The sequence below is a fragment of the Malania oleifera genome, chromosome 9 (genome assembly GCF_029873635.1).
Source record: "Malania oleifera isolate guangnan ecotype guangnan chromosome 9, ASM2987363v1, whole genome shotgun sequence".
Classification (NCBI taxonomy): domain Eukaryota; kingdom Viridiplantae; phylum Streptophyta; class Magnoliopsida; order Santalales; family Ximeniaceae; genus Malania; species Malania oleifera.
In genome coordinates this window covers 17,170,104-17,285,764 of record NC_080425.1, presented here as the reverse complement: position 1 = coordinate 17,285,764, position 115,661 = coordinate 17,170,104, and the positions used below count along the sequence as shown (strand labels likewise).

The 115,661-nt window shown below is 36.0% G+C and overlaps 1 protein-coding gene across 5 annotated transcripts; it reads left to right on the top strand.

Annotated features, from left to right (window-relative positions):
- Nucleotides 1-27,974: 27,974 nt before the first annotated feature.
- Nucleotides 27,975-100,826, top strand: LOC131163805 (4-hydroxybenzoate polyprenyltransferase, mitochondrial). 5 transcript variants are annotated; one of them, XR_009139132.1, is made up of 10 exons: nucleotides 27,975-28,738; nucleotides 32,589-32,724; nucleotides 42,502-42,623; nucleotides 49,317-49,386; nucleotides 49,497-49,646; nucleotides 70,846-70,981; nucleotides 71,078-71,174; nucleotides 82,990-83,085; nucleotides 83,270-83,393; nucleotides 92,428-93,117. XR_009139132.1 is itself a non-coding variant. In XM_058120569.1 (9 exons), the coding sequence occupies exons 1-8, from the start codon at nucleotides 28,251-28,253 to the stop codon at nucleotides 83,057-83,059; spliced, it is 1,269 nt and encodes a 422-aa protein (XP_057976552.1). In that variant the 5' UTR covers nucleotides 28,095-28,250; the 3' UTR covers nucleotides 83,060-83,085; nucleotides 83,270-83,615. The 5 variants fall into 5 exon arrangements, 2 of the variants coding, with proteins under 2 accessions (XP_057976552.1, XP_057976553.1); XR_009139133.1 differs by lacking the exon at nucleotides 92,428-93,117 and adding an exon at nucleotides 100,643-100,826 and having other exon boundaries at nucleotides 28,095-28,738; XR_009139134.1 differs by having other exon boundaries at nucleotides 28,095-28,738; nucleotides 83,270-83,382.
- The last annotated feature ends 14,835 nt before the right edge of the window (nucleotides 100,827-115,661 follow it).

The window sequence follows — 115,661 nt, the reverse complement described above, 5'->3', positions numbered from 1 at the left end:
GTACTAAATGTGTTATATATGATATATGTTGAACACGAATTACTCATGTTGCCACACACTAGTATTAGTTTATTTCCCTTACTGAGAGGTGTCTCACCCCTAAATTTTATTAACTTTTCAGGAGCCCCGGATAGGAAAGCGGGAAAAGCCCCGCAGAAGTAGTGTTGTTTATCTGCCCTCTGCGAAGGGTACGTTTTTGGTAGGGACAGTTAGGTTTTTGTGGGAATTGTCCCTAGATTCCATTTTTGGGATGTATATATATTGAGAGTTAGTATTTATAGTACTCTGGTATGTATTGGGCACATTATGATGAGATGTATATAATTTTATATTTTCTACTGCGTAGGCTTCTGCTGTATGTTTTGTTATATCCCTGGTACCCACGGGTCTAGGTGGATTGTGACTTGCTGAGCTGGTATGTGTGATGTGTGGATTTGGTTTGATGTTGATTGATATAAAAAAAAATATGTGAAAAATGAGCAGGTTGCTACATCAAGGTTCATCCTTCTGATCTCCACATCTGTAGGCACACAAAATCTGGAACGGAAACTTAGAGCTCCATCATAAAAAATGCTGAACTCTTCTCCCTGTCCGTCTTGCACCCTAGTTATCAACTCTGTTAATTTTGCATCATCTTCCTGAGCGGCTTTAATCCTTTTTTGTAGGGTAGGCTGCTCCACCAGATTGGCAATAAATGTCTGGTAATCACTCTCTACTAACTTCATGTTGAATCTCTCTAAATCCATCAAGATCGGGTGCTGAACTCCCACTGCTAACTGTACTACACCCTTTGATTTATGGCTTAGTGCATCGGCCACCACATTTACTTTACTTGGGTGGTAGCTGATGGTGCAATTATAATCCTTGATGAGCTATAACCATTTCATTTCCCGCATATTCAACTCTTTTTGCATACAGAAGTACTTTAAACTTTTATGGTCAGAAAATATTTCACATCTCTCACCTTATAGGTAATGCCTCCAAATCTTCAATGCATGAACCACTGCAACTAATTTCAGATCATGAGTGGGATAACTCTTTTCATATTCTGTCAATTATTGGGACGCATAAGCTACCACTCTGCCCTGCTGCATCAATACACAACCGAGCCCTTTCAAGGACGCGTCACTGTAAATCACATAACCCTCACCCACTGACGGGATGGTCAAAATTAGTGCAGTGACGAGCCTCTGCTTCAATTCCTGAAAGTTCTGCTCACAACTGTCATCCCATTCAAACCTGATATTCTTCCTAGTAAGTCGCGTCAGAGGTGTTGATAATGCTGAGAAACCCTTTACAAACCGGTGATAATAACCCGCCAATCCCCTAACAATTATTTTAGGGGAGATAAGTCAACCAACACCCTATTAATAGTTATTTAAAAAAAAAATGGTTACTGTTGTGTGCGTGTGCGCGCGCGCCTTAAACAAAAGAAAAAGAGAAAGAAAAAGTGAAATGCATCAAAAAAAAAAAGGGAAAAAGAAGAGATACATGAAAGTATTATGTCCTATATACTACATTTCTTCATTTTTCAATATCCCAGAAAGCAAAAAATGCCTCTAACAAAAATACATACAAAAAAAATATGTAACCCTCGTCTTAATCATAAGGAAGATTTTAACAAATATGTAATCCTGATCAAGTAACCAAAATCAATTGACAAGTGAAATGCATTAAAAAGAAAAGGAAAAAGATGAAATTTAGGAAAGTAGTATATCCTATGTACTACATTTCTTCATTTTTCCATATACGAGAAAGCAAAGAATGCCTCCAACAAAAATACATAACTCTCATCAGAATCCCACCATGTTCTAAGTGCATGGATCACTTGAATAGATGTCCCATACATTTAGGGCATGTGAGTTATCTTTTAAATTTGCCTTTATTGAAACTAAGGCCACCACCTTTTGACAAGAAAACAACAACAATAACAAAATGCACATCAACAACAACAAAGTAAAATAAGCAAAAACAAACATTCATTGCTAAAATTTCAAAAAACTCACCTTCATAATTCACTTCTTCGAGTGAAAGAAGACTATCGAAAGTGCTAATCGTACACAACCAAATGAAAAAACATCAAAACCTCCACAACTGTCATGCACTTCATGATGTATTAACAAAGTTCGACAGATCTTTTGACAATAGAATCATAAAAAAATGAGTATGCATTATGTTATGCACATAATCTTGTTAATCGTGTTCCATTTATTTCTTTGACATGAAAGGAACATTTGCATGCACATATTTCATCTTTCATATAATTATTATTTTAATGCATATATATTTATAGTGAAGACAAAATTAGCTCCATTTTCACAAGCCATGCTGTTCTAGGCCAAAGATACACCCCCAAAGAGGTTGCTTTTACATGTACTACAACTAGGACACAACTAATTTCTCACAGTTTTTTCTTATTACTGCTCATTTTTTCATTCTTTTATTTTAGCTTGCAGTAAAAAAAGAAAAAAAAATTGCAGCAGGCAACTATGGAAGGGCCTTACGACTTATGAGTACATCAGTAATGCAAAAAATAAACCAAAAAAAGAAGTTATTTTTTGTACACTTTATTTTAAACAGAGATTTAGCCCTTAATGTGTCTAAAAACTTATAGAAAGAGAGTCCATGATGGAAAATGAAAACAAACATGGAGAACCCTTAAAGAATGCAATGCCTAATATGTTTGAAAATATAGAAAAAAGAGTTAGATGAAGATGGATAGAGAGACCCAACCCTCAATGCAATTGAAAACGCAAAGAAAGAAGTTGGATGGTAGGTTGAAATGCATCTAAAGTTTGTTTTATTTAATTTTTGTTTACATATACGTGAGGCATGCATTTTTGAGTATATTTGTATGTGTGTGTGTGTGTGTGTGTGTGTGTGTTTGTTTGTGTTTTGTTTATGGTGTCACACCTTAAGTTTGCTTTATATCATTTTTATTTGCATATATGTAAGGCAAGGATATTAGAATATATTTGTGTATGTGTGCGTGTGTTTTGTTGATGTCAATATTGTGTTTTTTTTTTTGTGAGCAACATGTACTATATAATGAAAGAAACCAATAAAGCAAAGAAGTATATTTGCATAGTGGTTATGGATCAAGAATGGGAGGTTGTTCCTGCTCGACTTGTTATAGAGGCAATAGTAAAAAGTGGGCATCAAATTGTGACTCAATTGTGTTTCTTGTTTGGCTTGATGTCTTGGTTTAGGAGCTCAATAACACAATCAATGTAATGATCTCAAAAATATATATACATGAGTTGAGTAGGGTAATATAATATAACATGTATGTATAATAAAATAATATTTTTTTATTGGAAGCTTATTCTCACTTCCATTTACACTTCCTTCATAAATTATAAGTACAGTAAATAATAATATAATACGTATATATATATATGTATATATATATATTATAAGTAGGAGCAGGATTATAATATAAAAACAATTAAAATCATAATAAAATAATAATTAAAATAAATAATATATATATAAAGGATGGATATGGATCAAGGATGGACATGTCATCATCGACATCCTTTAATTCTGACCAGCCTTCCACCAATTCAATTTCACCCACTTGCTTTATTTTTAAATATTAATTTGACACCCTTTTTCATTCAATTTCAATCCCACAACCCGCTCCCTCTTTGTAAATTACAATTTCACCCCTCTTGCTTATAAATAGGAAGGCTTCCCAACCTTTGTTTTCATATAATTTTTTAAGAGAAAGTAAAGGGAAAGTGAGAGAAGATTTTTTGGTGGAAGGAGAATTTTTATACACTTAAAATTCTCACCCTCCCACTCTGTCCAATCTCATTTTCAAAGACAAAAATTCATCTTTGATCATTTTAGAGGAATATATCAGGGTAAGTGAGTTTAATTATGTCAATTATTTTTCATAAAATATATTTGAGTTTAATTGAGGTTGATTATGTTAAATTTTTGTTATGAAACATACCTGAGGTTACTTTTGTTAAGGGATATTTTAATTCTCTCGGATAATTTACAGTATTATAATATTATATTCAAAATAAATATTTTTAGCATGCAAATCGTGTGGCATGAGCTTATTTTTAGTACGACACATGTTTTATGAGACAAATGAGATTTTCATGATGTTATTTTTTTTGCATAAATTATAATAGCATGTTTTAAAAATCCTTATGACTAAGAGATTTTAAGGTTACAGATGTTTGGTACCGTGACTTACAATTTACAGTGTACAAAGTGCACCCACACTGTTTACAAAGTGATTTTATAGAACAATTGATTTCTCTTGAGTGCACACCTGGTTCTGGACCAGAACTTAATAAGAAAAATCTCACTTTCAGTTAAAGTTACAGTTTGATTTAGTTTAGTCAACTAACCAGTTAAGTCTAGTATTTAGACTACACAACCCAATCACGGGGTAAACATGACTTACTGTTAACAGACCTATAATAAGTATATATATATATAAGTATTACAGTTTGCAGTTAGAGTTATAGTTTACAGAAATTTTATGTATGCTTTACAGTTTTTCAAATGTAGTTTTGAAATTAGAGTATTAAATGTTTACTGATACGAAATTATGATACAGTAAAACTCATATTAGCTACACACTAATATAATCTTACTTATTGAGTGTCATCTCACTTAATTATTTTCCTACCTTACATATAACTTTAAAGAACGTACTGGGATTCGGGCATAGAAAACAAGTGGACGGGATTAGATAAAGCAACTTAAAATAGATATTAATATAGTACCAATTGGATATGTTTTTATATTTTGGAATTTTAAAGAATGTTAATTTTTTTATTGGATATATTTTTGTAACACAGTTAATTAGGACTTAGGTATAAAAGTATTTGAGGTTTTATTACTTCCACTATTTATATTTATTATGTTACACCTCCAAAATATTTATAGAAAGTCGCACCCTAGACCCCATCGGGTTTAGGGCGTGACAAATAGCCTCGTGGAAAGCTTGGTTTAGATGAGGCAACTTAATTGTCTTTTAGATTATTAGCAACACTTTCATGAATTGAATCATGAGAAACAAAAATTGGATTAATTGTCACACAATCAAAACACATGCTCGTACAAATATCTATAACTTCTATCCTAAAAATAGGGAGTACTACGACTCCAAAGCTTGAAGAGTCTATGTAACGACCCAAAAAATTATAATGATTAAAATAATTAGGAAAGATAATAGATGGAATAGATAAATAAAGAATAAAGGAAAAAATTGGGAATTTTGAAAGGAGAATAGCAGACCTCGTCGACGAATTTCTTGTCTTCGTTAACTAGTATTCTTCTAGAGATCATCGATGAAATTCAATTCCTCGTCGACGAAGAGATCCTGAGTGAGTAAGTTTCATATTTTAAGTTTCATCGACGAACGCATCCTCTCGTCGATGAAGTCCCTTCTGTGGTTCGTCAACGAAGCTTGTCTTCTCGTCGACGAAGTCACGTGACAACATCATGTATAAAAAGAATCCAAAGTTGCTTCTTTGCAAAAAAAAAATAGTTTTTCCTTCATTCTTCTCTCTCTAAAATGTCCTCTCTGCCTTCTCTCTTCAAATTCGGCCCGGATTCAGCCCGAATCGATAAACGGAGACCGCTACGGTGTTCTAGGGAAGATTCTTTACATATTTAGCAAAGCAGATTTCTAAACTGGACTTTTCGGGAAATGCTCCAAAATTGAGGTAAGGGTTAAGATTCCTAGTTTTGGGGTTTTAAATGTTTATTTGAGGTTTATTGGTTGAGGAAATGCAGAAATAGTAGGTTATTTGGGGTTTATCTTATTAAACTAGGGTTTTTTTTTTATTCTGATTTAGGGTTCAAGTGAGCGTCGCAAGTATCTTTTCAGGGTCCTTGTTGGTGTAGTTCAAGAAAGCAGGTAAAGGAAAATATATATTAAACCAGTTTTATGAATTAAACGGATAAATGGATTATGTTATATATATATATATATATATTTATATATATATATATATATATATATATGTTTCCATATGAGTTTAAAATGCCAACCGTTTAAATTATAATTTTTCAGTTTAGGGTTGTTTTATTAGATATGTATTTGTAATTGACTAATGAAAGTGAAATATTTTTCAGGATAATTGTATAGGAAATTAAAGGTATACTTCCAGTATATGAATGATAAATGAGGGTTGACTTATTTTACAAAAAATGTTTGAAATATATTGTTAAATTGTGTGGCATGAGTAAAATGGAAATTATGTTATTTGTATGAAATGCAGGTTATACGGGAAATGCAATGAGAATGAAAATGTGTTATGCATTATGCTGCATGTGATTGTTAATGTAACCATGGAAACAGATAAATAACTGAAAGGAGCTGTAAACTAACTGATTAACAGCTAAAATGAGTTGTAGTAGCAGAATAGCACATATCTATGTGGACTAACTGATGTACAGCTGAAATGAGCTATAGTATGAATGCAAGAAATGAAATGAAAATGAGAATGAAATGGAAATGAAATGTAGAATGTGAACAATGTAAAATGGGAAAGAGTCATGTAAAGTGAAATGCTACGAAATGTCAAAGTTAAGAACATGAACATATGAGAAATATAGAATAAATAACAAACAAAGTAATGTATTACCGTAGTATCAGTATTCATGCTAGTATGATATGTATTTATGTGGGCAGGGCAAACTCTTCGCTCAAGGGCTTGTTGAGAAAGGCGAGTACCCTAGTAGGTATCAAATGTAGTAGTAGGCTGCCTAACGTATTAGAGTAGAGGGAAATTACTTGTATGGGTGGATAAATTTCTTTATTCATGGGAGCCTTTGTTGGTAAGCCATTGTTTGAACTGTGTGAGTACGAGATTACTTTTTCACCTAAGGGCTTATTGAGTAAGGTAAGTGCCCTAATATGCTTCAATTGTGACCATTGATTGCCTAAAGTATTAGAGCAGAGGGGTGTTACTTGCATGGGCGGGTAATCACCCAAATCCTTTGGTATTCTCATGGGTAAAATACCTTACATGTGTTTGATCAAACTCAAAAAAGGATTTCTGGAAATTATGATAATGATAGGCAAATGATGAATACATATACTTATGTTATTTACAAACCTTATGTTGGCCACATGCTGATTTAATATGTTGTTTCTTCTCTTATTAATATGTGTCTCACTTGAATACAAATTTAACTTTTTCAGGACCTCCACGTGATCGAGCTTAAAGAGCTCAGGGCTATTATAGCATTTTTTGATATAGAAAGATAAAAGGTATAAACTTTGATGATACTTTTGGGATGTATAAGTTTTATATTTTATGTTTAAAGTCTTCTAAGTTGTGAATACTGGAAGTTGTAGATTATGTTTTTGGAGATATGTATATATGTGGATACAGGTGGATGAATGGTTTATTTTGGAATGTAGATAGATGTAGAAAACTCTAGTATTATATTGTTGGAGGAATATATTTATGTTTTCCATTGCGTAAATGATAATAGAATGTCAGGTATCAGGTAAATGAATGGATGACATGACACCCGGGACCCACCAGGTGGGTTCGGGGCGCCACGAAGCATGGTTTATTCAAGTATAAAACATTGAACCGGATTTTTGGGTTTGGGGCATTACAGTCTAAGCAACTGAGGACCTTAGTCTTGGTAATATGGTAAAATCTATAAAAGAATATAACATTTTATTCATAAATGCTCAATAAGTAACTTTAATAGCCTAAAAAGGCTACAAGGCTAGCTCGAGAAAACAAATAGGTCTATTGACAAAATGATTAGAAGTAAAAAATCCAAATAGGCTCACTAAACAAAATGACTATGTATAGATGATCCATACGAACTCTACTTGTATTTTTGACAGACATGCTAGTTCACACTACAAAAAATGAGGGTATTAGTGAAGGATCAAATCTGTCACTAATAGTATGAGTGATGAATTTGTAAGTATTAGTGACGGTTCTAAATTAGTTGTTATATCTACCGTTACTACTAACTATTAGTGACGAATTTAAAATTCATCACTAATAATGGAGTATTAGTGATGGATTATAACTATCATTAAAACCCTAATACCGTCACTATAAATGCTACATCGGCTTAGCTCAAATTCGTCACTAATAGTAAGGTATTAGTGACGAATTATAAGTTCGTCACTAATAGTACAATATTAGTGAATGATTCAAATTTGTCACTAATAGTAGAGTATTAGTGACGAATTACAAAATTCGTCACTAACAGTCGGGTATTAGTGATGGATTCAAATTCGTCACTAACAGTAGAATATTAGTGACGAATTACAAATTAGTCACTAATAGTGCAGTATTAGTGAAGGATTCAAATTTATCACTAATACTCTACTATTAGTGACGAATTTGAATCATTCACTAATAATTAATAAATTAGATATTTTTTATACTAATTTTTTTGAATCATCAATTCCTGTAAAAAATTGGAATTACATTTTCACATACATAACCTAAAACCATAATTAGTACATAAATCATAAATTAATCAAAATTTTGAATTCAAATATAAATTCAATTAAAATAAATAAATAAATAACATCTGTTCAGAAATCTTTATACATTATACGAATTCAAATTCAAATACAGAAATTCCATTTGTTCAAATAACAATAAAAATTACAAAGAAATTATTAAAAGTTGTATCCAACGACTGCAGTGCATGCATGACATCGTGCTGATATTATGACAGCCGCGAACCCTACAAATTAAGAATCATAAAAAATATATATATATATATACAAATGGAGAACAGAATGGAGAGCGACTCTCAGTATAATCAGGAGGAAAAATATAGAGAGTGTGTCATATAATAATTTTCAACCTTAAACGAATAGCTGAAATGAATGTGAATGACGTACGTATGAATATATACAATTGCATGTATCAACCAACGTATGTAAACACTTTAACTCATTCTCAAAACAGAGTATCCCTGGTGGTGGACAAATGATAATGCTTATCCATAGTTAAAAGCAAATGATATGCCATACATGTTAATAGATGCAAATTTAGGACTTAATGAAATGACTTTTCGTTTAACTTTCATTCATCCTTTCAAAAATATTTTAACATTCATTTTATCATAATTATCTTTGTACATGATTTTTTTTTGAAAAATTTTAACGTAATTTTAGCAGCATGCCATTTGTAAATTGGACATTTTCCTATGAAACCTGTACCTGAAACATGATTGTTTTCACAAAAATAAAACATTTCAAGCATGCGAGAACCTAAATCCACTACCAGTATGCAATTCACGACGTACTGCATCAGCCATGCAGTTGTTGTTCAACACAAGCATGTATTCTAGTAGTTCAATCTATAATTCATATAACATAATACCATCCATGAAGAAAATATCACCCGGAAAACAGTAAAACACAATTCAACTAAGGTTTTCTAGTTTTGTCCGGACGGTTGCTTCTCAAGCATTCTTGATGCAACTTGGGTTGTGTATGAAGTTGTTACTTAGATTGTGAGAAGGCTTGTGATAGATTGAGTTAAGGTTTCTTGGATTCAGTTATGGACATAAAAAACTTTTGGTTATAGATTAAGGAAATGAATTATGGTTTGTTTTTCTTCTATTTAGTGATAGTGGTGGAATCTTGGTTTAGAAGGTTTTAAGATTGCCTTTACTTTGTTGGAGACTTTTGAGCTTGTATTTGGTCCTTAGGATTTAATTTGTTAACTTGAGTTTGACTATAAAAGTTTTCAATATATAGGAGGTTTCAAGTTGTGATTCTTTAATGTGTTCTAATGTTCATAAGTGGCTTTCACTTACTTATATGACATTTAGTTCTTGACCTTTTGCTGTATTCTATATATTGTTGTTCTTAGTCAAGTGTTTTAGATTTTCAATGATAAGTTTAAGATCGCCTATTTTCTTACGAATATCAACACATGAGAGGCGCGAGTTAGAATGACTTTACTGATCATGCATACGTTAGAATGTACACGATTTTATTCTTAAAAAACTTTACTGAAATTTTGGCAGCATACCGTATGTAAATTGGACATTTTTCAAAAAATTCCTGCACTAAAACCTGATACATTCAAGCAAACAAATCACAATAATACACATCATGCAGATACCAGTGAGTTTGAGCATGCGAGAACCTAAATCAACTACTAGCATGCAATTTACAATGTACTGCATCAGCCATGCAGTTGACATTCAACACAAGCAAGTATTCCAGTAGTTTAATTTACAATTCATATAGCATAATACCCAGAAAACGTGGAAACACATTCAACTAAAGTTTTCTAGTTTTGTCTAGACGGTTGCTTCTCAAGCATTTTTTATGCAGCTTGGGTTATGCATGAAGTTGTTACTTAGATTGTGAGAAGGCTTGTGATAGATTGAGTTGGGGTTTCTTGGACTCAATTATGGACATAAAAATCTTTGGTTATAGATTGAGGAAATGGATTATGGTTTTTTTTTCTTCTATTTAATGATAGTGGTGGAATCCTGGTTTAGAAGGTTTTAAGATTGCCTTTGTTTTGTTGGAGATTTTTGAGCTTGTATTTGGTCCTTAGGATTTAATTTGTTAACTTGAGTTTGACTATAAAAGTTTTCAATATATAGGAGGTTTCAAGTTGTGATTCTTTAATGTGTTTTAATGTTCATAAGTGGTTTTCACTTATTTATATGGCATTTAGTTCTTGACCTTTCACTACATTCTATACATTGTTGTTCTTAGTCAAGTGTTTTAGATTTTCAATGATAAGCCTAAGATTGCCTCTTTTTTTACGAATATCAACACGTGAGAGGCGCATTTAAGTTTTTACTGATCATGCATACGTTAGAATGTACACAATTTTATTCTGGAAAAACTTTACCGAAATTTCGACAGCATGCCGTCTGCAAATTGGATATTTTCCAAAAAAATCATGCACTAAAACCTGATAGATTCAAGCAAACAAATCACAATAATATGCATCATGCAGATACCAGTGAGTTTGAGCATGCGAGAACCTAAATCCACTACCAGCATGCAATTCACAATGTACTGTATCAGCTATGCAGTTGGCGTTCAACACAAGCAGGTATTCCAATAGTTCAATATACAATTCATATAACATAATACTATCCATGAATAAAATATTACCCGAAAAACATTAAAACACAATTAAGTTAATGATCTAGGCTATGACTTTCTCGGAGCACTATATTAGATTTTCAGATTTTATTATTTCTGACACCCTTACCTGTTAATGTTAACTATAGAATATGCAGCACCATGCATACAAAATTAAGTTAATCTTTGAAATTAATATGTAGCAAGAATGTGCTATATATCATGAAATAAACTTTTTTTACCTATGAGCTCAAACATGCATGCTTCTGGATGGATTTACTTATTAGTTCAAACATCCATGTATTAGAGTATTCTCTAAAAATTCCTACTCTATGAGGTATAGATGCTGAATTTTCCATGCACAAGAATAGAACAACGACATACTTTTTAATGAGAGGAGCCACCTGCATCATCTGATCGAGATTGGCGCATCATTTCTTCGAATCGCGCTTGCCTGTTCATCATAGCTGCGAGCATGGCTTCAAAGGTGGACACCTTTTCTTTCGAACTCTGGTTCTCCAATGTGACGTTAGACACCAATTGTCTCAACTCCTGGTTCTTCAGCTCCACCTTTTGCACCTGCTAATCCATCTCGGTCGCCTGAGCGTCGGCCTGTCGACGCGCTCGTTCTAGCTCAGCACGGGCTGCCGCACCCATCGAAGATGATGCTATGGGGGTGATGTATCCACTTCCAAGCCCTTTAACTTAGCCCCCCACTTGTTCCCCAAGCACCTGAGCGGTTATCTGGTAATTCGTCATTTGCTGGTTCCCCTCTTCAACAGGTGCATCTCTCAGCTCGACCATCCGCGCCTATTTTCAGTCATGAAAATGATTAAAAAATAAGAAATTAGAACACAACTTTGATGTTTTGAATCAAATTATAAACTACATATTTAATTTGACTAACATGTTTGCTCTGCTCACCGTCGCACCACTTCCCCGATCGCCGTTGGTGCGTTCTCTGATAAAGATCTGGCAGTGGCTCCTCAGCGCTAGTCACATGATCACGCTACATTATCATATAAAACTTCATTAATATTAATGGCATACATATTCATCAGATAGTGTTATATATAGCAATTACCCGTCGATGATTCACGAGTAATCTCAACCCACCGTAATGTGTCATTGGGAATTTGCTTTGATTCGCAGAATCTTTTACACATACAACCTACAAAAAAAATGTCAAGACTTCTTATTAGTCACAGCAAAGCTTAAAGTACATATTATAATACAAACACGTCACTTGATAGTGTGGGTCGGGGAAATGGCGACACACCACATCCTAATCCTCTTAGGGTATGTTATCGTATGGGTGGGTTTCTGCTTCATCTCCCATCGCACGAAAATGTTCGCGCATTTTCGCACGATAGGACTTAAATTTATTGCAAAGGTTGACGTCCACCGCCCTCTTCACATGGTCCGCATGGAGAATGTCCATATTGAACTCCTCCTACATAGGTAATGCATTTAGAATGTTAAAAAGTTGTTTGGCTAGTATATTAAAAGTTAAAAAAAAAATGTTTGGGATTACTTACCAAGATGCGCATGTAAAGAACCATGCTAGCCAAACAATATACTAGAACTACTAATATATTGATCATTAAGTTTAATCTTTTCTCTATTATTCCTCCATGACTAAAATTACATTTCATACACTTTGTCCTATTTTAACTTAACTTTAAGTTTGTAGATAAATCTCAAATTTTTAGCCTTTTTCTCATTTGTCAAGATTGAGTTTAAGCCTTCTACTTTATTTTCATTAACTAACTTATTAAAATAACTTCATCTTTCTTTTATATCTTTTTCTTTAACTAAAACACTATAATCCACATTTTTTATAGATTTGATATTATCTAAATCTTTATTCTTTCGCTTACCAAGTTTAAGTATGTATTTTTCCCCTTTTTTTCTCTCTAGTCTAGTATGTAAATTATTTCATGCCCTATCTTTTCTCTCTACTCCTACCCTTTCTACTACCCCTCATTATAACAAGCTTACACCTTCTCATTGGTACACTATTTGGCCTATGTTGTACATGCCCAATGTAACGACTCGAAGAATAATGGTATTTAAATAATAAAGAGGGAGGGAAATGGAAACAGTAACAGAAGGAAGCAGCCGACTTCATCGACGACGTTGCACTTTGGATGTAATAACCCAAGGAATTTTCTAATGGCCTCATCGACAAACACAGGGGATTCGTCGATGAGGGTAGAAGAGGGTCTCGTCGACAAGGGCATGTTTCATCGACGAGAAGATACCGAGAGGATGTTTTTGGGCGATTTTGAATTTCATGGATGAAGCGGAGAGCTCATCGATGAATTGCTTCTTAGAATCGTCGAAGAGATGATGTGACTCATCGACGAAGGCCGCAATATAAATAGTGTAAACCTCGGATTTTTACGCAGGATTTTCATCAGAAACTCTCTCTCTTCTCTCTTTATGGTCTCTCCTCCATCTCTCTTCGATTTCGGCCCTGTCCCAGTCGCCGAATCGACCATCTGAGGCCACCACGATATGCCTGGCGAAGTTCTCTCCAAGTTTACCGAGGCGGATCGTCGGTGGGATCGAGTTGAATTTCTTCCCAGGTTCAGGGTAAGGTCTTTTATTCGAAATTAGGCTTTCCAGCAGTGGTAGGAAATGAAGTAGTTAGAGAAATAATGATGTTTTGTTCTAGTGAATGTTGTTTTTAGGGAGTTAAGTGGGAAACCCTGCGGGTGTAGGACAGATATTCAGTAGGGGCTTTGCAGTAGTCATGTAAGGGAAATATGTTATGCTAAGAAATCCTTTTACGATTTCAGTACGAACTATATGTTTTTATCAAATTATTATTTAGATTATACATATATATATATATTTATAGTTTCCAGAACTTGATAATATTAATATTTATTTGTGTGGCTTAAGTTGATAACAAAACAGTATTATATTCATAGAATTTGTGAATACCATGTTTATAGTTATTACCGTAGCTACATATATTCAGTTCATAGTGCAACCACTTTACTTAGAAAGTAAGTGGTATGAGGTCGATCATGCTCACGTCGGGACAGGCTCTCCATCAGATATGAATTGAAGGGGCCGATCAGACTGTCAGAGTTCAGTTGACTTACCCTGATCGACCAGCCAGGATAGGTCCCGCCTTTGGGCCTACAACCCTGTCATGAGGGGTTAAATCATGACATACAACCATCTAGGGAAATTTCTCAGATATTATGAGTACTATCAAACTTTCAGGAATAGTAGTATTAATATGAAAAGTAATTTCATACAGATTGACATGTTAAGTTATGTAGTTAATGATTTTATTATACGTTATGTAATATCAGCATTTTCAGATTCAATTATTTATACTATTCTTAAACCAGATTATTTGTACCAAACTATAGCTCAGTGGCCACACACTAGTAATAGCATGTTTCGTCTTACTAAGCGTTGGCTCATCCTAGTGTTGAATTGTTTTTCAGGTGAACCAGTTAGGCGAGCGGAGCAGGCTCGCAGGTAGAGGGGTTGTTGTATTGCCCTTTATAGAGTGAGTATTTTTTGGTGGCATGTTTTCGTAAACCATTGGTATTAGTAAGGGTAGTTTCGAGAGAATAGTGATGATTGTATATTGTGGGTTGATTTGACACTCTGGTATTGTATTATGTGTGGATTTATTTTATATGATTAGCCTTCCGTTGTTTAGGTTAATGATTTGATATTAAAATAGGGGAAAAGATTCTTATTTTATTGTCAGGTTGTTACACCCAAGCCATCTAAGCCACCCCTTGTCTTATCTTCTATAGGGGTCACACCTAACTTACCACGAAAATGTTCATTCCATAATTTATCTTTTAACCTTATACCACTCATCCGCCTTAGCATTCTCATCTTAGCAGCTTTTTATTTGTGGATATGTTGTTCCTTAATTGCTCAATATTATATTTTATTTGCAAAGAAAATATATATTAAAAAAAGGCATCAAGGGATGCCACCCAAGTACAAAAGAAACAAAAAAAGAGAAACATGCCTTCCTGAAAAGCATCAAGAAAATCAAGGATTACAAAGGGGTCCCTTTGAACCAACCCAACATGCCAGCTAGAGATCATAGAAATCCTTGAAGTTTTGCATGTTTCATAATTTTACCATGTCTTAACCACATTTCGTTTGTCTTAGCGGCTTTTTAGACATCTTGATCCCCCCACCAACTTTTGTTACTAGTTAAGCATCTTCCTCTAGATTCACCTAAACCTCTTTAGCTATCTCATCAATAGAGCTAAATATCATATTCTAAATAGTGTGTCCACCTAAACCTCCTTTGCTATCTCCTCAATACTACAAGGTGGACACCTATTCTAAAGAGTAAAGAGTGTGTATACATGTTATCTCCTATTGTCTAGCCACCATATTTTCTCATTTTATCCACTAATTTTATTATATTCTCTCCTTCAATTTGAAATAATGAAAAGGAAGTCAAAAGCCAAAAGAATTGGTGAAAACTAGACAAAGACCAGTTTGACCAGTTTTTGAATTCTATTTATTATTTTTCTCAGATTTAAAAACAATTTCTTTATTGATTACCGAATTTTGTAATTTTTAGTTGGCAAAATTATATATATTATATTGAAATATACAAAATATATCACTTTGAACATATTAAAATATATGATCTGTTTGATGCCAAAAACATAGAAGAAACTAAAAGGTGGCAATACAAACTAAAAGGTGGCAAAATAAAAGAAACACTTCCAATTCCCCCAAAAGAGAATAAGCAAGCTCAATAATTAAGTATAATTCTTCAATTTATTAATTAAATTTATTTCTACAATTCATTATTGAATACTCACAATGACTAAGTTACAATTTATAAATTTATAAAGATAAGGTTTTTTTACAAAAAAAAGGGCAAAAGGAAAAATAAATCAAATATAAACTAGCTATAAAGATCAAAATAAAGCTCGCTGAGCCAACTAGATGAAGACACCCACAAGAAATCAGAAAAAAAAAAAAAAATCTAATCCCAAATCAAATCTCTAGACAAAGCTTGACTTTTTCAAAAAATATGAGCATTTCTCTCTGGCCAAATCGCCCAAAAGACAGCAAAAACAACACACTGCCGAAGTTTCCTCGCATCCTTATGCCTCCCAACTCTTCTAAAATAAGTCAACAAAAATCCTCGAAAGCACGAGGGCAAACCCAACACTCTCTAAACACATAAAAAAAGCTTGTCCTTTGCCTCTTTTTGGTCCTCTAGCACAAGTGATTGCAAGAATTGCTTTAACTTGCATCCAACATGATTGGAAGAATAAAGAGTCCAATTCTTTGTTTACACAAATCCTTTTCTGCCAATTTGCACAATCTTGAGCAATATCGCATATAGCTCTAGTGTTGTCTTATACGACTTTCTTTTTTTAATTTTACGGGTATTCAACGATCACACAATACAACCCAAACACTTCTCCATTTTACCCAACCTGCTTAAAATTTTGAAATACACTTGTGCTAATAATTTTTTGACCATCAAGTTTAATATTATCTCTAGTATTCCTCCCTCATGACTAGAATTACATTTCATATATTTTGCCATGTTTATATTTAAGACATCTAGACTCTAAAGCTTCCCTACATCAACTAAGACAATACTATCTTCAAACAACATACACCATGGAATCTCGTTCTGAACACTCCTTGTAAGTTCATGCATCACATGTGCAAAAATATAAAGACTCAAAGCAGACCCTTGAGGTACATGTATAATGTTTAAGAATTCCCTAGACTCTCCATTGTGTTCCTAGCATTAGTTATTACTACATCAAACATATCCTTAATAACATCAATATACTACTATATACTACATTTTCTTAGAACCAACCATAAACTTCCATAGGTACCCCTATTGCTTTCTCTAAGTAAACAAAAACCATTTACAAGTCTTTTTTTCTTTTCCCTAGTCTTTTTCATTAATCTTCTTAATAGATATTTAGCTTCTATATTTTCTCTCCCAAGTATAAAAACAAATTGATTTTCTGAAACCTTCATTTCTAACCTCGGTCTTTGCTCCATGACACTTTTTTTATGACTTAAATGTTTAACTCCACGATAATTGTAACAATTTTTGAATATCTCCTTTGCTTTTGCATATAGGTATTATGTTTCCTTCATTTATCTAGCATTTCTTATTTCTTATAATTGTGTTATATGAATTAGTTAACCAAATAGTTATACTCCACCTGGGGATTTCCAAACTTCAATTGGGATGTCATCTCGTCCTATAGCATTACCATTTTTCATCTTTTTAAAGCAAACTCAAGTTCATTAACTCTCATTTTGTGGATAAATCTCAAATTTTTTGCCTTTTCCTCATTTTTCAATTCTATGTTTTAAGCCTTCTACTTAGTCTTCATTAAATATCTTAATAAGTAACTTTTCACCATATCTTTCTTTTATGTACTATTCTTCCACCAAAACACTAGAAGTACGAGTATTAGATGGATGCATAATACATATATTTTTAGTTATTTACACATGTCAGATACATAGTGACAAACATAACATGCTTACCCCCCTATACGTCCTCAATATCGGTATCATCCTCACTTTCTAAAGTGTCTTCCTTTTCACTACAGTAATCGACCCTTGTTTCATCTTCCCCATCATTTTCCTCATCGTTGATGAAGTGAACGTCTATAGAAGTTTTAATTGTAATGTCGTTAGCAGCCCCTACGTGTTCTGCCGTGGCACCATCCTCATTCAATGGTATAGGATCGGCTCCTTGTTCGACAACATTGAAAGCAGATTGCGCTGCTGCACTGATAGATGAATCATCTTCTTGGAATGCAGCCCCACCAACACTATTCTCCCCATCTGCAATTTCTGTAATAGCATACAAACTTTGGGGAGGAATCGTTTGGGCCACTTGTCATTCACCCTTTAATTTGGTATCTTTCAAGTAAAACACTTGTTCTGTCTGCGTCGCTAGCACAAAAGGGTCATTCTGATACTAGGTCTTGCTAAAATTGACACTGATAAAGTAGGCATCCATGTTTATCTCGGTCTTTTTATTGCCAATGTCCCACCAAGTATACTTGAATAGGTGGACGAGTCTATTCGCTCTATAGTTAAGCTCTATAATGTCATCTAAGACACCAAAGTAGTCAATTTTTTCTTCTCCTTCTGTGTCTAACACTGCAACTCCAGAATTTTGGGTTCTTCTATTCAGTTCGAGAAATTTTGTATGAAATCGTAACCCGTTGACAATGCAACCGCTGTAGCAGTTAGCTCATTGATCAGGGCCACATGCCAATGCATACAAATCTTTACTTGCGGTTGGTTCTTTATTGTAATACATGACTTTCATCTATTAAGTAAGTAGGAATTTAGATGAGTACAAGTACAACATTAACAATGTACATTGCTTCGTACTCAGGCAGTATTTGTTACTTACATGGCTCCCAAACCAATTGAAAAATTCTTTCTTATGTCTGTAGTCGACATTTCGTTCATTTTGGGCCAGAAGTTCAGTTTTATGCTCATTATATGCAGCAGTAGTACATGTTAACGTCAACTAAGTATATATGTAGTGACCCTAAGAATATATTCAGTTATTATTATGTATATAAAAATTTACAGAGATAAAGAATATGCTTATGTACATTAGAAGTATTTTAAATAGTAATCTAAAACACTGATATGTTAAGCAACATAGAAATGGTGGTGGTTTCTATTACTTGTACTGTATTTACAGATCCAGTTATACATGATTTTGTAGAAACATATTTTTATAATATTGTAACTCATCTACTACACACTAGCAATAGCATATTTCGTCTTATTGAGCGTTGATTCATCCCAATTACTTTAACATTTTTCAGGTGACCCAGGTAGGCGAGCAGATCAGGCTCGCAGATAGAGGGGCCATAGTATTGCCCTGTTAGTAGAGAGTGAGTTTATTTTTGGGTGTATTTCTGTATAGCTCTCACTAGTTGAGGATATTTTGGAAACAGTCATATATGTAAATTTTGGGAAATCTGTTACCACTCTTGTATTGTATATAATTATATATGGATATGTTTATTTGATTTATGCTTCTCGCTGCTTGGGTTGATGATTGGGTTTAATCCAGTATGGTATCAGAACATGTTAAATGTCATAGTATAAAAATAAAAATAAAACTCATTTAAATAGCAGGTCATTACAATATAAGTATGCATATGTAAATACAATGCAAAGTAAGGAGTTTGGAACCACGTACTCGATATATGGAACAATTTCATCACAATTATTGACGACGTAAAATTGAGCCTTTTGTAGGTCGTCCATATTAATGAAATCGTAAACTCGTGCACCAAAAGGCCAAACATTTTCTTAAAATATAGAGTTCCTCGGTTCTTCATCTTCGAGTGAACCTAGTGTCAATATCATGTATATACATTAAGCAAAATGCAAGACATTCATTGTCAATGTATACCTCATTGATTGAACCTTCCGATCGTGCCTTATTGAGCATATACCCCTTCAAAGTGGACAAGAATTTGTGCATTTTACATAGCATTATAGACTTATAGACACAAAAAGGAAAAAAAAAAGGGAAATCACGTGACCATTATACAAGGACTTTATAATTTACCTCTCAATAGGATACATTCAACAATATTGAACCGGTCCTCCAATTATGGCCTCCCTTGGTAAATGGATGGCTAGGTGGACCATCACATCAAAGAATGCTGGCGAAAATATTTTCTCCAGCTTGCATAGTATGATCATGATGTCATCCTATAACCGTTCAAGTACGTTTACGCTCAATTTTTGGGAGCGCAATTGTTGAAAAAAGTTCCCCAGCTCAATCAGCACCGATCGAACATCTTTAGTCAAGTGTCCACGAAGGAAAACGGGTAGAACCCGTTGTAGAAAGGCGTGACAATCATGACTTTTCATTCCTAACATCTTCCCATCCTTCGTGTTTATGCATCGAGCTATGTTCGATGCATATCCATCGGGGAACTTTACTGATTTCAATCATTCAAAGAATTTATTCTTCTCATCCTTCGAAAATGTGTAACAAGTTAATGGCATGAGAATTTTGTCCCCATCACGAAACAGGTGCAACTCAGGCCGTATTCCCATATCTTCCATATCCCGACGAGCATTTACAGTGTCCTTTGTCTTCCCATTTATATCCAACAATGTACAAATGACATTCTCACAAATGTTCTTTTCGATGTGCATGACATCCAAGTTGTGGCATAGTGGAAGATCTTTCCAATATGGCAACTCGAAGAAGATGCTTCTCTTTGTCCAATTCAACTCCCACTAAATGCGTTTTTTTTTTCTACTGGTCCGTGGTTTCCCAAATTTCACATCTCCAATCAACCTGAGCTGGTTTAATATCTCTTCCCCACTTAGTCGCTTTGGCTGCGATCTTTGTTCAGGTTTTCCATTAAAGCTTCTGATGCCACAAGTCCTCCAAGGATGTCCAGTTCGTAGAAAACGACGATGACACATAGAGCATAATTTGCGGCCATGCTTCAAGGATAAGGACCCAGCATCCTTATTACATACTGGGCATGCTAAGTAACCTTTTGTACTCCAACTTGACAGGTTGCCATAAGCGGGGAAATCATTAATTGTCCACAACAATGCAGCATGCATATGAAATGTTGTCCCAGTTTCCACATCGAATGTCTCCACTCCTTTTTCCCATAGTTATTTCAACTCGTCAATTAACGAATGCAAGTAAACATCAATATCATTACCAGGTGCCCTCGGTCCAAGAATGAGCAGAGACATATAAATGAAAGGTTCTTTCATACATTGCCTTGGCGGCATATTATATGACATCATCATAACTGACCACATGCTATACGAGTTGTTCATGTTACCGAAAGGATTGAACCCATCTGAAGCAAGGCCAAGTCTGATGTTGTGAGGATTACTAGCAAACCACAGATGCATTTTATCAAAATCGGCCTAAGCTTCGGAATTCGCTGGATGGCTAAGGGTGTTTCCATCTTGAAGACGTTTCTCTTGATGTCATCTCATATCTGTAGCAGTATTTTTGCACATATACAATCGTTGCAGTCGCGGGATTAATGAACAATATCGCAAAACTTTATTGGAGATCTTTTTACCCTTCTTCTGATTAGTTGTATACCTCGGTTCACCACATTCTTGGCACTCGTTTGCATTTTCATGTTCACCATAAAAGAGTGCACAATCATACCTACACACATGTATTAGAGTTTAACCGGGACCCAATTCATGCATGTATGTCTTCACCTCATAAAAAGACTTCGGAAGTGTTTCACCATCAGGCAGTGCCGGCTTAGTAAGGCTTAAATGCATATTGAATGCGCTCTGAGATAACCCATGCATTGTCCTTGCATGAAGCAAATTTATCAGAAACTCTAATTTTGAGAACTTTTTATAGTTTAGATATAGGGGCACCCGTGCATCCCTCATTAAATTAGCAAATGGTTTACCAAGTCGATTCAACGTACTAGGATTTATGGTTTCTGCTGAAGTAGATTCATCACTAGCACGCGACACACCGACATCGCCCTTGTCCACTGCAATCCCCCTTTGCAAGTCACCTAACATTTCGATTAACCCTTCCGAACGTGTATCACCACCTACTATATTTGCCCTCTCATCTTCATCGTCATCATTATTGCTCTGAATTGCGTAATCTTCAGCGTGGAACACCTATCTTGTGTACCTTTTCTCCATTCCATAATCTAATAAATGTGAATGGACCAGATCAAGGTGTTTAAATGTTATATTTTGGCATTTCTTGTAAGGACACCTTATTCTACTGGCTTTGTCTGCACGACAACGCGCAAACTCTATGAAATCATGTACCCCTTTCACGTATTCTGGAAAAAACCTACCCTGAGCATTCATCCAACTCTTATCCATGTTCGTTAATTACCCTATAACATGTTCAAGTAAATGACGTTGATTACATTCTCATAATGTTTATAATGCATGCATCGTGAATGCTATAATCGACAACCTCCCGTCTAAAGGGTACAGATCCTATCCCATTCAGGAATGCTGCATTTACGTTGCAATCAATCGCTCAAATTCCTTCGGCATAGTCATTATAAATTTCGGCAGCATCTCCCTATGGCTCTCAAAGTACACGAGATGGGGGAAGTGAACATGTTACTAGTTTTCCATCACTAACAAATTGTCGTGACACCCTACTATGCACCCAGAGAACACAAATAGAGACGCGCTCGAAATATATAATGACAATTGACAAAGCGTAAACGATGACAATAATGTAAATACAACTTCCTGAATTGTCCATATTGGACAATCCAAGAATAGTTGAAATACAAACATTATTAATTGTAAGTGAAATAAATAATTAACATGTTCAATTGATTATTAGTCAACATAGTATGACTAATAATCAATTGAATTATAACAATTGATTTGTCTCACATGTACGATTAGGCATTAGTTTATAGTAACTGTCCTTGAACGGGTCTAAACTTCAATGAACACATGAAATGGCAGTAATTAATTTGGCATTTTAGGTCATATGACATTTAGTTCTTGATCTTTCACTGTATTCTATACATTGTTGTTCTTAGCCAAGTGTTTTAGATTTTGAATGATAAGTCTAAGATCGCCTCTTTTCTTACGAATTTCAACACGTGAGAGGCTCGAGTTAGAATGACTTTAAGAATTAACTGATCATGTATATGTTTCTTTGTACATGGTTTTATTGTGGAAAAACTTTACTGAATTTCGGTAGCATGCCGTCTATAAATTGAACATTTCCCAAAAAATTCCTGCACTAAAACTTGATAGATTCAAGTAAACAAATAACAATAATACGCATCATGTAGATACCAGTCAGTTTGAGCATGCGAGAACCTAAATCCACTACTAGCATGCAGTTCACAATGTACTGCATCAACCATGCAGTTGGCGTTCAACACAAACATGTATTTCAATAGTTCAATTTACAATTCATATAACATAATTCCATCAATCAATAAGATTTAGTCATTCGACATTTCAATTTATATTTTCAAAAGATTTCAAGTTCACACAGTTATAAATAAATTTCACCTTTTAGTATAGCCAACTACATGCATGTACAAATTAATACATATATACATATATACATATATATACATATATACATATATATATATATATATACATATATACATATATATATATATATATATATATATATATATATATATATACTCACACTGTTTTTAGTTTATTATTCTTTACGAAATAGTTCATCCATTTTATTCGTCAAAAAAAGGTGAGGCTGTGGCTTGTTTTTTGTTTTCAAATAAGCAACATATATAAATATACTTAATTAATGTTTGCTTGTTAGCTCCGATGTCGTTTTCCCTTCATTCATTTCGCAACTCTTAAGATAGCATGGAGGATGGGAACTTTAAAAAATTGTTGTTCGCATGGAAGTTGGTTTTGCTTGGTGGTGAATAAATTAATGAAGCATGCTTGGTTATGAAATTCTCAAGCTTCTAAATTTGCATGGTTGACTTGTGGTATGCTACAACCTAAGTATAATATTATTATCCATGTACCACAATTTTATACTATCAAAGTATAATGCTATTATAAACTTATATCTTTAGATTATTATAATGGTACGTCATCACAGCTATGCATATGATACTATACTATAATATCATACTATAGCTTCAAAAAATGTATTGGAATATCTTAGATTTGTATCTTAACTGACATGAGAAAAGTGAAAAAAAGGATAAGGTTAGAGATCGGTTATTTCCTGTTATTTAGTCTTGGTCCAACATAAACTTTGAACTTGATAAAAAAAAAATTACACTCTTTTTAATTTTTCAACTTAACAAATAGCAACCTCACCATGAACTGGTTCTTACTTTATAAGGGAGAAGATGAAAAAGAAGACTAAAAAAAAATTAATAGAGCATAGTTGACAATTTTTAAAGTGTAAATAGCATCTCCCCTATTATTTTATTGCTCATATTAGTACTCATAAAAACATTACAAAACACCAGTTTAGAACTTAAAACTAAAAACACATTTCAACTATGCTTACGAAGCTTGGTAATTATTTTGACTCAACACTTATGAATAAATAATATCAAATGTAAATTTAATAATATGGGTCTGTTCGCTCTTAATGTTGAATTATTATTAAGTATTATCTCAATCAAAATCTTTTGATTTGATTCGAAAGATGCAATTTTTAATTTTATTTTTTTAATTTTGCTCTTTATTTGGCTGCTATATAAGGTCTGGAAATCAATGAAAGAAGGTTTTTTTTTAATCTTAGTTGTGTTGAAATTTGGGCGTTTCCTCTAAGATTCTAATATTTTCTTTCCTGGTTCTTCTCAGCAGACAAAGGGAGCATGGAATATATATATATATATATATGTACATACATATTACTGAAAATTTTTTGGTTAATTTGTGTTACTGTTCACTTTCTTGAAAATAGCTATTGGTTAGTTGTATGAAAGTGAATTGTGTTTCTTTCACTACTTTAACCAATAATGATTTCTTGATAAGCAAGTAGTAATGCAATTGCTGAAAACTTTTTTTTTTTTTGGGTAATTCATCCGTAGGATCATATGGTTTAGGGTTTAGGGTTCCTATGGATTCGTTTACCTAGATTGTGTTCAAGCTGGAAACAGAGGTTTCAAAATTGGAAGGGGGCCAGTGTTTTCATCTGTTTAGGGTCTCTTTTGTCAATCCTTCTTGAAGCCTAGTTAGTTTAGAGATTATTTTGTGGCTCCAATACATTTAAGAAGGCAGATCTGGAGTTCCCTTACCATTTTGATTCTCTGAGTCATTTTCTCGAACGGGTGGTGGGCAGAATCCACCAAAAATCGAACCCACACACGCACACATGTATATACTTGAAGAAGAAGAAGAAGAAGAAGAAGAAGAAGAAGAAGCAATACCTAAGAGTGGCGGAGGCGACGGGTGGTGAAGGGGCGACGGGTGGCGACGGTTTGCAACGAGGAGGCGCTGCGACGGGGGCAACGCACAACGGTTGCTCGAGACTAAGTGGAAGGAGGAGTTGCGTGCAAGGAGGAGGAGGGAGGAGGAGGAGGGGGAGGAGGAGGGAGGAGTAGGAGGGAGGAGGGAAGAACAGACCGAGAGGAGGAAAGAAGCACTATGCGCGGGCAAGGAAAGAGGTAAATTTCTAGGAAAAGAGATTTAAGTTTTTGGGCATTAGTGACAGTTTCAAAACCGTCACTAATTTTCATTAATAATTTTTTTAATTAAAAGATCTGTAGTGATGATCCAAAATTCATCGCTAAAAACGAATTCGTCACTACTACTTTCATTCCAATTTTGATTTATTTATTTTAAATAAAAGAACGGTAGTGACGGTCCAAAATTCGTCACTAAAAACGCACTAATAGTGACGAATCTAGGGATTTGTCACTAATACTCGAATTCCAATTTTTTTATAATTTTTCTTAATTAAAAGAGCAGTAGTGACGGTCTAAAATTCGTCACTAAAAACGAACTAATAGTGATGAATTTGTAGATTCATCACTAATATTCTCATTCTAATTTTGATTTATTTATTTTAAATAAAAGATCAGTAGTGACGGTCCAAAATTCGTTACTAAAAACGCACTAATAGTGACGAATTCCTAGATTCGTCACTAATACTCATTCTAAATTTTTTCTATTTTTTTACAAGAAAAGAGCAGTAGTGATGATCCATAATCCGTCACTAATAACTTCTAATAGTGACGAATCTCCTGATTCGTTGCTAATTTTATGAAATATTTTTTTAAAATTTTTTTAAATCATAGTAGTGACGGTTAAATAAATGTCACTATTAAGTGTTTTTTTAGTGACAGACCAAATTCGTCACTAATACCGTAGAAATCGTCGCTAATATTTTTCCAGCATAATTTCCACAGAAAAATATTTTCCCGCAATATTTTTTTGGGTTCAGTGACAACACTATTAGTGCCGGATTCAAATTCGTGTCTAATACGACACTATTAGTGATGAATTTAAATCTGTCACTAATAGTTTCGTCACTAAAAACCAATTTTTTTGTAGTGTCATATCCGATAGACAAGCTTTACTCAAGACTGCAAATGAGCTGAGTTGTGACCAGCTTGAGCTGAACTCGTGAGCTGAACTCGTTTATTTAGAAGTGAGCTCGGTCTCGGTTTGAGCTCAACTCAAGTTTAAAGTCTTCTATTTAAGTTAAACTCACTTGGCATATATATAACTCGAGCTCAGCTTGACTAAAGCTCATTTCACATCAATAAATAAGCCAAACTTAAGCTTTAGCTCAAATTTGACCCAATCAAAGCTCATTTCAAACTAATAAACGAATCAAACCACCAAGCTAATTAAATTAATTGATAACTAATAAATAAAAATTGAAAAAATAGATTTTAAAGTAAAAATTAATAAAATATTTAATGAGTTTAATATTGAGTTTGTTCATAAGCCTAACATCGAGTTAGTTCAAGAGCCTAATATTGAGTTAGTTCACGAGCTACTAACAAACTAGTAAATGAGTCAACTTATAATCTGTTAAACGAGTTAACTCACGGGCCTCACAAGTCAAGTAGTAATTAGCTTAAGCTTGACTCCTTTAGTTGATGAGCTTGAATTTTGAGTTCAAGTTCGGCATTTTTAACTTAATAATTCGAGCGAACCATTATCAAGTTAAGCACTAAGTAGCTCATGACCACAACCTTAGATCTGCTCACACTTGACAAATGAGTTTCACTCATATTTTGATGGGTGAGATAAGCTTATGTTGATAACTGAGCTCCACTCATGTGCTTGATAGATGAGTTTTGACCACACACAACAGATGAGCTTCGCTTATGGAATTTACAAATGAGATTTACTTATATAAAAAATATGAGATTTAATCATAAATTTTGCATGGTTGTGTAGTTCAATTTTGAATGATAAAATATATTCAATCATGGTTAAAGAGACCCTAACTCATATTTTCAATTGCTAGTTTGGTAACATTTTGAATTTTTTTTCTTTTAAAATGTTCAACTTATAATTGCTAAATAGGAAGGGGTTAATGATTTTAAAATACTCTCAAGTCTAAAATTAATTTCGAGACTCATGAGTGGGGGTCAATTGATGGAGAATAAACAATATTAAAGCAAGAAAGCTCAATAACACTTAAATATCAAAGGTGTAACCCATTATCTAGTTAATTGGGGAAGTAAAGGATGTAACTTCTAACTAAGGAAGAGGGGGGGGGGGGAGGGAAATAAAGGGGCGTAACACTTTATTATCTTGTAACCTTTTGAGAATTAAAAAGACACATGTTTTTATTGAATATCAAAAAGGGTATTGTCTATTAAAGGATGGTTCTTAACCCTATGTTTGGCACACTATAAACAAATGGAATGGAAGTGAAACGGAATTCAAACTTGTATGAGAAATATGTAAAATTATAAAGACCAATTCTATTCTATTCCCTTTTCATCATTGTGTACCAAACAAATCCTCGAATTGGAAGAGGTAAAATTTTTAAATGATAATTACATTATCTATGCATGATCTCGATACTGACTTGAGCATTAGAGAAGACCTCAAAGGTGACCGAGGGTCTCCCAAGTACAATAGACGTGGAGATTGAATTTGATTTTTGACATAAGTAGGTCATAGTGAGGATATGTTCAAGAAAAAAACCACCTTTGCTTCATTTCCTAGTTATTATCATCCACGATGTGCAATCTTCTATCTAAGACCATAATAAGTTCCATGATTATGAGAGTGAGAGGTGTTGGACTAAGGTTTGTATTGGTGGGTTGCCTCTCCAAGAGGTTGGACAGAGTGAATATAGATGGAATAGCTAGAGGATCTATTGATGGAATAGCTAGAGGATCTCCAAGTTTCTCTTGTGCTGGGGGTATTGTGTATGACTATTTAAAAAAATGGTTGGGCAAATTTGCCATGAATCTAGGTATTTACAATTCTTGAAAATCTCACTCCACGCTTATGTATATCTCTGCAACTCATACAAGACCATCTAGCACATCCATTTCACAACTGTCACACAAATAGCAAAGGAAAAAAAAATTGCCAAACTTGGAGCCACATATGACTACAAAGGAACCGTTTAATGAAGAGTCGTCACAAATCCACAGATCAGTTGACAAACTGAAGTTCATAATTCATGGCAGCTTTCCGTCTCTCCCGAACTTCTCGGAAGCTCCATCCTCATTTCTCGTCGCTCGGTCTCTGTCAGTCCATCTTCCATTCATTGCTCTCCTCACCCGTTGTGACTTCAGACACTAACCCTAATCACTGCATCCCCGTTCCCTCCACGTTCAGGCACTCGCAGTCCTGGGACGTCCTCGATTCCGAATTATCCCTGAAAACCGTCAAGTCTTCGTGGGAAAAATTAGTTTCCACTCACTGCAGGAGTTCCATATATTTTGGTCAATATGCCGGCATTTCTACATCGTCTGGTGTAGCGGACGAGGGATCGAAGAACGCGGAGAATTCAGGGGGCGGAGATGTTGGCGATGAATCGAAGAAGAAGAAGAAGATTGGTGTGTCTTGGATTGATTTGCATCTACCCGAGCTTGCTCGGCCATATGCTCGCCTTGCTCGCTTGGATAAGCCGATAGGCACTTGGTTACTCGCTTGGCCATGCATGTGGTAAGACCTTCAGACTCGTTTTAATTGATTGGAACTTTGGATTATATCAGGGTTTTTTTTTTTTCAATTCTTGAAATGGCGTTTTTCATCATAAAATTTTGTTGGCTCCGAGACATGTTGTGGTGCAAAAGTAAACTGTGAAGCGTTAAATGATGAACATTTACAGTGGAAGTATTTCTTACCCTATTTGAGACCACCGGACTATTGGTGATACGGGTGAATGTGCAAACCATGAAAATCACACGAGACTGTGAAAGGGAGCGAAATTAGATATCTGTACAATAAAAGCTCTGGTTGGTTTGTGTTATGAAAGAGGACAAGACAAACCAAAACAACAAAACAAACGACAATGCCTTTAGTCCCACTGGGTGGGTTTGGCTACACGAATCTTTTGCCACCAATTTACACAATTGTGGGCAATTTCTTTTGATAATTTAAAGGTTGTATGTCCTTACATCTGATTCCAAGTTATTTTGGTTTACCCTTATTCCATCTACTAGCACTAACATTCACTAGCTCACTCCTCCTCATAGGTCCCTATTTGGCTTACATTGCAAATGCCTAAGCCAAAGACTCCCCTCCCCTATCTTATTTAGGTGCTATGCCTAACTTAGCACAAATATGTTCATTTTATTTATTTTTGAATGTTATGCCACTCATCCACCTTAGCATTCTCACTTCGACAACTTTTACTTTTTGGATATGTTATTCTTAGTTGTCGAAATATAACATGATTGGTATTGTAGCCATTTTACAATTTTTTTTTTTTTAAATTTGAAGACTATTATACAATTAGACAACACACTTGAGACACTTCTCCATTTTACACACCCCGTATTAACTCTAGGTATAACATCTTTTTCTTTTTCTCCTTCAGCTTGCGTAATAGATTCAAGGTATATAAATCTAGTAGTGCTATTAATTTCTTGACCTTCAAGTTTAATGTTTTCTCTAATATTCCTCCAATCACGAGTGAAATCACATTACATATATTCTGTCTTATTTCTGCTTGCCCTAAAATCTTTAGATTCTAAAGCTTTTCTCTTCTACTCCATCCCCAGTTTCATCAATCAAGACAACATCATATGCAAACAACATATGGAATCTCATTTTGGGTAAAGGTGCAAAGTACATCTTTGACGCGCATCTATTGTGGTTGGAAATTCCCTAGACTCCTCATCAATAGTCTTAATGCTAGTTATTATTCTATCACACTCTTAATGATATCATGTTTGTAGCTTTGTTTACCTTGGTAGTGGATGTTCTAAGTAGAATGATTTCTCGAGCCCAAGATCTAGGGGTTATGTGTAATCCTTCGATAGGAAGAGAGGAGGTGGACATTTCTCATCTTCATTTTGCGGATGATACCATTTTTTCCTTGAGAATAATGTTGTGAAATTTCACTAGGTTCTAACTTCTCTAAGAATTTTTTGGAAGAATCTCAGGGTTGATGAATTTTTCTAGTGGGGAATTAGAGATTTTTAGATCTTTAGCAAGTTGTGAGTCCTTAGCTTGGCCCATTGTCATACCTTGGTCTTCCTTTAGTGGTAATCCTTTGCCTTTATTTTATTTTTATTTTTATTTTATTTTTTTTGTTTTGGGATTCAGTGATCGAGAGTGGGAAAAACATAAGAGGGGTGAAAGAAAGCTTTTCTCCCACTAGCGGGTAAAATTGGTCGTATTAGTACTTCCCTTGCTCATATCCCCACTTAATATTTTTTTTTCCTTTTTTTTTTATCCCTTTTCAAAATATCCTTTAGGAAGGCTGGGGAGTTGGAGAAGATTATAAGAGGTTTCTTGTGGTTAAGTACTGGCGATAATAAGAGGGATTATTTAGTTAGTGAGGAAGTTGTTTAGAGGCCTAAGTCTGAGGGAAGTTTGAAGCTTGGTAATGTGGTTTCTAATTCCTAATGGCATCAAGTAATAAATAGTAAATATGAAATGCACAGAAATGGGTTGGGATTCCAGACAAAGTGGCAATGCTTATCATGTGAGTCCTTGGAAATCTACCTTGCCTTTTCTTTCCTTTCACACGTTTCAAAGCGGGAATTGGGGATAAAGTTCATTTTGTGAAGGATATTTGGGTTGGTGAGTCTTTGTTGGTGCTGTTGATGCCACACTTATATGGACTTTCTTCTGTTTATAATGCACCAATTTCAATTTTTTATTTATTTATTTTGTAGGGTGTTGGGACAAGGCTTTGGATTGGGGACACTTTGGCGTCTTTCTTCTCCAAGTATTTCTTTTCCGATCTCACGAAATCCACAAATCCTAGCCCTATCCTTTTAAACAAAGCTGTTTGGAAAGCAAAGGCTTTATTTAGAATTTGGGCTTTCATTTGGACTCTAATTCTCGACAAGATCCATACGAATGATGTGTTATAGATAAGGAGGCCGTTCAAAGCCCTTAGTCCAGATCCTTGCATGCTGCGCTGTGAGTCAAATGATTCTACTAGCCATATCTTCCTTCATTGTAAGATAGCGTGGTATATTTGGAACAACTTGTTTTTGTATTTTGGTGGGCAATATGAGATGCAATGGGGGAAAAATGAAGAGATTTAAAGTGGTTTTGAAAAACAAGAAGCTTAATTCTACACATCTTCTAAGTGAATTAAGGTAAATTCTTTTGTGGTTGATTAAATTTGTTTCAGACTTATGGATTTGAGAGTTGTACCAATTGAAATGAATTGTAAGTTTGAGTGATAGGATTGGTTAATTAGTGCTTTATTTATTTATTTATTTATTTTTATTTATTTATTTTTGCGAAATAAGACAGCAAGGGAAGCATGATATCAGAAACAGACCATGAGAAAGAGGCATGGTTTTCTTGTCTGTATATTTTTAAAGTGAATTGAGGTGGATATGTAGATGATCAGGCAGGTTTGTGAAATGGATTATGGATGGAGCACGTTGTCATACTTTGTCACATATATTCAATATTTCATTCATTGATGAGATGAATGATCCTGCACATAATTACTATAACTTATTTAACTGTATATATTGGATATATTTAGCTTGCAAGTTGAGGATTGCAACATAAGACTTGATGGGTTCAATCTTGGTCCTAATTCCTAAATTTATGTTTGTAAGGCTCATGTGTATCAAATATTTTTAAGTAGACATATAGGCACTTGTGTTTAACCTTTTCTCTGCGGTAAAAGGGTATGTGTTGTGTATTGTATCTGATAATCTAAAGGTTGTGTAGCGTGAATAAATTTTTTTTTGGAAGATTTTAACACTAAACCTAAAGTTGCTACCTAAATTCCCCTCAAAATTAGTCGGACTGCTTGCCGATGCCCTGTTCCTATTTTGAGGCCTGTTTCCATCTTTTTGTGAGTGTTTGCTTGGAAAGAATAAATTTTAAACCAGAATGGTTTGTTTCAAATGAGGGCAAACCTTGACCCAGTGGTAATGGTGTTACACCAAACCTGAAGGTCATACATTCAAGCCATGAAAGCAATATCTCCAAACGTGGAGGTAAGGCTAGGCTGCATGCTTCAATGCCCTCCCCAGAAAAGTTAATGCTTTTTAATTGCTGAAGGCACTGATTTTATCACTGAATCATTTGAGGACTTTTTTATTGATTTATTTAATTTTTAGATTCTCTGAGATTCTATCTATGCTTATATTTTGAACTTAAATTTTCTATTAGACTTATATTTTCATTTTCCTTGTAGTATTTTATGTTTGCATGGATTATCATGTGCTGAAGTTGTTTAGTTCTCATTTTCAAAATGAATTTTGAGGGGTTTATGTGAGGTCAAAATGCCTTCTTACTAAAGATGAAGTGGTTTTGGATTTTAAGTTGTTCTGTTTTACTTCCTATATACTTATGTCCATTGCTCTAGGTCTATTACCTTGGCAGCATCTCCTGGAAATCTTCCTGACATTAAGATGTTGACATTGTTTGGTTGTGGGGCTTTGCTCTTAAGAGGTGCTGGATGCACCATAAATGACCTCCTTGACCGGGATATTGATACGAAGGTAATTTTTTTTTGGCCAGCTTCTTGGTGAGGGCAATCCTATTGTTTCTTTTAGGTGGTCTAAAACATTTTTCTTAATACAAATTTGTTGGGCTGTCTACTAAATTGCTTATATGGTTATCAGTTTGTGCGAGATGGATATAGAATATATGTTGGAGAGAATAGGAGTCTTGGTATTGACTTCCATTAGAAAAATAATTTTGGTGATTTTGATAGTGACGTGGCAAAACATTGCTTTTCATTTTGTAAATAGATGTTATTTATGCTGAATGTGCAATAACCATACTAAATATTTGGTGCTCCTTATTTGTTTGTCATATGTGCTGCGTAATTTTATTATGGAGTTCTATAGGTTACATGGACTTGGGTTTACTGGTAAGTATGGTCTAGGAATTTGATTCATTTAATCATCAAATTGGATGATGATCGAAACATCATGTTTGAGTCAACATGACAATGGAAAAGTGTAACACGCTGTGCAAAAGCCTCCCATGCCACACCATATAGGGATTCTAGAGAGGACAATGATATATGTAGCCTTCCTTTGATATTTGGAGAGGTTGTTATCTGACTTGAACCTATCTTCAGGTTCACATGCGATACCATTACCATTGGGTCAAAACTAGCCTTTTGTATAGTTTGGGATCAGTTTGAGTACATACCTTGAGACAAGACAAAAGTGAGCATGTCCATAGTGGGTCTACCATGGATGCTTCATTAATAATATTGAAATATGCATGCAATAAGTAAGGGCCCATTTAGTTGTGGCAAACAGTTCTCATTTTCCATTTTATTTTTCCAAAAAATTAGAAAAAAGTTTGCTACTTTTTCTTTTTTACAAACATTTGTATGAGATAAATGAACAAAAATAAACAATTTTGACAATAGTTTTATTCTTCATTTCCAATTTTTCAAATAATTACAAAAATGCCACCTTGTTTTCCAATTTTCCAAATTTATATAGAAAATTTGGAAAACTTTTTTTCATTATTTTTCTAGATTTTCAACTCTTTGCATTTGTGGCCATGGAATTCAAATCTTGGACTTCAATTTGTGTGGATTATGCATAGAGTTTCTTCTAAATCCACCCCAAATCCAAATTCAATCCCCAAAATTCATGATTCCAAAGATTACCTCATATTAAAGTTTGGAAAATTCGAAAACAAGTTGTTTGTTTTGTGATTATTTTGAAATCTAGAAATAGAAAATGAAATAAAATTGTTTTGCACATTTAAGAAAACTCTTTATTTTCTACCTTTTTAATACAATCTTGAAAAATTTAAAAACAAGCTAAACTTTTAGAATTCTTTGGAAAACTAAAAATTGAAAAACAAAAAATGTTTTGCACAACTAAATGGGCCTTAATCTTTTCTAAGAAAATATATGAGGGAACATATAATGAAAATAGGAATGTTTTCCTCCCTTCTTTGCTGGACAACCAAAAAGCCGTTAAGACAAAAAGAATTTGGTATAAAATATGGAAAAATTGTAGAAATATAGAAAATATTGAAAAATATAAAGAGATGAAAAAAAAATGCAAAAAAAAAAAAAAACTATTAGTGAAGCTAAACATAGGCTTATGATACTTTATATGCTATACTAGATACAAAAGAAGGAGAAAAAGACATGTATAAACTTGGTAGAGCTAGAGAAAGAAAATGCAAAGATTTAGGTGATGTAAAATGTATAAAGGAGGAGAATGATAATGTCTTAACTAGAGAAAAAGACATAAAAGAGAGGTTGTGAAGATACTTTAATAAGTTGTTTAATGAAAACCAAAATGAAAGATGTTCACTTGGAATTGACAAATGAGGAAAAGGCTAAAAATAGGAGATTTATTTGCAAATTAGAGTTCTTGAAGTTAAGATGACATTAAAAAAGATGAAAAGCGGGAAATCTATGGGAGCAAATAAAATACCATTTGAAGTTTGGAAATGTTTAGGGGATGAAGGAAATATTTGGTTAACTAATCTATTCAACATTACTATAAAAACCAAGAAAATGCCAAAAGAATGGAGGAAAAGTATGTTAGTACCTTTATACAATAAAACAAAGGCAATAGTCAAAACTGTAATAACTATCGTGAAATTAAGATTATCACCTATACCATGAAATTATGGGAAAGGGTAATTGAACATAGAATAGGACTAGAAACGAAAATTTCAAAAAAATCAATTTGGTTTTATGCTTGGGAGATCAAAATAGAAGCTATTTATCTTTTAAGAAGCTTAATGGAAAAGTTTAGGGAGAAGAAAAGGGACTTGCATATGGCTTTTATTGAACATAGAATAGGACTAGAAACGAGAATTTCAAAAAAATCAATTTGGTTTTATGGTTGGGAGATCAAAATAGAAGCTATTTATCTTTTAAGAAGCTTAATAGAAAAGTTTAGGGAGAAGAAAAGGGACTTTCATATGGCTTTAATTGACTTAGAGAAAGCTCATCATAGAGTACCTTGGGAAGCTCTTTGGTGGGTCTTAGAAAAGAAGGGGGTTTGCAGTAGATATACTGAGCTCATTAAGGATATATATGATAGATTAGTGACTAGCGTTAGGACTGGAGGAGGGGTATCTAGATATTTTTCGAACATAATAGATGTACGTCAAGATTCTACTTTGAGTCCTTGTATTTTTACTTTGGTGACGAGTGTTAGGGCTGAAGGAGGGGAATCTAGAGATTTTTCAATCACAATAGGTGTACGTCAAGGTTCTACTTTGAGTCCTTGTCTTTTAACTTTAGTGATTGATGGCCTTACTGGGGAATATCCAAAATGAGATCCTTGGTGTATGTTGTCTGTAGATGATATTGTGTTGATTGATGATAGTAGGAGCGCAGTGGAATCTAAGCTAGAACTTTGGAGAGCCACATTAGAGTCTAAAGGGTTTAGGATATGTAGGAATGAGACAGAATATATAAAATGTAATTTCAATAATGTAAGGGGTAGTAGTGGAGAGAAGACTAAACTTGATAATCAAGAAATTAATAGCACTAATAGATTTAGATATATTGGATCTATTATGCAAGTAGAAGGGGAAATTGAAGAAGACGTAGTACATAGAATTAAAACAGGTTGGGTAAAATGGAGGAGTGTGTCAGGTGTGTCGTGTGATCCTAGAATACCCTTAAAATTAAAAGGAAATTTTTATAAAACGACTATAAGGTTGGCTATGCTTTATGGTTCAGAATGTTGGGCAACTAAGAAACAACATGTACAAAAAGTAAATGTTGCTGAAATGCTAATGTTAAGGGGGATTAGTGGTATAACATTAAAGATAAAGTAAAAAATGAGCATATATGCAATAATTTAGGCATAGCACTGATCGAAAATAAGATAAGGGAGCGGCGGCTTAGATTGTTTGGACATTTGAAACACAGGCCTAGTAGAGCACTTGGGAGGAGGAGTGAGTTAGTTATTGTTTCTGGTATGAAAAGACTCTCGATCGGGTGAATTGGCGGAAAAGGGTTCATGTAGCCTACCCCACCTAGGGACTAAAGGCTTGTTGTTGTTGTTGTATGGTTTGGAAGAATCATATTGTACGTAAATCTTATATTTGTGGTTATGTTGTGTCTGACGTGGGCCTTTAATATTATTTGACGATTGTGTATAGCATGGGTTTTCCACAGTGTTCATTTGCAAATAGAAGTAAATTGGGGTTGCTTAACAACAATGCTGCCCTCTCTTATGAGTGATTTGTGTCAGAAATAATGGTGTCTCAAGCAGATAGTGCCAGCTTACATAGTAATGAATTGAAATTCCAATTTGGGGAATTGAGAATTGAAGATTTGAATCGTAAGATTTGGTACAAATTTCCAAATCAATTATAAATGTCATACATATATTGATATATGAACAAGCAGCAAAATAGTAAAATACATTTAAATTTTGACAATTAAAAACAATCCTATTTCATGTGTATGCTTTCCCTAAACAAATGAAAAGTAAGGGAATGAGTCAAGAAATATTATAAAAAAATGAACTTAATGCTGTTTAAGGGAAGGAATCAAGAAAAAATAATAAAGCTGAAGTTTTAGTGTTTATCAACAATTTTAAAAAAAGTATTCATTCACATTCTTTCTCGAATTAAAAAGAAAAAATAACTAACCTAAGAAAATGTTAATAATTGACCAAACTACTAAAAAACCAACTTTTGAATCATAACAGCACAACCAAACATTAGTACCATCTTAGCTGATGAGTTTCTGCCTCTTCTCTTTAATGGCAGAACACTATAGTGCTTCAAGAGTGAAGAGTGGTTTTGTGAAGGCAACATAGGTTTTGTGAAGGGCAACATAGGACCTAAAGTTCTATTTTCTCATCTTTTTTAGCACAAAGCTGACCTAGACGTGGAATGGAAGATAATCATGTAAAAATCAAAGCCAAAAAAGAGGAAAAAAGAAAAAAAGAAGAAATGCTGCTTTTGAGGTTTTAAACTAGTCAGGTGTGATAGGTACAGAATTGTGTGAATTGATGGATCAAATCGATTTGTTAGATTCATGAGGTGAATTGATAGATTTGACATAGATTTAGTTGCTTTTAGATTCGCTGGTAAGATTTGAATCGACTTCATGTGGAATTGATATGAATCATATGAATCGAATCGCAAATCATAGGATTCTAACAACTATGCCAGCTTGCAAATTTTAGGAAAAGTACAAAATATAATTCGATTCAAGTATATATTTGGGTTGATTCATGTGCTGATTGTAATATGCAATTATAATTTTTTTTTTTGGATAAAAAAGAAGATTTATTAAGAGAAAATAGCGAGGATGATAAATCCTCAAAGAAAAAATAAAAAGAATAGCAAGAACATGAAAAAAAAAAAACTATAAATAAAAAAAAAAAACTCCTCTTTAAACTATAAACAACCAAGAAAACTCCCCTTTAAGCCCTTCCCATCATAGTTCGCCAAACTCTTCCAGTTAGCAAATTATCTCTGTCCCTTCTTCACCTTAGATTTACCTCCATCAAACTTAACTTCATTTCCTCCATTGCCAGACAAATTGAGGCCCAAGTTATCCAATGTACTCTGAGTTTGAAGGTCCTTCCCAGAAATTTTTTTGGCACAATTCCATCTTTTATCTTATGCTCTTCATTAGAAACATCATCCTCAAAAAATTCTAATTCCATCTAAACCTTATAGAGGGGGTGGCAGCTCATAAGATAAGTCTGTGTAATGGTCTAAGAAGAGTCAGAAGAATATCCATGCTGATCCCAACTTTTGGTCCAAAAATAAGCCCCTGTCACATTCAAAATCCCTACTGCCTACACTATCATCATCCAAAACATCCCACCATCTTTTACTATCTTTGCAAGTATTAGCCCTCTCACCAATTGGCTCCTCCACTAAAAACCTTTTGAATCTCTTGTAATATTTTTTTTTTCCTTTCTAGACTAAATTTTCTTTTCTTCAAAAATGTTTCCTCATTTCAAAACCCATTTGCACTTCCTCATGGAGAACATAAACTTCTTGACTCAAATTATTTGAATTTGTTCCCTTAGCAGCTGAATTTCCATCTGAACCAACAATTAAGTCCTGAATTTCAACCTCACAAGAATTAAGTTTCTTGGAAGAAGCTTCCCCAATTTGATCCCTAAAATCCCTCCCATTAGCATCCTTCTCCTGAACAAGAGAAAAATCGCCTCCTAAAATATTAGTTTTTTTTTAGAAACCAAACCTTTGTTATTCCATCTCCTTCTCTTTTTCTGTTTTGGGACCAGCTCTGTCCTTTCCCTTGACCACCATGGATCTGATTTGAAGTCAAGTGAAGCACTGAGACTGTCACAGCTTGCTTCTGCTCCGAAGGTAGATGATGGCCCACTGACTTGCATGTTTGCAAAAGAAATGCTACAGGCTTCATTCTGATTGGGGACTTGGATAGTCTTTTGGGCCTGTCCATTCAGTTGGCCCAATATCTGATTGATTGCAATCTGTAAGTGTGTGCTTTCTTTCTTATCTTTGGTTAGTGACGTCTTAGGTTTGTTGTCCATAACATTTGTCAGGGCTATTACACAAAACAACATAGGGCCCATTCAGTTGTGGAAAACAGTTTTCATTTTCCATTTTATGTTTTTCAAAGAATTATAAAAAAACTAAAAATTCCAACTTATTTTTTAGTTTTTGAATATTTGTATGAAAAAGGTAGAAAATAAAGGGTTTGTTTAGTTGTGCAAAACAAATTTTTATTTTTATTTCTAGATTTCAAAATAATTACAAAAAAGACAAACTGTTTTCCAATTTTCCAAAAAAATTATGTAAGGTAGTGCTTGGGAGAATGGATTTTAGGGGGCTTGGATTTAGATTTGTGTGGATTCTATGCTATGTTTTGTCTAAATCCTTACAAATCCAAATCCAAATTCAAGACCTGAATTCTATTCTTCCAAGTGTAAGGTAAGAGATAGAAAATCTTAAAAACTAAAAAAAAATGTTCTCCAACTTTCATATATATATATATATATATATAAATTGGAAAATAAAGGTGCTTTTTTATAATTATTTGAAAAATTGATAATGGAAAATAGAACTATTTCCAATTTTTATTATTTATTTTTTGTTTTTTTATACAAATGTTGTAAAACTAGAGAATTAGTTGGAGCCTGTTTAGTTGGGGAAAAAGGTTTTAATTTTCCATTTTAGTTTTCCAAAAAATTACAAAAAAAATTTAGTCAATTTTTCATTTTTGCATTATTTGTTTGTGGAAATAGTTTTATTAAATGTTTTTAATTTTTCAAATAATTACAAAAATGCCACCTCATTTTCCAATTTTTCAAATTTATATAGAAAATTTGGAAATTTTTTTTATTTTTTTTATTTTCTAGATTTCTAGCTCTTACTTTGTAGATGGGAGCATGGAATTTGGATTTTGGGCTTTAATTTGTGTGGATTATGTATAGAATTTCTTCTAAATCATGACATCCAATTCAAGCTCCAATATCCATGATCCCAAATATTATCTTACATGATTATAAATTGAAAAAAAAATCTGTTTTGTAATTATTTTGAAATTAAGAAATAAAAATGAATTTTTTTTGCACTTTTAAACGAACTCTTTATTTTTTTTACCTTTTTAATACCAGTCTTGGAAAACTAAAAAATAAGCTAAAATTTTTTAAATTATTTTGGAAATCTGAAAAATGGAAAATGGAAATTGTTTCCTACTGCTAAAGAGAAAACACTTTTGATTTTTCATTTCTAGATTTCCAAATAATTACAAAACCACGCCTTGTTTTTCCAATTTCCCAAAAAATATATAAGAATTCAGAAATCTAGGAAAAAAATAAAGAGATGTGTTAAAGTTTGATATATATTATTGGCCTACAACCTAACAGCTTAAGCTTTTGGGTAAAGTTGTAATCTAACATGGTATAAGTGGTAATATAAAATGGTATTAGAGCTAGTTATTAGGAGATCTCGGGTTCTAGTCTCCATACCGGTGTTTATTATGTGGTGTTTAAAAAAGTTTTTTATTCCTTGTAATGGGTGTTATTATTGTGTGTTTGTCCCTCTACATGCTGTTGGACTGCACGTGCGGGGGAGTGCTAAAGCTTGATATACATTGTGTGTACACAACTTAACAGCTTAAGCTGTTGGCTAAAGTGGTAATATAACAAGATGTTTTCTAACTTTTGCATTCAAATTTAGAAAATTGGAAAACAAGGTGGCACTTTTGCAATTATTTGAAAAATTGAAAATAGAAAATACAACTATTTTTCACAGATGAATAGTACTAAATTTTTTTTATTATTTTCTTGTTTTTTAATACAAATGTTTCTAACTTTAAAATAAACTTAATTTTTTCGTAATTCTTTGAACAACCAAAATTGGAAAATGAAAACCTTTTTCCACAACTAAGAAACGTTGTTAATCATGCTTTCTTTCATTCAAGGTGGGTAAACCTAGCCTATTGTGTGAATTTTTGAAATTTTATTTTTATTTATTTATCTATTTATTTATTTTCAAGGTAGGATATGGTCTAATGGCTAGGATTTTATACATCCCCCTTCCCCTCCAAAACACATACAAGAAAAAAAGAAAAAAGACATCCAGTGTAGAAGGTTTCCATCCCATTGGGTTTATGGGGAGGACCTGATTACAGTTTTACCTTCATGACTTTCAATTGAGTGATTTGGAATTATATTGCTTGCTCTTTTATTTAATGCTAAAAACACATTCTAGGTATTTCAAGTTATGTTATCATTTTAGTTTTCTGGAACCAAGAACCGATCTTATTAGTTGATTGCATGAACATTAAGTTACCCCTAGAGCTGTTGGTGTGAGTTTGTATGATGGGTGTCGCATCCAGTTATTTTTAATGGTGATGATGCAGGATAGTGTTTAAAACTTTGATATACTTTGTCAACAATTCACAGCTGAAAGATTCATGGAGGTTTCAGTTTTAGGTTCATGAAGGAATTTGGATTCAAGTCGAGGATATAAAAGTATTACCAAAGGGGAACCAGCTAAGATGAACAATTCTCAACGACATAAAATTTTTAAGAAATTTCTAATGGGCTAGATAAAATTTTTAATAATTTTTTAATAAAATTTCTAATAAAATTCTCAACGATACTAGCTCAAGTATATTAATGATAAAAATTGGCAAATTCTGTTCATACAGACTATTAATCATATGATTGGGATATTTCCAAATAAATGCATACATTTCCATGCTTGTCTGTATCTTATGAGATTGTGATGTAAAAAGTAACTTAATTTATCTTTCATATCTAATATAAAGAATATCTCAAATAAACATTTACACTTTTCCATGTCATATGCGATATTGGCCTTCAAAAAAAAGAAGGGAAAATAAAACTACTTTTTAGCTTGCTCTATTTTCAACTCTTTAACAGCCTCTCTCCCTTTAAAGAAATCCACAAGAAAAAAAAGAGAAATGTCATGCATTGTGATTGTGAAAAAGGGTGCCAACATTCTTTTTTCCTTGATTTTTTTTTTGATTAGTAAAAAAAATTTCATATTAGCAAGGCATCAAGGGGATGCCATCACGTGGTACAAACATCAACCACTTTGTAGAGTGTCGCAAACATCAAGGATTACGTTAAGATCATTAACACTTTGCCCACTAAGCTAGCTGGAAACAACAGCAATGCACTGCTCTTTGCAAATCTGAAGCAGAGTAGCTGTATCTTTGAAGCCTCTCTTATTTCTTTCTTTCCAAGCACACCAAAAGATGGCAATAGGGATGAGGTTAGAGGCGTTTTGCTTCTCCTTGGTGGCTCTGATGCCTTTCCAAGCCCAAATCTCCCCTCCTACGGAATTTGCAGTAACCCACTGATATCCAATCAAGGATAGAACCATATTCCACAAGTTCCTTGTCCAGGAGCAGTGGAGAAGGATATGGTTGACTGATTCTGCATCAGCCATACAAAGAAAACACCTATTTGTGACCCCCTTTTCTGTAGTTTAGCAAGGGTTAAAATATTTCCATTTGTGGACTTGCAAACTAAAAAAACAACCTTTGAGGGGGCTGCTGTCCTCCAAATATGAATCCAAGGGGAGTTGTCTGAGGCTGCCTGGAATATAAAACCACATTTGACAATGAATGCATCTAGTGAATTATATTGTCAGAAAAGGAAAAAGCTTTTTATTTACTTTTGCCACTGTGAAGTCAATTTGATTTTTAAAATATACAATTGCCCTTTTGCAATAGTTTGAGGGCCTGTCATTATTCATTTTCCAGTAGAACCGCTCTTTTAAAAGAAATAGATAATGCTCATTTGTTCTTGTTTTGAGGACTTCATGTATTGTTTTTGTAGGTGGAACGAACAAAACTGAGACCCGTGGCAAGTGGCCTTTTGACACCATTTCAAGGGGTTTGTTTTCTTGGGTTTCAGTTGCTTTTGGGTCTTGGGATTCTTCTTCAACTGAACAACTATAGGTTAGGTTTTTTTGTCTCTTTTCAAAGTATTCACACACTAACCTGTGCATTGATTTGTAATAATAATGAAGACTAATCATTGGGTCATATCCATTGTGGTCAATTTATTCTAATATTGCTGCTCCTTCTACCATTTAGTTTGGGGAACAATGATATCATTTTTTGCAATCAACCGCTGGCAAAGAGTAGCTAATATAATATTTTACTATTAGTATGGGGGCATTTCATGACTGCCCAATATTTCATCACAGTAGCAAATTTCATTATTTATTTCAAATCTTCCTTATTTTATGTTGCGAATTTTTTCTTTTACCATGTTTGAAATATTTTTAAAGCTCATCTAGAAATAGTTTTAGAAAAAACTCATCTAGAAAATGATTGAATTGTTTTGTAGGAAAGGAAGCCACTTGACTTTGTTCATGAGTGTATATATATTGTGAAATATAGAGTTACAACGATTATTTACAAAATCTAACTATCAACAAGTAGATACATGTACTCCGCTTCTGTAACACTAAATGTCCTAAATCTTTACACACAGTTGGTCCGAAGCTTGGGTAAAAGAGTAGGGTTGCATTAGGAAGCTGATAGCCAATGTAAAAGTTGTCAGATATTTATAATATGAATCCTTACCAAATATTTGCTTGGGCATCCCCTACGAGCAACATGTCGCACTTATACCACTCAGGTGTAGCGAAAAATGTTGAAGGGTGGGCTAGGCTGGGTCATTCTAGATAGGAGGGTTAAGAAGTCAGTATAGGAAACTAGGGTTAGATCAGTAACTTGGTATATAGGAACACTTATAAGTAAAAGCATGGAGATAGTTGACACACTAATTGTAATAAAAATTAATGTAATCTGCCTTCAAAAGGCCAACTGGGTAGGGGAGAAATCTATAGAAATTGAAAGATCAAGATTTAAGCTTTGGTATATTGGAAAGAAAAATATAAAAATGGGGTGGGAATCATTGTAGACAAAGACTTAAAAGATAGTGTAGTATAGGGGATAAAATCATAAAAATCAAGATAGATTTAGGCCAAGAGATAATAAATATGATTAGCGCTTATGGCCCCCACCTATGCTTAGCACAAAACCTTAAAAGACAATTTTAGGAAGGTATGGATAGTATTACACCAGGGATATTAGGGTCTGAGAAAACATTCATAGGATCTGATTTGAATGGACATATTGGAAAGGACAATAAAGGTCATGAGAGGGTACATGGAAGTAATAAAAATGAGAGTGGTGGTATGATCTTAGATTTCGCCATGTTATAGTACCATGTTGTTATAATGAATACCTGCTTTAAGAAGATAGAAGAGCATCTAATAACCTTCCAAAGTGGACAAAATAAAAGTCAATAGATTTTTTCTTAGCTAGGAGGGGAGATTGTTTATCATGTAAGGATTGTAAAGTCATCCTAGGTAAAAGTTTGACTACACAATAGAGAGTTTGTGTTAGATATATGTACTGAAAAATGGAAGAGAAAGAATAATGGAAATAAATGCAAGAGAACAAGTTGGTGGAATCTGAAGGGAGAAAATATAGTAAAATTTAAAGTTAAATGATCAAAGACAATGATGCGACAATAAGGGATACAATAGATGCAAATACTCTGTGGAGTAGGATGATTAGCTCTATTAAAAATATTATGGCAAAACAGATATTAGGCGAATTTAAAGGAAGATTCTCAGTCAATAAAGAAAGTTCGTAGTGGGCAAGATGTCCAAAAAACTATAAATATAAAAATAATATGGTATAAAATATGGGAAAATCATAGAAATGTAGAGGACTTTGAAAAGCATGAAGAGACAAGAAAAGTTGCAAAAAAAAAAAAGCCATTAGTGAAGCTAAACATTGAGCTTAGGATAACCAAAGGGGAAAACACATATAAACTTGCTTGGGCTAGAGAAAGAAAGTGCAAAGATTTAGGTGATATAAAATGTATAAAGAATGAGGATGATAATGTCTTGGTCAAAGAAGAAGACATAGAAAAGAATTGGTGAAGCTACTTTAGTAAGTTGTTTAACGAAAACCAAATTGAAAGGTTTAATTTTGAAGTGACAAATGAGGAAAAAGCTAAAAATATGAGATTTATTTGCAAAATTAGAGTCACTGAAGTTAAGATGACTCTAAAAAAGATGAAAGTGGAATATCTATAGGATTGGAAAACATTCCAATTGAAGTTTGGAAATGTTTAGGGTATAATAGAAGTGTATGGTTAACTAATTTATTCAACATAATTATGAAAACCAAGAAAAGGCCTGATGAATGGAGGAAAAGCATGTTTATACCTATATAAAAAAACAAAGGCGATATTCAAAATTGTAATAACTATGTTATGAGTCATACGTGAAATTGTTGGAAAGGGTAATTAAACAAAGAATAAGGTTAGAAATGAGGGTTTCAGAGAATCAATTTGGTTTTATGCTTGGGAGATAGATTATAGAAGCTATTTATCTTTAAGAATATTAATGGAAAAGTTTAGGGAAAAGAAGGACTTCCATATGGTTTTAATTGACCTAGAGAAAGCCTATGATAGGGTACTTAGGGAAGTTCTATGGCGGGTTTTAGAAAAGAAAGGAGTATGTAGTAGGTACAATGATATCATTAAGGATATGTAAGATAGAGTAAGAACTAGTTGTAAGACTGGCGGAGAGTCTATAGAATTTCCAATAACAATAGATGTACATCAAGGTTCTACTTTGAGTCCTTATCTTTTCGATTTAGTGATTGAGGAACTCACTTTAAGTATTCAAAATGAGATCCCATGATGTATGTTATTTGTAGATGATGCTGTTTTGATTGATGAAAGTTGGAGTGGAGTAGAATCTAAGTTATATTTATTGAGAGAAGCTTTAGAGTATAGAGGTTTGGGATAATACATAATATATGAAACATAATTTCTACTATTGTAGTACGAATATTGGAGAAAATTTTTAACTTGATGGTCAAGAAATTAATAGCACTAGTAGATTTCGATACTTGGGATTTATTATGCAAGCGGAAGGTGAAATTGAAGAGGATGTAATACATCGAGTTAGAATAGGTTGGGTAAAATGGAGGAGTGTTTTGGGCATCTGTGTGATCATAGAATACCCCTAAAATTAAAAAGAAAAGAAAGTTTTTTAAGGCAGCTGTCAAAGCAGCCATATTCTTTGGATGAAAATGTTGAGCAACTAAGAAACAACAATTCCGAAAAGTAGAAGTTGTTGAAAAGTGAATGCTAGGGTGGATGAGTGGTATAACATTAAAGGATAAATTAAGGAATGAAAATCTTCGCAATAAGTTAAGCTAGCCTCATAGCATGGGTAGGATGAGATAAGAGGGGCAGCTTAGATTGTGTGGGCAGTTAAAAGTTTAAAACATAGGCCTAATAATGCACTAGTAAGGAGGAGTGAGGTAGTCAATGTTGTTGATAGTAGAAGGGGTAGGGTAAGACCTAAATAACATGCAATGAGATAATGAGGAAGGATTTAATAGCTCTTAAGCTGTCCAAGGAAAATGACCTTGATCGTGTAGTACACAATTAAGAAAACGGAAGCTGCTAGTAGTTGGTTCCATCTGCAATTTTTTCCCCCAGTTGTACCTTTGCTTGTAATTATGTACTATATGTTGGGTGAGGAGAAAAATGTAAATTTACATTTAAAAGAGTTGAATAATTAAAATCAACGGAACCCAACTATCATTTGTGGGCCTTAAATGCCAATGAGTTCGAACAAGTTCTCAAGGAACTAGGAAAGAGATAAGCTGGAGACAAAAATCTGGAATGACTTGAATAAAAATTCTCGACTTCTTCATAGGTTGGCAACTGGTAGGAAATAAGGAACCTAATTAAAGAACTTAGAGGATGATAGGGGAGAGACCATTAAGGATCCTGACTGTATTGTGAGCTCGATTGCAAATTTCTATAGAAATCTTTTTTCGTGAGGAGGATTTTGGAATGATTATGGTTGAGCGGTTGGATTGGTGTCCCATATTAGATGAAAAGGCTGCTTGGCTAAAAATCGTTTTTTTGATGGATAAAGAAAAGGCTCTTGGACCTGATGGTTTTTCTATTGCTTTCTTTCATGACAGGAGATTTTGAAGGGGACATTCTTAAAGTTTTTCTTGAATTCTTCAAAAATGGAGTGCTTGGGAGGAGTATGAATTCTACTTTAATCACCTTGGTTCCCAAAAATGGTGGTGCTGTCAAGGTCAAGGACTTTAGAACAATTAGTTTGGTGAGTAGTGTTTTTAAGATTATGGCTAAAGTGTTATCTAGAAGCTTGGCTACTGTTCTGGAGGACATTAACTCTCTCACTCAGAGTGCTTTTATAGGTGACGGACAAATCCTAGATGCTGCCTTGATTGCTAATGAGGCAGTTGAGGATGCTGTTGGAAGAAAGAAGAGGGGTTTTGTGTTGAAATTGGACTTTGAGAAAGCTTGTGATAGGGTGAGCTGGAGTTTCCTGGACAAGGTTATGGCTAGAAATGGCTTTGGTCTGAGGTGGAGGAAATGGATTAGAAGGTGTTTGTCTTTTGTGGCCTTTTCTGTCTTAGTTAACTGCTGATTTTGCATGTCTAGAGGACTACGACAGATGAATCCTGTTTCTCCCTTTCTCTTTACTATTGTGGTGGATGTTTTGAGCAGGATGATTGAGAGAGGTGTAGATAGAGAGTTGGTGGAGGGGATAAAGGTAGGTTATGAAGATTGCGTTATTTCGCACCTTCAGTTCACAAATGATACTATTCTCTTCCTATCTGATTATGAGAGCTGCTTCTCTAATTTGTTGACTATCTTACAAATCTTTGAGAAAGTGTTTGGGCTGTAAATTAATTTCTCTAAGAGTGGCTTGGTGGGTCTTGGTATTAATGTTGATCCTTTTGTTAGGCTAGCGGGATTTTCCGTTTTGACTTGGCCTATTGTGTATTTAGGTGTTCCTTTAGGTGGTATCCCCAATGTTGACTCTTTTTGGGACCCTGTTTTTGAGAGAGTGGCCAGGGGACTGGAGGGGTGGAAAGGAGCATTCTTTACTCTAGGGGGCCGTATTACTCTTTCATACTTGTTTATCTTCTATACCTTTGTATTACCTTTCTCTTTTTAGAATCCCTATGAGATTGGCATGGAGGCTTGAGAAATTAATGAGGGATTTTTTATGGTCGAGTGGGGGGAGAGGGTAGTAGAGATCATCTTGTATTATGGGAGACTGTTTGGAGTACTAAAAGGGAGGGAGGTTTGGGTCTTGGTAATCTGTCCAGAAACATCTTTTTGGTGGGGTAATGGTTATGCCACTTTCCTTAGAACGTAATTCTCTTTGGCATAAGGTAATTCACAGTAAATTTGGAATACCACAATACGGATGGGATGTTAAACTGGGAGCTAATATTACTTCTTGGAAGTTTATCTCAGATTTATGATTATTTCCTTCCTAAAGTTCAATATTCAGAGGGTAATGGGGATCAAGTTTGCTTTTGGGAAGACCATTGGGTGGTGGAAATGCCTGAGTGTATTACATTCCCTCATCTTTTTTGGTTATCTATTCTTCATAGAACCCCCATTTCTGCTTTTCTTCTTTTGCAAGAAGATAGGCTTTCTTGGAATTTCCACTTTTGGAGAAATCTTAATGAGAGAGAGAAATAAATGAGTTGGCCCTTTTGACTAGGCTGCTTGATTCTTTTAATGCTCATTTGGGGAGTGATAAGAGGATGGGGAATTCTCTTGTAAATCCTTTTTCTCTTACTTGACTCATGATCCTACTGCAGATAATTTTGCTTTATATCTGATGATTTGGAAAGCCAAAGCTCCCTCGAAAATAAAAGCTTTCATTTGGACTGCGGTACTTTAAAGAATCAGCACCATGATTTGCTCCAGTAGAGAAGACCTAATAAAGCTCTGTCACCGGACATTTGTGTCATTTGCTTCAAAGTGGAGAGACTAGTGCTTATTTGTTGCTTCATTGCCCTTTCACAATGGCTATTTGGAATAAATTATTTTGTACATTTGGTAAGAATTGGATTTGCTCCTCCATATTGAAGGCATTTTGTACCATCATGTTTAGAGGTTTTGGTTAATGAAAGGATTGGAAAGCTTTATGGCGATGTGCTGTTATGGCTATTATTTGGTGTGTTTGGCTGGAGAGGAATGCTAGAATATTCAAAGATGTGGCTATGTTTAGTTATTTGCTTTGGAGTAGAATGGTGTATCTTGCATCGTTGTGGATGTTGGCAAATGGATTTTTCACCATATATCTCTTTGGTAGACGTGCAGCAGGACCGGTTAGCTCTACCGCATTGAGTTTAGTTTGGGTTCAGTCTGGAAGCTTTGTAATTTATTTTTATTTTGATGTAAGGGAGGATTTTTATTCTCCCTTATTTTCCCTCTTCCTCTTTTTTTCTTCTCCTTGTACATTCTAATCTTTCTCATAAATTTCTCTGTTTATAAAAAAAAAATCAGTGGTCCCTAACTAGGAAAAAAACGTTAGCTGGAAACGGATCTTTTTAGCTTCTTCTTTCCAAAATACCTTTGCCTATAAAGTATATTCATGTAGACATCTTCAACATGCATGTAAAAGTTATTTAAGATTAAATATTTGATGCAGTTTGCTGATACCAGTGCCCCAATATGAATTTGCTAAATTAAAGTTTTAGTGCATATATGCCCTGTTTGTTGGACAAAATTTAGCAAGTAATATGACTGTTGTTTATGAGCAGCCGCATTTTAGGAGCTTCATCCTTGCTGCTAGTCTTCTCCTATCCCCTCATGAAGAGGCTGACATTTTGGGTATGATGTTTAATCATCTGTTCAATTGTTTCTTTCTGTTATTTGTCTTATAACAACAGTTGCATGACAACTGGCTGGTTTGTCTATTTAATGCAACTCTATTGGTGCAGCCTCAAGCCTATTTAGGTTTGACCTTTAACTGGGGAGCTTTATTGGGATGGACTGCTGTTAAAGGAAGCTTGGATCCTGCCATTGTGTTCCCGCTATACATGTCTGGAGTGTTTTGGACTCTTGTGTATGATACAATTTATGCACATCAGGTACGGAAATTTTTCTTGAAAAATGTAACAGCACTTTACCTTGTTGCTTGCTTTTTGACTTTATCATGCGACCAAACACCTCATTATTAGGAACTCTTTACAAAGAAAATTTCTTGGAATTTAAGCTGTGTTATGCTGGTGTTTAAAAAAAAAGGTTTTAAAATCGTTCTAGACTTGCATAGGCCTTCGGATGTTCTCCATTTGTCAGTTGTCCTATTCCCATATTCTTGTTGTGAACAATAAACCTGATGGCTTTTTGTGGCATCCTTATTTAATTAGTTTTTTTTTTTTTTTACTGAATAGGCCATATTTTCAATATTTAAAATATTGGTGCTTAGATTTATTAAATTGTTTGGTGAGTTTTATGAACTTTCATTTTCTATTGTAAGTTGACTAGTTTATATTTTTGTTGCATCTGAAGACAAACAGACAGACAGACACACACACGCTCTGATGTTATGCATCTAATTTCTAATTTTTGAATAAAAGACTGGTTGACTGTAAGCAGATAAATCAGCTTTCTTTCTTTGAATTTTGAAAGCATCTTTCTTTCAAAATAGAAGTCCACATATTTTCACCAATGAAGCCCGTTCGTTTTGATTTGCATATTTTCATTGTGTTTCAGAAATGAAAGGGGCCAATATATGTCCACCAATCAATTATTCTAATTTGATTTTGGCTAGCTTTTATTTTTTGATAGAATATTATATGTAATTTAAGGCAGAAATATAGGAAGAAAACTGAATTTCAAGAAAAAATCTAAAAAGGTCACTGTACTTCTAAATTTTATTTTTAGTTAAAGTTTGCCATGATTTTTAATCAAGTCTTAAAGGGTTTTACAATTGAAGCAAAAATTCGTAGCCAACTTGGGCTGAGTGCTCTTTCCCTTTTGAGGAGTTTACACACAAAGAGGATGGGGAGATTAGGACAGTCAACAAACAAGAGAGTTTTGTTTGGATGGAGAGGGACAAGGCTCTTGGGCTGGATGGTTTTAACTTGGCCTTTTTTCAAGATTGTTGCTAGGTGATTAAGGGAAACTTGCTTAAAGTTTTTAATGAATTTTATTGAAATGAGATTTAAGTAATAGTTTTAAGTCCATTTCATAACTTTGGTGCCGAAGAGGAGTAGATCTATCAAGGTTGCGGATTACAGACCTGCTAGTCTAGTTTGTAGTGTTTATAAGATTCACTAAAGTACTAGGTAATAGGTTGAGTGTGGTGCTTGATAAGACCAATTCCAAGGCTCAAAGTGTGTTTGTGGAGGTAGACAGACATGATAGATGATGAGATTTTAATGGATATTTGGAGGAGAAAGAAGAAACTTCTCATTTTTGAACTGGATTTTGAGAAAGCATATGACAGAGTTGGAATGTCTTGGATAAGATTTTTGTGAGGAAGGGGCTTAGAGAGAGAGAATGTCATTTGACGAGGAGATGCACATCTGATGTGTTAGTTATGAACCTAAATTGCAATTTTGTGCCTCGAGGGGTAGTAGACAAGCTGATCCGCTCTCCCCTTTTTTTGTTTGTTTTAGTACTGATGTTTTGAGTAGGTGGGTTGACAGGGCGATAGATGGGGGTTTGGTGAAATGTCTGGAAGTAGGGAGGGAGGGGTAAGGTTTCTCACCTCCAATTTGCTGACGTACCATAGCTCTTATTTTATGAATATTTTGTGTCTTCTCTATAATTTTGAAAGGGTTTCTTGGCTTAAGATTGACATAGGGAAGAGTCGGGTTGCTGCTATTAATGTGTCACTTGTTAGGAAGTTGTCTTCTGTTGTGTGTTGCAGTTTGTTGGCTTGACCATTGCCCTTTTTAAGGGTCCCATTAGGGGGAAATCCTAGATCTATTAGCTTTTGGGGTTTGATCATGGAGAGGGCGTCTAAGCGACTAGATGCTTGGAAGGGGGCTCTTTTTTCTCTTGGGGCTAGAGTTACTTTTATTCAGGTTCATCTTTCTAATATACCGTTATATTATCTGTCTATTTTTAAGACTTGTGTCGGGGTTAGTAAGATTGAGAAAACTATGGGACTTTCTGTGATCCAGGGTCAAGGGTTGTAGGGGTGAGTTGGGAGGTCATATGTATGTCAAAATTGGAGGGTGGATTGAGCCTCAGGAATTTGGTGTCTAAAAACACTGCCAATGGCTTAATGGCTTTACAGTTTCCCCTTGAGATTCATCCCTTTGGCATATAGTTATTAAAAGCAAGTTTGGGCTGAATGAGAATGGGTGGGATACCAATTAGGGATCTAAATGTTCTCTGGAAAGGCCATGGAATCTATGTCTCAGATTTATCCCTTCTTCATTCCCCATATCAAGTTTATGTTGGGTAGGGGTTCTAATATTTGTTTTGGAAAGACATTGGGTTGGGGGTTGGGGAATGTTATTTTGTCCATCTCTATTCCTCGTTTCTTTTGTTTAAGCTCAGGGTTGCATAGCACTATTTCCTCTTTTCTCGTTGATTCGGGTGGCCCTTTTCCTGGGTATTTTCATTTTAGGAGATATTTTAATGGTAGGGAGATGGACGTGCTTTCCTCTTTGTTGGTTTTGTTGAATTTTGGAAGCAGATAGTCGTTCTTGGTCCTTGAACCCTATGGGGGTCTATTCTAATCCTTATGTGAATTCTTGACCTGCTCAAATTCTTCTTTCACTCTCTATCATACTATTGGGAATGACAAAGCGTTGCAGAGTAGGAATCGATGAAGGCACTCTCCTCATATGTTTATTTGCTTTGTTATATAGTTTAAAATCAGCTTCCCATCTATTCCTGCAGTGTGATTTGCCCTCGAGAAAATCATGAGAGGTTTCCTGTAGTTAGAGGTAGGGGGTTTTAGGGATCATTTGGGGAGCTTGGAGGTTGTGTATAGGTCTAAAAGGGGTGGTGGTGGTTTGGGTCTTGGAAATTTGGTGTCTGAAAACACTGCTCTCTTAACCAAGTAGCTTTGGAAGTTACCCCTAGAGGCTTCTTCCTTATGGCATAGAGTTAAAAAACAAGTTTGGGCCAGATGAGAATGGGCAGGATACTTATTTGGGTTTTAGATGTTCTTCAAAAAGTTCATAGAAAGCTATCTCTCAAATTTATCCCCTCTTAATTCCCCATATAAAGTTCTTGTTGTGTAGAGGGTTGTAATATTCGTTTCTGGAGTGATCTTTGGTGGTGGAATGTTGTTTCTTCTGCCTCTTTTCCTTGCCTCTTTTGTCTGAGCTCAGGGAAGAATTTTCTTCTTTTGTTGTTGATCAGGGTGGTTCACTTTGCCTTCGTGGATATTTCACTTGCGGAGGTCCTTCAATGATAGGGAGACAGACCCTTAAATGATAGGGAGACAGAAGAGTTATCCTCTTTGTTAGTTTTGTTGAATAACTGTCAAGTTTCTTTGGAAGTCGATAGTTGGTCCTGGTCCTTGGATCCGTTGGGGGTGTATTCTAGCAAATCATTTTTTGAATTTCTGACTAGTTCTGATTCTTTTTTTCCTCACTAAAATCAAGGCTGTTGTCTAGTTGATTGCGCTTAACAGAATCGATACCTGTAGCTTTTTACAGATTAGTACTATCGAAGGCTCTCTCCTGATGTTTGTGTGCTTTGTTTTAACTGTTCAGAATCTGCATCACATATTTTTATGCATTTTGATTTTTCCGGGAGGGTGTGGAATAGGTTATTTGGTCTTTCAGAGAGTGTTGCCCATTGGGTTTGTCCAGAGACAGTGGGGGATTTTTTGACAGTTTCTTTTGTTGGTTTAGGTAGGAAAAAGGATAGTGCAGCACTCTCAAAATGTGCTTTCTTTGCAGTAGTTTGTGGGCTGTGGCTGGAAACAATGCGTGTATCTTCTCAGGGAAGTAGTAGTCATCTCGGCTGGTTTGGGAGAAGATTCATTACATGGCTTCTCTTTGGTGTGTGGGTCATGGAAACTTTAAGGGGGTGAGCTTTTCGGATATTTAGCGTGATTGGTGATATTTGTTGGATTGTTGATGTGAGCTGGTTTTTTGTTTATTATTCTTTCTTTTTTGTTTCTTCTTTGTATTTTATCTGGTTTTTCCCAGATTTCGTTAAGGAGATGTTTACTCTCCTTATTGTATATTCTTAATCTATCAATGAACTTATTCTTTTGCTATTAAAAAAGATTATTTGGTTTACTGGGAGAGAGTTGTGCATGTCCAGAGATGGTGGAGGATTTTTTGGCAGTTTCTTTTGTTGGTTTTGGAAGGAGAAAGGACAGAGCAGCACTTTGGAAATGGGGTTTTTTGCAGTGATGTGTGCCTATGGTTGGATCATATTGCACGTATTTTTTCGGGGAAGAAGTTGAATTTTTTGCTGGCTTGGGAGAAGATTCATTACGTAGTGTTGCTTCAGTGTCTTGTCTATGGAAACTTTGAAGGAGTGAGTTTCTTTTATATTCAACATGATTCACGTCATTTTTTGGCTTGATTATGTGAGCTGGGAGATTTTTTTTTTCCTGTTTTCTTCTCATTTCTTGTTTTTTTTTTTTTTTTGTACTTCTTATCTGGTTTGTCCCAGATTTTTCTGGGGAGATGTCTTATTCTCCTTTATGTATATTCCTCTTTGAAAAAAAGAGAAAAAAAAAAGGAAAAAAAAGCGTAAAATGAAGAACAAAAATCAAGCTTGTTCTATCGATATACAAAAATGATACAGAAAGCACCTTTGCTTTAGGATGGATCTTCACTACCACTTCGCAACAGTTTGATGTTTTTGATTCACATTTTTTCCCATGAACCTTAATAATTCTTGTTCGAAACTGAATGGAACGTTCTCTTTCATCGTTATAGATCTCAATTATTTTATTAGGCCATACGCATAATAAAAAATAAAAACAATGTATTTTTGTAAGCTTTTTTGGAATTATTATTTGAAAATATTGGTCTAGTTTATTATTGGGAGTTGAAAACATGTTTCTTTGAAAATATTGTGTCACATTGCATTTTTTTTGGTTGTTATAGTACTTTTTTTTTTCTCCTATATTATGTGTAATTTACACAGATGTTTCCTAGATTCTATTTGCCAGTGACTTTTAGGTCTTCCCACTTGCACTCACCTACTCTTGTTTTGTTTAACTATGGTACTGCTCTTAATATATATATTTCCTCTCTTAAGATGTGGACCTTAAGTTTTGTGCCTAGCTGCTTTTACGAGTGAAGCTTTGATGTGTTTGGCCAGTGAGGGCTGCAGGAAAGATGGAGATTCAGAGATTTGATCATTTAATAATTTCTTTTTTAGCAAAAGAAGATTTCACTAGTACATTAGGAATGTACAAAAAGGGGAATAACACACCCTCCTAAACAAAACGAAAAGAAAAAAACAAAAGACAGTAAAGGGAAAGAAAAAACACCAATCAAGTCAACAAAGAGAGCCAATCCCGATGGATAACTGAGAAGCCCACTCTTTTAAGGCATCCAGAACCAAAACACCATGGCAAAGCCAGACAATAAATCTTTTCCTGTAACAAAAATGATATTCAGCTTCTTCCCAGAAAAAAGTATGCACTTTTTGTTCCAACCATGAACCCATAGCACTAAAAAAAATGCATCTCTATAGCTGCAGAATCCTTTTTCCTACCAAAACCAGAAAAGGAAATTGCCAAAAATTTCTCCACTATATCCAGACAAACGCAACTATCTCCCAATAAACCAAATAGCTTATTCCAAACTTTCTTGGCATAATCACATTGAAAAACAAATGGGATCAAAGAACTTATACATACGGAGAAAGTGCCCTAAAAGATTTCGTACTATGCAGCAAATTATTGGTGTTGACTCTAATAAGCACAAGTTGTGGAGCAGAATATCAGAACAGGTGAAAAAGTCACAAAAAGATTTGCAAGAATAAAGCCCAAAAGGATCCAAGGGTCAAGAATGGCTATCCGCTCCCAAGGAAAGATGACAATTATTCAACATTGTCAAGCAATAAAGTCGAGGAAAAAGAAGTGGACAAAGCAGCATTTCCTAACTAGATATCTTTCAAACGAATATAAGAACCCGCACCCATTGCTTACTTATATGGGGAATGAAGAGGTAATAAATTTTTGAGAGATTTTTGGAGTCTTTACGAAAAATGTCTAGATCCCAAGTTAATATCTCCACTCTTCACATTCAATCCAAACTTACTTTTAATGACTATATGTCAAAGGCATGAATACTCTAAGGGTGAATTTGGCACCCTTTTTTTGCCTCAACTTCTCCTTTTCAAAAGTAAAAGCTTGTTCGTATGTGTTTGGTAAACAGATTTTCCAGCTTTAAAAAGCCAGTTTTTAGTTTTTTTGGCGAGCTTTTAAAAGTTATTGATTTGAAGCTTTTAAAAGCTAAAATCTAACTTTTTCTCCAACAAATTGTTCAATTCCATCGCTGTCCTTAATTTTTTTCAAATATTACAAAACAACCAATGCATTAATTATATTTCCTAAAAATACATATTTGTTATAAAAGATGCAGGAAAATAAATAGAGATGAGACAGAACTTTAGGTGGTTTGGCTATGCTTACTCCATGGGCGGATGGGATAAAAAACTTCACTATCTTGGGAGGAATTACAAGATGATTTGGAATCGGTCCTTGTACAAAATATCTCCGGCCTTGTACAAGATATATCTCTTCTATTTATCTCTCATCTTCTTTCTATATACCCTACTTATTTTAAGCATGCTAGTGTGTATACAAGCATGCAATGTGTGTATACAAATGTGAGGGGTAGGGTGCCCTTTTATAGGGCAATGTGGATAACAAGACATTTATTGGGGTGGAAAAACTGAAGTGGTGGAAGATGGGGTGACATTCATATTTTTCATAACACTCCCCCTTAGATGTCACCCATATATTAACTCCTTCTGCTAAGATCTTTAAGATGTCTCATTCCGATGAGATGAACAAATTTCTTGAATGTTTAGTAGGCAAAGTTTTGGTGAACAAATCTGCTTGATTATCACTTGATCAGATCTGCCGAACATCTACATCACCATTCTTTTAGAGTTCATGTGTATAGAAGAATTTTGGAGAGATATGCTTTGTTTTGTCACCCTTTATGTATCCTCCTTTTAGTTGCTATACATGTAGCGTTGTCTTCATATAAAACTGTTGGAATATCCTTGATCGATTGAAGACCACAATTTGTTTGAATATGAGAAATCATTGATCTGAGCCACACGCATTCTCTACTAGTTTCATAAATAGCTAGTATTTTAGAATGATTGGAGGATGTTGCTGTAATTGCCTGCTTTATTGATTTTGAAGATATAGCAGTTTTTCCGTAAAGAAATACATATCCATTTTGAGATTTAGCATTGTGAGGATCAGATAGATATCTAGCATCTGCATATCTTTCTAGTTGAGATTTGGAATCAAATGAGTAGAATAAACCCAAATCAGATGTACCTCTCAAATAGCGTAGAATGTGCTTAATTCCATTCCAGCGTCGCCGAGTAGGAGCAGAGTTATATCTTGCTTGTAGATTTACAAAAAATGTAATGTTGGGTCTTGTACAATTTGTCAGATACATTAGAGAGCCGATAACACTTAAATATGGTACTTCATGACCAAGTAATTCCTCCCCCTTATCATGAGGTTGAAATGGATCCTTCTTAACATCCAGTGATCGCACCATCATTGGAGATCCAAAAGATGTCCATATAGAATTTCCTTAATACCTTTCGGTATATTTAGATTGATGAACAAGAATTCCGCCATTTACATGTTCAATTTGCAGCCCAAGACAATATTTTGTCTTTCCTAAATCTTTCATCTCAAATTTCGCTATCAAATAATTAGCAGCTTTAGTGAGCTTTTCAGGAGTCCCAGCTAAATTCAAATCATTAACATAATAAAAAATTATAGCAAATCCAGATTTTGATCTTTTAATAAAAACCCATGGACAAGTTGGATCATTTATGAATCTTTCTTTTACAAGGTACTCACTTAATCGATTGTACCACATACGTCCAGATTACTTTAATCCATATAAAGAATGTTTGAGTTTAATTGAATATAAATTTCTGAGTTTTGCTTCAGGCAATTTAAATCCTTCAGGGATTTTCATATACATTTCATTATCCAATGATCCATATAGGAATGTTGTTACTACGTCCATAAGACGCATGCTCAGTCGTTCAGCGATTGATAGCCCAATTAAGAATCTGAAAGTGATTCCATTCATTACGGGAGAATATGTCTCCTCATAATCAATTCCGGGTTTTTGCGAGAAACCTTGTGACACAAGCTTTGCTTTATATTGAGCAATTTCATTATTTTCATTTCTCTTACGTACAAATATTCATTTGTATCTAGCGAGTTGGACATCTTCTGGTGTTTGGACTATAGGTCCAAAAACTTTTCTTTTTGGATAGAGACTTATGTGATCGCTTCTTTCCATTTTGGTCAATCACTTCTATATCGACATTCATTAACAGATTTAGGTTCAGGATCCTCATTATTTCTGATAATGTCAGTAGCTACTCCATATGCAAATGTGTTGTTGACAACAACTTTATTTCTATCTCACATTTCTCCTGTGTAATGAATTGAGATCTCATTATTATTACTAGGTACCTGTTCCTTTTCAAGGGATGTCTCTTCAGGAGTTTTCCCTTCAAGAGGTTCCTCTTCAGGAAGTTCCTCTTTAGGAGGTTCCATAATAGGGATTTCATTTTCATGAGAAACGAGTTTGTGAGTGTCGAATGGATTATCCGCCTCTGTAACCTCCTTTGGAGTGTTTACAGAGTTCAATTTTCTATTTCTGAGAGTTTTATCTTTTGCACCAACATGCCTTCCACGCTTAACTTGCGGTTTAGGTTCATTAGCTGGCTGTTGTCCTTCAGGGACACCAATATGTGTTAAAATATTTGCAGCAAGTATACGAGATTTTAATATGGCCTTAGTATCTGCAAAAGAATCTGGTAATTGATTTGCAACCCCTTGCAAATGTATAATCTTTTGTACTTCTAGTTCACTTTGATTTGTACGAGAATCTAAATGAGATAAACTCATGACATTCCATGTGATTTCATGTTGTGCTTCAGGCACTGATTTTGCTCTCCCTAATGTAGGGAATACTGCTTCATCAAAATTACACTCTTGAAACCGTGCTTTATACAAATCACGTGTTAAAGGTTCAAGATATCTAATAATAGAGGAGGAATCAAAACCAACATAGATACCAAGCTTACGTTGAGGACCCATTTTAGTTCTTTGGGGAGGGGCAATAGGAACATATACTGCACAACCAAAAATTCTTTGGGTCATTGCGCTTCTGGTGCAAGACATTATATGATTCAACTGCTTTAATTCTTGTATAATACAATCCAAAAGATAAGGTTGACAGTTTTTCTAAAATTTGTTTCTTCCTAGAAACAATAGAAGTAATATAAAGGAATTTTTTATTGGCTTCATTTGTAATTTCAATGTGATATCTATTGAGTCTTAAATCTTTAAAGCTTAACAAATTTCTTCTAGATCTGCTGGAATATAAAACTTCATTGATTTGTAATAAAGTACCATTGGGTAACTTTATATTAGATCTTCCGGAGCGTTCAATCAAATTTGCAGAACCAGATATTGTATTAACATTTGTTGAAGATATATTCAAGTAATGGAAATATTTCCTGTCTCGAAGAATTGTGTGTGTTGTAGCACTGTCAGCTAAACAAACTTCTTCCAAAGACATCTTAGAATCGATCAAAGCTTTAAGACATTTCACACTACAACACATATTTTAAAAACCCATTATTATAATTGATCATAGCAACTATAACTACGATAATTTATTAAGATTAAAATACAATATTGCTTACTTTATATCTTAAAATATTACATCATTATTTTCATCTTGATTTATAAGGAAATTCGCAACATCAAGATAAACAGAGTTGGATAGTCTAGCATTAAGATCTATTGGAACAACATTATTAGCAAAATTTGTTTCAACTTGTTTACTTTTTTCTTTTTCTTTTATAGGGGCTTGGTATAGATCTACCAAGTGCTTGGGCGTACGACAAGTATGCGACCAATGACCTTTCCTCCGCATCTGTAACATTCAATTTCATGTTGCTTGGGTCGCTGATTTTGATCATTTACTCGCTTCTGGGGGCTATCCCTCTTTTGGGGGTCATCACTCATCGTTCTTTTGGGAGATTGCAGCCTCACGTTGATGTCAGTGATTATTTCGACCACGACCACGACCACGACCACGACCATGCCCACGGCCTCGTCCTCGGCCACGAGATGTATTCATATTCACTTCAGGGTAGGGGTGAGCATAATTCGGGGAAGCCCGAATGGACCCATTTAACTGACCAAAATTGGTCGGTTCGGTTTGGGTAAAAAAATCGGTTTAGTTAAGCTTCACCAAAATTCGGTGAATTGGTTTTCAGTTCTGTGAATAGGAAATATAAATTTGGTTAACCGATTTAATAATTAATTAAATTTAAAATATAAATTAATATATGTTAAATAATTAAGCTTCACCAAAATTCTGTTTTTAATAATTAGTTTTAAATGATTTCGGTTAAAGGCGAGGTTCGGTTAATACCCCTTATTCAGTCGGTTCGGTTAATGGAAGTGATTAACCAAAATTTTTGGTTAATTCGGTTAATTAACCGAATTTCACTGAACCAATCGTTTGCTCAGCCCTACTTCGGGGAATGGGGTCGAATCAGTTGGACGAATTTGGTGATTTTTCATCAAAAGCTCGTTATTTTGCTCAGCGACAAGAAGACATGATATAAGTTCATAAAATTTAGTAAGTTTCCTCTCCCTATATTGCTCCCGTAGGAGCACATTAGTGGGATGGAAAGTAGTAACAATTCTTTCTAGCATGTCTTCATCAGTAATATTTTCACCACATTATTTTAGCTTCGAGTTAATCTTATGTAGAGCTGAGTTATATTCACCGACTGTTTTAAAGTCTTGTAACCTCAAGTGCATCCATTCATATAGAGCTTTTGGTCAAATTACAGTTTTTTGGTGGTCAAATCTACCTTTTAAATTTAACAGTGAGGTATTCAATCTTTAATTCTTCATCTAAATGATGACGGAGGAAGATCATAGCTTTTGTGCGATCCTGTAGGTTTGCGGTATTTCTATCTAAAATAGTGTTTCCCAAGTTCATTGCATTTAGATGGATATCAACATCAAGAATTCATGATAAATAATTGTTGCATTTGCTATCAAGGGGAACAAATTCAACTTTGCTTAGGTTCGACATCTGAATAAATTAACAATAATAAGGCAATTTAGAAAAAAAAAAAGTGAAAATTGAAATAAAACTGAGATAATAATATAATATTATTTCCACCCTTCTGGGGTACTTAAGTATGTTTCTTAAGGAACATGATTTTATTTTTCTCAATTTGTACTCTTCAGGAGTATGATTCCAATTTACAATATTAAATTGGGTAATAATTTACCATCTCTTCCGGAGGTTAAATATACTACCTCATCTGGAGGATAAACGTTTCACCTCTTTAGGATGTCGATTTGAATATCTCTTCGGGAGGTTAAAAATATACTCTCTTTAGGAGGTAAATGTTTATCATCTCTTTTGGAGATTAGATATATAGCCTCTTCAGGAGGTCTATCTCTTCTGGAGATTAAATTTGTAGACGAGAAATTTAAATATATTGCATTTTCAGGAGGACTATCTTTTTAGGAGATTAAATATGTATACGGTAGATTTAAATATATAGCCTCTTCAGGTGTACTATTTTACCATCTTTTATGGAGATTGGTACTCCTTAAACTTTAAAAGACATTCTCTTTTGGAGACTAATATATTCTTGTGGAGTAAAACTTACAAGAAATAAATAAATTAAATAAGAATTAAAGTAATAACTCAGTTGGTTAGAGTCTCGTGCTGATAACGTGTTATAAAAGATGTAGGGAAATAAATAGAGATGAGATAGAAATTTACGTGGTTCGGCTGTGCCTACTCTACAGGCGGATGAGATAAAAAACTTCACTATCTCGGGAGGAATTATAAGATGATTTGGAACCGGCCTTTGTACAAAATATCTTTGGCCTTGTACAAGATATCTTTCTTCTCTTTATCTCTCCTCATCTTTCTATATACCCTACTTACTTTAAGCATGCAAGTGTGTATACAAGCATGCAATGTGTGTATGCAAATGTGAGGGGTAAGGTGCCCTTTTATAGGGCAATATGGATAACAAGACATTTATTGGGGTGGAAAAACCGAAGTGGTGGAAGATGAGGTGACATTCATATTTTTCATAACTATATCTATTTTAGTCATATTGAATACTTTTAGGCACCTTACAACTTTTTATTGAACACTCAAAGCCAACTTTTTCTTTCTAACAACTCCTTTTTCAAAGATGGCTAGACATTTTTAAAACAATATCAAAAAGCTCCTTTTTAAAAGGTCCTATTTAAAAGCCACAAGGGGGCCAAACTAAGCCTAAGGGGAACTGCTGAATCCATTCAGCCAAGAGAGTGGTGTTTTGGACACCAAGTTTTCAAGACCCAAACCACCCTCCAATTTTGACCTACACGTGACGTCCCAACTAACCAAATCTTACCCCCAACCCCACACCAAAGGAAATCTCTCATAATTTTATCAACCTTACTAGCAATCCCCTTGGGAATCCTAAAATAGACAAATAATACAAAGGGATACTAGCAAGACAAGGCTAAATTAGAGTAATGCAACCCCTAAGAGAAAAATACACCTTTCCAACCATATAAACGCTTGGAGATCCTCTCCACCACTGGATCCCAAAAATTACTCAGCCTAGGATTACCACCCAAAGGGACTCCTAAATAAGACAATAGTCGCAACCCACAAACAAAACTAACTCCAACAATCAAATTAATGGCAGATATTCTGCATGGTTGGCGTTATTTGTTGGATTGTTAATTTGAACTAGTTTTATTTGTCCGTTTTTTCTCTACTTTTTGTCTGATTTTTTATAGACTTTGCTAAGGAGATGTCTTATTCTCCTTGTTGTACGTTCTTAGTCTATTAATGAAATTCTTCTTTTGCTAAAAAAAAAAAAGGCAGCCATACCACTCTTCCCCAAAAATTTATTTAAGCCAAGAAACTTGCTAAAAAATATAGTGGAGACTCAGTTGAAGGTGAGAAACAACCACCCTCTCTCGCCTCGCTTCCAAACCTTTCACCAAACCCTTTTTCACTTCCCTATCAACCAATGTGCTTAAGGCATCAATCACTAACACAAAGAAAAAAGGGGAGAGTGGATCTCCTTGATTCACACCCCTCAAAGCACTAAACCAAGATTTAGGTTGAGCATTCATTGAGTAGGGAAAAACGCATTGGACATGCAACCCCTCATCCATAGATTTCACCTCTCCATAAACCCATTTCTCAAGAAAATCTTGTCCAAGAAATCCCGACTAGCTCTATTGTAAGCTTTTTCAAAACCCAATTTAAAAATGATCCCTTTTTCCTCTCTCTTGTGAGTACCCTCTACTACTTCATTGACAATCAAAATAGCATCCACAATATGCCCACACCCCACAAATGCCCTTTGAACTTGAAAATAGTCTTATCAAGCACCGTGCTCAACCTATTATCTACCACTTTAGCAATAATCTTATACACACTGGATACTAGATTAATAGGTTTGTGATTTGCTATCTTGATAGATCTGCTCTTCTTAGGCACCAAAGTGATAAAGGTGGAGTTAATGCTCTTACTAAAAATTTCATTCCAATAAAATTCATTGAACACCTTTAGCAAATCCACCTTAATTGCATCCCAACATTGTTGGGAAAAAAAAGCTATATTAAACCCATTTTGACCTGGAGTTGTACCTCTATCCATCCTGAACATGGTGCCCTTCACTTCCTCCTCCTCAAAATGGTCTTTCCAACCAAGATTTCTGATCCTCCATAAATGGAATTCCACTCTAACCCTTCAATCATAGGTCTATGGCCTCACCTCTACCCAACTCCAATTCTCTGATCAAGTTCGTCCTCCTGTTCTCATTAACTAGATTATGAAAAATTTTGAATTACTATCACCATATTTAGCCCATTTAAATTTAATCTTGTGCCTCCAAATTCTCACTTCTTTAAAGGTCAGATCCTCCAACTCATCTTCAAAGAAATCTTATTAACCTCCTTTGTCACCAAAATACTAACATCTTCTTTTCTATCTAGATAATCCATCTCACCTAAAATGCTAGCCTTCATAATCCTAATATTGCCATACACCTCCCTATTCCACTTTTCTAGTGTCTTTTTTAGACACTTAAGCTTTCTCATAAACCTGAAACCTTCCCTTCCCATCCCTAAATCCTCACTCTAAGAATTTGTAACCAAAGCCTAACATGAATCATGCTCCGACCACATGTTTTCAAAATGAAATGGAGTAGGGTCCCAAGAAACCTTGCTAGATTCCAGCTGAATGAGAAAGTGGTCAAACGAAGTTCTAGGTAGAACAGTTTGGGAAAGATTTGAAAATTCATCCTCCACTCGCTACAAAACAAAAACTATCAAGCTGACTAGAAACAGCTCTAGCACCATCAACAGATCAATAAAAATGAATGTTACTCAAAGGGAGATCTCTTAACGTGCACCCTAATAAACTTATCAAAATGCTACATGCTTGAGGTAGCCCTCCCACCTTTGCCCCCACCTTTTGCCCTCAGGAATATAACAATTGAAATCACAACCTATGATCTACCTAGGGGAGCAAAACCTATAAATAGTATACAATTCATCCCAAAAGGAGCTTTGTAAAGTAGGTCTAGAAGGCCCATATACAGAAGAGACCCACACTGACACCTACCTTTAATGCCTACCAAGACACTAAGGGAGAAGAATTTAACAAGACTATCAACTTTGGAAATGGAGTGAGTAAAAGGGCAGCCTGGTACACAAAGCTCCCATGTATCTGAGGTATGGGGAAGGGGTGGATCACGATGGGTCTATAGTATGTAGCCCTACTGTGCATTTCTGCAAGAGGTTGTTTCCATGCCTCGAACTCATGACCTCTAGGTCACATGACGACTATTTTACCATTGCGCCTAGGCTCCCCTTATGGAAATGTGAGTGTCCTACAAAATAAGAATGCCCCCAGACAAACCCCAAGAGGGGAGAAATTCCTAGTCCTTACATCTGTCCTTCTAGATGCTCCAAGCAAACCCCACCCCCCATCCCCCATTCCCCAAGAAAAATAAATAAATAAATAAATAATAAAAACTCTCCAGCTTAGTTGTTTGAATAAGCGTGATATTTAAGAAAATGTCTAAATACTTATCTACTTGGAACCTCTTCCTTAGATCCCCTTACTCCCTCCATTTCCAACTAAACAATCTTCATTATTTAAGTTTTTTCACCTCCCTTTGCTATACCCTTACTTCCCCAATGATTAATAGACGAGATTACATTTTTTAATTTCTTTGTGAACCTTTTCTTTTTCCTCTCATAAGCTCAAGGACTAATCTCCACCCTCACCTTTTGCCCTTGCAGGGTTCACTAATTTTGAACCTAGGTTCTCAAGGAGTTTTTGTGGGTCTCTATAGTCAACCCTACTCCCACCCCCTAGGGGACTAACCATAGAAGCATCTCCCTCAATGAAATCCTCCCATTGGCATAAAACATTAGAATAGACTGAATATGACCAGGAAAAGAGTGCAAAAAGGGAAAAAATATTGGACAGTAAAAGACACCCAAAAGCCCCAAAAGAATGAGCCAAAAAGAAGCAAGAAATTTAACTTTCTCCCAAAGTGATTTTGGAGAAGTCTTCTGATCTTTAAAAATAGAAGACATAATTACCGTGGAATGAGGGTAAGAAATCCTCCAAGAAAAGAATGCAAAGAAAAGAAAAAAAAAAAAAAAAAACTAAAAATTTCTGCCTTTCTGTCCCTTTGAATATTGGACAGTAAAAGACACTCAAAAGCCCCAAAAGAATGAGCCAAAAAGAAGCAAGAAATTTAACTCTCTCCCAAAGTGATTTTGGAGAAGTCTTCTGATCTTTAAAAACTCTAGCATTCCTTCCAAGCCAAAGTGACCAAAGAATTGTAAAAACAGAGGAGTCACAAAATATCCTCTCTCTCTCTCTCTCTCTGTCTCTCTCTCTCTCCTTCCTGAACCCCAAAACCTCAACTTCAAAAATCCCTGAATGGTAGCCGGAGCTGCCCAATCCTCACCAGGGTACGAAAACAAATTGTTCCACATGTACATTGCCACCTTACAATGACTAAACATATGGCTAATTGTCTCATAGACTCCTAGCACAGCATACACACATTAGGGCTGAGGGCTATGTAAGGCCTCCTTATCTGTAGCATATCATTCGTGTCAATCTTGTTGAGAATTAAAGTCCAAATGAAAGCCCGGATTTGAAAAGGGACTTTTGTTTTCCAAACATCTGTGTAAGAGGAAAGGGCTGCAATATGTGGATTTTATGAAATGGGAAAAGACAGACTTTGAAGAGAAAGACTCTGAGGTGTCTCCGATACAAAGCCTTTGTGCCCCCCCCTCCCCAGTGCGAATTTGGCAAGAAAGAATCCAGCACACTCAGTAAACAAGTTGGCTTGCCAACCTCTCTCTCGTTGGGACACCTGAAAAAATGGAAATCCCAACCAAAAAAATCCCTCTCAAAAGAATGAAAAGCTGAAATTGGTGCATTCTGAACAGAGGAAAGTCTAAACAAGCGCGGAACCAACAGCTCCAACAAAGAATAATCAACCCAAATGTCCTCCCAGAAATGGATTTTATTCCCATCCTGTTTTGAAACGTGTGAGAGAAAAAATATGCCAGCAACCTGGGAAAAATTTTTTCCAAGGACTGGCACGAGTGACTTTATCATCCGCATTCCTATGTATTCTGTATTTACTCTTTATTACTTGGTGCCAAAGGGAATTAGTTTCTGTGGAAAATGGAAATTTCGTTAGCCATTTCCTATTCAGGACACGCTCTTAGAAACCACATTACCAAGATTTCAGAGTTTTTCTCTAAGCCTCCAAAGGAACACATATCGCAATGTCATTCTCCCTCCCCTTGAAAATAGAATTACTGAGGGTGTCAACCAGAATTAGAGTATGCTCAAGAACAGGGGAAGTGGCCAAAGATCCCTCAGCATGCTAGGACTAGTCAATCACCCAATTGTGCATCCTCAGAGATCGAACTGAGACACCTGTCCTCAACTTGCTGACGTTCTTGCAAAAGGCATCTTCCACAAGCAAATGGTCATCCAACTTGTTAAGGCTTGATATACATTGTTAGTCCACGACCTAATAGCTTAAGCTTTTAGGTAAAGTGGTAATCAAAAGTGGTATCAGATCAGGTTACCAGGAGGTCCTGGGTTCTAGCCTCCTTGTCCGTGTTTATTGTGCAGTGTTTAAAAAATTATTTATCTCCTGTAATGGGTGTTATTTATTGTGTGTTTTTCTCTCCACATGCTGCCTGGATGCATGTGCCCAGTGTTAAAGCTTGATATACATTTTTAGCCCACAATCAAAGTGGTAATCTAACAAGACTCAATACAGAAGCTACACCTTGGTATATGCGACAAAGTTTCTTCCTCATCAGAATCATAATCAGCCCTCAGCTGGTCAACCAACAAATATTTCTGCTGTCACACATGCTGCTTAAATCATCTTTTGATTCAACAGACAAAGCATCCTCTGATTCAGCATCAACCTTTGGCCTCAATTCACCTATTTAGATCAGATAACCATGCAGAGAAAATATGATTAACAGAGATGTGTGTTTCAGTAGAGTTCTTTGTGTCCTCCAATTTATTACTAACTCCATCTCTAAGAGGAGAGCAGGCTCCCATCTGCTTTAGAATTGCTGAAGACTGAGAATTGTGCAAGCCTCAGTTTATAACTCCTTCAACCCTGGTTCTGTCCGGCTCAATTTGTTTAGATGGGCCCAAAACCTCAACTTCAGTAGGGTTAAAGAGATCTTTTATCCTCAACCCATCTGTAGGCAGTCTTTCCTAGCCTATTCGGAATAGGTCCATGACCTAAAGCCCATGTTTGATGAAACCTGTATGCCCACCAAAGTGTTTGCAATTCGAAATAAAAATTCCTTTGCCAACATATTGCAAGAGAGCAGGAGATGGTTTTGGAAAGATCTTACCCAATTCCCATGATTTCGGATTCTATCCCTCCTGGAGATCAGCGACCCTATAGCTGGAGCATCTCTGAGCATGTCAGCAAATGAGATGCCTGATGGGAGCCTATGAAAGGCACTTAACCTTTTCACCAAATAAAAATCTGTACATTCATGGAACCACACTCGGAACATCACAAGCCAGGGTTTTGGTTGCCAACAGATTCATTGCCAATTTTCAATTCCATCAGAGCAAATAAAAAGGATGGTCAACCTGTAGACTGCTTTCCCTCGGGGATACGCACATCCTGGTTCCTCTTGCCTTCTTTAGCTTTCTCTGGACATTCTGTTTGACAATAAAATCAACTGATGGAGTCTCCTGCCTCACGCCCCCAGCCCCGCCAAAAACCCCCAACCCACCTCAAATCCTTGATTTCCAGAGCACAAGACATCCATCTTCCTTGGAACCCACTGGAACTCATCCTTCTTCAACAGGTTGAACGATGCATGCCTCCCTGCAAATTCCAATGTACAAAAAATTAATAAATTAAGGTGATCCACATTGAATACCTTCCATTCAACCTTAAATGTGGAATGAACTCTCAGTGATTAAATCAATTTCTAGAAAAGGAAGGTGGGGAAAGAGATGGAAGAGAAAGGAAAGAAACGAAAGGAACAAGAGAACAAAGAGATGAGGGAGAGGAAGGAAAACCATGCCGGAAAACCCTTCCAACTACTGGGAACGACACAGGACCTGACTTCCTGGATTCTTAATTTTGTTGTATATGCAATCATTTGATAACATTACTGCAGGAGAGTGAAAGATCCCAGCGGATACTTCTGCTCCTAATTCACAGATTTGCTCACTTTTAGCAAATATTGTGGAAAATTCACAAATTATTATATTTTTCGAGAGTGTCAATTGTTTTTTTAGAGAGCACAAATATTGTCTTAGAGTTTGCTAATTATTGTTCTGGTTATAGGTCTTTGTATCGCGAAGATCTTTGTTTCCTTTTTAGATTTTGCTCTCCTAGCTGGGTTTTAGGAGAGGACTCTAGTGTTGCTAAATTTCTGATTGAGGAATTATGAGGCTCCAAGAGTGAGTCCAAGATCAGTTCCAGCATGAAGTGTTTTGACAGAAATTGGTTAGTGTCATCTTCTTGATTCTCCTTTGTCTAATGCTCTGTCTACTTGGTTGGTTGGAGGTGACTGTTATGTGATTAGCTGATCATTAAATTATCATTTCAGTTTGAAAATATGTGGCATTCTCTTCCTTCTTTTTTTATTTTCTGTAGAGAAATCCTCGGGTAATTTCTTGTGTGACGGGTGAGAAGAATTTTGGTTTATGAAGGGATTGAAAGATCTTAAGATAGCCTTGAAAAGTTGGAATAGGGATGTCTCTGGTGATGTGATGATTAGGAAGTCTAATATGATAACACGATTTGATGAAATTGACCATTCAGAAGGTTTGGAAATTATTTTTGAAGTTTTGGTGTAGAAGAGCATCTCTTAGGAATGCCTTCGAGTCTTTGTTTAAGAGGACAAAAGGTTAGGTTTAAATAAACTGGAATCTGAAAAAAAGAAAAAGGGGGGGGGGGGGGTGGGGTGTTGTTGTCATTAGGAATCCAGCTGCAATTGTTGAGGAGATTATTGAGTCTTTAAGATATCTTAACATGGAGGATAACACGTGTTGGGTTGTAATTTGATGGTTGGACTGTTGTCCAATTTCTGGTGATATATTTGTTTGGTTGAAAGAGACCTTTTGAGGAGGTTATAGGAAAAAAATTTTTGGGCCAAATGGATTTTTTTAAAAAATAAATTCAGAAAATAGAGTTTCATTAAAAGGGAATCTAGGGGATGCCAATCCAGTATGAAAAACAAAGGAAGGATCATCCGCCCTGCAGGGTGTCACGGAAATCAAGAATTACCTAAGGATCATTCAAAAACTGCCCACTGTGCCAGCTGTTAAGAGTAGCAAACCACTTATCTTTATGAATCAGTAGGGAATGTTCCCAGTCATCTATGTTTCTAATCAAGGCAATGTTCCAATAGGTCCTTTGATCTGAAATCTGAAGATGTTAGCTGATGACTCTTAGGCCACACGAAAAATCGTGCAAAAAGCAAACACTGTCCCTGTTCCCCACTTGAAAGCGGATAAAGGGGAAAAAAAAATCTTCCCAGCCTTTCTTGATGAATTTTCAAACCCCAAATCCTTGAGAACCTCTTCCTGCGTGGGTGATCCATTCATTGTGCTGGAGCCCGTATGTAGAAGCTATGACTCCCCAGGGAAGGTGATCGTTTCCTTAGTGAATCTCCATTGTCATTTCCAAAGAAGGGCTTTATTGAAAGTATAGAGGGGTTTCAGCCACACACCTCCCAAATGAAATGAATTGGTTGTTTAACCAACCCTTGCTTGACAAGGTGGTATTTAAAATGTCAACACCCCCCACCCCGACCTCCATCAGTGGAATTCCCTTTGAATTCCTTCAAGCCATTTAGCAACTGAAACAGGTTAGGAAAAAATGGATATATAATAAATGGGGAGGTTAATCAAGGTGCTTTTGATGAGTGCGAGTCTCCGCCTTTTGACGAGAAGATCCTTTTCCAGCTTGCCACCTTTTCTCGAACTTATCAATAGTGAGATCCCAAACACCCCCAGAAGTCCAGCAAGGAGAGAAACTCCAACCCCTCTCTCCCCTGAGTGCTATCCCCAGCCAGAATAATCTCACTTTTCCTCAGATTCACCTTGAGGCCTGGGCCTGCGTCAAACCCAACTAGAATGCATTGAAGGTTGAGGATTTGGTGGGGATCTTCCCCATAAGAAGTGATGGTGTCATCCTCATTGTCAGAAAATTTGTCTTCAGACTGTTTTTAATACCCCATGGGCATGTGTTACTGTCGCCCATTATCCAAATCAATTTGTAATTTTTTCATGTTTAGTCTTTACTTAAGGAAAAACTCATTTAATACTTATTAATTTTTTTTTTAAGCTATTAATATTATATTTTTATTAAATTTGAGTAAACAATACCTACGCATAGCATGTGTTCATGCTAGTAATGCAAAATCTGTGGAGTATGAGATCTGTATAGATGTAATCTCTAGGAAGTCTTGACAACCATATTCTGTACTGAAAAAAGAGTTGCTATTCATGTCTGCAGGATAAGGAAGATGATTTGAAAGTGGGGGTCAAATCTACAGCCTTGAGGTTTGGGGACTCAACAAAGAAGTGGGTTACTGGGTTTGCAGTTGCATGCATTAGTAGTCTTGCGCTATGTGGATTCAATGCTGATATCGGTATTTCATTGCCTTGCTTCAGTTCATAACTCATAGTCAACTGTAGATAACTTACAATAGCACTAACAATTTTATTCTCCTTTTTTTGAGGGGCAGAATGGCCATATTATGTGTTTTTAGCAGCTGCATCGGGACATTTAGCGTGGCAGATTTGCACAGCTGACCTATCATGCCGTGCTGATTGCAATAGGAAGTGAGTATCTTCTTTAAGAGAAATCTGTTTTTGTTGTGAAGAGGTTGAGTGTGTGTGTGTGTGTGTTTTTTCAATCTTATTCCGCCTGAACAATTGTTTTCTTTTGTTGAGGCTTTGTGTACATTGTTTGTCCATAACATAATAGGCTAATAGCTTAAGCTTTTGGGTGAATGGAGACTCAAACATGCTATCAGAGTCATGCCTTGGGTTCAGTTCTTACTGCCCACATTTATCAACTTTTTGTTAAATTATTAATAATAATAATAATATTAATATTATTATTACTACTACTACTACTATTATTATTATTATTATTACTACTAAAACATGCTATTAGACTACTATTATTATTATTATTACTACTACTCAAACATGCTATCAGAGTCATGCCTTGGGTTCAGTTTTTACATATTATTATTATTATTATTATTATTATTACTATTACTTTTACTACTCAAACATGCTATCAGAGTCATGCCTTGGGTTCAGTTCTTACTGCCCACATTTATCAACTTTTTGTTAAATTACCTTATTTCCTATAACAGGGATTTCGTTCATTATATTTATTTTTATTTTTTATTTTTATTTTTTAGGGTCAGGCCACACATTAGGAGGAGTGTTGAGGCTTGATAAATATTGTTAGTCCACACCCTAACAATTTAGGCTTTTAGAACAAGTGGTGACTTAACATGGTTCGAGCTATGCATAAATTCTTTACTTATACCTTGTCAGTTTGGGATGTACAAAGCTTGAGATCAAAATGAACTCTATTTTAAACTTTTAATGAAGAGCTCGAAATCACATTTGCTAACTGAAGTCCTTTGGGTAAACAAGTTCTGCAAATATCAATCTATGTCTTTTATTTTCTTAAAAAGCAAAAGAAAAAGAATCCTGCAGCCCAGGGGGGGGGGGGGGGAACCACAGAAATTTTTTTCCTTTTTGTAAAGTCATTTATATCTTGAAAAATATTTATTTTCCGTATCTTTCATAAACTCAAGATTTGGAAACTAAAAGTATCTAAGTTTAATGGTTGATTGTCACCTCGAAGATGAGACCAAGTGATAAAACCCTAGCCAAAAAGGCATCACCTCTAATCTAGCCTAACTTTAAATTGTAGAAATATGTGCTGATGTTCAGTGGAATAGTGGTTCAACTAGGTTTAATAATAAATCATCTTTTGATGCGGACTCCAGAGCGAAAACTAAAATTTTGATTTTGATGGAAATTTCAAGGGTCTCGATTTATGAAAATTATGGAATTTGTGAATGAAATTTTGGAATATTAGAATATATGATTTTAAATAATTTAGAGACAATAAAAAAAACCCCTAGTTTTCTCCTTTCTGAACAGTTTTTCTGAAATTTTGGCTGGTGCTCTTGAAACATTGGCCGTGATTGCCAACATATCAGGAGTTTTAGCTGAAATTTTGGCCGAAATATTGGAAATTGGAGTCTGATTTTGTTTTGAACCGCCCTGAAATCCAAAATCTCTATGAAATTACTGAAATTTAAGCTCATGGTCCAGGGAGCTTTCTTAGAAAGCTGCGGGTTGTAGAAGCTCTTGGATGGAATGGGAATTTCAATTCACTGGAGTTTAACATGAGTATTGAGTTTGTGGGGAATGTAATGTATATTTTAGGTTGGCAAGACATGCAGTAAGGCCAATGATACCAAGGTGTATATGCGTAAGGAGGGAGGCTGGAGTGGCTAGGTAAGAATGAATTCTAATATGGGGGTGAATAAACTCTTAAAAAGAGATAAAGATGAGAATTTTAAGATCAAGCAGCCTTAAATTGTTCTAACATAGGCTCTGAGAAGGACAAAATTAAGTTAGTTGTATTGAGGAGGAAAAAATGGGGTGATATCTTGGAAAATGATAGTGTGTATGGTAGTTAATTTTTCTGTGATGGTGGTTTATTAATTGATGAGGTTTGTGAACAGTTTGGATATGTTTTTGATTCCTCTGACTGACTTTGGGATATTTCTCATGTGCCTCCTCTTGAAGGTTTGGAGGGTGTATCTGTTTTTGAGAAGGGTGGTTTGGGTGAGAAGCCGCCAATGGGTAATCAATGTAGGGATAGGATTTTACCCACCTATATGGAAGAGGTTAGTGCGAAGGATATTGAAGCTCAAAAAGCTGATGGATAAGATGTGATTGTGTCTAGCTGATCTTGGAGGGAACGAAGTTCATTTAGATAGTGATAAAAATTAAGTGGAGAAAGGGCATGAATTACCCAATCCTATTCAGCACTTTCTTTCTTCGGATACTTTATGCCAAAGGGACGTTTCTAATAGAAGGTAGGGCTGTGGGGTTTTCTTTGAGGGAGGTGTGAGAGACACCTAGACCCACAAAAACTCCTTAGGGACTTAGGTTTGGAACTATTAGACCATGTTGGAAATCTGGTGAGGGTGGAGAGGAGGAAAAATAAAGTTTAGAAAGAGCTAAAAAGACCTTATTTTTTCAATTGACTATAAGGGAGGCAAAGGTTTTTTTTTTTTTTGGTGGGGGGTGGGGTGTAACTGTGTTAAGTTATAAAGATTATTAGTTGGACTATTAGAGGAATAAGGGGAACTAGGAAAAGCATTTTGATTAAGTGTTGGTCAAGTACTCCCCGAATATTGTCCTCATCCAAGAACCCAAATTGTAAACCATACAAGAGGGGGTAGTTAGGAGTATTTGATGTCATTGTAGGGATTGGGAATATCCACCCTCACGTGGTGCTTCTGGTGGTATCCTTATCATGTTGGATTCTCAAAATGTATCTAGAGTGGACACATTAGTGGGGGTTTTTTCCCTTTCGGTGTTGTTTGATGTGAGAGGGAGGGGTCAGTTGTGGGTTTCGTTAGTGTGTGGGCCTTCTTGACCAACTCTTAAGAGTTTTTTTTTGGGATGGACTTTACTCTGTTTTATGGATTCTGCTCTCCTAGGTGGATAGTTGGAGAGGACCTTAATGTGGTAAGATTTCCCATAGAGAAGAAAAAAGGCGGTTGGGGGGGGGGGGGGGTAAAAGGAGCAGTTCTGCGAGTATGTAGACCTTTGATTTTTTAATTAGGTATTGTGGTTTGAGAGACCTCCCCTTGGGAAATGCTTCTTCTACTTGGTTTGTAGGGTGGTTTGGAGCAGTTTCCAGTAAATTGGATAGGTTCCCATTTTTCAGGGAATGGTAGGATGAGTTTCATAATCTCTCTCAACATACTCTCCCTAGGATCACATCTGATCATTTTCCTGTCTTGTTAGAATCTAGTTGGGTGGCATGGGGCCCCACTCTAGGTTCAAGAATATGTGGCTGGACCACATGATTTTCAAGCCTTTGCTCACAGAGTTGTGGGGGAGGATATGAAAGGGGATGGAAGGTTTTAGATTTGAAGGAGAATTTAAAGTTTGGAATAAGGAGGTCTTTGGCAATGTTAGAATAAGAAAATGTAGACTCTTGGGAGAGTTGGCTTTCTTGGATAGGAAGGAGGAGGAGACTGTTCTCTTGGATAGTGAGGAGACTAGAAGAGTTTCTTTGAAGAATGATATGGAAGAGGTGATTTTTTCAGGATTTGAGGAGTTGGAGGAAAAAAACTAAACTCAAATAGGCTAAAGAAGGTGAATTTAGCTCTTATTTTTCACAAGCTAGCTAATGGCAGGAGGAGTAAAAATTTGACTAGGGAATTAGATTTGGGGGGAGGGGTAGTCACTAGTGATCAAGGTCAAATCGCTTCCACTTTACCAATTCCTTTCAGAACTTGTATTTGGAGGAGGAACATTGTAGACCGATGTTAGATTGGTTGGATTGAATCCTATTTCTGTTGATTAGAAGAGTTGGGTAAATAGACCCTTTGAAGAGGAGGAAGTGCGGGGGTGGTTTTTGGTGTGGATTAGGGACAAGGCCCCAGGCCTGGATGGTTTTAACATAGCCATTTTCCATGATTGTTGGGTGGTTGTAAAGGGTGATTTGCTGAAAGTTTTTCCTGAATTCTTTAGCAATGGGATTTTGAGCAAAAGCATGAACTCCCCTTTTATTGCCATGGTGCCTAAGAAGTCAAAATCTATTCAGGTTGAGGATTTTAGGCCCATTAGTCTTGTTTACAGTGTGTACTAAGAAGTCCAAATCTATTACGGTTGAGAATTGTAGGCCTATTAGTCTTGTTTATAGTGTGTATAAAATTATCACTAAAGTCTTAGATAATAGGATGAGTGAGGTGCTTGTTGATGCCATTTCTATTGCCCAGAGTGTATTTGTGGATGGGAGGCAAATAATGGATGCTATACCTGTGGCATGAAGTGGTGGAGGATGTTCTTAGGAATAAGAACAGGTGTTTTGCCTTTAAATTAGATTTTGAGTAGGGCTGCAATCAAGCTGAGCCAAGCCAAGCTTTAGAGTGCTCAAGTTTGCCACATTTAATAAATGAACCTTTAAAACCAAACTTGAGGCAAGCTCGTTAACTAAACATTAAACAAGCTGAGCTGAGCCTTGTTCATGTTTGTCTCGTTTATTAATCGAGCTTAAAACAAGCCTGAATGAGTCAAGACTAATCTTGTTAAAATTTTGATTGTATATTAATGAACTTTAAATTAAATCTAAATTTGTTCATATATATATAAACAAACAAATGATCAATTCATTCAAAACATAAAATTTATATTTTTATTTGTGTTTTATTATCTTTTGTCATTAAAAATTTTTAAAAGATAAATAAAACTATGTGATTAGTGATTATTAAAGAGAAAATACCTTTAAATGTATATGTAAAATAATGTCAATTTAAAATCAACTCTAAATCAAATATAGAAATTAATAAACCTCCCATCAAGCAAATAGAGAAGTCTATTTTTGATCCTATATGCTAAAAAGTTAATGAACTTACCTCATTATTTAACTCCTAGGCCTATAAAACAAGTTCCTTGTTTGAGTTTTAAACAATTCATGATGCGAGTCAATTAAATGCGCTAGCTCTTGAATTAGTGAGCTGAGTATCATCTAGCTCAAGCTCAGCTAGTTTAGTTTTTGAGCTGAAAATTTAAGCTCAAGCTTGACTCATTTATCTTAATGAACAAGCTCGAACGAACTATTAGCGGGCCGAACATCTTGTAGCTCATGTACGGCTTGGCTCATTTGCAGCTTTAATTTCGAGAAAGCCTATGGTAGAGTGAGTTGGAGCTTCTTGGATAAACTCCTTGAGAGAAAGGGTTTTGGAGAGCGTTGGTGTTGGTGGATTAGGGGCTGCTTGTCTAATGTGTGGTTCTTAGTGATTGTTAATGGTGAGGCGAAATCTTGGTTTAGTGCTTCTAAGGTTATAAGACAAGGTGATCCTTTGTCCCACTTTTTATTTGTCCTTGCAGCTTATGTGTTGAGCAGGAGGGTAGATAGGGCTTTGGAGAGTGGGTTGTTTAAAGGTCTAGAAATAGGAAGAGAGGGAGTGTTGGTTTCTCATCTTTAGTTTGCTGACCATACCATTTTCTTCCTTGATGATCGTAGCCCTCGTCTAGGGGAATTTTGGGTATTCTTCAAATTTTCAATAAGGTGTCGAGCCTTAAAATTAATATGGATAAGAGTGGTTTATTAGCTTTGAATGTGCCTGTGGAGTAAGGGAAAGGGCTACTAAAGTGGGGTGTGGAATTCTGGATTGGGCTATGACCTACTTAGGGGCTCCGTTGAGGGGCAATCCTAGAGCAATGGATTTCGGAATTTCGGTAATGGAAAGGGTGACAAAGAGGTTAGATGGCTGGAAGGGGCTCATTTCTCTTTAGGGGTAAGAATAACCTTGATCCAGGCTTGTCTCTTTAGCATCCTGCTATATTTTTTTGTCTGTTTTTAGGATTCCAGTGGTGATTGCTAGCAAGCTTGAGAGATCATGAGAGACTTTCTGTGGTTTGGTGGTGGGATCACAGGGACCACTTAGTTGGGGTGAGGTTTGTTGATCAAAAAGGGAGGGAGGGTTGGGTCTAGGGAAGTTGGTGTCTAAAGATACACGGCTTTTTTAGCTAAATGGTTATAGAACTTCCATTTAGGAGAATTACCCCTTTGGCATAGAGTAGTAAGAAGCAAGTTCAGGTTGGTTGAGAATGGGTGGGATACCAATGTTGGTTTAAGATATTCTTTGGGGATTCCGTGGTGGTCCATTTCTCATATTTATCCTTCTTTCATCCCTCATACTAAACTTAAGGTGGGGAGGGGCTCCCGGATACATTTTTGGAACTCTTGGCTGGGTAATACATCACCACTTCATTCCCTCATCTATTTCCACTGATCGCCCAGTAAAAAAGATCCATATCTTCCTTTGTTGGGGATTTGAGTAGCCCATTGTTTTCCTAGAATCTCCATTTTAGGAGACCTCTTAATGATGGGCAGTTGGTGGTGTTGTCTTCTTTGTTATCTGTATTGAATGGGAGTAGCCCTTCTTCGAGGAGGGATGTTCAGACTTGGTCTTTGGATCAGTCTGGAGTGTTTTCTTCTAAATCTTTTTTTTTTGCTTTCTTGACTCACTCCAATTCTTCTTTCTCACTCTATCGTTTCATCTAAAGGCCAAGGCTCCTCCAAAAAATAAGTTTTTCACTTGATTGGTTGTGCTTAATAAAGTTAATACTAATAACTTGCTGCAAATTAGGAGACCTTTGAAGACTCTTTCTCCTGATATGTGCTCTGTTACAAAATTCTGAGACGGCGTCTCATCTTCTTTTGCACTGAATTTTCTTGGAGGATATGGAATATGCTTTTTGGTATTTCTGGAGAGAGCTGGGTATGACCTTCTTTGGTTGGTGAATTGTTAGCTGTTTCTTTCGCATCTTTGGTAGGAGAAAGGATAAGGCAGTCCTATGGAAGTGTGGAATACTTGCAGTTTTGTTGGGGTTATGGTTGGAGCGTAATGCAAGGATATTCAATGGGAAGAAATTAAATTGGGCACTGGTTTGGGTTAAAATTCAGTATTTGGCCTCACTGTGGCGCGCTGGTTTGGGTGTTTTTAGAGGAATTAGTTTCCACAAGTTACATTGAGATTGGAGGAACCTATTGCCCTCTTAATCTTTTACTTTTTGGTATTTGTTAGTTTTTTTTTTCTGCATTATTCTAGGCCTTCTTTGGGTGATGTCTCGTTCTCCCTTGCATAAATTCTCTTCCTATTAATGAATTCTTCTTTTTTTTATCTGAAAAAATAAAAAATAGCTAACTTGCAGTGCTTTGTCTACTACGATGTTAAGGGTTTAAGCAGGGCTTTTCTTATTCAGAGTTTTGTAGGGTTTTCTTTTTTGTTGTTTTAGTGCCTGTTTTTTTTTTTTGATACCTTGCCCTCTCCTATGTTGTAAACCCTTCTTTAACATATATCTTTTGTATTAATTGTTTTTATAGCATTGTTGTTAAAAACAATAATTGTTAAGGTTATATCTTATTTTGAAGATTCATTGTTAGAGAAGGATTCTTATGTTTTTGAATCTCCAACAGCATGTTTAAACTTTTATGTTGATGAAATTTAGGGTAAAGGGGTTGAGTTAGGTTAGGATGAGTTCAAAGGCATGTAGAGTTCTGAAAACACCCAGAGTAGCAAAGATGGTCTTTCCGTTCTTTGTTTTTTGGAAGATGGCTTGTCTTCGACTCAAAATTAGATAAAGTTGGGTAATGGAATTGATAATTTAGATATGGAGGATTTGTTGTGTAAGATGGGACTAGAATTGGTCTTCCTGGGTAGTCCAAAAAATTGGAATTAGGCGGCTGATGCAGGACTGATTGGCACAAGGCAAGGGAACCGAAAAATATAAGAGAAAACATATAAAAATTTAAAGGAAAATTAAAACTCAATTTGGGTTCGATTCTCAATACTGCAAGCTACCTACCATGGTTATACATCAGGCCTTTATATAGGTTTTTCTTCAAAATTAATTAGGGAGACATACTCAAGTAAACAATATAAAATCCGTGAAAATTAGAAAATCACAACTAGAAAAATCCTAGATTATGTCTAAGCCTATGGTAGACGCACAGGTTTCACTGAGCATGATCCCTATCACCTATGAAGTTTCACTAAAAAGAGGAGTTGAACTGCTTAAAGATGCCATAAATTGACAATGAGAGGCTTTATTATTGGCCTTCCTCAGTAGGAAAACTTAGTTTTGCTGATTTTTTTTGCTTGATCTGGATGACATTTTGTTCTCCTTTTCTTGTACTAATTTTCCTTCTAAAAAACGTTTTTTTTTGCAAAAAAAAGAAATTCACAAATAGATAAAGTAAAACAAGGATGAGTTATGTGACATGCACCATATATCAAACAACTTTATAAACTGATGAAAGCTACAAGCTGACTAATGAACCATAAGTATAGCTTAAACATTCATCAAAGAAGAAGTAAAGCAGTGATCTTTGATTGGTGGCCAAGCAGATGGGGAAGGCATAAGTGAATGAAAGAGATTTATTTTATTTCAAAAAAATAAAAAAATAAAGAGAAAAATAATGTAGTGTTTGGTAGCATTGATTTCGGGGCTTGAATTTGGATTTGTGTGGACTTGGAAGAAACTCATACAATTTTTATACTACGTTTTGCCCAAATCCACACAAATCCAAATCCAAATCCAAAGTCCGATTTCCATGCTCCTAAATGCAACATAAAGATTTTGATGTTTATAATATTTGATGAATAAACAAAATGGGATATTTTGATAGATATTTTTGACAATTTCATGGGAATTTACAACCGTGGTTATGAGTCTTATGACCAAAGTGTGGAACAAAAGCCAATACTATCTGTTTCCATAACTGTTAGCTTCCCTAAATTGGGAATTGTGGTTTAATTTTGGAGTGGTTAAAATGTCTATGGAAAACTTTGAGTCTACTACCAAATGGATTAATAATCACTTGAATATTCTCTGTGCTTTTAAAGTAGTGGTCAAAATAATACGAAAAATTTGGACTCTAAACAATGAACTGAATTTGCATCTTAAGTCTTAACTTCTTTGTTTCTCACCAAATTATGTGATTCGTTTAGTTAATTGAAAGCTAACTCCTCGCTTAGCTCAAAAGTAATATTATTAACTTGCTAAATGGAAACAATTACTCATAAGTTCTAATCCTATCTCAAAGACGCTCTAATTCATCCAAATTGCTAATTGACTTTTCATGCCAGTTCATCATTTTTACTCTTGAATCCTTGAATAACGTCATTAAGTGAGGTGTCCCATCATTATATGTGGTGGAGCTTAGTTGTGAACTCATGATCTGAATTGAAACCCCAATTTGGGAATTGAGAATTGAATCAAATTGTAAGATTCAATATAATTTCCAAAATCTTTTCTAAGTGACATGGATATATTGGTATAAGAACAAGATGCAAAATAACAATAATAATAATAAAAATTAAATCATGTTTCATGTTTATGCTATCCATAAACAAATGAAAAGTAAGGGAATGAGTCAAGAAATATTAATACAAAAAAGTGAACTTTATGATTTTTAAGGGAAACAATCAAGAAAAAATAATAAAAAACTGAATGTTTGATGTTTATCAACGACTAAAAAAATAATATTTCCTGTATAGTATCTCTTGAATTAAAAATAAAAAATAATTAACTTAAAAAATGGTAATAATTGAATCTACTAATTTAGGCCTAATAATATCACAAAGTAAGATGAATAAAATTCTTAGGTGTTATAAATTAGAATCTTTGCCTCCATTTTCTTACATTGTCGATGTACATATATTTGGAAAAGCGGATCAGGTTAGATAATCCATGGTGGATTAGCTGGATTATTTGGTGAAGAAATTTCAATCCAAATTTGACTCAATTAAGTGGCGGATTTATGGTGGTTTGGATTAGATAATCTATTATTCCCATCCCAAGTGTAATTTTTTTTACCATCTGATGAACAATTTATTTAATAACATAACAATTGAAGTTATTTTTGAAGTTATAATTGGTAAATTGTTAACCATTTAATAACCAATCCCAAAATTAGAAACCTATATTACCTAGTAACTATGGTAAATTGTCAAACATTTAATAACCAATCGCAAAATTATTTATATTTTAATTTTTCAGATCATGAATTTAGAGTATTTGTTTTGATCACAAGAATTGAGCATTTGGGCTTGAGGTTGAGTGGGGGCGTGGGGCAGACCTAGAGGTGCAGTCAGTAGTGCGAGAGTTGGGAGTGTGGGACTAGACATTGGCCAATTGGGTTTATGCTGGCTGGACTGATGCCTGATAAGCATGGGCATATGAAATTATCTATGGATTTGGGCATTAGTTGTTAATGGGTTGGAGGATATCCGCCGGATAAAACTCGATATTCGCCATCCAACCCATTTAAGGACGGATAAAATTTTTTTAGACCATATTCGACTCATTTAACTTGCAGATCAGTTATTAGTCGGTTTAAGTGGGTTGGATTTGGTTTGAATTAGTGGATTTTCATCTGTCTTGGCTGGTCTAAATTTCTACAGTGCCTGGAGAAAAATGTCGACTCAAATTCTATACATTTGAAGGTTCATGAACCAAGAAAGAACTTGAGCAGGCTTCTACAGTACCAATGTAATTCAGAATCTTCAAAGCAACATACTACTTGATACTGGAAAAGTCACTGTATCTCTGATGGTAAATATACTTAGGAATAATACATGCAACCTGGCACCTTTATTTTCCAGGTGATTGTTAATCTTCAGTAATGTCCATCTTCTCGAGCTCCATTTTTTACTTGTTTTGGTTGGAGCTCCAACATCAGCTCATGTGTCATATTCCTCGACTTTCCTTTTTTCTCTTGCTATCATCAATAATCTTATTCTATTTTATGTGTGAACTAAGATGAGTCAAGATCACATGGAGCATGGGTCCAATACCTTTTATGTACTAATCTGGTGAGTCATTGATCTTGGAATCCAAAGAAGTTATTGGGTAATTGAGAACGGTTATATAGGAAATTAATTTGTTGATTTTCTTCTCAGTTCTACCCGTCCATTGATATAATCTGGCCACTTCATGAGCAATCAGTTTAAATTGGTCCTTCATCACCCATTTTTTCAATTCCACTTGTGATTAGAATTTACTTGATTGTATTATTGTTTGCTTGCCATTGCTCTTCAATTCTTGTATTTTCTACTTTCTGCTATACACATTTTTTCTCATTTGCTTCTCTTGCATTTTTATTTGTTCCTTGTGAAAATAGTTTTATCATTTTGTTCATGAAATGCTTGCAGCTACACTTTAGAGGCAGACGCTCAGCATCATTCTATGAGTTTTATTCCTTAAATTTCTTCAGTATTGTTATGGAGATGTGTTCAAGCAGCTATACCTATAAATTTAGTCTCCATTCCCCCCAAAGGGCTGTATTTAATTCAGGTCTAGAATCTTGTTAAATAGAATTCATCCTCAATATCCCTCCTGTTAAATAAAATTCATAAACTAAATTTTCCATGGTAAATTTTTAGGGGTTGGAGGGAATAAAAAGGGAAGAGTTTTCTAGTGTTGGGCTTGTTTTGCTATTTTCTGGTTGTTGTGAGTGGAGAGGAATGAAGGATATCTGGAACCATTTTAGTTCTTTGGATTTACTTTGGGATGAAGTCATTTTTTTATCCTCCCTTTGGACTTTTCGTTTAGGTATTTTTGAAAGTACTTCTTGAATTATTTTCAGCAGGACACTTTTTTTGTTTTTGTTTTTGGAGGATGCCTTCTCCTCCCACTTGTATCTATTTTTCTCCCTATTAATAAATTGATTTTTTCTATCTAGAAAAACAAAGAATTTGTGTCATTGTGTGTTGACTGAGGATTATGATTTTTTGCATTAATTAACTGTTGTCGCTTTTTTAGTTGGAAGATATTGATTCACATTTTGTTTTTTCTTTCTTTGTAGGTTTGTGTCCAATAAGTGGTTTGGTGCTATTATTTTTGGTGGGTTCTTACTTGGAAGGCTCTCCTCATAGCAGTATAGTTACTTTTCAGTACAAAGGTTTGACCCTTGTCATGCTCACAGCTCATCTACTTATTATATAATGGTGATGCTTACATTTTACATTACTTCTCTCTCTCTCTCTCTCTCTCTCTCTCTCTCTCTCTCTCTCTCTCTCTCATATTAATGCACCTACACATGCACACTTTGTTGTTATGGTGATACTGTTAGCTGAATTGTTCAGGCATTCTTACTGTGGAGGTATCAGTCTTGGGCTGGATTGAAGCATAGATAATTTATCGCGGTTGCATGTTGAATATGTGAGGGAAGAAGCATTGCACGTCAAATAAATGCCAAGTGGGTTTTGAGTAAGTTTCTGTAATAAAATTTTTATGTATGTTGGTGTGTAAGATGCCTTCTTATTGTGGAATTGCTATTTAATTGCAAAGATGTACTCTTGAATATCTAGTACGCAGTAAGCACTGCATGGGCATGTCATATTTGATATGATCCAACCCCGTCATGCCTGCATGCATGCAACAACATATGAAATTAAGGCAGTGAAATGGTTGTATACAGAATTATACACACATGTATGCATGCATTTGCTGACCCCCCCCCCCCCCCCCCCCCCCCCAAACAACACAAAAAAAAAAAAAAAAAAAAAGAACTCATTGTGAGTCATATGCTCATGGTTTTTAGGTATGCAACTTCTATTTATTTATCAAGATTTAAGAAATCAAGTGTTGTCAATAATTTAATATGCTAGAAGAATAAGGAAAAATTATTCCATAAATCAAAATGAATTATGCTAATAATCTTCTATGTTATGTTGTATGGTGGAATTGATGCACTCAGTATCTTTTCAAACACAGTTGGCCCCAAGCTTGGCTAAAGGAGGAGGGATGCGTTAGGTAGCTGACAACCATTGTAAAACTTATCAAATCTCTAAAATATGAATCCTTACTAATCATTCGATGGGATATCCCCTATGAGCGATATGTTGCACTTGGTTTTTGCCATGAAATGAGGTGCCATGTCATCACCCACCCAAGTACAATGTCAAACATAGCAAGGGTTCTCACATCATTTTGGATGTGGGCAAGTAAAGAAGTTAGTTTAAGAGCTTGGAGACAGTGGACATAAATGATTAGAGGAGAAATTCACATAATGTGCCCTTAAGAAACAAAGTGGGTACGAGAGAAAGCTAGAGAAATAAAAAAAATTAGGATTTAAATTGGTACTGGAAAAGAAAACCTTAAGAATTGGTAGGAATAATTGTAGACAAAGATCTAAAAATAGTGTTGTAGATGTTAAAAGAGTTGGATATGGAATTATAAAAATCCAAATGGTCTTAGGATCAGAGATAATAAATGTCAGTAGAGCTTATGTTCCTCTAATATGCTTATCATAAAATTTTAAAAGCCAATTTTGAGAAGTTATAGGTAATTTTATACAAGGGATATTAGGGACTAAGAAAATATTCATAAGAACTTATTTGAATTGGCACATTGGAAAGGATAAGACCGCCCATTTGTTTTGCAAAATGAAATTGAAGTAGGAAAAGAATTGAGAGAGGAATTGAGTCAAGGTAGAAATGGAATTGCTTTTGGAATGCAATTACTGTGTTTGGTTAGTAACATGAAATGATTTTAAGAATTCAATTTCAATTTCTTTCCATTATTTAGTATTTTTCAATGGCTTCTATAATGGAATGAAAAATTAAGCCATTTTTTTTATTTATAGAAACCCTAATACATAATTATTTAATTTTGTATTATTATTTTTTATTTTATGATGGTGATTTTTATTAGTGTTAACATTATTTTCTATCCTTTATTCTAATTATTATCCTTCAAATAATAACTTTTATTTTTCTTATAGGCCTAATTTTGCAAACCAAACGAAGTGTAAAGGTTACAAGAGGATACACAGAGGATATGCATATGAAGATAAAAAATGAGTCTAGAAATATTATCTTAGAGTTCATCATATCATATGTTCTAATTACATTGAATAAATGCTTTAAGAAGAGAGAACACTTTATAAAGAATGGACAAAATAGAAATAAAATAAATTTCATTTATGATGTAAGGATTGTTTAGCCAAGGTGAAAAACTACACAACGTAGAGCTTTAGTCTTAGACATAGCTATGTAGGCATTACAAATGGAAGAGAAAGGGTAAAATTAATCAATGCAAGAGAATTTGGAGAAACCCAAAGGGAGAAAATATAATAAACTTCGAAGATAAAAAGATCAAAGATGGTGATTGGACAATAGGAGGATAGCATGGTGCAAACTCTCTTTGGAGTAGGACTGCTAGCTTTATTAGAAAGATAGTAAAAGAGATGTTAGGTGAATGTAGAGGAATATTTTTCAGCCAGTGAAGAGAGTTGGTAGTGGGATGAAGATGTTTAAAAAACTGTCAAGACAAAAAGAATTTGGTTTAAAGCATGACATAAAATATAGAAACATGGAAAATTTTGAAAAATATAAAGATGCAAGAAAAGATGCAAAAAAGGTTGTTAGTGAAACTAAACATAGAGCATGTAATACTTTATGTACTAGACTAGATCCAAAATAAGAGGAAAGAGACATTTTAAAACTTGCTAGACCTAGAGAAAGACAGGGCAAGGACTTAAGTAATGTTAAATGTATAAAAAATGAGGATGATAGTGTTCTAGTTAGAGAAGAAGATTTACAAGAAATATGGTGAAGTTACTTTGATAAGCTATTTATAAAAACCAGGTAGAAGGTTTAAACTCATAATTGGCAAATGAAGAAAAGGCTAAAAATTTGAGATTTGTTTGCAAAATAGAAATAACGAAGTTAAGTTTGTATTTTTTTTTTGAAAAATGGAAAAGGATCAAATGACATCCTAATTGAAGTTTGGGAATGCCTAGGTGGTAGCGAAATTAGTTGGTTAACTTATTTATTTAATGCAATTATAAGAATTAAGAAAATGTTGGACAAATGGTGGAAAATGACTTTGATACTTGTATACACAAAATAAAGGAGATATCCAAAATTATTATAAATATCATGGAAATAAACTTATGAACCATACAACGAAATTGTAGGAAAGGCTGAGAGGGTAATTGAACAAAGATTAAGGTTAGAAATGAGGGTTTTTAAGTAAAATTAGTTTGGTTTTATGCCTTGGAATTACATAAGCTATCTATATTTTAAGAAGATTAATGGAAAATTTTAGGAGAATGAAGAGGAACTTGCACATGTTTTTATTGACATAGAGAAAGCCTATGATAGGATACCTAGGGAAGTTATTGGTTTTAGGGGAAAAGAAGGGTGTAAAGGGAGTATGCAATACGTATACTGATGTCAAGATATGTATGATAGAGTAATGATTAGTTTAGGTTCGTAGGGACCATTTAGTGAACTAGGGGGAGGTTAGTAAGTCTAAAACACCAAAATTTTAGCTAAATGGTTGTGATGCTTCCCTATGGCATAGAGTCATTTGCAGTAAGTTTGGGTTGGATGAGAATGAGTGGGGTACGAGTGGGATACCAATGCTAGCTTGAGATATTCTTTGGGGAGTCCGTGGAGGTCTGTTTTCCAGAATTACTCTATTTTCATCCCTCACACTAAATTTGTAATGGAGAGGGGAACCTAGATTCATTTTAGGAAAGACCTATGGCTCGGGAACGATTCGTTTTCCATTTCTTTTCCTCGTTTTTTAGATTGTGCTCTGGGCCAAACAGAGTTATTTCTTTCTTTGTGGATAATGGGAGTTGCTTTCCATTCTCTTGGAATTTTCATTTTAGGAGACCTCTTAGGGAGATGGTGGAGTTGTCCTCTTTGTTGTCAGTATTGAACAAGTGCAAATTGTTCTCAAGTAGGGATGTTCATTCTTGGTGTCTTGATCATTTAGGGGCGTTTTCTTGTAAATCTTTCTTTGAGCTTTTGACCTATTTAAATTATCGATTTCCTTTTTATTCAGTTAATTTGAAGGTTAGAGGTCCCACCAAAATTAAAGTGTTTACTTGGTTGGTTGTGCTTAAAAAAATTAATACCAATAACTTACTGCAGATTAGGAGACCTTTGAAGGCTCTCTCTGAGTCTGTCCAGATGTTTGCGTGCTCTGTTGTAGGAATTCTGAAACAGCCTCTCACCTCTTTTTGCGTTGTGATTTTTCATGGAGTATTTGGAATAAATTGTTTGGTTTTATGGAAGAGAGTTGGGTCTGCCCTTATTCAGTGGAAGAATAATTTATCACTTCTTTTGCGGGCTTTGGTAGAAGGATGGGGCCAGCTCTATGGAAGTGTAGCAAGTATGCAGTTTTATGGGATATGTGGTTGGAACATTATGTGCAGATTTTTTCCAGGAAGAAGTTGAATTCGTATTTGGTGTGGGAAAAGATTCAGTTCTTGACTTATTTATGGTGTATTATCGAGTTTGGAATTTTCAGAGAAACTAGCTTTCAGGGTTTTCCCCAGGCAACTGTTAAGCCACTAGCTGAGTTTCTCATGGGGTTTCACCATTCTTTCAAGGTAGAAAGAAGTTTTTTTTAACTCTGATAGATTAGAGAACTGTTCAATTCATACCACTGCGTTTGTCAGTAGCCGATTGTCCTATTTGGTGCTGAAAAATGAAGAATTTCAGTGTTCCTCGACTCAGATTACGGTTTTTTGATTGGGTCTTTGTGGTTAGCTAAGAATATTGAGGGTTTAATTTTCATAGTGGAAGGAGGTTTTTTTCATCTAAAGCTACTTAGGAGTGTGTAGGGAGGATTTTGTGCTTGGAAAGGTACAGAGAGGGGTGTTCTGGCTGCTCTGTTCGTTTTAAGGAGGGTTTCGAAGCTGCTGGATTGTGGAACTGTGGAAGCTCTTCTGTTCTTTGAAGGTAATTGTTGGTCGAGAAGCCACAAATTTGAAGGATGAAGGGGTGATGATTTGTTGATCTGATTGTGGGTTCAAAAATCTGCAAAGGATAGAGAGAAGCAGGAGTGTCAAAGTGCTGAGAAGGCCAAATACTTCCTACACTGAAGCTTTTCGATGAGCTCCAATGAAGAGTGCCATAGTTGCTGGCGAGGGGGTGGTTTGCAACCATTCACACCCAATTGCAAAAAATGTTGGATCTTCTTTGTAGGGGACAATGGGGGAAAGGGGAGGGGATTTCAGGATTGGGCTGGGGATTTCAATTTAAAGAAGTGGGGAGGTTAAGATTTGGATTTTACTGTAATGGGCTTAACAGGATTGGGACTAATAAAGTTAAGAATGCGGCTATCGTGCCCATTGTAAACGCTGGGTAGCCAAGTGCGAAGCGGATAACTGTTGAAAGCATCCAAATAGTAAGTCCACCCCAAGGTGAGTGCTCTCCTGTTCTCATATTGTTATCCAAGAAACTAAATTGAGAGTGTGGATGGTGGAGTGATTCATAGTATTTGAGAGGGTAGGTTAGAGTGGGAGATTCTTTCTTCTCAAAGGGAAGCTAGGGGAATTCTTATCTTGTGGGATACTAGTTCAGAGTATTGTGGGTTTTCTTTTTTTGTCTGTCTTGTTGGAAGTGAAAGGGATCAGTGGTGGCTCTCGTCAGTCTATAGTCCTCCTAAACTTGCTGTTACTCTTAGGCTTTGTTTTTGGAATGAATTAAAGTGTCTGGTTGTTTTCCTAGCAGGTTTCAGGGGGAGGATTTAATGTGATGGGGTTTCCTAGAGAAAATAAAGGATGTGGTAGGAATATGATTAACTTGAGTGTGAAGAATTTTGATAGGTTAATGCTGTGGGTTGAGGGATTTTTCTTTGGATGATGCTTTATTTTCTTAGTCCTCATTTTTTCTCTTTTTTTTTGTGGGGGGGGTGTAGGTGGGGGTGGAAAGAGGTAGCTAGTCTGGGATAGGTTCTTGTTTTTTAATGAGGGGAGGATGATTGAGTTCGTTTATCTTTCTCAGTGGGTCTTGTCTAGGCCAGTGTTGGATCATTTCCCTACTTCATTAGAGTCTAGCAAGATCAAGTGGCCTTACTCCATTTAGATTTCAAAATACATGGCTTATCCGTCCTTGCACTCCATGGTTAGGAATGTTTGGAGTGAGTGTTGAGAATGGGGAAGGTTTTCAGCTTATGAAAAATTTAAAGTGCCTAAAAGAAGAGTTGGAAATTTGGAATATTGAAGTTTTGGGGAATTTTAGGGTGAAGGAAACAGCGCTTCAGGCGAGCTTAATTTGTTGGTTTGGAAAGAAGGGTCTTCTTAAATGTGACAAAGTGAAGAGGGTAAAGCTGGTTAATGAATTAGAGGAGGTGATTTTTGGGGAATTGAGGAGTTGGAGGCAAAAGACGAAGTTTAAATGGGTTAAGTAAGGTGACTATAATTCCAAAAAGGAAAAGGAATATGATTATGGAATTGGAATGGAGGGGAGGAGAGGTTGCTACTAATTCTTCTTTGATTATTGAGGAGATTACAGATTTTTATTTTTATTTTTTGCTAATTTTTTTACTGAGGAGGATATTTGTAGGCCTATGTGTGAGGGGCCAGGGTGGGGCCCTATTTGTAATTGTTAGTTACCACTTTACCTAAAAGCTTAAACTGTTAGGTTGTGTGCCAACAGTTTATTTCAATCCTTAATACTCCCCCACATGTGCCAGCCCAATTGCACGTGTAGAGAAACAAACAATGATAACACCCATATTGAGAACATGATAATTTTGTAAGAAAAATATGTTAAATGAGGGCAAGAAGTCTAGAACCCAGGACCTCTTGGCAACCATGCCTCTGATGCCATGTTAGATTACCACTCTACCTAAAAGCTTAAGCTGTTAGGTTGTGAGCCAACTATATATATGAAGCCTTAACAGTTGTGATCAGATGAGGTGGTTGGAATGGCCTTTTGAGGAAAGTGAGGTTTAGGCGGTTGTGTTTAAGATGGAGAGGGATAAGGCTCTGGGTCTGGATGTTTTGTATGGCTTTCTTTTAGGACTTTTGGTGTGCGGTTGCGGAGGAATGTAATGATCTTTAAATTGAATTATTTTTTAATGGGATCTTAGGTAAAAGCATTAGCCCAACTTTCATCACTATGGTGCCTAAGAAGAATAGGTCTATTAAAGTTGTGGAGTTTTTCAGCTTAATTAGTTCAGTGACAAGTGTGTATAAGATTATTGCGTAGGCTTTGCTTATAAGCTGAGTTTTGGCATAGAAGATACTATTTCAGAGGCTGAAAGGGCTTTTGTGGGCAATAGGAAGATTGTGGATGCTATTTTGGTGGCAATTGAGGTTGTTGAGGATGTTTGAGGAGGAGAGATTAGGAGGTGGTTTTTAAGATAGAATTTGAAAAGGCTTATGATCGAGTAAGTTGAAATTTCCTTGATAAAACCTTTTTGACGAAGGCTGAAACAGCTATTGCCTCCAAGCTTGTTGCGTGTCGTCTCACTACATTTGGGATGCTGTGACTCAAAAAGTGGAGGATATGCAGCATAATCATTCAAAGGCTGCATTGACCCTTTGATTTTGAGAAGATTACAAGTGGAGTTATGTGCCAGAAGTCAGTTAAGCTACCTTGGAAAACTCAAAGCTCTCCAAAACAACTTCTAAGATCTAGCCAACAATCAACTCCTTCAAATGTTATTGTTTTGGAAACTAAGCTGCACATCATCCTAACTAGGTTTGGAAATTGTAGAAAAGGATGGTCCCACCTCGTAATTGAATTTGAGAGTCTTGAGACAGAAGTCCCAAGAAACAGAGATGAAAATAGCAATGTGGAGATTGCTTAGTAGTTCGAACTATCCTCTCTTCACACAAGGTTCCAGGCTTAGTAGTTCGAACTATCTTCTCTTCACACAAGGTTCCAGGAAATGAAGATTGGAGACAAACCAACATTTTTCAGACTCAGATGATTTGTCATGAGCAACTTTGTGGTTTGGTTATTGATCCTGGTAGTTCTGCAAATGTATTGTCCAGAGCTGCAAGGAAGTTGAATTAGAAGATTGAACCACAACCTAGTCCACGTGAGATTTCTATGGTGCACAATATTAACTTGAAGGTCCATGATCATTAGTTGCTTACCTTCAAAATTGGTTCAATTGTGGAGACTGAAGTCTGGCATCCTACCTCTCAAGATTTGTCATATCTTTTTGAGGTGTCCATGGTTATTTGATAAGAAGGTAAAATGTGATGCTTATGAAATTCATACGTCTTCTCATTGACAAGTAGACGTATAAGTTGATGCATCTCAAGGTCTTCCACCAGCAAAAATGAAGTGCCTGCTGGTTCCTTTCTTATAAAGAGTGATGATTCCTTTCTTCTTGATGGAGTTGAGTTCTTTCGGCATGAGGGAACTGATGTGGGATGGGAAATAGGTTATTGAATGGATCACTTTGACCCAATTTGGAGACTGAAAAGAATAGGATCAAGGGACTGTTAGTTCTAAAACAATGTGTTTAGTTGAGTTTGTAGATAGGCTTATGTGTATTTTGGGTTTTGTTTGTAATAGATGAGTCTTTGGGTGGTTTGTATGCATTTTTGTATTATAATATATATAAATTAGTGTCTGGAAATCATGCAAAAGAGAGTTTTGTGAATCTGAAATTGGAAGTTAACACGTTTGTTCCTCCTTGTGTTTCTTCCGTCTCCCTATTTCTCTTGCAATAAATTCCTCATTGCCATTAGGCCCATTACGCATCCCACAGGTGTGACTTGTTTATATCAATATGCTTGCTACTTCGTCGTGTAATGGTTGGAAAACTATCCTTTAGAGCACATGCAACACATGTGCAAAGTACATATTGCTTGTAAACTCAAAAGATACATCTTTAAAATATAGACCCAGAAACAGATTTTCATGGTTGCGGGCATGAGCGCCTTTAATGCTGTTGAAGCACTGAAGAGATTTGCAGTTATCTTAAAGATGCTGGCTCCCTTCTGATGTATCCAAAGCATGGGAATAGTAATGAAAGTTCAACAATTTCTTCCCCAGTTTCGGAGAATGCTGTACTGAGAGAGAGAGAGAGAGAGAGAAGAAGAAGAAGAAGAAGAAGCAAAATGCCTATTTTTCTTGGGGTTCAGGCTACCTGGTTAGTGAGCGGATCTTGTGACAAACTTACAGCATGTGAGTGGCATGATTTGGGCTATGAAAGAATTTAAAATTTTTGGCATTTGGACTAGGGATGATTTTAGTTTTACAAATTGTGTGGTATGTAGATGTCCACCTGCCAAATAAAGAAGGGATGGGTGGATGGGGGAGTGGTGGGGATAATGATGCTACATATGGTTAGTTTTTCCCTTTTTGTAACTCTTCAATTACTGCATATGTATCTTTAGTTGGTTTCAAAGAATGTTACTGGAGGAATCTTGGTTTATGCTCTTTATTTTTTGGCTTTTGTTTTGAGATGTGCTTTCTATGATACATTTTGTTCATTTTGAGCTCATAATCTGATTTTACAAATTTCAATTTAGGTATGAGAGGTCTCCTGGTGCACAATATCTTTCAGGGGACATGATTTCATTGTTGATCCCCCACAGGGCACAGCTGTAATTGACTTTAAAAAAATATACAGATGTAGATGTTGGAAGCTGATTAGATGTGTCTAAATTAAATTGGGAGTTGGAAGGTAGTTTCAGTTGAAAGGCTCATTAGTATTTTGTGGATTGGTACTATTATTTGTTTACAGGATAGATGCAAATATAAAAATATTTTGGGAGATCATTGCTGTTGTAAGATCCTTTGGCGATGCTCAAATTCTCCTTTTTATTCTTCCCTTTTCCCTTTGAAAGGGGCTGGGTTGATGGTTGTAGGGCTACTCATGGATCATGTATGTGGATGGAAACTTCATGTAGAATTCCACATACTCTTTACCTCTCTCTTACCAGAAAGAGTTCCGCCTATTTATATTCAGGCTTAATGGACGACATTGTTGGATGTGGCGGCGGCGGCACGGACACTCTTTTCTTGACATGAAATACAATCTGGAAGAGGAAATGTAAAGTCATTGTGAAATGTGTGATATCATTTGAGTGAGCATCAAACTTGACATTTATAAGATTGCCCTATGTTTGGTTCACAGAATATTCATATTATACATTGTATATTCTTTTCTTTCAAACACTTTAATTTTAAGATAATGGGAGCTGCAATCAATTGGTAAATATCAAATTAAAATAAGCATATGCAATAGCTTATTATTGACATGATTAAAATATATTGATTTGAAATATATGTTCAAAAATATAGTCCTTTCTTGTCCTAAACAAAGACTCTTTTGGTCTTTTTAAAGTATTTGGTGGGGATCATCAATCCTTTTTAGATGTAGTTCAATATTAGCTTCCATGTCAACAAGCCTATAGATTTTCCAGTCATCTAGGCCCTGTTTAAATCCCAGAAAACATTGGAAAAAAAAAAAAGAAGTCGTGGAACTTGTATTTTCGTATTTGGTTATTAAAAAAAGTGAGAGAATAAAAATATACTAAATTTATAAATAAAATTTTAATTTTACTCGTCATTAATATTTAGTTTTTTATTAATTTTTTGATCATATTAAAAATAAATTTTTAGTTTTTTTAGTATTTAATATAGATAGAATGGAGAATGAATTTCCTCCTTCCTTTCCTTTATTCAAGTGAATTACTTCATCCAAATGGACCCTAAAAAAAATGTCATCCAAGTGGACTTTAAAAAAATTGTAATCTTAACTTCACAAAACTGTTTTGCATTATGACCTTATTAAGTAGTGGTTTATTAGCTTAGATTGCGCTAAGGGCTTGCTTTGGAGATTTGAGGGTTTATTTTCCCTTTTTAACCGCTAGATTCTTATATTTCTATATTTATTTTGTTCTTGTGTGAGGTTTTCATGTTATAAGCTTTTTGTTTTTTGTGTTACATCGTTTATTTCTTGATTGATTGAATTTATTTCTTTCTATAAATATGAAATAGTAACTTTATTTGCTTCTCTCATTTTGAACTCTTCAAGACTTCATCAAAACTGAGGATTTTTAATTTTGTAATGCTAAAATTGAAGTCTTTACGTGAATCTAATATATCCGGGTGAGCACCAACCTAACTCAAAGTTTTAAGAGTGAATTTTGAACATCCTTCTAAGTTTATGAAGGAAGTGCCTTTTTTGAATGGTGTCTTTGACCTTAGCATTCACTAACAAAGCAAAAGAATAAAAAATAAAGCACAGTTATAAAGATGTAATTTAACTAAAGAAAGTCTACATATATGTTTCACCATTAATACTGTATCAAAGTTATTGAATTATGTTCAAATTTATAAATTAAATATTATTTAAATGTTGGACAGATCAAAAGGTCAACTCACAAAAAGCATGATACAAAAAGTCAATATCATTCTTAATGACATTTAAATGTTTGACAAATAATTAAATTTCGTCATATTTGTATAAACGTGAAATTTTATTCCTTGGTATTAAAAATTTCATTACAACATATCTGAATTTTATAAAAAAAATATACAAATACGTTCAATGTTGTTTTGCCGAATAAAAATATCCTAGATGTTTTCAAATACTTTACATATGCCTATTATTGACAACTTATTATTTCTATATCTTTTAAAACACTATATCTACCTGTCTAATAATCGACTATCTTTTTACTTGTCAGCTTATTAACGCTACCACTATTTAATATATATATATATTTTTTATGTTGATAAGGAGAATCTCATATGCTTTCTGTCTTATAAATTTTCTTTACAAAGTACAAATAGGCCACATGGGGCACGTAAGCTTACAAATAGCATAAATTAGTAAAGCTGCATATGGTAGTTGTAGAGACCCGAACCCCCCGAACTTGGGAAATAAAGGAAAATAAATAAAAAGAAAAGGAAAATAAATAAAGGGAAGGAAAAATAAGGAAAAGAATGGAGATAATTTAGTTCAGCACTAAACCGTCGACAATTTCAGGCCATCTCAGAAAAATTGCTGACGGTTTAAACTACTGAGAGCGTTTATAAAGAGGCTCAGAGCCAAACCATCGACGGTTTTGTGTGGGACAACTTGCTTATAAATAGAAGTTCACTCATTTTTTTTAGAAAATTATTTTTCTCTCTCTAAAAGCTAGGATTTTGGTTTCTCTCATCTCTTACATGTCTTTCTCTCTCCTAAGGCCATTCGGAGTCCACTCTCGCCCTCCAATCATCTCTCTCTCCATTCTCGGCTTGTCGGCCTTCTCTCCGCAGCAAGTTTATGGAAGCTAGGGTTTTGTTCTCTAAGCGTTTTAGACATATCTTCAGGATTAGGTAAGGGGAATATTTTATGTCAACTTGTTTTCAAAATTGAACGGATTAAACTGTCATATATGGATATATGAATACTATGATAGTTGTATTTGTGAAATTTAACCGGTTAGAGTTGAGTATAGGCAAAGGTATCAGCTTATGTCAGTTTATCTCAGAAATTGAACTGTTTAAAACGGAACATGTGATTACAGAAATACTACATATGATTTTCAGAATGAATTAGACATATAAAAATGAGAACTATGGTTTATTAATGTAAATTAAGAATGCTCAAGGTGAGTGGGGTTCATTATCTTGTTTTCTAGTAAAATGTGTATTTTAAGTTAACTTAAATTGTGGAGATGAACCTGCTCTTATTTTCAGGAATACGTATTTGAGTATACTTTGTATGATAATCTTTCCCAAACCATTTATTGAAGTAAGATATGGCATCCAAACGGTGTGGCACGAGATTAATTGCTGGTATTGAACTTATTGTGATTTTTATGATGTTGTACTGGAAACGTATAGTGATATACTGATTTTAATGGAGTGGTTAAAAAGAATCTATGATTATTGAAACGGTAAATGGGACGGTGGTGTATGGGCCACAGAAATGATAAATGATTACGGTGAAAGCTCAATACTGAAGCTACTAGAAGAAGTATAGTGTAGCCACACTGTAGGGTGAAAGTGTGGTATGGGATAGTCGATTTGGCCAGAGAAGTGTAGTGTTCCCTCCTTGTATACGGGTCAGCATAAGATTTTATCCTTTTGTATACAGGTTAGCATAAGGTCATACCCTCTATTCCTCTCGTATACGGGTCAACATGGGGTTGGCAAGTCGTACTTACAGACATGACTTTATTGATTTAGTTTTGGGTTGATCACCCGGACTAAGTCTAGCCTTCGGGTCACACAACCCGATTATGCGGGGTGAATACATGATGTTACATGATTGTCAGACAAAAGGGTTCTTCTATGAAAGTATATGATAGAACTATGTTATAAATGGAATGAAAGTATATGATAGAACTATGATATGAATGGATTGAAAGTGTATGATAGAATTATGTTATAAATGAAATGGAAAGTATGATTACCTATTTATATAAGCGCGAGTTACAGTTTTAAATGCAGTTTTCTTAAAGTTAAAGTAAAGGTTATTTTATGTCTACACAAAAACTCATGTTAGCCACACACTGATGATAATATATTCCTTCTTACTGAGAGATGTCTCACCCCAATGAACATTTAAATTTTCAGGACCTGTAGGAGACAGAACTTAGAGAGCTTTGGGAAAAGGTGTAGTTATTGTAATTATAGTAAGTGGTTGTAGGATATGGAACCTTTATGTTTTATTTTGGATCTTTGGGTTGTAATAACGTTATTTGGAGATATTTGTGTGGTAATGGTATAGAACTCTTGGTAATGTATTCGAGGTGTTTTAAATTATATTTGCTGTGTATGATAATTGCAGTATCAAAGACTATTGTATAGAGAAATAGCACCTTGGACCCCACGTGGTATGTCGGGGTGTTATAGGTGGTATTAGAGTTTTAGGTTGTAACATTTTGTAGACTTTAGGGATGATCATTACCATAGTATAGGTATGAATGACGATGAGGGTAGGAACGGGTAGACTAGGCGTTGATTGTTGTTTTGCTGCCTGGAAGCAGAAATCCATCGATAGCTTCTGTGGTTTTTCTGAATTAGTCGACAGTTTCAGAAAAGTTATAGCAAACCATAGATGATTTGTTTCTGAGCGGTGAGACGAAAACTTGAAAAGTTGCACTTGAATGTTAAAGGGATATAGTGGTGAGGGAGAAGTCTCTGAAAGGGAGTCTATGTAATCTTGTATAGTGTATTGAATATCTTCTAAATTCCTAGTGTGATATCTGTTCCAATTGTGTGATGATGTTAGGATTCTAAATAGATTTTTATCCTATCTTCAAGATGGATCCTAGAGGTAAGGGCGTGGACGCTGGAGGGGATAATCATAGGGAGACTTTTAGTGAGGATGACTTAGATACCGCCACATTGCTACGATGTTTAGCCCGACAGGTTAGGGCGGAGATGAGGCGAGACTTTAGAGGTTAGAATGACCCACCTGTGGAGCGGGGCTGCACCATCAAGCAATTCACCCGTATGAACCCATCGACATTTGTAGGTGGAGTAGACTCGATCACGACTGAGGATTGGATTCAAGAGATAGAGGAGCTGTTGGCTGTTCTGCATTGCACAGATGAATAGAGGGTGCAGTACGCCGCTTTTAAATTAGTTAGGGAGGCCAAGCGATGGTGGAGAGTAGTAAAGCTGGTGGAGGATTAGAGACCGGGACCAGCAGCTCTGACCTGGAGCCACTTTAAAGATATTTTCTTTGATAGGCATTTCCTCGCATCCACTAGAGATGCAAAAGCAGAGGAATTCCTTGGCTTGACTCAAGGAAATTTAACCGTGCAACAGTATGCGGCCAAGTTCGTGAAATTATCCTAATTTGCCTCGTATATGGTACCATATGAGGCAAAGAAGGCACGGAAATTTGAGGGGGGTTTAGAGGATTTACGAACATGTAGTGGGGTTTCAGGTTCAACACTTCTCGGAGTTGGTGGATAAAGCCATCGTGATGGAAATGAGCCGGCAGAGAGGTGCCGAAATACCAGATTAAAGGAAGAAGTGCATGCCTCCAAAGTTTCATGCTGATACCAATCAAGGTCCCAGTCAAGGCCCATGGAAGAGACATGATAGTAATTTGGACCAAAGGCAAGAGGTGGAGAGGTCAGCCTATCAAGGTGAGTTGATACACCCTTAGTGTCCTAAATGTAATAAGTGGCATCGAGGTGAGTGTCGAGCTGGAAATGCTAACTGCTACCGGTGTAGTGGGCCTGATCACTTGGCACGGGATAGTCATGGGCTACTGAATAACACACCCATTCAAAATCGGTATCAGGGGAACAATCCGGCACCTTGAGGCGGTTATTAGAGGGATACTGCCCAGGCGCGAATTTACATGCTTACTCTAGGAGGTGTGGGGAATGTAAGTGACGGGGGAACATATAATACTTTATATTTTTAAGGATTGCAATGAATGGTATCTTTATTGGTTTATTTTATGATGATTAAATCTTCAGGGATTTAGAATACTATGTTTAGGAAGTCAAAGTTTAGGTTGTTAAAGCAACTGATATTATTTCCATTTAAGAAGGTTTCTTGATATTAGTTGCATCATTTTACAAGTATAAGCTTATGAAAGTCATATATATTAGGTTGGAGGAATTGTAGTTGGGAAGTAAGGTGGTAATATAGTGTAATGAAAGCTTAGAATACCTTAGTTTTGAAGTTCAATTTGAAATCAATGATAAGGCTGATAAGGCCTTGGTTAAGAGATAATTAACATGTAAACCAAATCTACTAGGAAGTATCTAATAGCTTGTGCTTAGGCTTTAGGGGACTGGGAATGAGAAATAAAGTTGTTGAGCATTAGGATTGTAGCAAAGAACATTAACGTAAGATGTTCAGTCCATTCACTCATATTAATTATTAGTTTTAATCTGGGATGGTTTCAAGTTTAATTTAAACCTACCGGATTCTTGATGAATTTTATTTGGAGTCATTTTTAGCAAATTTAGAGGATGAAATTTTTATAAAGATGGGAGATTGTAGAGATCCGAACCCAAGAAATAAATGAAAATAAATAAAAAGAAAAGGAAACTAAATAAAGGGAAGGAAAAACAAGGAAAAGAATGGAGATGGTTTGGTTCAGCACCAAACTGTTGACGGTTTCAGACCATCTTAGAAAAACCGTCGACAGTTTAAACTACCAAGAGCATTTATAAAGAGGCTTAGGGCCAAACCGTCAACCGTTTTAGGAAGCCTCAGAAAATCGTCGACGATTTTGTGCGAGATAGCTTGCCTATAAATAAAAGTTAACTCATTTTTTTAGAAAATTATTTTTCTCTCTCTCTAAAAGCTAGGGTTTCGATTTCTCTCATATCTCACGTGTCTTTCTCTCTCCTAAGGCCATTTGGAGTCCACTCTCGCCCTCCGATCGTTTCTCTCTCCATTCTTGGCTTGCCGGCCTTCTCTCCGCGGCAAGTTTATGGAAGCTAGGGTTTTGTTCTCCAAATGTTTTAGGCATATCTTTAGGATCAGGTAAACGGAATATATTATGTCAGCTTATTTTTTAAATTGAATTGATTAAACTGTTGTATATGGATATATGAATACTATGATAGTTGTATTTATGAAATTTAACCGGTTAGGGTTGAGTATAGGCAAAGGTATTAGCTTATATCAATTTATTTCAGAAACTGGACCATATAAAATGGAACATATGATTACAAAAATACTACGTATGATTTTTCAGAATGAATTAGACATATAAAAATGAGAACTATGGTTTATTAACATAAATTAAGAATGATCAAGGTGAGTGGGGTTCATTGTCTTGTTTTCTGGTAAAATGCGTATTTTAAGTTAACTTAAATTGTGGAGATGAACCTGCTCTTATTTTCAGGAATACTTATTTGAGTATACTATGTATGATAATCTTTCCTAAACAATTTATTGAAGTAAGATATGGCATCCAAACGGTGTGGCATGAGATTAATTACAGGTATTGAACTTATTGGGATTTTTATGATGTTGTACTAGAAACGTATAGTGATATACTGATTTTATTGGAGTGGTTAAAAAGAATCTATAATGATTGAAACGAAAAATGGTACAGTGGTGTACGGGCCACAGAAATGATAAATGAAATGATAAATGATTACGGTGAAAGCTCGGTACTGAAGCTACTAGAAGAAGTATAGTGCAGCCACACTGTAGGGTGAAAGTGTGGTATGGGATAGTCGACTTGGTTAGATAAGTGTAGTGTTCCCTCCCTATATACGGGTCAACAAGAGATTTTATCCTCTCGTATACAGGTCAACATGAGGTTGTACCCTCTCGTATACGGGTCAGCATGGGATTATTACTCTCGCATATGGGTTTGCATGGGGTTGGCAAATCGTACTTATAGATGAGACTTTATTGATTTAGCTTTAGGTTGATCACCCTGACTAAGTCCTGCCTTCAAGCCGCACAACCCGATCATGCGGGGTGGATACAAGATGTTACATGATTGTCAGGCAGAAGGGATCTTCTATGAAAGTATATGATTGAACTATGTTATAAATGGAATGAAAGTATATGATAGAACTATGATATGAATTGTTTGAAAGTGTATGATAGAATTAAGTTATGAATGAAATGGAAAGTATGATTACCTATTTATACAAGCATGAGTTACAGTTTTAAATGCAATTTTCTTAAAGTTAAAGTAAAGGTTATATTCTATCTACACGAAAACTCATGTTAGCCACACACTGATGATAATATATTCATTCTTACTGAGAGATGTCTCGCTCTAATGAACATTTAAATTTTCAGGACCTGCAGGAGACAGAGCTTAGAGAGCTTTGGGAAAGGTGTAGTTATTGTAATTATAGTAAGTGGTTGTAGGATATGGAACCTTTATGTTTTATTTTGGATCTTTGGGTTGTAATAACTTTATTTGGAGATACTTGTGTGGTAATGGTATAGAACCCTAATAATGTATTTGAGGTGTTTTAAATTATATCCGTTGTGTATGATAATTGCGGTATCAGAGATTATCGTATAGATAAATAGTACCCTGGACCCCACGTGGGGGGTTGAGGCGCTACAGTAGTTGACATCATTTCCTATGCTACAACAATGTATTATTAATATGCTTAAATTATATTGACCAACACTCAATAAGTATATTAAGAGTTCAACTATAAAACTACTTTTAAAAGGTAAAAGTCAAATTTTTTGTTGTTCTTAGGTAACAAGTTTCAAGATGGCCAAAGTACTTATGAGCACTTTTCCTTTCAATTGTTAATCCCTTCAAACTAGTTTATATATTATCCAAAATCCCCTTGTTGAACCATTCTCATTCAATTCCAAAGTCATCCATATCAAGGATGCTTTTAGAGTCCCATAACCTTCCAATTTCTCACTAACTTTCCAATTTCATAAAATAAATGCAACAACTATGCATAGCACAACTACATTTTGGGAAGGTTAGAAGGAGAGAAATGGGTGTGTTGCTTTAACGAAGAGGAGCTAGACTCCCAAAACATCTTCTTTTTTTTTTAAAGAGATTTATTTTCTTGGGGGTTTATTTAACCCCAAGAATTTAAATCTTTTTCCTTTCCTTGTTTCTTGTCTTCTCTTTCTTTTGTTTCTTTTTAGTTTATTGTTGATTTTCTTTATTCTTATATACCTCTTGGATGTTTGAATAATATTTTTATCTTTCAATAATAAATTAATTTGGCGAATTGCTCATGTACAAGCTCAACATTAGAATAGATTTGACAATTGGTATGATATTCATTTATAATTTTTTTATTTTATGATTGGGATGTAATATAATATTCTTATTGAATTATTTACGTTTTACGTTGGAGAAAGACAATCTTGTTAAAAAAAATTTAGTTAATTTTGAAGCCTTTCTATCTAACAAGAACATGGATTAATTGATTTTACTAAGACATCTAATTGCTTTTGATCTTCCACCAAATACACATTTCAATTCCAAGTTCTCAATATTTTCAAGACTTGAAGCATTATTAATATAAGCATTATTGTCTATGATTTTTCAATTCAAACGTCACCAACTAACATATTTGTTGCATATTCCAAAACCATGATATGATATGATTAATGTCTTTGGATTTGGAATCCGTATAAGCATGTATAATTGCAATGTGGATTCTTCTAAGAGATTCCACTTTTAATTTCATTTATACAAAATTGTAGAAAAAATTACATGGATTTGACGACTTTTTGGTTAATATTTGCATTGATAGTCATTACTTCCATCATTGTACTTTCCTGTATGACTCTTCTAAATGCACAAACGTGCTTAAACATTAACAAATACATAATTTTATATTCTAGCTTTAGAAAAGAACACATATGGTTGTTTCCTCATTTATAGTTAGGAAAGTTACTTAAGCACATTGTATTTGCAAAGTTAAAAATAACAACTATATGCATGAGCTTATTTGATTAACCATGGTAGAAATGTTTGCGACTTGTATTTTGGTATTAACTATAAAAGAATGAGAAGGAAATGACATCATAGTTTTGGAAGATTTTATAATGGCTCATTATTAATTTGTTTTTCCAAAGCTAGGATATAAATCTTTAGTTATTTAACTATAAAAGTCAGTTTAGATTACCAACTAACATGCTCTTTCCATATTTTTAGTTATATAAATGAACTAGTGGTATTGTCGATCATAGTGACATTTTCTAATTCTAATTTTAAGATATTATTTTTAATTATGAGTTTTTAAAATTTAGATTGGGCGCACATCAATATATTTAATGTATGTATCTATTGACATTGGATCCAAGGGCCCATTTAGCCAACAAGTTTGGTGATCAATTTTGAAAATACGGTTAAGTGGAGAAAATCGATCCATCGGTTTCCTAACTTATCCATTTTATTTTTAAAATGGATGGAGTGGCCACTTTATTTTTAATTTTTAAAGATTAAAAAAAAGGAAAAACTTTTAAAAGATATGAGTTTAGGAGTTCATTTGCGAATAGGAAGAGTAATCAATTTGAAAACTAAGGTGTAGTCCCAAGAGGGGGGTGAATTGTATTTAAAAATTTCTTTTAATTTTTTTTAATGAATTCTTGACTTCTTGTTGATTTATCAAATACACAACCAATACTCAAAATAATATTCAATCCACAACCATATACCAATAAAGCACTTAAACAATCAATCAATCAAACCAATCAATTTTTCCAATCATCCACAATATCCAAACTAAGATATAAGATTCAGCTTTTGCAGCCTTATATATATGAAAGTTTGATTCAAGCTCAGTGGTTAATGCAATATAAAATATAATACTCTTTTCAAAAGTTTGGACGTTAAATAAACTTTCAGTTAAAGAGTCTTTGGGTGTTTCACCAATCAACGTACTCCCTTACGGTTTCCGCAAACTATAGATCAACCAATGTAGTCCCTTTCGGTTTCTGCAATCCCAAAAATAAATTAAACTTAAATTTATTTAATATCTAACCCACATAGTGTATGTGATTAAGAAATTTAAAACATCCACATAATTTATATATATGTTGAAAGTAAAGAGCAAGGGAAAGAGAGAGTGAGACCATGGTTTTTACGAGGTTCGACTTATCCCTAGCCTACGTCATCGCCTTTGGCAAACTACCAAAGGATTCACTAAACCAGTTCCTTTTCTGGGTGGAACAACACCATTTACACACTCCTTTAGTAGGTTAGAGCCCGCCTCTCCAAGTGATATCCCCTCACTCGGTCACTCCTTCAATAGGCTAGAGCTACACCTCTCTAAACGATACCCCACTCTTAGCCAATGATTAAACACCTTGAATCGTCAAAAGTACTGCAAGAATACAAAAGAGTAGCTGTGTACAAGAACACTCTCAAACATAGTAGATTAGTACAAGTTCAACACTATGTACTTCAGGAATTTAAATACCAATATGAAATAGAATTGAAGCTCAAGTATAGAGATCACCTATATTCTTCTTAGATGAGAATTAGTAGTAGGAATAGATTAGGAAGATTAACTCTTTCAGAAAATTCAGCAATATCAGCTAGGCAAAGATTTGAGCAAGAGAGAACAACCTATTTGTAAGATAGCTTTCAGCAGATTTTTCAATTCCTTGCCTCTTGGTATTATTTGATTTATAAACCATGTATTTATAGAGGCTTTAGGAAGAGTTTCCTTGTTCCCTATGTTGCTTGGAGTGTCCACCAAGTTTTTAATAACGTTCATATTTGAAAAACTAATTTTTAAAAATTTCTCGTTAAGTTCAAAAATTCAATTTCACGTGGAGTCAGTTGGCTGGATAGGCGACTGTGTAGTGTATTTCACAGGGTCAATCGGTTGGATAGGCGACTGGGTAGTGTATTTCACAGGGTCAGTCGGTTGGACAAGCGGTTGAGGCCTTTCTGTTTGCTAGAAATAAATTCAATTAATTTGTCAGTCAGCTAGCTCCACCACGTTAAAAAATGTCAGTCAGTTGAGTAAAGTCAATTCTTTTAGTCAATCGGTTGGCGCTAGTTTATTTAACTGTTGTATTCCTATCAGTCGGTTGAGTAAACCCAATCGGCTGACTAGTTCATTTTTCTGGTTTTTCATTTTAGTTTTAAAAATTAGTTTTTCTCTCTTACTTTGATCTTTCTTAAAACATTTTTTGGGTTGTTAAAATAGGTCTCTAAGTCCATATTCAATCCTAAAAAAGATTCAACAATATTTCAAAATATATTTAAAATATTAAGCACTTACATAAAGACTTCTAAGACTTTGAACATTCTTGGCACTTGAATCTTCATGCTTGTCTTTTCTTTGATCTTTCTTTTACTTTGCTTTCTTTTGCCTCTCTTATTTTTCTTCAAGCTTTGATATACTTTTAAGCTTGCTCTCATATACTTCAAACTTTAAAATATAATCTTGAAATCCATGCTTTAAGTTTCATATGATCATCTTTCTTTGAAGTATAAGCTTGCATTTTCATGCTTGATTCTTATGAGTCTAGAAATATCATTACTCAACAAATATGTTAAGTTTCACTTATTTGTTAACATCAAAATATGATGTTAAACCTTGTAAGGTCAATACAATTAATTCCCTAAAATAGGAAATTAACTAATTATGCACCATGTTGCACTTGTTTTATAAAAACAGTTATGTGTGTATGTGTGTCTCCCCAAAAAAACATTTCTAAAAAAAAATAATTTTAAAATATTTCAAAAAAATAAAGGAGCATAAGGTGCAGTTGATCACTCATTGGGATCAATCAGTTGCACTTGCTTTCAAGTTATCCGATCCTATAACAAAATTGCAAGCTTAATTAATTTTTCAGAAAAATTTCATGTGACTCAAACCTTTAGAAAGGGATTTCATGGGATCTATACAAAGGTGTTACCTTTATGGAAATCCCACTACTCTGATTACCTTCTCATTTTAAAAAAAAAAAAAAAAAAATTTAACGCACAAAACAAATACATAATGGAAGAGGGAAAATAAAAATTTTATTTTATTTTTTTTCAAAAATTTGGATGGACCTATACAAAGTACAAACTACCTACATTTTCCTACGAGAGGAATACGCAAATGTAGTTTTCAAAAAATATTTTTAATGAATTAAAAAATTTTTTGGGGGGTTTTAAAGAAGAAAACATCAAATCTTGTTTTAGAAAAATACAATTTAAGAAAAATTCTTTGAATTTTGATTTATTTTTTATATGCCCAAAATAACCTAGCCAATGAGGGCAGGTCAACGCCTATCTCACACCTTCTCCGGGTCTAACATCCTAACGAGTGATCAGCTCCAACCCAATAAAGAGGAGGAGAGATCCACGCCAGCGGCTTTAATAGCCGAGTAATAGGTGCACGCACTTATGGCTGGGGAGCGATTCACGCCCTCACGCAATAAATTCAAGCCAACCTACGGTCAGCTCGAGCCCCTATAAGAAGGGATCTGGAGAAAAGGCCAAGGTAAGTGATTCAACATGATTCTACTGTTGCATTTAGCCTCTCTAAAAGCATTCCTCTTACTTAGGCATCGGAGTGATCCCCCAGAGTACACCTCGGGTCCTCCAAGCCTTTCTTTTCTTCCCCTTTCAGGTCAACGGAAGTCGAAGGAGCATCCTAGCAAATTTTACCCTGCAACAATTGGCACCGTCTGTGGGAACCTACTTTTAAGAGGCAATCATATCTTGCTCTCGACTTTTGACATTCTAGCAATGCAACCCTCACACAGTTCAACCTCCATCCCTGCTGCAAAAGAATAGTCCCAGTCCATTCATTATGCGCCTGCGGAGTCATCGGGTGTCAGTAAGGAGGAGTTCCTCGCTTTCCAAAAGGAAATGAAGGACATGCTCAACCAACTCTTACAAAAAAAGAGTCAACAAGGGCACGTCCTCCACCAACCGCAAGAGAACCCCAGCGCAGACAAGAAGGCTAACAAACTAGTGGAGAACGAAGAGAAAACCTACTTCAACAAGAAGGTAGAAGATGCAAACAATGTGGACGTCAACTAGCAAAGATCCACGAAGCTCGAAGAAAGAATCAAAAATATAGATCATATAGAGAAGATGATGAAAGAGGGCAGAACCAAACCCTACTACGGGGAAGCATCCCTGAGGTCTTCAGAGCCGTCATTCAATAAAGAAATCATGGAGGCTTCATTGCCAAGTAGATTCAAGATGCCCACCTTTGAAAGGTACGAAGGTTTGTCTGACCCAATTGACTACCTGGATAATTTTAAAATGTTGATGTAGTTGCAAGGGGCTCCAGACGCCATCATGTGTCGAGCTTTTACAACTACCCTTAAGGGTACTGCCAGAGATTGGTCCGAACACTGCGACCCGGATCCATCGGTTCCTTCTCAGAGATGGAACAAATGTCCATCGACCACTTCCTTAGTAGCTAGAGAATTGCTAAAACAAACAGGCCATCTCATGAGTGTGGCGCAAGGAGAGTAGGAGACTTTAAAAAATTTCATGCATCACTTCGACATGGCAACCCTAGAAATCAGCAACTTAGACATGGGGGTGGCCTTGGCAGCCTTGACAACGGCTCTCCAGCCCAGAAGCTTCTTATACTTCCTAGGAAAAAATCTGCCGGTAGATATGGGGGAGCTGATGGTCTGAACACAGAATACATCAATCTGGAGGAGATGATGGATACGAGAGGAAGTCGCATAAAGAGGAAAAGGAAAAATAGTAGCAGGGAAACAGGTGAATCCTATAGATCCACGAAAAGACACGATACTAGTGCACTGCACGCGGGTCTAAAGATGAAAGGACAACACAACAAGTTCTCCACTTACACACCCCTGAACATAATGCGCTCGGAATTACTGATGCAAATCAGAAAGAAGGATTACATCTCATGGCCTGAACCCATGCGAACGCCTCTTCACAAGCGAGACATGTCTAAGTTCTGTGCATTCCATAGGGATCAAGGCCACGACACAGAAGAATGCATTCAGTTGAAAAAAGAAATCGAAGTCCTAATAAGAAGAGGACACCTGTGAACATTTATAAAGAAAGAAGATCTAACAAGGGAACCTCTCGAGCAGAGGAGGCATGGCGCAAAAGAAAAAGAAGAGCAGGTCATAGAGGAGATCGCGGTGATCTTCGGAGGATCCGCTAATGGAGGAGATAGCGGGAGTGCCCGCAAAAGATATACTAAACAGGTGCTATCGATGGAGAAGTGGGAAACCAGTAGCAAATGAAACAAAAAAGATGACATCATAACCTTTGACAGTGGAGACAAAGAAGGGGTGCAGCAGCCACATGATGACGCACTGGTGCTCTCTCTACTTATGGCCAATTACATGGTTAGACGCATATTGATAGACAATGGGAGCTCGACTAACATCATGTTCTGGTCGGTCCTGGTCGGGATGAAGATCGGCAAGGAATGACTCAAACCGATCTCGACCCCCCTGGTAGGATTCGGGGGAGACATTGTTCACTCCTTGGGTACAATCACATTACCTGTGACAATAGGGACAACCCCACAGCAAGTTAAGACTCTGACGGAGTTCCTTGTGGTCGACCGACCTTCGATGTACAATGTCATCTTGGGTCGCCCTTTCCTTAATGCAGTTCGGGCTGTAACTTCAATATACCACCTCAAAATCAAATTCCCTACACCACAAGGGATAGGATTTGCCAAGGAAGATCAGGCCGCTGCTCGGAGGTGCTATGTAATGGCCCTGAAAGGGAAGATGGAGGCTAGAGAGACTCTAACGGTGGAAGATCTAGAAGTAAGGGGAGAATATCCCCAAATCAGTACAGTTGATGAAGACATCAGGCATACACCCCTGAAGGGCCACCAGGAGAGAAGTGTACAGAACGGAAGTCACCTGCCCGACACCTTGAAAGCGGAGCTGAGTGAATTGTTGGACGAATTTGCTGATTTGTTCGCCTAGTCGGCTGCAGACATGCTCGGCATCGACCCTGCAGTCATAGAGCATAGGCTGCAGGTCGACCCCACCCACCGACCTGTGAAACAGAAAAAAAAAAAAAAAAAAGGAGCTTCGCGATGGAGCGGATCAAAATAATCGATGAGGAAGTGACAAAGCTGGTGCAAGCCAACTTCATCAAGGAGGTAAACTATCCGGAGTGGCTAAGCAACGTGGTTCTAGTAAGGAAGCCGAACGGAAAATGCACTTGCATAAGTTTCATTGACCTGAATAAGGCGTGCCCAAAGGACAACTTCCCTTTTCCTCGAATCAACCAGCTAGTGGACTCGACCTCAGGGCACGAGCTCCTTAGTTTCATGGATGCCTACTCGGGGTACAACCAAATCCCTATGAGTCGAGCTAACAAGGAAAAAACTTCTTTTATCACCGAAAGGGGCTTGTATTGTTGTCGGGTAATGCCCTTCGGGCTAAAAAATGCAAGAGCCACATATCATAGATTGGTGAACAGGATCTTTAAAGATCAACTCGAAAAAACAATGGAGGCGTACGTGGACGATATGTTGGTAAAAAGCTTGGAAGCAGGGCAACATTGTAAAGACTTGAGGGAAACGTTCGAACTCCTTCGTCGATACCACATGAAACTGAACCCATTGAAGTGTGTATTCGGTGTTTCCGCAGGAAAGTTCCTAGGCTTTATGGTGATTCATAGAGGTATAGAAGCAAATCCAGATAAAATAATAGTGCTACTGGAAATGGAAGCTCCACGGACAAAAAAGGAGATCCAAGTTTTGACTGGAAGGATAGCCTCTCTCAGCAGGTTTGTCTCCTGCTCAGGGGACAAAGGCTTACCTTTCTTTAGAGCACTACGGAAGAAGGGAGGATTCGAATGGGGGGAGGAGCAGGAAAAAGCCTTCAAACAGCCCAAGCAATACCTTGGATCCCCTCCCCTTTTGACGAAGGCAAAGAATGGGGAAGAACTTTACCTATATATAGCATCCACAGAAAATGCCGTCAGCTCGGTCCTGGTCTGGGAAGAAGGCAGGAAGCATCAGCCCATATATTACACTAGTAAGGTGCTGAGTGGAGCCAAAAAGAACTATTGTACAACGGAAAAGCCGCCTTCTCCATCATCTGTGCAGCACAAAAATTGAGGCCATACTTTCAGGCCCACAAGGTAATTGTGTTAACAAACCTACCAATGAAACAAATTCTGTAGCGGCTAGAGAGTTCGGGAAGGATGACGAAGTGGTTAATCGAATTAAGTGAGTTCGACATACAGTATCAACCAAGGCCCGCTATCAAAGCCCAAGTACTCGCGGATTTTACAGCAGAAAGGCTCCTCGAGTCATCCACTAAGTCAAACGTATGGACACTACATGTTGATGGGTTGTTTAACGCTGCTGAAGGGGGAGCTGGATTCATCCTTTCAGCCCCAGATGGCAGTGAAACTCTTTTTGCACTAAAGCTGGAGTTCATAGCAACCAACAACGATGAGGAGTATGAAGCTTTGTTAGCAGGCCTACGCTTGGCAAAAGCATTAGGGGTGGCACAGATCAAGGTATTGAGTGATTCCTAGCTGGTGGTGGAGCAGCTGAAAGGAGAATTTGAGGCTAGGGATCAAAGAATGAAGAAATATCTCATTAAGGCCCAAGAATACGCAAAAACGTTCGTTTAGTTCGATATAGAACACGTACCAAGGGCAGAGAACAAAAAGGTTGACGCACTCACGAAATTGGCCTCAGCAACCGGTTCGGAATGGAAAGACGCTATTTATCTAAAGCGAATGGGGAAACCCTCATACGAGGAGGACAGAATTAACTCAGTGGAGTCCAAAATCAGCAAGGACGATTGGAGAGCATCTCTATTCCTATACCTTCGAGATGGATCCCTACCAGAGGACAACAAGGAAGCTCTAAAAGTGAGAAGGAAAGCAGCAATTATGCGTTGATGGGCTGGGAGCTCAACAGGCGATCCCTAACACTGCCCTACCTTCGGTGTCTAAGCAATGAGGAAGGGGAATACATACTAAGGGAAATCCACGAAGGAGTGTGCGGAAACCACCTTGCCAATAGGGCCCTAGCCCACAAGGCCATGCGGCAGGGATTTTATTGGCCCACAATGAAGAAGGACGCGGTCGAGCTTGTCAAAAGATGCGACAAATGTTAAAGATGCGCAGCAGTACCATACGTACGCTCTAGTCTACTCTCCCCTCTAACCAGTCCCTACCCCTTCGCACAGTGGGGCATAGACATCCTGGGACCTTTACCACAAGCGACTGGTCAAAAAAAGTTTTGTTGGTAGCAATAGATTATTTCACTAAGTGGGTAGAGGTTGAACCTCTAGCCACCATAACAGAACGAAACATTACGCGTTTTGTGTGGACATCAATGGTTTGCCATTTCGAAATCCCTTGGACAATAGTTACAGACCACGGGAGGCAGTTCGACAACAAACGATTCAAAAAGTTATGTTGGACCTATCTATTAAGCTCGTCTTCGCATCAATGGCGCACCCCCACAGCATGGATAGGTAGAGAACATGAATCGGATGATACTGCATAGATTGAGGACGCGACTCGAATCTATGCAAGGTAGATGGGCAGAGGAACTCCCTTCACTCATATGGGCATACCACACCACCAAGAGAGCGGCAATAGGGGAAACCCCTTTTATGCTCACCTTTGGCGCAGAAGCGGTTATCCCAGTAGAGGTAGGGATACCCTCCTGGCGAAGGCAATACTTCATTTAGCAGACCAACAACGAAGAGCTTAGATCAGAAATAGACCTACTGGAAGAGAGACAGGATCAGGCGAGTCTAAAAGTTGCAGCGTACCAACAGAAAGTAGCTAGGTACTACAACAATTGCGTCAAAGTACGAAATTTCCAGTCATGAGACTTAGTCCTAAGGAAGACGTGGAACAACCCATCGGAGTCAGGGTCCCACAAGTTAAAGCCAAACTGGGAGGGCCCATACAGAGTCACAACCCAGATAAAGCCTACAAGTTGGAAGATGTACGGGGGAAAGAGATTAAGAACACATGGAACTCGGATATGTTAAAAAAATACTATTCTTAAAAAGCGCTTCTTACAGTGCAGTAATAAAAGTACCACTTACAATAGTTGTACTATGTTAATAAAGTTTGAAGAATTTATATTACAAGTTCAATTCCTACAGACTAGTTTGCTTTACTTCCCTCTCTAGCTTCCTCCTCCTCTCCTTCCTCATCCTCATCTAGATCTTCGACGGATTCAGGACTCTCATTGCCATAACCGTGTGAGCTCACACCGTCCAGCGGAAGCTCAGGGTGTTTGGTTTTGACTTGGTCCCGACACCTCCTGAATCCCACCCAGTAAGCTTTGGAAGTATCAATGATGAATTGGTTGGAGTCCTTGTACTCCTTTACTGCAGTTCGGGAAGCAGTAGCAACAGCGGCAGCTTCTCTAGAAGGTAACTCCTCCCTACGAAGGCGCTCAACCTCGACTTGTAGAGCCCGCTCACGGACCTCGGCCTCATGTAGTTCTTTCTAAGCAACAACGTACTTTCTCCCTGGCATCCAAGGTTTGCCGGTACATCTCGACAACCTTCTCCTCCTGGGCCAAAGCCATCGTCGCCAGCTGAGGAAGAATACAAAAATACAGAACAGTCAACAAAACTATGTATAAGGGGAGAAGAATAAATCCAGTTGAAGAATATACACCTGGTATGAGGTGTGGCAGATCTTCGCTGAAAGAGCGTCAGAAAGATTGCACTGGGCCTACACAAAATCTTCAACATGTACCGCCTGATAGAGAGCAAAAGCAGAACGGTTCGGCTCATGAAAAATCGCTTTAGTAAGAGATTGGGGGATCGAAGGAGGAGCAGCGTTGATCTCTTCAGGAAGGGCATTAGAATCACCTGTAGCGGGTGCATCCCTTTGGGAGGATTCCCCCTCAATCTCCCTTCTCTTCTTCCTACTCCTACTCACCCTTTGCTTCCTGGCTTCCCCCATGAGAGATTCATATCTGGTGAAGTCCATATCTGCAAAGATAGAGAGAAAAGGAGTAAAAACACCAACAATAAAGATAATGTCCGAACACATATATAGAAATCAGAGGCGAGGAAAGTCTTGAGGAAACGGGGTTGATCCCCCACTACACGAGGACACGCTCTTAGAGCAGCTCCTCATGAGGGATAATACCCTACCCGCCAATGGTTTGAAGCTCTTTCAGGATGGCCTGCTCGTTGGGGGAAAGCCTTGGAAAAAGGTGGCGCACCCGAACTACAAAGGAAAAGGGATGAAAGGAAAAAAGGTGAGTCAGCGGATAACCTACTGGTAGCCCTGCAAAAGAAGGTGGATAAGGGATAGACAACGTTACCATCAAGAGGAGAAGACCAGACCAAAAAGCCCGTGTAGTTCAACTCCCCCGAGGCAAAGAAGTACCGAGACTTCCAGTTATGTACGGAAGAACTGCCCGGCGAAAAAAGTTTATAACCTGGTAGAGAGTTGAAATAGTATAGCTCCTTCTCTACAGAATGTGTTCGCATTTGGAAACAACTCCTAAAGAGAGGAACTGTTGGCTAGTGGCCCAAGCGGAGCAGAAGGACGGCAAAACAGGTGAGCGAGAGATAGGAGTTCATAACAAGTTAGGAAGGCGCTATCCGATAGAAACGTAATACACTAGAGACAAAGGGGGGAAAAGGGAGCCTGAGACCTAAATCTAAGTAATCTGTATAGAGGCAGAGCTCTTCGAAGCCTGGATTAAGGGCTGACTCGGAAACAGAGGGTAACCTAACAGTAATACTATGTGGTATAGCAAAAAAATAACGAACATTCTGCAAGTCGAAGGGGGTGAGGTCACAACGAGTGTTTCTCACTGTAGTAGGAACCCTCAAAGGCTGTGAAGAAGACTCCATCGGGAAAACAAAGTGTGAACGAAACAATACCCTTACCAACGGATCAAATGGGCAAGCACCCAACAAAAACAAAGAGGAAAAGATGTCAAAGAAGATCAAAATAGTAAAATTCTGCACACAAACAGTAAGGCCGTTTTACAAAAAAAGATCAAACACACAAAGTTAACGCAAGAATAGCGAAGAACATGAAAAACAACAAAACAAACATGCAGTAGAGAGAGAGAGCATACCCAACGACAAATGGGGGACCCCGTGGATTGAAGAAGAGAAGAGAATGAAGGAGCCCTCTGGACCGAAGATGAGTGCAGAATGAAGGAGTCTTCTGGCCTTTATAAAGAGAGGACGGCATGAATCCCTAAGGTGGGAATCTTAAAATTTCTCATCTGCAAAAAAGGATTGCGTCTTGAGGGAGAAAAATGACACAAAGAATCCATGAACCCATAGAAGATCTCTGACATATGCACAGCGGTGACTTCCTAAGGACAAATAGTGCCTCGGAAAGACGACATCGCCTTGGACACAACGTCAGATGGGTGACCATAAATGAGAACGTTTCATCCGACCCACTTCCCAAGGTATGGTGCATTTAAAACATGCATTTTTCAATCTTTCACAAGAAAAGAAGGATGTGACGACGCCTCGAAAAAATGAGTAGATGAAACACCTAATAAAGGAGCACGACTCACTAAGTATGACTCACCTGTGGTAGAGGCCATACTGCCAAACACAACTCCGAAGGCAATAACCCAGCAGATGAGCACGACTCACTTAGCATCAAAGGCCCAAATGACGAGCACGACTTGTAAGGCCAAAAACAGCCCAGCAGATTAGCATGACTCATCAGGCACAGAGGCCCAAATGATGAGCACGACTCGTAAGGCCAAAAATAGCCCAGTAAATGAGCACGACTCATCAAGCATAGAGGCCAAACTGACCAGCACGACTTGTAAGGCCAAAATAGCCCAGAAAATCACAACTCAATAGACACAAAGGCCAAACTGACGAGCACGACTCGTATGACCAAAACAGCCCAGCAGATGAGCACAACTCATTTGCGAAAAGGCCAGACGGACAAATATGAAGCGGAGCGCCAAAAACAGCCCAGCAGATAAGTGCGGCTCAATAGACTTAAAAGACCACGAAGCTGCTCGGTCGGCCAAATTTCTCTCATGGAGCAAGTCGGACAGGTCGGCCAATCTCCCTGCATGGAGTGGCTCGGACAAGTCGGCCAAATTCCCTTCATAGAGCAGGTCGGATAGTTCGGTTAATTTCCTTCCAGGGAACAGTCGGACAGGTCAGCCAACTTCCCTGCACGGAGCAGATCAGACAAGTCGGCAAACTTCCCTTCATGGAGCAGGTTAGACAGTTTGGCCAATTTCCCTTCATGGGACAGGTCAGCCAACCTCCTTGCATGGAGCAGCTTGGACAGGTCGACCAACCTCCCTGCATGGAGCAACTCGAACAGGCCGACCAAATTCCCTTCATGGAGTAGGTCGGATAGGTCGACCAACTTCCCTTCATGTAATAGGTCAGACAGCTCGGCCAATTTCCCTCCATGGGACTGGTCAGCCAACCTCCTTGCATGGAGCAGCTCGGACAGGTTGGTAAAATTCCCTTCATGGAACAGGTCGGCTAATTTCCTTCCACGAAACAGGTCAGGCAGGTCGGCCAACCTCCTTACATGAAGCAACTCAGACAGGTCGGTCAAATTCCCTTCATGGAGAAGGTCGGACAGGTCGACCAACGTCCCTCTATGGAGCAGGTTAGACAGTTTGGCCAATTTCCTTACACGGAGTAGGTCGGACAACCTCCCTGTATGGAACAACTCGGTCAGGTCGGAAAAATTCCCTTCATGGAGCAAGTTGGACATGTCGCCTAATTTCCCTCCATTGAATAGGTCGGACAGGTTAGCCAACCTTCCTACATGGAGCAGCTCGGACAGGTCGGCCAAATTCCCTTCATGGAGCAGGTCGGACAGGTTGGCCAACGTCCCTCTATGGAGCAGGTCATACAGCTCGTCCAATTTCCTTACACGGAGTAGGTCGGACAACCTCCCTGCATAGAACAACTCGGACAGCTCGGACAAAACAGCTCAGCACGAACAACTCTTTAGTACAGCTCGAACAAAATAGTTCGGCACGAACAGCTCTTCAAAAAAGCTCGGCATGAATAGCTCTTCAAAATAGCTCGCATAGAACAGCTCGGCCCTAACAGCTCTTCAAAATAGTTCAGACAAAACAGCTCAGAAAACAGCTCAGCACGAGCTGCAAACCATGCCCAAAAAAAAAAGAAAAATAAAAAAGTGGGAGCATTAAACCTTTTAAGGGGAAAGATGCAGACAAAACAATTATTTAAAATTCTATCCAGAAATTTGAAACTGAGGGGGGGACAACTGATATGCCCAAAATAACCTAGCCAATGAGGGCAGATTAACGCCTACCTCGCACCTTCTCCGGGTCTGACATCCTGACAAGTGATCAGCTCCAACCCAATAAAGAGGAGGAGAGATCCACGCCAGCGGCTTTAATAGCCGAGTAATAGGTGC

Bases quoted from the DNA above. Each gene is read 5' to 3' on its own strand.
- LOC131163805 (XM_058120569.1), top strand. From the start codon at position 28,251: ATGGCAGCTTTCCGTCTCTCCCGAACTTCTCGGAAGCTCCATCCTCAT. The intron at 42,624-49,316 runs GTTAGGTTTTTT...GTTTATGAGCAG, and splicing joins CTTCAACTGAACAACTATAG to CCGCATTTTAGGAGCTTCAT. The intron at 49,647-70,845 runs GTACGGAAATTT...TCATGTCTGCAG, and splicing joins ATACAATTTATGCACATCAG to GATAAGGAAGATGATTTGAA.